The 138,580-nt window shown below is 49.7% G+C and overlaps 8 protein-coding genes, 1 long non-coding RNA gene and 1 pseudogene across 17 annotated transcripts in view; 7 read left to right on the forward strand and 3 right to left on the reverse strand.

The window, feature by feature from the left end:
- Positions 1-2,413, forward strand: part of LOC110341827 (serine protease 44-like) — a 4,385-nt gene extending 1,972 nt beyond the window's left edge. Inside the window, exons 4-5 of the mRNA XM_040740342.1 lie at positions 602-756; positions 1,476-2,413. Coding sequence (XP_040596276.1) covers positions 602-756; positions 1,476-1,712 — 392 coding nt within the window. The 3' untranslated portion in view covers positions 1,713-2,413. The remainder of the gene's footprint in view (positions 1-601; positions 757-1,475) is intronic.
- Positions 2,414-10,468: 8,055 nt separating this feature from the next.
- On the forward strand, positions 10,469-10,848 carry LOC121137667 (annotated as a pseudogene).
- Positions 10,849-15,087: 4,239 nt separating this feature from the next.
- LOC101831499 (putative inactive serine protease 43) lies at positions 15,088-20,298 on the forward strand. Its single transcript, XM_021229939.2, has 6 exons — positions 15,088-15,203; positions 15,414-15,635; positions 15,819-15,978; positions 16,395-16,657; positions 17,388-17,548; positions 19,403-20,298. The coding sequence occupies exons 1-6, from the start codon at positions 15,125-15,127 to the stop codon at positions 19,637-19,639; spliced, it is 1,122 nt and encodes a 373-aa protein (XP_021085598.1). The 5' UTR covers positions 15,088-15,124; the 3' UTR covers positions 19,640-20,298.
- Positions 20,299-23,098: 2,800 nt separating this feature from the next.
- LOC101831765 (inactive serine protease 45) lies at positions 23,099-29,474 on the forward strand. The gene is made up of 6 exons (XM_040740301.1): positions 23,099-23,266; positions 25,169-25,192; positions 26,661-26,808; positions 27,240-27,514; positions 28,553-28,716; positions 28,995-29,474. Exons 1-6 carry the CDS (start codon positions 23,161-23,163, stop codon positions 29,226-29,228), a joined length of 951 nt encoding a protein of 316 aa, XP_040596235.1. The 5' UTR covers positions 23,099-23,160; the 3' UTR covers positions 29,229-29,474.
- Positions 29,475-32,162: 2,688 nt separating this feature from the next.
- LOC106021532 (serine protease 46) lies at positions 32,163-45,228 on the forward strand. 2 transcript variants are annotated; one of them, XM_040740328.1, is made up of 5 exons: positions 32,163-32,288; positions 38,825-39,002; positions 39,178-39,437; positions 40,465-40,628; positions 44,711-45,228. In XM_040740328.1, the coding sequence occupies exons 1-5, from the start codon at positions 32,204-32,206 to the stop codon at positions 44,963-44,965; spliced, it is 942 nt and encodes a 313-aa protein (XP_040596262.1). In that variant the 5' UTR covers positions 32,163-32,203; the 3' UTR covers positions 44,966-45,228. The 2 variants fall into 2 exon arrangements, with proteins under 2 accessions (XP_040596262.1, XP_040596263.1); XM_040740329.1 differs by lacking the exon at positions 32,163-32,288 and adding an exon at positions 33,463-33,579.
- Positions 45,229-46,566: 1,338 nt separating this feature from the next.
- Positions 46,567-52,831, forward strand: LOC101832030 (serine protease 50). Its single transcript, XM_013116958.3, has 6 exons — positions 46,567-46,892; positions 46,974-47,204; positions 49,771-49,933; positions 50,807-51,090; positions 51,966-52,132; positions 52,501-52,831. Exons 1-6 carry the CDS (start codon positions 46,673-46,675, stop codon positions 52,738-52,740), a joined length of 1,305 nt encoding a protein of 434 aa, XP_012972412.2. The 5' UTR covers positions 46,567-46,672; the 3' UTR covers positions 52,741-52,831.
- A 1,416-nt stretch (positions 52,832-54,247) lies between these two features.
- On the reverse strand, positions 54,248-62,939 carry Tmie (transmembrane inner ear). 2 transcript variants are annotated; one of them, XM_040739480.1, is made up of 4 exons: positions 62,070-62,918; positions 58,837-58,954; positions 55,867-56,016; positions 54,248-55,259 (listed from the first exon to the last, which is right to left on the reverse strand). In XM_040739480.1, exons 1-4 carry the CDS (start codon positions 62,163-62,165, stop codon positions 55,159-55,161), a joined length of 465 nt encoding a protein of 154 aa, XP_040595414.1. In that variant the 5' UTR covers positions 62,166-62,918; the 3' UTR covers positions 54,248-55,158. The 2 variants fall into 2 exon arrangements, with proteins under 2 accessions (XP_040595414.1, XP_040595413.1); XM_040739479.1 differs by lacking the exon at positions 58,837-58,954 and having other exon boundaries at positions 62,070-62,939.
- A 5,739-nt stretch (positions 62,940-68,678) lies between these two features.
- Als2cl (ALS2 C-terminal like) lies at positions 68,679-88,153 on the forward strand. 7 transcript variants are annotated; one of them, XM_040739475.1, is made up of 27 exons: positions 68,858-69,006; positions 69,611-69,665; positions 72,780-72,908; positions 73,490-73,688; positions 73,986-74,051; positions 74,301-74,466; positions 74,904-75,035; positions 76,444-76,563; positions 76,723-76,781; positions 76,900-76,966; positions 77,335-77,531; positions 77,888-77,953; positions 78,388-78,486; positions 78,585-78,746; positions 79,083-79,194; positions 79,972-80,049; positions 80,674-80,804; positions 81,871-82,044; positions 82,159-82,255; positions 82,442-82,599; positions 82,988-83,053; positions 83,433-83,606; positions 84,840-84,882; positions 85,610-85,671; positions 85,763-85,912; positions 86,147-86,243; positions 86,545-88,153. In XM_040739475.1, the coding sequence occupies exons 3-27, from the start codon at positions 72,806-72,808 to the stop codon at positions 86,623-86,625; spliced, it is 2,859 nt and encodes a 952-aa protein (XP_040595409.1). In that variant the 5' UTR covers positions 68,858-69,006; positions 69,611-69,665; positions 72,780-72,805; the 3' UTR covers positions 86,626-88,153. The 7 variants fall into 7 exon arrangements, with proteins under 7 accessions (XP_040595411.1, XP_040595412.1, XP_040595405.1 ...); XM_040739472.1 differs by lacking the exon at positions 69,611-69,665 and adding an exon at positions 71,040-71,344 and having other exon boundaries at positions 68,864-69,006; XM_040739473.1 differs by lacking the exon at positions 69,611-69,665 and adding an exon at positions 71,040-71,344 and having other exon boundaries at positions 68,864-69,006; positions 72,783-72,908.
- An 11,110-nt stretch (positions 88,154-99,263) lies between these two features.
- On the reverse strand, positions 99,264-109,777 carry LOC121137674. The gene is made up of 3 exons (XR_005874981.1): positions 109,500-109,777; positions 99,431-99,516; positions 99,264-99,308 (listed from the first exon to the last, which is right to left on the reverse strand). It is a non-coding gene; the product is annotated as an uncharacterized LOC121137674 (long non-coding RNA).
- Positions 109,778-113,048: 3,271 nt separating this feature from the next.
- Fam240a (family with sequence similarity 240 member A) lies at positions 113,049-115,801 on the reverse strand. Its single transcript, XM_040739502.1, has 2 exons — positions 115,659-115,801; positions 113,049-113,515 (listed from the first exon to the last, which is right to left on the reverse strand). The coding sequence occupies exons 1-2, from the start codon at positions 115,799-115,801 to the stop codon at positions 113,425-113,427; spliced, it is 234 nt and encodes a 77-aa protein (XP_040595436.1). The 3' UTR covers positions 113,049-113,424.
- Positions 115,802-138,580: the final 22,779 nt, after the last annotated feature.

Consider the following 138,580-nt stretch of genomic DNA (forward strand, 5'->3'; position numbering starts at 1 on the left):
GGGGAACTGAATGACCCTTTCATAGGGGTCGCCTAAGACCATTTGAAAACAAAGATATTTACATTATGATTCATAACAGTAGCACAATTGCAGTTATGAAGTAGCAATGAAAATTATTTCATGGTTGGGGAGGGTCAGCACAACACGAGGAAGTGTATTAAAGGGTTGCAGCATCAGGAAGTTTGAGAACCACTGCTCTAGGGTCTCCTATTACTGGGAATAATGTAGATTGGTATTTTGAAGGTGTTAGCTTTCTGAGAGTTTATGATCGTGCCATAGCAAGATGCTTTCCTGATACATGAGACACAATCACTAGTATTAGCGATAACATGTCACATGCTTGTTGTCACCTCTCAGACTGACAAGATTTTGTCCTCTCTTGGGCTATTTTTTCTTCTACTTCCTTGGTTCGGACTTTCCATCGTCTTACATTCTCGGCAAGGTTGAGCCTCATTTCCGTCAGTGCCAGATGTGAATAACAGATGGTTTCTTTGAGGGTACCTGTGTGTGAACACAATATTGAGACCCAGAGGAGCTACAACTGACTCATGTCATTCCTACTTAACGGAGATCTGCTCTCTCCAAAATTATCTCCATGTAGGTAGATCATCAAGAGTACTTCGAGAAGTTGAGCTAAGCATTATTCGTCATGAGGAATGTAATCAGCTTTTCAAGGACAATGCAGGAAAAATATTTACAGTAGTCCAGGAAGGAGTGGTCTGTGGCTATAGTAAGGAAGGAGGAGACTCCTGCCAGGTCAGTTCATGGGTCGCTTGCTACCCTGCCCTGCGAGCCTCTCCTCAGAAGTTCCTAACGCCCAGACATTAGGGCCTGGGCTGTGCCCCTGATCCTCTATTTACTGTTATTGAAGCTGTTGGCCTGTCAGAACAAACCACCACAGCTCCTGGGCTAGCCTGACAGGATCCTCCAGGAGAAAACAGCTAATGCTGTCTTCAGTGACTGGGGGTGGGGTGAATCAGGGAGGCAATAACACAGACTCGGCGTTTTCACCCCTTCTGTGCGACATCCCATGCTTTTGGGGTAAGTGATGTACTCTTTTCAGAAAAGAAACATTATGTTGGTTTATGTTCAGTTAATCTATCTTTTAAAAGCTTTATTCATTTATTTTATGTATGAATGCCCTATCTGCATGTACACATTTATGCCAGAAGAAGGCATCAGATTCCATTAGAGGTGGTTGTGAGCCACTGTGTGGTTGCTGGGAATTGAACTCAGGACCTCTAGAAGAGCAGCCAGTGCTCTTGACCTCTGAGCCATCTCTCCAGCTCCTGGTTAACCTGTTTTACTAGATAGAACTGTTCATTTGTTTAAAAACAAATTTAATTCCAGACTCTCATAGAAATTTAGGACTAACAGGTGCATGTTTGGTTTGTATCAATCTCTCCAGTGGGTTGGGGTGGAACCTGTTGTGCCACAAATTCATTTCGTTCCTGTCATTTTTTCTCTTTCTCCAGGGAGATTCTGGGGGGCCCTTGGTGTGCGAATTCAATGGAACATGGGTTCAGGTGGGGATCGTGAGCTGGGGCATCGGCTGTGGCCGAGGAGGACTTCCTGGAGTTTATACGGAAGTGAGTTACTACAAAGACTGGATCGTTAAAGAACTGAGTCGAGCTTCAGGTTGGAACTCATCGGGCTTCCTCATCTTAAGCTCGTGCCTGGTGCTTTACCTGGGCATGCTGGTGGCCTTGTGATCCCCACAGCCCGCTGTCATCTTGTTTCTGAGCCCCCACGAGGCTTCTTCTGTGACCTTCTTTCCCTTTCTTCAAATTCTGCTCGGAACCCATTGCCTCAGTGGAACATGACAGGGAGTTTGGGGCTTGCAAAATGTCCTGAGCTGGTGCCCTGCTCCTCTGTCTGCCCCAATTGCCACTGTACAAGGGCTATGCTTTGCCTGGAGCGAAGAAGAGTGAGACGCTTCCAGACTGAGGACCATCTGACCACCGAGGTGGAGGGAGAAACCTTGTGGAGGTCTTGGAGAACATCTACAGAGGAGAGATATCATCAGTATTAAATAGCCACTAGACCTCACCAGTTTAATAGTTCTTACCTGAGATTCTGCTGTACATACCAGCAAGTCCCGTGATCACTCACAAAGAAAGAGACGGGGGAGGGGTGGGGGGCACAGCACATTTCCGCAGAGCTGTGAGCCTGGGACTTCTACATCTGGCTCAGTTGTGGTTGGCAGCAATTCCCCTGAGCCCCAGTGGGAATCCATCCGTGAGGACCAAACTTTTGCGGCACAAAGCTCCTGGGAGTGGTCCTGACTGGTACCCTCTCCCTCCGTACCCTAGCAGCCAGCCACATCCAGGGCCATCTGAAGTTGTGTTGATGCAGTTTTGGAGAGGACAGGTTTTAGATGTAAACTGAATAAATGTGTCTCATATGTTCTGGAGTTTTGTCTATGTGGATATATTTGGCTGCTTATAGCATACACTAAAGAGAAACGGGCCCCCATTTATCTGGGGAATTTTTTTGTAGATTTTGCTGATGACTGTATGGTTTTGAAGGTCCCGACCACCTTGTTGAAATGTTGCTTAGCATGGGGACATTACTCTTGCTTGAACTAATAGATCCCTAGGAAATGAAGCAAACCTTAATTTCTGAGGAGCAAGACCAGAGACAATTAGATCATGAGGGCCAGAAATTCATCCATAATATGATGGCGTTTGTTGGGAGGTGGGGAAAAATGGAACCTAGCTGGAGGAGATGTGTCATGGAGGGTGTGTCCTTGAGAACCTTACCTTCCCCTGACTCCCTCCTACGTTCCCAGTGTTTGCCGCACACTGCCACAATGTGAGCCGCTCCACCGTGCCTCTCCCGCCATCTTAGGCCGAACCCTCAAAGACTGGAGCCCCACATGAATAATTACTCACCTTGAATCGTTCCTCTCAGGTATAGCAGTGATGAATCGGACTGCCATGGTTCTTAAGGGCAAGACGTGATGGGCCTTATGAAGAAAAAGGAGTGTACTGGAACAGTTTCCCTCAGATACCTAGAATGCTGTTGCCTGTGAATGCTGCGACCATTCACCAGAGTGCACACACACAGGCTGCTGAATATGACGGCTGGCTGATGAGACTATTTTCAGCAGAAGCTTATTGGGACCCAAGCCTGTCTTTCTCCTAGGAGCAATGCATGGATAAGTGCTCACTGTGACAGATGATTCCTGCGAGTGACAATATGCAGCTGTAAAGGTGAGTTGGGCAATTCTTGCTGCTCCAGTGGGGGTGCAGGTCTGTGCTCTTCTGTGTGGCAGCCCTACCGGGACCACCATACCCCTGACGGTCTTGCCCCATGGGGAATAGTTGCCCGAGGGTATGGAACAGGGTGTCTCTGCTTCCTGGTAAAGGGTTCTCATCTTCCAGCAACTGGCCTTAGGGCAGTGGTCCAGGCAAATAGAAGCAGAAGCTGCCAGACTCTCAACAGTTTCAGAAGTTGGAAACTTTGCTTCTATCACATTCTGTTTATCTAAAATAAGTCACAGTCAGTCAGAAGGTGTATCTCAGTTGGTAGAGTGTTTGCCTAGATGGTGTGAAGCTGTGGGTTTGATCCCTGATGCCTTCTAAAACTGGTCTCAGTGGTGTACACTTGTAATCTGTGTTTGGAAAGTGAAGACAGGAAAACTAGAAATTCAAGGTCAGCCTTGGCAAGCTGGAGGTCGACCAGGATTCCATGACACCCTATCTTTAAAAAAACCAAAACAATCTTACTGCCAAATCAGACTTAATGTAAAATGAATTTGATTTCTGTTTATTTCTGTGTTGTTTGGTTTGTATATGGGGGTGGGGTGGGTACGGAACCTCACTATGTAGCCCTGCCTGGTCTGGAGCTCACAGAGATCTGCCTGTCCCTGCTTCCTGAGTGGTGGGATTAATTTAACTTCTTGGTGGGTAGAGACACAATATGATATACCCAGGTTCTCTAATCTACATCAAGGATAATAAAAAATTCTCTAACACCTCTAAAGTGAAGTAAGTCCTAATATTATTCCTTCTCCACAATTCTTTTTTAAAATATTTTTATTTTTAAATTTAAATTTAAATTAGAAACAAGGTTGTTTCACATGTCACTTCCAGGTCCCTCTCCGTTTCCCTTCCCTCCTCCCACGCCCTCCCACCAACCCCCCCCCCAATATCCCCTCATTTCCCCAGGGAAGGTGAGGCCCTCCATGAGGGTGTCCATAGCCTGTCATTTCATTCAGGGTAGGGCCTAGACCCTCCCTCAAGAGTCCAGGGTGAGAGTGCATCTCTCATTGTTGGATGGGAGCCCAAAGTCCATTTGTATACCTGGGATAAATACTGATCTACTACCCAAGGCTCAATAGATTCCCTAGGCCTCCTCATTGACACCCACATTCAGGGGGTCATGATCAGTCCCATGCTGGATTCCCAGCCATAAGTCTGGGATTCAAGAGCTAATCCTTGTCAGGTCAGCTGTTTCTGGGAGTTAAACCAGCCCAGTCTTAAGCCCTTTGCTCATCAGTCCTCCCTCTCTGTCACTGGATTTCTTGAGTTCAGCTCAGTGCTTAGCCGTGGAGTCTCCACAATTCTTGTTCTCTCTTCCTCCTCTCTGAAGTCATGGAGATCAAACCTTACACATACAAGATAAAGTCTCTACCACTGAGCTACATCCTTGGTCCCAGCCTCCAAAATCTTTACCAGCCTTCCCAGCTGTGACTGAAAGAATGCATGGAATTATGAGACTGCACTTCCAACCCAAATGAATTACTCTCTAGGTCAACTGCCTGCATTGTCACAAAAGGTGGCCATCTGGTGTTATGTCTCTCGGTGCAGCATTAATTCTCTTGTCGACAGAGCTCGGAGCCTAAGTCCAGCAGTGGATGTGTAGGAAGCTGAGGGTGCGGAGGGGCAAAGCTCACAGAGCCCAGACTACAGGAGACCTCAGGTCAGGGCCAGCTCTTCCACAGTGGACATGCAATGGACTGGGCTCAGTGTAGCCGTGGCTCTAAAGGTGCATCAGGTACAAAACAGTCCTTCTAGACCGGGGCGGGGGTAGCACCCCGGGAAGCACGCTGGAGAACTAGAACCATGAGAAAAGGCACAGGAGTAATGACATAACCGTTATAACTGACCCGTCATTGAGGGCAGTGTGGAACTGTGTTCCCGGAGGCACACGGAGGCTTCCTGACTCAGTGGTATGCCTTGATTGCAACACAAGCAGTGTCATTGTGCATTGGCCACCAAAGCTGTATGTTTGCATTTGCATGCCAATTTTATCACATGAATTAAAAAGATAATGGTAGAGCTCATTGGAGAAACTGCTGTTGTGTAAGACTTTGTGGGGGTGGGGCAGTGTTGGCGCACGCCTTTAATCCCAGCACTCGGGAGGCAGAGGCAGGCGGATCTCTGTGAGTTCTAGACCAGCCTGGTCTACAAGAACCATTTCCAGGACAGGCTCCAAAGCTACACAGAGAAACCCTGTCACGAAAAAACAGAAAAAAAAAAAAACAAATAAAACCAAAACACCAAAAAAGACTTAGTGGGGTGGGGCCAAGTAGATTTTTACTATCATTTATTTAATGCATATTGGTCTGCATGCTGATAGTTTCTTCCTTTGGTATTATTGATATCCTAGAATCTTCATATGTGGTAATTAGATGTATTCTAGCCCCTTTGTTAGTTTCTATGTGGAACAGATAACAAACTATGTTCACTTACTATGTTCAGTAAGTTGTGATGTGTGTGTGTGTGCATGTGCAACCAATACTGCTTCTATTTTATGAGTCTTTTGCTTGTGTGATGCCTGGGCATCCTGTGTGTGCCTTGTTGCCTGTGAAGGTCAGAAGAGGGTGTCAGATCCCCTGGAATCACAACTACGGATGGTTGTGAGCCACCGTGTGAGTGCTGGGGGCAGAACCTGAGTCCTCAGCCAGAGCAGCAAGTGCTTTTAACCACTGAGCCATCTCTCCAGCACTATTTTTGTATTTTAATGCAAGGTTTTGCTGTGTGGTCTGTGTAAGTGTTAAAGTTCTGAGGGGAAAGGTATCTCCAAAGCAAGAGTTGCAGCTCGAAGGGAAAGGCATCCAGCAGTAGGGAGTCAAGGAATACCACAAAGTCACACTATGAGCCGGGCGTTGGTGGCGCACGCCTTTAATCCCAGCACTCGGGAGGCAGAGGCAGGCGGATCTCTGTAAGTTCGAGACCAGCCTGGACTACCAAGCGAGTTCCAGGACAGCCTCCAAAGCCACAGAGAAACCCTGTCTTGAAAAAAAAAAAAAAAAAAGTCACACTATGGATGATAGTCAATGCAATAGGGATACAATATATTTATTTACCAGAGAGAGATACTGAATACTGTATGCTATTGTGTTTTTCAGTTTTTTGATTGCTAAAGAAGGAAAAGCTGCTAAAGTATACTTGATTATAAATGCTGCTGAATTAATCCAACTTATATATTTCAAAAATGCTTTGACTTCTAACTTTAAATATAAGGACTGGTTACTTGGGATAAGAGTTTTTGTTTATGTTTCTACAGAAAATGGAAAGCTGAGGATTCCTTCCAGGCTTCTATGGTTTGATGAACCAAGACCCCCAGAAGCAGTGGGCCATGTGCTCCAGAAATTGAGACAGCTAAGATGATACAGCCTTACAGACCCCGAAAATAAGGACTTATACAGGTTTCTGAGTTTTGTCATGATACCCATGGTATGAACAGCGCCCCCATCCAGCAGGAAGCAGTTTGGAATGAGCGATGTTCAAATCCCCATATTGCTTATGAATCTTTGTTTTCATTTGAATGGGGTTGCTTATAATTGGTTAATGATCACAACCAATCTCTTTTTAAAGGAAAAAGGGGATTATGGTATGGAAATGAGTACTTTGTATTTTTATGGTTTTTCATTTATTGATACAAATTCAAGGTCAATTTTGTGATGTGTATATTTCTCCTCTTGATTAAGTATTATGCTTATACTGATTTTTTTTTGGTTTTTCAAGACAGGGTTTCTCTGTATTGTGTTTTGGAGGCTGTTCTGGAACTCGCTCTGTAGACCAGGCTGGCCTTGAACTCAGAGATCCACCTGCCTCTGCCTCCCGAGTGCTGGAATTAAAGGCGTGCACCACCAATGCCCAGCTTTATACTGATCTTTTAAAACATAATGCATAATTGAATACAGACTATAGGTAGTTACTTATAATAGTCAGAACTTACAGTTAGGTTAGTTAGGTTTTCTAGATATACAGAGATATATTTGAGATAGATAGATAGTCTTCAAACCTTTCAAAGACCTTCAGAAAATGGCATTTAAATGGTTTAGGGGTTTTCTTGACAATGAGAAATGTCTGCTCCTGGCAGCACCAATTATGTCTGAGAGGAAGATGGGCATTGAAGAAACTTGTTATGGAGTTTGCTTTCAACGTGGCAAGATTAGCCATTTGGGCAAAAAACTGTTCTTTCCTGGACTGCTTGACTGTTGCTGTATAAACTGGATATGCAGGACCCACAGGAAAGTGACTGCTGAACTCAAATAGTCCTTCAGGGTTCCTGATTCATGGAAGAGTCTACGAGACTTTCTGCAGGACACAGAAAAATGAACGACAGACTGCTAATGCAGATGGACAGTTTGAAATTTCCTGCTTTGCTGAGAAGTGTTCCAGACACACTGTGGCCTATGGGCTGAAGATGGATGCCCCAACATTACAGAGGAACTTCGGGTGACTGTCCAGGCAGTAAGATGTCTCTTGTCAATTCTAGTGTTTATATATTATCCTTCTGTGGTCTTTGATAGAGTTGAAGGCAGATAGTTATAATTATAGTTTTCCTTAGTTATGATAAAAGATAAGCTACATATAGAACTTTGGACTCACAAGGATGGGATGGATGATATTTTCTTTAAATCTTGCTAAATATTGATGGGCAAAATATTGTAACTGTGTTCTTGCTTGATAGCTGTTCTGTTATATATAATTTGTCTATGTTAAAGTTAAGACCTTTCTTTTTATTTAGACAGAAAAGAGGAGATGATGGGAAATGCCATTCTGTAAATCTGTCTCTTATTTGTTGTTGAATAAAGCACTAGCCATGTAGGTGCTACAAATTGAACTCAGGACTTCTGGAAAGAGCAGTAAGTGATCTTATCTCTCCAGGCCCTCTCCCCTGGTTCCTATGTACACTATCATATCATCTACAGATACGTTTTAAAAAAGATTTTAAAACTTTTTTTTTTTTTGGTTTTACGAGACAGGGTTTCTCTGTATTGTTTTGGAGGCTGTCGGTCCAGCCCGGCCTCGAACTCATAGAGATCCGCCTGCCTCTGCCTCCTGAGTGCTGGGATTAAAGGCGTGTGCCACCACCGCCCGGCTAACTTTTTTATTTTTAATATGTGTAATTTGCTTGCATGTACGTGCACCACATGTCTGCAAGTGCTCACAGAGGCCAGTAGTAGTACCGAATCCCCTGGAACTGGAGTCAGACAATATCGTGAGCCACCATGTGGGTGATGATCACCAAACCCAGGTTCTCTGCAAATGTAACAGTTGCTTCTAACCACTGAGCCATCTCTCCAACCCTTATCCCATAAACTTGAGAAGGAACCTTTAATAAGGTAATACTTGGCTGCAATAAAGATATTTTATTCTTTGACAATTTCACACATACAGTGAATCTTTTTTTTGTTTGTTTGTTTGTTTTGGTTTTTGGTTTTTTGAGACAGGGTTTCTCAGTATTGTTTTGGAGCCTGTCCTGGAACTTGCTATGTAGACCAGGCTGGTCATACAGTGAATCTTGATTCTATTCACCAATTCCCCCACCTCACGTCCTAAAATGTGCCCTTACCACTCTCATGCCCTCCCTCCCTCCCTCCCTCCCCTCTCCCTTGTTTATTAGTCAGGATCCCTCCCTCCCTCCCTCTCTCTTGTTTATTAGTCAGGATTGCTGCTTGCAGAAATAAGCATCGATTTTGTCTTGTTGATCCTGGAAGGCAACCACAGTTGCAGTGAGTTCATGAGTGCACAATGGCCATGTCATGTCCTTATTGTTTGCATTCATTTTTTTTCATGGGTGTAAAGACCCATGTACCCTTCCTGCTCTCATTTTTGGGCTGTTTTCCATGTTTTCAGTACAAGTTTAGCAGACAACAAGCTGTACATGGGCCCCTCCTTCACTGACCTGTCCATGGAGCTGACCTTCCTCTTGGGCATCTTGGTGGCTTGTACATATGCTGATGTCGCAGGCTACAACTTGGAACTCTTCATGAAGCTGCCTATCATGGCGGACACCTTTAATCGAAGCGCTCTAGAGGCAGAGGCAGGTGGATCTCTGTGAGTTCCAGGACAGCCAGGACTATTGAGAGAAACCATGTTTTGGAAAACAAAACAAAATAACAAAACCAAACAACCGGAAAACAAACAAACAAACAAACAAAAACTTAGTCTCTCCTTCATCAGGGTTTATCGCTGCTGTTGCTGTTGTCTGGTTAGTGATTCCTACATCAGACTCCCCACCCATGTCACACGTAGGCTGCCAGTAGAGTCAATGTCATCCTCAGGAAGGACCTGTCTCCTTAACCCTCCAGGACAGGAACTGGTTCCACCTCCCCAGCCAGACTAGGCTGCCCTTTGACCTCTCAGACAGGCCTGTAGAGAGAGCCCTGGCACCAAGAAGCAGTAATCTCCGGGGCAGCTGCCATTAGATTCTAAGACTCCTCTTCCTGTGGCCACCATGGCAGGAGACCCTGAGCTTGAAGTCCTGTGGGGGTTGGAAACACAGGAGCTATAGTAGGATCTGGAATTGTTGGGAATCTCAGGTGATTCCTCAGTTCCAGTGTCTACGGGCTTTCAGCATCTCTCTGGAATCCTCCTTGAGGCTCTTAGTCCTACGTGAGGAAGAACGGAGACCTTAGGAACAATGCTCACTTAGCCATGCTGCGCCTGCACAGCTGACTGACCCCCACCTTCAATGCCACCACTATGGGCACCCCCATCTCAGTCAAGCACAGTGCAGCCACACCCTCCTCAAACTCCAGTTGGGATCCACTGCCCCAGGGATCACCCCAGTGGAGCACAACAGTCCGCTTAGGTTGGAAAATGTCCTGACCAGGTGCTGTGGTGAGCTGCCTCAATTACAACTATGCTAGGGCAGAGCTCCACCTGGCGTAGAGGAACATGGGCCAGTCCCAAACAGCGGGAGTTATTAGGCACTAGTAAAGGGGCGTGGAGGTCGGGTGGACCTCCCTCTAAAAGAGGTGAGCAGGGCCCCACTGGCTGCTCTGAAAAGCCACCTTTGCATTGTTCCCGGGTCCTGCTCTGCTCGCTGCAGCCACCTTCGCTGCCTGCCTGCCCGCCCGCCCCCTCCCCCTTTACCCTCTCCTCCTCCTCCTCATCCTCCTCATCCTCCTCCTCCCACTCGGACTCCCGAAGCTCTCTCGCCAGAGTCCTCGAACTCCGTTTCTCTCCTCCCTCGCTGCAGCACATCACCTGCATGCCCCACCATGTCAGACGCAGCCGTGGACACCATCTCTGAAATCACCACCAAGGACTTGAAGGAGAAGGAAGTTGTGGAGGAGGCAGAGAATGGAAGAGACGCACCTGCCAACGGGAATGCTCAAAATGAGGGAAATGGGGAGCAGGAGGCTGACAATGAGGTAGATGAAGAGGAGGAAGGAGGAGGAGAAGGAAGAAGGCAATGGTGAGGAAGAGGATGGAGATGAAGATGAGGAAGCTGAGGCTCCTACGGGCAAGCGGGTAGCTGAAGATGGTGAGGATGATGACGTTGACACCGAGAAGCAGAATGAGGATGACTAGACAACAGAAAGGAAAAGCTAAACTTAAGGCCACCGTTTCCCATTCACCCTCCACTTCCCGACTCAGAATTTAAACGTGGTCACCTTCGAGTAGAGGAGCAGGCCCCGCCCACCCGTAGCGGGCAGTGCCACCCATAGGTGACATGCGCTCTCCACCACCCACCAAAACCACAACATGAATTTGCAACAGTGGAGGAAAAAAGAACCAAAATTTCTAAGGCTCTGCTCGTTTTCTTAAAAATACTTTAAAAGTTTGTATTTTTTATTTGCATTTTATATTTTTGTGCATAGTGTTAGGGAGTCAGCCATTTTTAATGATAACGGGTGACCAAACCAGCCTTCAGAGCGCCCTCTGTCCTATTTCTGACCGTGTGGTGTGATAGCGTTCATTATAATCTCAAAGGAGAAAAAAAAACAAAAATCTTATTCCGAGCATTCCAGTAACTTTTGTGTATGTACCTAGCTGTACTATAAGTAGTTGATTTGTAAGAGATGGTTAAAAAGGCCAAAGATAAAAGGTTTCCTTTTTTTCTTCCTTTTTCTTTTGTCTATGCAGTTGCTGTTTTATTTTATTTTATTTTGGTTTTTTGGCCTGTTTGATGTATGTGTGAAGCAATGTCCAACAATAAACTGGAATTTTTTTTTTTTTTGGTTTTTCGAGACAGGGTTTCTCTGTATTGTTTTGGAGGCTGTCCTGGAACTCACTCTGTAGACCAGGCTAGCCTTGAACTCACAGAGATCCGCCTGCCTCTGCCTCCCGAGTGCTGGGATTAAAGGCGTGCGCCACCAACGCCCGGCAATAAACTGGAATTTTATTTTGCTGAGTTGTTCTAAAAAAATAAAAAGAGGTGATGCAGGGAAAGGAGGAGGCGAGGGAAGAAAATGACAATGAGTTCTACAAAAAGCAAAACAAAACATACAAATAGTGCCTGCAGTTTCTTGGTAAAAAGGCCAAGATATATAGATTCAGATGACCTTTCCTAGTGGCCAGATTTTGTGACCTTGAAACACCATTTCCCTTAGGCTTGCCCAGAGAGAAGGCTTGAAAAAGTCTACAGGTGAGAGTAGGAAATGCCTAAAAGCAACCTGATATTTCCCACTATTCCACACAGCAGTGTGATCACCACTAAAGACCACTAGAGTCAGGACTCAGTGGTTAAGTTGCTCTCGAAAAAAGACCTGGGTTCTGTTCCCAGCAACTACATGGTGGCTCAAAACCATCCTTAAAAATCCAATTCCAAGGGATCTGATGACTTCTTTTGACCTCCATGGGCCCAGGCAGCCAAAACACTCACACACATAAAGGAAAATAAAAATAAAGAAGAATCAGTGGGACCCTAACTGAACGAGTCACAGACTGGTCAGAACGGGCACTCTGTGTGGAGCGGCAGTATGCTGGATGTCACACCTGCTTCCACTTCTGAGAAACTGACCCATTGTTGGCCTCTCAGAAAAAGCACCGGGAGCTGCCAGGAACTCACTCCCTAAGATAACATCTGTCAGGCTCAGCCCAGAGAAAATCATTGGTATGCAGAGAGAGCGGGCAAGGCCCAGCCCTTTAATTTGGTAAGGCTTGGAAGGGCCACCATAGCTGCTTGTAGCTCAGCCCCTCTGAGTTTCCAGTCTTGCCGTGCTTGCTCTCTTACGGGGTGTCTCTCAGTGACAGCTCACTGCTCCCCAGCCCACTGCACTCATCGCTGTCAAGACTGCTTCCAGGAACCATGCTTGGAGAAAATGGAATAACGCAAGGTTCAGGAAGAGTTTGAGGGACCCACCGCATCCCAGACTGAATGGCCTCATACTGTGCAATGTGCCCCTCCATGCTCAACGTCTGGTTGTGGCTATTCACGGAGCAGTGGAAATATTGAGACATCTGGTACGCATGCTCCCCGAAAAAGCTGAATAGCAGGATGATTTCCCTGCTTCCTTGGGCTCTCATTTAAACAAGTGTTTACCGCCACATTTCTCTTACATAGTTGTGGTTTTTACTGGTATTTTTCTTTCAGTTTCAAAGAACCTCAACAATAATCTGAGATGCTGCCTAGCATTCCTAGGTGCAAGAAAGCTACGTGGTGGAGAAGTTTTCTTGGGACAGCTTTCCTTAAGCACGGGTTTAAGTGCTGTGGGCTGGGATGCGATGAGCTGTTTAGGACACACTCAGACATGCTGACTGAGAACACTGTGAGCAGAGGTTCACAGGCGCATAAGCCCAGGTTTCCCATAAGAGCAATGGCTCAGTATTTGCTAACTCGTGCCTATGATGTCTTCATAAAGCATAGCACAGTGTCCTGGATGTTTGGTCTGGATGCTTCTGTTCCCTTGAGAAGGCTCATCCTCCAGAAGGACCAGGGCCCTCGGGACAACATCTGAATGGGTGAAGGCAGACACTTGAAGGGCTCTGAACGTCTAAGCTCAGAAGTCGCACAGTTTTGCTTCTGTTGGTAGAAAACGATCACAAAGTCATCTTAGCTTCAACAAGGGTGGGGGAATGAGGCAAGGTCTTACGTTTTAGCACTGGGAAGCCTTGAACTCACTATATAGCCCAGCCGGCCTTTTTACTGCCTCTCACTTTTTTTTTTTTTTTTTTTTTGGTTTTACGAGACAGGGTTTCTCTGTTTTGTTTTGGAGGCTGTTGGTCCAGCCCGGCCTCCAACTCACAGAGATCCACCTGCCTCTGCCTCCCGAGTGCTGGGATTAATGCCGTGCGCCACCACCGCTCGGCTTCTGCCTCTCACTTTTAATGGCTGGCATTGAACATAGCACGAGCTACCACACCTGGATGAATTCCATTTCGTGGTTTGTAAAGATGCAAAATGTTGTGACTGAGTTTTCTAATCCACCACAGTAGGAACGACAGTTGCAATTCTTTAAAGCCTGTAAAATGTGTTAATATCCAAGCTCTTGATAAAACTTCCCCCAACTGACGAGCAAAAGAAAAATGCTACAATTATGAGATCACTGTTTTTCAACACCCCCAAGGGATTAGTGTTTCTAGGCAAAATCATCAAACCATTTGTAAAGTCACAAAAGAAAAGTGTGTGGTGGGGCTGGAGAGAAGGCTCAGCAGTTAAGGGCACTTACTGCTCTTCCAGAGGATCCCAGTTCAGTTCCCAGTGCTCACATGACATCCATAACTCCAGTTCCAGGGGACCTGGTGCCTCACCTGGCTTCTAGGCGCACATGCAATACACTTACATACAGGCAGGCAAGACACTCGTGCACATAAAATAAAAATTAAAAAAGAAAACCATGTAGACATTGTGTGCCTCCTAATAGAATATAGCACTCGTTATCTGGTTGACAGAGAGTCAGGTCCCACTGTGGACATGCAGGAAACAGAGAAGAATAAGGATGAGTTCGAGTGTTATCTGGCCCCACTGTGGCCTTGCAGGAATAAAGAATAAGGATGAGTGCAAATCAAGGCGTCTAGACTGCAGAAGACTCTACAGGCCAAACAATCCAGGGTCTTCTACACAGAAGGGTGAGGGGCAGAAGGAGGAAGTTCAGTCTTAAGCATCTCTTAGAGATACATGAGTGCGAAACAGCCCTTCCAGACTCAGGCACAGCATGCGGGGAAGCATGTTTGGGGGTGAAGACTACAGAAATCACAACTGACTAATCACATGAAAGTAAGATTAATGAACACAGCCTCTGCTTGTGACATGGAAGGCACATGGAGGGGCTCCTATGTCCTGACCTGGATTGTAGACACATGCAGAGACGTTTTACATTGATTACCAGAGTTGTGTATTTCTGTGGCTTTGTATATGGTCTTATTTTACCACCAGAGGTTAAAAAGGAAATTATCAAGCTGTTAGGAAGTTAGGTTGTCTGGGACTGGGGAGTCTTCTTATTTAATGTTTTTTAAACATTATTTTTTTATTTTTGTGTTTGAGAATTTTGTCTTCATGTGTGTATGCCCGTGTGTGCGTGCGTGCGTGCGTGCGTGCGTGCGTGTACTCACCTTGAGCGTTCCTGGTGCCCACAGAGGCTGGATCCTCTGGAACTGGAGTTATGAGTGGCTGTGAGTCACCATGGGGCTCTGGGAACCAAATCTGGGTCTTCTGCAAGAGCAGCAAGGGCTCTGGCCCCCTTCTTGTTTAATATTGGTAAGGGGTAGAATGCCTGCCAAGCCTCTTCCAGTGCTGCCCAGCTAGCATTTTGGTGAATGAGTCAGGATCAGACGTCTCAGGGAGATGCTCTGGACTTGCACACACACAGCCGCACACACGCACACAGCCGCACACAAGCACACAGCCATCCTATCCACACAAAGGCACCTGCACGAGCCACTGCTGGGAGGCGGGGGTGCCAGGAGAGAGATTGCCTGAGCCCAAGGCCTGGATGGGCAGCTTCCTCGGGGGTGACAGGGGCGGCTTCCTGGCCCTCCTGGCCTGGCTTCAGCTTCTTCAGCCTCTGTTCAGTGAGGCCTTGGCTGGGGACAGGGGCCCCGGGTGGTAGCAGTGGCGGAGGTGTGGCTGCGTGGGGCTTGGTGTGGGTGGGCGTGGCCATGGAGATGGTGTTGGCGTTGGTGGCGGTACTGGTGCTGTTGGGCAGTCAGGCCAGCAAGCAAACAGCTGCGCAGGCGCAGGCACGGCTCAGCCCGCGCTTTTCCTGTTGGCCTGGTCCTTAGGTGGTACTTACAGACCCGGGGAGGATTCCAGAGTGATGCCCACAGGTCCAGAGACCTCAGCACAGCGGAACCACATAAAACCCCTGAGTATTTCAGATCCTTCGGCAGTTCCAGTGTCTCCAGACCCTACTGGGACTCCAGGATCAGGGAGTCCTTCACCGACCACAGCCCACGGTGCCTTGAAATCTAGTAGCAGCTCTCCAGGAAGACCGTTTTCTCCAGGTACTGCTACTGGTGCCAGGGCTCTACAGGCCTGTCGGGGAGGTCAAAGGGCAATCCAGTGCAACTGGGGAGGCGGGGCCAGCTCCTGCCCCTGGAGGACTGGAGAGATAGTCCCTTCCAGAGGACTGTGTATGGAATGGATGGCGGTGTGGCGTAATGGCTTCACTTTTAATCTCTCTTCAGAACCATGTGGCCATAGAATTATGGAGTTCAGTCACGGACGCTCGTCCGCAGTGAGGAAGTGGCCTTGGCAGGTGAGCCTGCAGAGCAGAAACCAGCATATATGTGGAGGCTCCCTCATCCACCGTCAGTGGGTGCTGACTGCGGCCCACTGTATATATGAGTAAGTGGTTGGGGACCTGGTTTGGGGCCCTTGATGCAGCTGTGTCCTGTCCCCATATCAAGATTTTTTTTTAGCTGGGTAGTGGTGGCACACACCATTAATCCCAGCACTCGGGAAGCATAGGCAGGTGAATCTCTATGAGTTTGAGGCCAGCCTGGTTTACAGCACAGCAAAGACACACACACACACACACACACACACACACACACACACACACACACACACACACACCTCCTCCTCATCTGTAAAAAGAATGACAGTCCAGGATTCTTGTCTAGTCTCAAGTGACACCTGAACATCTTCACTTTTAGCAAGTCTCCATCCATACAACACTAGGCTGAGAAGCAAGTACCATGTGTGGAGGCGGTGTGTAAGCCCCTGAGGACCTCTACAAGGGTCATGTGCTTTCCTTGCAGCCAGGAGGAATATGCGGTGATGCTGGGAGACAATACGTTGAATCCTGAGTCTGGAAATGGGACTCTGATCCCAGTAAAGGACATCATTTACCCTTCCAGTTTTGACCTTCAAACCATGCGGAGCGACATTGCTCTTGCTCTGCTGGCCTCCCCTGTGAACTACTCCTCATTTATCCAGCCCGTGTGCCTCCCTAGGAAGCCCTTCCAAGTGAAGAATGGGACATTGTGCTGGGTGACCGGCTGGAGCCACCAGAGTGAAAATGGTGAGTCAGGCCGGTGGCATGCAAACGTGGGACAGTCTAGAGCTCTGGGGTTGGTCTGCAAGGGCAGGGGCGAGCTTCTAGCTGGCTGGCCAGGAGAGAGAACATGTGGACAGCCGACTGCACTGCAACTGTGTCAGGCTTCTCATTTTTTGTGTCAGGACCTGGGTGCTTGGGTGACAGGCGTGATGATTTCTGTCAAAGTTAGATTTGGGCCGGGGTAATGTGACACTGACCAGTTTGAGCTGTTCTTCCCCCAATGTGTTGAGCTTCCTCCTTCCTGGGCTGAGCAGAGCACAGGACCTTTGACCCTAGGACCACAAGGACTCTGGTGGATGCTTGGTTGTCATTTTCTAGCTGGCAAAATTTTTCTTGTCTGTTTCCTATGGGACAGGTGTCCAGTGCATGGCCTGTTTCTTAAGTAAACATTTTAAATCTTCCTTTCATGACTTATTTTATGTATATTAGTATTTTGACTGCATATATGTCTATGTGAGGGTGCCATATCCCCCTGGAACTGGAGCTACAGATAGTTATGAACTTCCAAATGGGTGCTGGGAATTGAACCAGGGTCCTCTAGAAGAGCAACCAGTGCTCTTAACCCCTAAGCCATCTCCGCAGCCCCCATGGCCTGTCTGCCTTAAGGGATCAACTGTATATTCACAGACTCAGTGGCACCAGAAGGATGCTGATAGCTCTTGCCATCTTCGGATCCTACATTGTTTTTCTGCAGATACAGTGTTCGCTCCAGTTCTCCTTCAGGAAGCCCAGGAAAGCATTCTTCTCCGGAAGCACTGTAATCAGCTGCTCCAGACACAGCTGAAAACAAGAGAAGCCCTAGTGATGAAAGGGATGATCTGCGGCCTCCATGACTCGGGACAGAGCTCTTGCTGGGTTAGTTAGTTATGTTTCGGTTGTCACCTCAAAGGCTTGAGTTATCTGCCATCACCACCTCCTTTTTTAGACGGGGTTTCACTGTGTGGCCCTGGAACTCACTATGTAGATCAGGCTGGCCTCAGACTGAGAGATCCTCTTGCCCCTGCCTTCTGACCCTGGGATAGAAATGTGAGTCACTGTGCCACACTGCTACATCTGGTACAAACCCCTTAGTTAAAGTTTATGGAGTGAGTCCTCATGTTTCCCGTGAGTTGGCCTGGCCTGGTCCTTCTAAAAGGGACCCTGCTAAAGCATTGAATCTGAGGGTGACAATGCAAACAATGTTTTGCCCAGTGTTTTATGTGGCACTCAACCATGCTGATATGAGCATTTGCCTTTGTTATCTTAGTTAACCCATATCACAGCCTTGCTACACAGATGTTATAAATCTCTGGAAGGCAAAATCAAAGGAGATAAATTGAAGATCTGTGAGTACCTCAGGACCCCAGGGTCATTTCTCCCCTCTGCATAAGGCTGCACTCTCGAGAAGGGGTCTGGTGTATTAGTGGATGCACATTTGAATTTCTTGGATAGGGGAGGATATCATTGTAAAGATGGAGCACAGACATGTATAAGGGTCCAGAGGTCTTATGCTGAAAGTTTTGTATACATTTGGAGCAGCAGGATAGCAAGTGTGGTCATACGTGTGGTTAGAGTTGGAGTGGGACCTGGTGGCACATCCTTTAATCCCAGCATCCAGGAGGCAGAGGCAGGTGGATCTCTGAGTTTGGGGCCAGTGTGGTCTACAAATCAAGTTTCAGGATGGCCAGGGCTACACAGGAAGAGCCTACCTTAAAAACAACAGCAAACAACAAAACAAAAAACAAGTGGTTAGAGTTGGAATATATGCACCCTGGAGTGCTATGTCAAATTTCTAGACTGGCCCAGCCAGGACTAGGAGGTGAAGCTGGATGAACATGGTGAAAGTCACCTTCTAGATAAGTGACTCCCTTGGGTGGGTGGTGCCTGGGCTTGAGGTGGTGAGGGAGGTGTGTTTGAGGTGGCTGGTTGTAGAGCTTTGGATTTAGGGTGGGGCAAGGCCATGCAGAATTGTACTGGAAGTGGAAATTTGATGTGTGGTGGGCTCTTCAAGGCAGTGCAGCTGACCAATGGAGGTTACTCAGTGAGGTTAGGGCAGGGTTTCTAAGGCTGTGATAAGGATCCCGGTACCTCCGTGCAATGATGCTGATCAAAGTATTTAATGCTTTTGAAGACTCAAGACTGACCAGTCTACCTGACGCTGGAGTGGGCTCTGCAGGCTGCAGGCTACATACTCTAGAAGCCAGGGCTACCACGATTGCAGGGTTATAAGTTACGACAGGCTTAGACGTTCGCCAGAAAGGGTTTGTTATCTGTAGATTAGGGACTGCCAAGGCAAATTCCCATATCTCACTGCTCACCTGGGCCGAACTGACTCTGCGTCTGTGTCTATGTGCCTGATGATCAGAGAAGGTGGATCATTGCCCAGAGGATGTTGAAGTTTCACATGAGCTTTTCATCAGTTAAAATCTCATTCGTTAAAAGAATCTAGGGCTGGGTGTGGTGGCTCACACCTTTAATCCTAGCATTCAAGAGGCAGAGGTAGGTGGCAGGCAGTTTGAGGCCAGCCTGGTCTACAGAGTGAGTTCCAGGACAGCCAGGACTGTTACACAGAGAAACCCTGTCTCAAAACAAAACAAAACAAAACAAAACAAAAGAGTCCAGGCTTGGAAGAGCCTCTGGGTGCCTGAGGACCTCCTCCCTGCGCCTTGCAATGCAGTCAGCCCGCTCCCTTGTCCATCCCTACAATTGTTTCTTTCTCCTCTTCTCCAGGGAGACTCTGGGAGCCCCCTTGTCTGTGAATCTGACAACACATGGATCCAGGTGGGGATTGTGAGCTGGGGCATCAGCTGTGGTGGCAACACCGTTCCCTCAGTTTACACAGACATCGCTGAATACAACGAATGGGTCAAAGACATTTTAAGTCAGGCTTCCTGTATGGATTCCGGGGGAGTCTTGGTCCTATACCTGTCTCTGATGCTGCAGCTGGTCATCTTGGTAATGCTGTGACCTCCTTAGCCTAACTGTCTTCCTGCTGGTTTTAAGTCTCCCACTAGACCTCTTCTCCAATCTCTCTGACCTTTCTTCAGATTCCAGGCAGCATCCATTGCCCTGGGGAGAGCCATAGAGAACTGTGGCAGGGTGACTGGGAACTGCAAAGTGTCCTGACTGGTGTTCTGGTCACTTGTCTCAGACATACCCATACCTGGTTGTTCTCTATCTGGTGGGAAGGAGAGTGAACTGACCCTAACCAGGGGGCCAGCTTGACAGCTAGGTGGAGTACAATGACTCATAACATTTGGAGGACATCTGCCGAGAAGAGAGACCATCATTGGTGGGACTAGCACTAGGCTGGCTCCCTTTGCATTACACAGCTCGGTGACTGCTGGAAGGGGGGGAGGGAGGAAAAGGGGAACGATGCCAGCTCCTTGCAGCGGTATGAAGCTGGGATTTGAGTATCTTAGGCTGACAGAAATTCCCCTGTACTACATTGGTGGGGGGGGGGGTCTGTCGGTGAGTGCTCAACCTCTTCCTCATGAGAGGACAGTCCTACCTGGCACCCCCTTCCTCATTTTCCCGGTGGTCACATCCAGGGTCACCGAGTTGTACTGAGGCAGTTTTGGAGTGGGGAGATTTCAAATCCGAGCTGAATAAATGTTTGGAGAATGTCCTGTGTGTCCTGACCTCTGCTCACCTGGGATAGTTGGCTGCCCGGACAACTGGGCTCCATTTGTCGAGGGAAGTTCCTTGCAGTTTGTATTAAAGCAAAGAAGAGATGAGGCTGGGCTAGCTCAGACCTGAGTCTAGACAGGTAGCTTTGGCAGGCAGCCCCCTCCCTGTGTGCCCGGTGCAGTTATCAGTGATCAGCATCTGGGTGGGAGCTTTAGCTGAGCTGGGAGCAGGGACTCAGGGGAGGCAGAGACTGGGAGCGAGAACGAAGTTGGGGCCTGGGAAACAGCCTTTCTCTCTCTCCCTTCCTCCCTTCCTTCCTTCCTTCCTCCCTCCCTTCCTCCCTTCCTTCCTCCCTCCCTTCCTCCCTCCCTTCCTCCCTTCCTTCCTTCCTTCCTCCCTCCCTCCCTTCTTCCTTCCTCCCTTCCTTCCTCCCTTCCTTCCTTCCTCCCTCCCCTTCCTCCTTCCTCCCTTCCTTCGTCCCTTCCCCTCCCTCCCTCCCTCCCTCCCCCACCTCTCTCTCTCCTCTCTCTCTCTCTCTCTCTCTCTCTCTCTCTCTCTCTCTCTCCTCTCTCCCCTCTTGCTGTTCATCTGACTTTAATTCCAAAGGTCAAGGCCAGGAGGGTTTTAGGAGAGAGTCAGTATGTTCCATACAGCTTCCTCCTACAGGGTGTGGCTGCTCACCAGCCTCCTCCAATCCCCCCGCCCCCACCCTCTGTCTTTCAGCCTCTGTTCTCCATGGCCTCAGTGGGCATTCAGTTCCAACCACTGCCAAAGGACGATGGAACCTGACAGTTTATATCAAGCCCCTCACTACTTTTTTTGTTGTTTTTCTTTTAGAGACAGGGTATCACTATGTAGTCTGTCAGATCCACCTCTTAATGGACACATACATCATCAGTTACTTTAAGAAACCACTGTACCCTGAATACACGAGGTGGCGTTCGTCTGTATCCTCACCTCTTGGAAGGTGGAGGCAAGGACAATCCGTTGCTCCTTTGCTACAAATTGAGTCTGAGGCTAGCTTGGGATACCTGAGGTGCTGTGTCAAAACAACAGCAAAACTCCAAATCACCTCCACCCTCCAGAAACCACTGGCTCTTCATAGACTAACAATGCGAGCTTAACTCTGTCTTCTACGGCAAGCTATTCTGTGTCAACAGATAGCTTTTCTTCCCCCATCAGACAGCTCCACTCTTAGTCTCCTGGTTCATCCCTCACCTGTGTGAGCATGCTCCAAGGGCTTGTTAAAAATCGGGCATTACGGCCAGGAGTCATCAGACATGCCTGCAATCCTAGCACTTGGGAGGCAGAGGCAGGAGGATTACCACAAGTCCAAAGTCAGCCAAGGTTACACAGAGAGGAACCCTGTCTAAAAAGAAATACGATCCACTTTATTGATCTCACCAAAGAAGTTTTCGATCCTGGAGGTCTGAACCAGAGCTTGATGATGGCTTCTAGAACATTCCCCGGTGCGGCTGCTGTGGGGACATAACTTTGGGAGCCAAATGCTGGCAGAAGGGCAACCTTCTCTTGCCTACCTTGACAGGTAAGTGGCACAGATTACTCATTCAGACTCATGTTAATGCCAAGCCGGGGGCTGGAGAAATGGTTTAGTAGTGAAGAGCTTCCTTTCATAGGAACCAAGTTTGATTCACAGAACCCACATGGTGGCTTCTCACCATCTGAGACTCCAGCCCTAGGGGAATCTGGCTTCTGTGGGCATCAGGCACATACTGTGGTATACAGACATATATGACAACAAAACACACATGTAAAAAATAAAATTATACTAAAAAATTTTTGTTCAATACAGGGTTTCTCTGTGTAACAGTCCTGGCTTCCTGGAACTCTTTAAACAGGCTGGCCTCAAACTCAGAGATCTGCCTGCCTTTGCCTCTCCAGTGCTGGGATTACAGGTTAGCACTACCACTGCCCTTATAAAATAAAATAAAATAAAATAAAATAAAATAAAATAAAATGTTGGCCTGGTGGTGATGGTGACTCACACCTTTAGTACTTCAAAGGCAGAGGCAGTCAGATCTCTGTGAGTTCAAGGCCAGCCTGGTCTACAGAGTGAGTTCCAGGACAGCCAGGGCTGTTACACAAAGAAACCCTGTCTCAAAAACACACAGAAATCCTGCTTAGATGCCAGGCTAGAGTTCTGTTGGGTACCTGGAACTAAACAAAGAAAACAGGAATTTTGGTGGTCATCTCGAAATCTCCGCTAGGCTCTGAAGACCCAGAGAGCTCATCCCTCCATGAAAAAACCGGTTTACGTCCAAGGTCAGGCACAAACAGGCACAAACAGGCCCTGCTTTTCAGCGGCGACAATACTTCACCTTGCTGGTCTAGAGGACAGCTGCTTTCTTTACTCAGCATCCGGTCCCCAGCCCTGCCTCCTCCTTGGTTTAGTCTTAGATCCAATTCAGCCATTGCTTTCTCAAAACCACTTTCCCTACCGATATTGTCGTTTTCTGTTCTTGGGCTTTCCCCGTCCATGTCGAAACTGACCATGAAACTCCTTGTGTAGTAGGTCCAGAGAACGAGAGTATAGCCTGAGGCTATAAAGATGCGGTTCGGGTTCCAGCCCAGGGGTTTCACAGATTAGGGTCTGGATGCACCACCACACTCTCAAAGCACTGGGGGAGCTTTCGTAGATCTGTAACCTGAGACCCAGTCCCAGCCAAGGGATCTGAAGTCATCTTAAGGACCAGATTGGGTCCAAGTGTGAGAACCCTGAAGAGGCGTGGTCAGGCTCTTGGTGCCATCACATCACGTGTCTAAGACGTCATCACGTACGGGGTGTGGGCACGTGGCAGCACACTGGCGCTGTCTCCGCCGCCCATGGCTCCATCTTCATGGCTCCGTCGTTGTGTGGCCTGGGCTCTTACCCCGGATCCTTAAGGCACTGGGTCCTAACCTGTTTTGTGACACTGCTGTTGCTGCTTCCGCCTTCAAACTTAGGTGAGGCAGGCACCGTCTCTGTTGTCCTGTCTGTGTCCTCTCCCCTCCAGTCTTGCTCAGGTTGGCTATTCCTTTCCAGCCATTTGGAACTTGGTGCGCCAACCCCACCTTGCTGTCACCTCTCTTCTGCTACCCACTCCGAGGTGCCTCAGGTCACAAATGCCTTGTGGTCTCCTGGAGACAGCAGCAGGCGCACCCCTGGCCTCTCCCTCTGTGCCCAGGTGCCTTCCGCAACGCCAAAGGATGATGTTCTAAACGTTGGCTTCTCCCCGTGAGTGCTGTCTCTTCAGACTCCGTCCCCAGACCCCAGCGATTTCTCCAAATCTGACTGCTCTGAAACACTACCCATAGCCACTTCTTTGCCAGGGAGAGCATGCCTCCAGAGCAGAGCGCGGCTGGAGCACGGCTCTCCCTAGGCGAGAGGCGCTGCTCACATCCGTCATGCTCATCGTCCAAGTGGGCTCATTGCTTTTCTTCCACCACCCCTCCCAGTGCTGCCAGCCTTCCCCAAGAGTCACTATCGCTTCATGCCCCCGCCCCCTCCGGGCACTCGATTTCCCATGTAATCCTCAGCGCATTCCTGACGTGTCCTTATTACTCCTGGTTTTGTTTGGTTGTTTTTTTTTTTTTACTGTTCTCTCTTTTTTTATTATTTCTGTGGCTCTTTCCCCATATCTTCCCCCTTTTTTTTTCTCTTTTTACTTGGGGAGGGCGCAAGGTCTCTAACTCTAGGGTAGCCTTGATCTTTCCTGGTGGCTGAGGACAGCCTTGAAGTGCAGAGCCTCGGGTCTCCACCTCCCAAGTGCTGCGATTACAGGCACACACAGACCACCTTCCCTGGAGTCCTGACCCTTGCTTCAGGAGCGTCCCTCCCCTCTGTGCCGGCATCAGACCACCAACTCTGAAGGTGCTGTTTGGTTCCTTGCCTCTTCCGTCTTCTCTGCTCCCTGGGTGAACGCAGTTACCCCAGGCACGAGTGGCAGTTATGCCCCTTGCCCCAGGCACTGGGCTGCAGTTATGTCATGCCACCTCATAAAGCAATGCCCCGAAGGTGCACCCACCTGCTGGACCGCGTCCCGGAAACCATCCTGGAGCACCTCACTTCCTTGGTGTCCGCACCAGACACTCATATTCCTGGAAAACTGCCTTACTTCATTGTCTATGTCAGCCACGTGAATGACAGCCAACCCTTCTCTGAGCTCAGAAGCCAGTGCCATTTTACACTAAGCTATGTCCTCAGTCACCCGCCAAGCTCCTCACATCTGTTCCCAGAGCCTCTCTCAGAGTCCGGCACCGCTTACCTGAGTTCTGCAGAGACCCCGTGGAGATCTCACCGCCATCTGTGCCGTCACTTTCCCGTCTCTACCCTGCTGCCTTCATAATACAGTCCATAAGATCCACATCTCCATTGGCTTCCCAGGGCGGCTCAGCCTGTTCACGGGACCCTCTCGGGTTGGCCTCTGATTCCTGTATCCAGACATTATTTACTTTTTTTTTTTAACATATTTCTTTTCCACCACAGACATCACTTTCATTCTCCAAAGGCTCTGGAATATACTATTGTGTTTCTCCCTGGAGGAATTTTTTTTATCAATTTTATTTGTTTAGCTCCTCTCAGCTGTTTCTTACACCGTCTGGAATCACCTGAGCTCTCTGGCCTGGCCTTCTTCCTGGTGTCACACGGTGGTAATGTGTCTGCTGTCTCAGCAGCTGGGCAGCATGTGTCCACAGACAGGCCCTGTCTGACGGTTGTCCCCAGCCTGTGACCTCAGACTAGTCGCAGCAGCAGATCAGGGATGGTTCGGTGAACGAATTGGTGGACTATTTAATAAACAGTGAACCCCTTTCCTGCCAGCACACTACGAGTTATCACTTCATGTGTGTCCTCCTTTTCTCCTTCAGGTGATGAAAGGAACGACCAAGCAGGTGAGTCAATGGGTCCCCACTGCAGGGAAAGTTCCTGGGAAAGTTCTGAATGTGTCTGCCTAAATTGCATTTTGACTTGATAGGAAGCAAATGTTGGGTATGTCCTAAACAACGCATGTAGCTCTCAGGATACAGCCCTGACTATTTAGAAGAAAGAGCACCTGGGTCTTCCATGGCAATGCAGAGCTACTTGGAGCCTTTCCTACAGTTTTGTTACGAGCCCCTAAAGATGTTTTTGTTTGGATATAAAACTGTTTTTGTTAATCCTAATTTTGTGTGCTTGAGTGTTTGCCTGTGTGTATGTATGTGCCAAATCTTCTGGAACTAGAGTTACAGATGATTGTGAGTCAATATGTTAGTGCTGAGAACCAAGCCTGGGTCTCTGGGAGAGCAGCAAATGCTCTTAACTGTGGAGTCATCTCTCTAGTCCCTTGCTAATTTTTAAAGTTAGTATGTTAGCAGTTTTAAAACACTTTCAAACATGTTTGTAATTTTGCTTTGTCATATTCTTTACCCTTACCCATCCTTTCTTTTCATAAATGTTTTGAGGTTTTCTTTCTCTTCTTTATCTTTTGTTTTTATTTTTATTATTTTATTTTTTATTAGAAACAGGATCTCTCTACATAGCCCTGGCTGTCCTGGAACTCACTGTGTCGACCAGGCTAGCTTCAACAGAGATCAGCTTGCCTCTGCCTCCCGAGTGCTGGAATTAGAGGTGTGCACCACCACACCTGGCAGCAAATCACACTTTACTTAGAATATCTGCACCTTTGTTCGTCCATCCATTCATTCACCTTGGCTGGTAGACCATTAGGCAAACTAGTAACTGTGGGCTCTAGACTGCTTAGGGTAAAGACCTCTCATAGACAAATTCATGGCTATTTTTTTCCACTCTGACCAGTGTGGGACTTTTTGCATCAAAGATATGTGGCCATATCTGAAACTATGTTTCAGAAACATAGTTCAATGCAAGAAAAGCATTTTTCTTGAAACTGGATTTTTGTTTTGTTTTGTCTTTCAAGACAGGGTTTCTCTGTGTAGCTTTGGAGCCTGTCCTGGAGCTCACTCTGTATACCAGGCTGGCCTCGAACTCACAGAGATCCACCTGCCTCTGCCTCCCAAGTGCTGGGATTAAAGGCGTGCACCACCAGTGCCCAGCATTTTTCTTGGAACTCCTGCTGTCTCTGCACTGTTTTGACATTGGCCATGGTGGCCCTCTGTGGGTCTCATTCTCACTCTCCAGCTGTGGGGTCTCTCTGTCTTCATGCTGTCATCTCTGTAGCAGTCGCATTTTGTCTAGTTCAGTGCCCTTGGGGTCCACTGTCCTCTGCCCCTCGTCTATTCCCTTTGAAACGAGAAGTCCCTGATGGTATAGCCTTGCCAACTTGATCCCGGAGGGCGACTTGTTACTAGCCATTCTGATTTTCCTCTCCATGGACACTGTGCTCTCTGCATTGCTTGTTTGAAGTTTGTGGCAAGCCCTGGTGGCCAGACAACTTGGAGGAGATCCGCCATTGGCCCTGGGAAGTGAGTCTTCGCATGGAAAATAAGCACGTGTGTGGAGGGGCCCTCATTGATCTCATCTGGGTGATTTCTGCAGCTCACTGCTTCCAGAGGTGAGTGTGCCCCCATGGTTCCAGGATCTAAAGGCCTAGAGCTACTGTGGGCCTGGCCCAGCTTCCTCAGTGCTCCTGGGAAATGATGGAGGAGACAGCAACAAGGGAGAGAGGGAGGAGGCGCCCAGCGTAGGGGAAGGGCTAGGTGCAAGATCTTACAAGATCTGAGGACTATGCTGGGGTCCCCAAGCAACAAAGACTGTATCCTAAGCTGGGCGAGAGGAAAAGCCAAAGCCCACCCCAGGAGTGACACCCACACACTTGCCTCAATGGGTCTGTGAATGAAAGGGCCCCAGGCTGGATCAATCCAGAGTGAGTGGACAGAGTGTGTCAGACAGGACTTCAGGGACAGAAAAGGGTCCTGGGAGGAGGCAGGTGCATGGCTGTGGGGAAACTGATGTCTGCCAGGTGGGCTTCTATATCTCCCATAGCAACAAAGAATACTCAGTGATACTGGGTAGCAGCAAGCTGCAGCCCAGCAGCTCTTCTGGGACCCTGAAGATTCCTGTGGGTGACATCATTGTGCATCCCAATTACTGGGGCTGGAACTTCATCAGAAGTGATATTGCCCTTGTCCGTCTTAAGACTCCTGTCACCTTCAGCAAGTATGTGCAGCCCATCTGTCTCCCAAAGCACAACTTCAGCTTGAAGGTTGGGACCCAGTGCTGGGTGACCGGCTGGGGCAAGATTAAGCAGTACTCCTCAGGTGAGTTAGATGGCTTTGGCGATGTCCCTTTGGGTCTTTATCGTCCCATCCCTTGTGGCACCTTTGTGAAGGCTACGGCTGCGGTCTCCAGCGCATGGTTTGGAGTGTGCTAAGCTCTCCTCATATGGTACTCATTGTCACAGTTCACAGAGGCACTGTAGTCAGGCTAACAACACTGCTTGGGCTGAATGGGCAGTGTTACCTGCCTCTTACAGAAACTCAGAGCTAGGAAGTTGTCAGGAACCTCCCTCCCTCCCCCTCCCCCTTTCTCTCCCTCCTCTCCCCTCCCCTCCCCCTCTCTCTCCCTCCTTCCCCTCTCTCCCTCCTCCTCTCCCTCCCTCCCTCCCCTCCCTCCCTCCCCTCTGGTTCTCCCTGGCCACAGCTGAAGCAGCTGCCATGCTCCGAGTACTTGGCATCGGAATGCTTGCCCTGCCTCAATCTCACCGAGTAGGAGATGGGGGTGGGTGGTACAGAGGCTGACAAAGAAAGTGTTGAAGAAGCCAGGTATATTGATGAGTGCCACCTACAACACCAGCAGTAGGGAGGTGGAGCCAGGGAATGCTGAGTTCAAAGCCAGACTCAGGTACATACGTTTCACGCTGTTTGAGACTTTAAAAAACCAACTGAGCAAGGCAAAGATCTTGTCAGAGAATGCTGAGGTCAAGCTCAGGGGATCTGAGTTGAACTCTGAGTAGACAGGTGACTGGAAACGCATAGAGAAGCGACTGTTAGTTGGAACTAAGGGAACAAATGCTGTGGAAAGAAAAATCACAGGGCTGGGCTCCCAAGTTGTGAGCAGCTGTGCTGGGACTTGGGAGCCTTCTGGGTTCAGCAGCAAAACTTCCTCTAGAGGGGGCTCCTGAACCAAAGCCTTGCATGGTGAGGGGCTCTCTGTGCCAGGTCTACACTGCCGGGAAGGACCTTGGGAAGGGAGGTCGCACAGGCGTGGTAGAGGAGAGCTCGGCTGACTTTCAGGGCTGAGTCAGGGCTGGGTGGAGGGACTGGGGGGCCACAGCTTATCCCTTATGCTCCTCACAGACAACCTGACCCTGACTCCAGAGCTCCAGGAGGCCGAGGTATTCATTATGGACAACAAGAAGTGTGACCATATTTTCCACCAGAACTCCTTGTATCCCCGAGTTATCCACCTTATCCGGAGGAACATGATCTGTGCTGCCAATTATGGAGAGAGCCTGTGCTATGTGAGTTTCTGGGGCTTCTGGCAACTCTCTTTCTGAGGGTGTCCTGGGGTGGGGGCCTGTTTCCTGAGGCTCAGTCTCTTCCCCCATTACCCTCATCAAGCTCTGTTCTCATCTTTTCTCTGTGACTGCCATTGGCTGCAGTTCTCCAACTGAGAAGCCAAAGGGGCCCCAGCTAGTGAGCTCCTGGAGGAGTGACTTTCTCAAGCAGAACTGAGGGGGCGGGCCTTGTAGGTCCTGTGGTCCCAGCAGAGTGCCATCACTCCCTTGTCTTTGCCTAGGGGGACCCTGGGGGGCCATTGGCTTGTGAAATTGATGGAAGATGGATTCTGGCTGGGGTGTTATCCTGGGAGAAGGCCTGCGTCAAACCTCAGAATCCAGGTGTATACACTCGCCTCACCAAATACACCAGATGGATCAAGGAGCAAATGAACCACGGGGCACTGCCAGGGCCCTGCAGGGCTTCCTGCCTCTTATTCCTGTCCTGGCTGCTGCAGCTCCTAGTGGACCCATGACTTCTCCACCCCTTCCCTTCCTGCTTTGCCTCTGCTGAATGGCACTGGGTGGATGATTGAATGAGGTTGCATGTCCATATTCCATGGGAGTCAGGGCGGTGATGAACTGGTCCCTGGAGAACTCGGGTCCTGCAGGGATGGATGTGATGGATAACTGGGCCATGAGTGGCCAGGAGAAGGGTGTGTAGCTTGGAAGCAACATTCTGGAATTTAAGACCAAGAGAAGAGATTAAATCTGTATGAGCATGAGCTGTCCCTTTTCTCCCCCCCATGTTCTTTGGGGGGTGATTCTGAGGGGCGGGGTAGATGGGAGGTAGGCCCACCTGGTTTGAGGGCTCATGGTTTCTGCTGTGTTTCTAGTACTGGGGCACAGGGATAAGGGCCCGGGCTTGTGGCCTCAGTTTCCTTCTGTGTATAGTGGTCACAGTGCCGGGGACAGTTGAAATATGCCTTATGTAGGAGCTGACTGGGATAGTCCACAGCCAGACTCAGCTGTCTAGCTAGATAGTTCCCTCCTTCCCTCCCTCCCATCTTTCCTTCCTTTCTTCTTTTCTCTTTTAACTGCTTGTGAAAAGTGTGATACACTCACTGTAGAGAGTTAGAAAACACATCGAAGCTTAATTGCCCAATCTGAGTGGTCTGTGTGGCCACTGGCAGTTTGAGCTGCACCTAATTAGTCTATGCTTGTCAGTTGTGTTCTTCAAATCTTGTCAACACCTCATGTATTTTACACCTGCACAATCTGTGGATTTCTGAGAGCCTTACCACAAAATAAGGATTTGTCTGTTTCTTCTTAGAGTTCTGTTTTATATGGTTTGGAGAGCAATACTTTAGCCATACTTTGGGTTTTGAATGAGTGAGTTTATTCAGTATATAACAAGCCAGATTAAAAGAATAAATAGTGATAGGTAGATGACTAGAAGATGATAGATAAACAGATGATAGATACATAGATAGATACATGCTAGATAGATATTGATAGATACAGATACATGATAGATGGTAGAAGATAGATAGCAGATAATAGATACAGATGCATAGATTCATGATAGATGATTGATAGATGGATGGATGAATGGATAGATGATAGATAGATAAATAGATAGATAGATGATAGATAGACAGACAGACAGATAGATAGATAGTAGATGATAGATAAGCATAATTGAGTCAGGAGGCAGTCTGATTGACTTCCTATAAAGAGTCCCCTCAGGTGAGGATTCCAAGTAAGAGACCAGATAACAGCCGATAGTGGCAGCTAACAGCCATCTACAACTCCTGTCCCAGGAGATCTGATGCCCTCTCTGGCCCTCTTTGGGTTCCAGGAACACAGACATCTGTGCAGGCAAAACTACACACACATAACAAGTTTTCATAAAATAGAATTTTATACATCTTCATTGATGTATAAAAACGAAGCACATTGATTACAAATGTGCTTCGTTTTTATTATGCTGTCTTTATTTTATTGGTCAAATGCCATCTTCCTTCTCGGAAGTAAGTATTTTAAAAGACAGGGCTGGAGAGATGACTCAGCAGTTTAGAGCACTGGCTGCTGCTACAGGGGACCCAGGCTCAGTTTCCTGCACCCACAGGGTGGCTCATCACAGTCTGTAACTTCGGTTCTGGGGTTCTGTCTCCTTATTCTGGTCTCTGTGGGAACAGAACACATGTAGTGTGTGTGTGGGGGGGTATATACATATATATGGGTGTGTTTGCCTGAATTTTGCCTGAATATGTTTGCCTATGTATATAGTTTTCATATGTGTGTATGTATGTATGTATGTTCAGGAAAACATATTAAAATAAAATAAATCTTTTTTAAAATAAAGTATTTTTCACAGAGGCAAAGAGTTTCTCTTTCTTGGAGTTCTCTCTCCACTTTGTGTATCTTTCTGCTGTGTTGAGGGCATCCAGCTGTAGGAATCACCATTTCCTGCATTTTCTACCATCCATCCCCAAGAGAAAGGTTTGTTTTGCTTGTTTTGAACATCCCACAGCAGACGCCCTTCCATTTCTGAGTCTTCCTGTTAGTGCTAGTAGACTGCCGAGTGCTAGGGAGCCATTCAGTGTCCATTCTCAGGGACAGCAGAGGGCCAGTTTCCACAGAGGCTGCCCGCAGACGCCTGTGAAGCCGTGTCCTCCTGCTGCCTCTAGACTGTTTCCAGGAGCCAAAGTTCCCTTGTGGCCTCCATACATCTGCTTTACTACGTAGTTCTCTACACCGATCATACAGTTTGTCTCCCTCAGCAGCAGGTGAAAAAAGTGTCACCCTGTGCCTTCAACAGCACTGGCAGAAGCAGGATGCAGTCATGGACACCAGGTACCTCAACTAGACACCGTTTATTCTGCTCGAGGATGAAGACTTGAGCCTGTAAATGTCTGCTTCTCCGGAAGCCCCACAGCCAGCTCCTCTTCCTACACCCTCCCCAGCACCTGCTCTGTTTTCTAAGGATAGTCCCTGAGGGCAAAAGCAAGTCTCCAGTAACAGCAGATGTACACTTTGGGACGATATCAAGTCTCAGTTTCCATGCCTCTTAGGGGCTCCTCAGAGGCAGCTGCGGTGAACACTATGGTAGGGGAGCTTCATAGGCTAACCACAAGGTACTGTCAGAAACCACACACCTGGTGCTATCAGCAGCCAGACAAGGGCCAAGGTCACAGGCTCAGTCTAGGTATGAGGCATCATCAAGGCCATTGCTGAGAGCTAGGCTCTGGGGATGGTGTAGAGGACCAGGCACAGTTGCAGGCTCAGTGCTGAATCCCAGAAACACTGTTCCACGGAGGTTTCCCATAGCCTCCCTTCATGGCTGTGGCAGGCTCTTGAAGCCGCTTCAGCAGGGTAAACCCCAAACCCTAGGGCAGAGACCTGCTCTCGACACTCCTGAATAAACAACTGAATTCTAGAATCCTCGCACCATGGAGATGCTCCATCTTGTTCTAAGGAACAAACAGTAAGGGCTGGACATCTTGTCATGGCGTGTGGGTCAGTGGATCCTCAGAGCCTTCTCCCGCACCCGCTTTCTTCTGCCAGGTTTAACAATCTGCCCTACGTGGAAGGTAAGGCGTGGCCGGAGGCACAGACGGGTCTGACAGCCTGGCGTCCAGCCTGGCGTCTACCTCGGCTGTCCTCATGTCTGCTACCTGTCAGTACTGGGATGGGTACATCCTCAGTAGACTGTTGGGATGGGTGCAGGCTGTGACGTCTCGGAACCCATACAGTGTGGGGCCAGCTCCAGTCTTCAGGGTGACCACAAACAGACAAAGGGACAAAAATGGAAACAGATTAACATCCGTGGAATGGATGAGCTTGTCTGGGAATCTCAGGACTTGTGACGACAACTGTGCTGTCTGAGTGTCCCCTGGTGAGACAGTTGACACCTTGACACTATGCTGGAGTCTTTGTTTCGTTCAGGAAACCTGGGTCCAGCTTTAGTGGCTTGTGAGTGGGAGAACCAGGACTCAAGAACAGTTTCCAATCGATGCTTTGGGAGTGAAAGTGTTTGGGTGGCTGAAGATATCCAGGCTTTTCCTGAGAAATGCAGTTCTTGTGGAAGGAGCCCTGCCTCGGGTCACCTGCTGGCTGTCTGTTTTGTGCCTGGCTGTGAGCTAGCTGGAGTGATAGCCGTGAATGGGGAATATAGTCCCCATCTTGTCACTGTGCGACACTCTTTCTCCTGGACTAGTGCAGTGTTGAATGAGGGACTGAATGAGTAAGTAGGCAGTCTTCTACCCTGAGCCTCACTGTATTCCTGTCAAGTCTTAGTGATGTTTCAGGAGTGGCTAGGGCATGTGCAACCTCAGGCACAAGCATGGGTGCTAAAATTGCTGTGTCTCTGGAATGGGAGTCGGTTATGACCAGGCAGGAATGAAGTCCTCAAAGCCAATACACATCTCCTGGTGGCCACCTCTGAACACGGGAAAGAGTATCAGGATACAGTTTGTAATGATGGTGCCTAGAACTTCAAAAAAGGGCGCCAAGGTCTGAAATGGAATCTATTTGAACCCCTGCGTGTCTGCTGCAGATGTAGGGGCAACATTGTGCCTGGGACAAGCTTGATCTGCAGTATGCTACACCTACTAATAACCCGACATTGCTGTTCTCTCAGAGGATGCGAGTTTGATTCCCAGCACCCACATCTGAGGCAGCTCACAATGGTCTGGAACTCTAGCTCCAGAGGATTCTATGCCTGCATTCACATGCGCATACTCACACACAGACACACAAGAAAAGTAATAGTGAAAGCATTAGAAACAAGCCACCATGCTCCTTCCTGGGTGCTGGTAGCTGGTGTTGGCATCTCCAGGCTGAATCCCGTAAGCCCTATACAAGGTTTTGAAGAAAGACAAGGTCAGTGCTGTCTTGGAATACAAGATCTGGAAAGAGCTGTTCTTTGCGACCCAAGGACCTCAGGGAAGTTGGGGAGCGCTGTGGAGAGGGCCAGCCTTGCCCCAGAGTTGTCACTGTGGGCATGGTGAATTGTAGAACCTTGGCTGTCTCTAGGGTTGCAGCTTTATGGGAAATGGAGCACTTCTTAAGTCCTCTCCTGACTACCAACTTTGAACAGTCTTGATTGGGATAGACTGGAATAGAAACGAAAAGGTCTCAGTTACTTTTCTGTTGCTGGGATGAAACCCCATGACCAAGGCAAATTATAAAAGGAAGTATTTGAGGACCAAGTGATGGTGGTGCAAGCCTTTAATCCCAGCACTTGGGAGGAAGAGGCCTGTGGATCTCTGCGAGTTTGAGAGGGCAGCCTGGTCTACAAAATGAGTTCCAGGACAGCCAGGACTATTTCACAGAGAAACCCTGTCATGAAAAACAAACAAACAGGGAGAAAAACAAACAGGGAGCCTTTAATTGGGGGCTTGCGTATGGCTTCAGAGTGTTAGTCTATGATCAGCATGGTGGGAAGCATGGCCACAGGCAGGCATGGTGCTGGAGCAGTAGCTAAGATCTGATCCTTGAATTCCAAGCAGAGACTGGGCCTGGTGTGGGCTTTTGGAACCTCCACCCCTAGGGACACATCTTCAGTAAGGCTATAACTCCTAATCCTTCTCAGTTACCAACTTTGGAAAAGCATTCAAATTTGCGAGTCTATGGGGGCCATTCTCACTAAAACCATGACGGTAGCCATAAAGAAGAAACAGCAGCAGCAACAAAAGTTGGCCACGAACTCACTATGGTGTATGAGAAAGTCTAGAAATGTGGCTCTGCGGGGTAGGGGCAGGGATCAGGGGACTAGGAGACAGGCGAGGAGACGGGATGAGCTGAGCAGTGCGGGTGCTGTGTGGAGATGTGGGGGCAGTGCAGTACTCGTGGGTCCCTGCAGAGGGCCAGTAGCTGAAAGCAAAAACACGCTTCCCGCAGGGGTCTAAGCAAGGGAACAGGCCTTTTACACCGGATAGCAATCGGAGCTGGGGACCCATGATATGAGTGAACTCAAGCATCACCCCTGGTCTGTGCATTAGCTGGATGATACGAGAAAATACCTGAGAGCCAGGTGTGGTGGTGCACACCTTTAATCCCAGCACTCAGGAGGTGGAGTTTGAGGTCGGCCTGGTCTACAGAGTGAGCTCCAGGGCAGCCAGGGCTACAATGAAGGTGGGGTTTAAATGAGTTCACCAGACCCAAGATAAATGATAAATAGGTGTTTTATTGGGGAGCAACTTAAACACATAAGAGTAAATAAACACTGGGACCTTCCTGCTCCAGAAGATGCAGTCTCTGTCCTTCCGATACCTCCATGACCTGAGAGAAAGAGAGAGAGAGAGAGAGAGAGAGAGAGAGAGAGAGAGAGAGAGAGAGAGAGAGAGAGAGAGAGAGAGAGAGAGAGAGAGAGAGAGAGAGCCCTCATGTTGCAGCTCCTCTCCCTTAAAGGGGTCACGTCTGCCCGCACCTGAAACCACGCCCAAAGGATGTGGCCAATACTACAAGTTCACTGGCAAGGCAAGATGCCACTACAATTCCCCTTTTTGTCTAAAGAAGGCTTTAAGACTGATACAAAAACTATATACAATGATAACAAATGTCAAGTATATTCCCAGAGAAGGAAAGATAAAAACATACACAAATTAAGACCTACAACCAGTAAGAGCAACACTGAGCAATAGACACATTCCAGCCCCAGGGTAATATAACAGAGATTACTCTGATTGCTGTCCTAATCTGGAAAGTCTAAGTCTTGTACCTAGTATTTTCTATCTAAAATAAGAGGATATTAGCTGTCTACAACCTCATCAAAGACCTGAGAAGGAAGATAACACTACCAGGGTAGGCAGGAAGTGCAAGTGTATGACTTCCTAAAGGTACAAGTAAGGACAGAAACAGCAGGCTACCTGGACAGTCACCCAGGGTCTCACAGTAACTTTGGGGCAACCAACTTTGACTAAGGCCTAGAGCATTTGACAGATCAACACAGAAGCAGGGAAACTGAAAGACTGTCTTACCCTGACTTGGCAAGGTTCAGCAGTCTCTTTAAGTTTATCTCCTGCTAGCCCGGTTAGGACAGCATGCCCAAGGTCAGAGGTCAAAGTGGGGGAAGTTCTTTGCCCAAGAGGCTAGTAGTTAAGAAGAGAAAAAAAAACTCCAAATGGAGTGTCATTGGTGCCCATCATATTCTTGGGAATAGCTTGGTGTTGTCAGGAGCAATTATGTCTCATGTCAACTGAGACCTAAATTAAAACATTTAAATGCCATATTCTGTAGGTTTCTGAAGTGCTTGAAGATCAAATATCTATGTTGGGTACATCTATTAGCACATATAGAACCTGACTAACATCATAAGGTATAAGAAGCATGGGTAGCTATAACTTGTAATTCTCAGAAACATAATTTTTCAATGACTGAAACTTCCCAAAATAATTTAAACAATCTTAAAACTGATGTATATCAAGGACAATGACCTCAAATTTGTAACTATATACATATCTCTAAAACAGGGGTAGAATTGAAATGTCTAGACCAGAGGTAGCCTTAAAGGGGTCACGTCTGCACCTAAAACCATGCCCAAAGGGTGTGGCTACTACTACAAGTTCACTGGCAAGACAAGATGCCACTATACTACACAGTGAAAACCTGTCTCGAAAAACCAATCCCTCCAAAAAAAAAAAACCCAAAACAACAACAAAAATCACATACACACTCAAAACATCAACAAGAGAATACCTGAGACAGTCTTCAAATGAAGTAGAAAAGTATGTTTAGTTGACAGTTTTCAAAATTCAAAGTCTAAAGATTTGTCAGATGGGATGGAGGTTGGGGATGGGAGAGGTGCCCACTAATGAAGGTAGCAACTGCCTGTCCTGGGCATGAGCACTTACAGAAAGTCAGGAAGCAGAGAGGCTGGGTGGGGTCCTACAGTCCTTTGAGGACATGTCCCCAGTGATTTACCGAGTCCCACCAGACCACACTCCGTGTGTGCATGCCCACCTGTGCTGGCTGGAGGTTGACATCACAATGTTCTTCTCAATGACTTCCCCACTGTATTTTCTGAGACAAGGTCTCAGAATTTGAACTCCCTGCTTCAGTCAGACTGGCCGCCAGGAGAGCTCCTTGGATCTACCTGGTTCTGCCCTCCAGCACTGGAGTTACAGGCATCCACTGCCACCATCTGGCTTGGAATCCAAACTTAGGTCCTCACACTTGCCCAACAAGACCTTACCCAGGGAGCCATCTCCCCACCCCAAAACCCCACCTCTTAAAGATCTATGGCACCTCCGTGTATCACTCCTGGAGGACCAGGTCTTCACATAGGGACCCTTGGAGGGGCACTCATATTCCATCCACACCACAGTGATTTCAACCAGATAGGACCTACTTGATGTTTCTGCTAATATATACAGCATATCATAGATATTATTGTTACCTGTCATCCCCAAACCATCCCCACCATGGTCCCCAGAGCCGCCTTGGCTGGAGCTGTTGAATCCTGACATTGCTCTACACTGCATGGTGTACTGCTGAGGGAACAGACTCATGGCATGGCAGCTTGTGACAGTGGAAAGTGGGTGGAGTTCCATCTGTTTGAGGAGTTCAGTGACCACGTGCGATTGCTTGTTCAACAGTCAGACCAGCAAAAGACTCCATCAGAAACCCTTCCTTCCTTCCAGTCTTGGCAGGGTTTCACTCTGTAGACCAGGCTGGCCTCTGACTCAGAGATCTGTCGGCCTCTGCTGCCCCAGTGCTGGGATGAAAGGTGTGAGCCACCAACGCCCAGTTCATGTTTCTTTGATTTTGTTCTATAGCCATTATTTGTAGACTGAGGCTCCTTTACTCTCTTTTGTAGTAATCAGTTGCTAGTTTTGAAATCCCCATGAAGAGTTATTAAACACCAATCCAGGCTGGTCCCATTAAAAAAAAAGACTCATTCTCACTCAGCATTAGGCACACATCTGTAATTTCAGCACTTGGGAGGTAGAGACAGGAAGATCAGGATTTCACTATTATCCTTGGTTACTTGGGTTGGCTAGCCTAGGTTGCACAAGACCCTGTCTTTAAAAAAAGGTGGGGACTGGAATGGTTTAGCATTTAAGAGTGCTGACTGCTCTTCCAGGGGTCAGGGATTTGGTTAGCAGCACCCAGGCCAGGCTGCTCATGAGTGTTTGTAACGTCAGTTCCAGGGAATCTTTTGCCCTCTTACAGCTTTTTGTATGTATGCAGACATACATACAAGCAAAACACCCAGACACATAAAATAAAAAATAAAAAAGCAAAAGAAGAACAAAAATAAAATCTCAATCTCATCTCCAGTCCATGCAAGCTCCCATCTTCCTATCCCTGATCTTGAGGCCAGGAAGAGGCGGTCGAGCCTGTCTCCAGGATATGAGCCATGGCTATAGTTGGACAATCACTGTCCGTGTATTTTAGATACAATCAACAGGAATCTTGAACACTACGAGGTCCCATCACTTGCCCTTGGCTGACTATCTCACCCCTCTAGTGGTTCTCTCCTTCTCTTCCTCCCCAAGTCATATGGGTGAGCTATGGGCAGGTTGAGTCATGGGGTGATAGCTCAAAGCAAGGTCAGACAAGTTGTCTGGTTCCTTTATTTGGGGGTCTTCCTCTTCCTCTTCTCCTTCTCCTCCTCCTCTACTTCTCTGTCTCCTCCTCCTCCTCCTCCTCCTCCTCCTCTTCCTCTTCCTCTTCCTCTTCCTCTTCCTCTTCCTCTTCCTCTTCCTCTTCCTCTTCCTCTTCCTCTTCCTCTTCTTCTTCTTCTTCTTCTTCTTCTTCTTCTTCTTCTTCTTCTTCTTCTTCTTCTTCTTCTTTTTCAAGACAGAGTTTCTCTGTGAAACAGCCCTAGCTGTCCTAGAATTAGATCTGTATACCAGGCTGGCTTCGAACTCATGGAGATTTGCCTGCCTCTGCCTCCCAAGTGCTGGGAATAAAGGTATGCACCACCACCGCCCAGCTGGGGGCTTTCTTTATAATGGGTATCATCTGCTGCCTCTGGGTTTGTGGTCATCAGTTTTTGAGGTAGCAGCTTCAGTCCCCGACTTGTGCAGATGGGACATGGCTGAGAGACGCTTTGACAGTCTGCCCTGGCCTGTGGGGCAAGGGCTACCCTTTGCATCCCTCTCTCCACCTCTTTTCTCAGGGCCCTGGTTCTGGTCCTGTGGTCAGACCAACATATCCTGCAAGGTGGTAAATGGAAAGGTTGTGGAGGTAGGCAAGTGGCCATGGCAGGTGAGCATTCTTTTCCTAGGAATGTATGTCTGCAGTGGTTCCCTCATCCACTACCACTGGATCCTCACAGCTGCACACTGCTTACAAAGGTCAGCCTGTGGGGGCATCTTGGTCCTGAGTCTTTGCTTTCAGGCCTGGGGGGTTGTGGTAAATCTGGGGATCTGGGAGTAGAGGACATTACCCTAGGTAGCCTGGTGCTCACAACCCTATCTCTCTAGCCATTCATGGCCTTACTGCTGGTGATGTGCTTCTCTGGGCCTGCAGATCCAAGAACCCAGCTAACTACACAGTGAAGGTGGGTGTCCAGAACCTCCCGGACAACAGCACAGAGCTCCTGCTCAGTAGCATTGTGATTCACGAGAAGTTCAACAGTCAAATGTCTTATGACATTGCCATCCTGAAGCTCAAGCATCCTGTTGCCTGGTCCCCCCTCGTCCAGCCAATCTGTCTCCCCACCACCAATTTCAAGCCAACCATTGGCTCCATGTGCTGGGTCATCGGGTGGGGACAAGAAAAGACTAAAGGTGAGTGCAGTCAAGCAGAGGTCTCAAGACACCTGACTCTGCAGAACACTGTCATGGGGCCACTCACTCACTTCTTCATCTACTGTCATTTGCCAGCATTTCCTGAACATATCCATATGTCAAGAGACATACACGGCATTTGAGTAGAGCGTCAAGAGGCCCGAGAGGACCTCGGTTTCCACAGTTTAAATTATTTATCGTTTTTGTTTTCTTACGTATGGGTGTGCATGTGGGAGTGCATTGCCACAATGTATACTTGAAGATCAGAGGACAATCTTCAAGGAATTGGACCTCTCTCTATCATATGGGCCCTGGGGAATCAAGCTCAGGTCATCAGGCTTGACGTAACTTGCTTAAACCATCTCAGCAACCCCCAAAGTTAAGTTAGATCCTACACCAACTCTTTGGCTATTCATAGGGGATCTGTGATGACAGGTACATTGAGGACTTTGACCTCAATGTGTTCCGAAGCACTGAGGTGGCCTCTCTAGTCAATATGTACTCATAATGCTTACAGGGGCAACCCTGTTGGTGTCATCTGGAGCCCTGCCAACCTTTCAGTAGATGGTAGGTGCCACTTCCAGCCTCTAGGGTCCAGCCACCTTTCCCAGGAGCAAGTGTACCCACACTTATTCTTACAGAACCTGAATGGTTGGGGATATCTCTTTGTTCTCACTCATTACTGGCTTTCACGCCACGCCCCTGCGAGACTCACTTAGCTTTCTTTGTTTTATGGCTTTCTTGAGGCAGGATCTCTTTACATAGCCCTAGCTGTCCTGGAACTCACTCTGTAGACCAGGCTGGCCTCAAACTCAGAGATCCACCTGCCTTCACCTTCCAAGTGCCAGGGTTAAAGATGTGCGCCATACCCAGTTCTTGGCTTAACTTTCTTAATGAGTGGGGGCATTTTTGAAAAGCAAACTGCAGCTTTTATGAAATGAGCATCTCTGGATATGCGCAAATGTGAATGACTGAGTTGGAAACAGGTTCCAAGGTTGGGGTCATGACTAGATCTTTATATCTGTAGGGGCCCCAAAGACTCCCTACAGTCTCCAGGGCTTGGCTGTTAGGATCGTGAACAATGAAATCTGCAATCATCGATACCAGTTCCTCCTGATGAAGAACCAGAAGAAGTTCATTGGGAATGACATGCTGTGTACAAGCTCCGAATGGGGCCTGGACACTTGTCAGGTGTGGAATGATCTACAAACAGGGTGGGGAGCATGGGAGTCATGCTTTCCTTTACATGTGGCCACCAGAGACTCAGCACAAAAGTCTGAGTTTCCATTTTCTAGTATGGAAAAAAGTTGTATTATTTAGTTATCTATGACTGGGATAGAACACTGTGATTGGGGCAGCTTATAGAATAAAGGGTTTATTTGGGGTTTATGGTTCTGGGTGATAGCAGTCAATCACTATCACTGCAGAGTGGTGGTGGTAGCAGTTGACAGGCAGGCCTGTCTCTGAAGCAGCAGCTAGGCGTTCACATCTGGAATCACAGACAAGAAGCAGAGAACACACTGGGGATGGTGGCAAGGTTCCAACAAGTCTACAGCTCCTAATCCTTCCAAAGGAAGTATTCAAACAGGAACCTATGGGAGTCATTCCCATTCAAAACACCACAAGGGTGACATGGTTTTTGTCTCTGTTATTAGACAACTGTTTGTGCTTATTTTTTATTTTTATTGTTTAGAGAGGAACTCACTAAGTAGCCCTGGCTGGCCTGGAACTCACCATTTAGACCAGCCTTGCACTCACAGAGATCTACCTGCCTCTGCATGCTGGAGTGGTGGGGATTAAAGTCTTGCACCACCATGTCCAATTCTACAAGCCATTTTAATGTCCTGAGTATTAGCCTCATGCCTGCAGGTCTGCATCAGGCACCAACAGGCCGTTTGCAGAAACGGAATCATCTGTAAGCTTCAACCATTTGAATCTAGTCAATATTGTTTTTGAGATACATACTTCAATTTTTATTTATATTATATACATAGGTGTTTTGACTGCATATACTTGTGTGTACTGTGTGCTGTGTGCATGCCAGGTGCCTGTAAAGGCCAGAGAGGACATGAGATCCCCCTGGAAGTGGTACCTCTCATACAGATGCTTGTGAGCCTCCAGGTGGGCACTGGGAACTGAACCTGTGTCCTCTGCAAGAGCAACAAATGCACTTAACTGCTGAGCCATCTCCCCAAAACCCAGAATCATATTTTCTTGAGAACATGTTTTAATTTTTCTCTTGAAGTCCTGCCTCTCCTGAATTTAAGTTTACCCACAAGTCTAAATGGAGTGACAGTGTAGACTCTGGCTTTAACTTAGCTGCATTTGTACCTGTTAACATTCTCTAAATTTCCCAACATTCCCATCCCAGGGAAAAACAGCTAGTGTTGGGTTAGTTTATTTACATCCAACAAACACCGCTAGGCTCTAGGTTGGAATCAGATCCAAGAAAAGTTCTGGTCTCTGGGAACAAGCAGTTGTCAGGTAGAATAAACCATGGAGCCCTTTTCACTCCAGGGAGGCCGGGTTCCAGTTTACGAAGTTTAGAGATGGCTCAATGGTTAAGAGAATTTGTGCTAGCCAAAGACCCCAGTTCCCAGCACCCACCTGGTGCTGATAACCATCTGTAACTCCAGTTGTAGGGGATCTGGAACCACTTCTGACCTCTGAGGACCCCAGGCACATATGCAGTGCACAGACAGACATGCAATCAAAATACTCATGTACATAAAATAAAATAAGCAAATCTTTTTTTAAAGGTGTTTAGAATAAGTCCCTTCCTTTGCTAAGTTCTAGCGTGAGAACTATGGGAAATAACTTCAGTTGGGAAATAATTTATGTTTTGGAACATCTGAAGTATCAGAAATGATGTCCTTCTTGAAGGTTGAATTGAAGTTACCAGGAGGATGTGGACAGACACGTTTCCTGTCGAGGGATTGTTCTTAGACACTTTTAAGGTGTTTTACACATAGCTACTGGGTTAATAGATCTCATATCACTCTTCAACCTTAACATTTTTACTTGTGTGTGTGTGTGTGTGTGTGTGTGTGTGTGTGTGTGTGTGTGTGTGTGTGTGGTGGAGTGCACGCATGCTGTGGTGCACAGAGCGACTCTGGTAGTCGGGTCTCTCCTTCCACTGTGTGGGTCCCAGGGACTGAACTCAGGTCTTCAGGCTTGCCTGCAATGCTTTCACCCCACTGACCCTCTGCCCCTTTTTGAATTGGTCTGAATCATTTGCATCTTCTTAGAAGTTATATGTCTCAACAAGATTTAAATCTACAAAATAGAGTCTTGAGGTTCTGGGAGAGAGCATTTCCTGGGTATAGAGTCTCCTCTCTATTCTTATTCAAACCACAGGGTAATTCTGTGTGTCATTCCCAATTTAACGATTTCTTTGCTTTCTAATACATGAATTATCTTTACTAATTCCTTTTCAAGTGTTTTGAGCCTGATGATCATGGACAAATGATTGTTAATGAATAATTTATTTTCCTTCTTTTGTTTGATGATGAAACTTCTTGCAGTCCCTAACTAAAATTTGCAACATTTAGGCCACATCTATGGGCTTTGCAATATGTGGCATTTTATGCTTCCACATCTAATTAAAATTTTAATTTCTGTTTCCACTGTAACATTTTTGAAGGTTAATCTTAGTTTTCCCATTGAAATATATATATGCATATATATTTATATATGTTTTCACAGCAAAAGAAAGTGTCCACACCCCTCATTCAAGTTTAGAGCTTCAAGGAATCTTTCCTGTACTTTCATGCATGTAATTAAGATGCTGATTTTGGCCAGGCATTGATGGCGCACGCCTTTAATCCCAGCACTCGGGAGGCAGAGGCAGGCAGATCTCTGTGAGTTCGAGACCAGCCTGGTCTACAAGAGCGAGTTCCAGGACAGCCTCCAAAGCCACCAAACCCTGTCTTGAAAACCAAAAAAAAAATGCTGATTTTGAAATATGGCAGTGACTCAGAGGTTAAAGTACTTGTTGCCCATCTGTGAGGACCAGGGCACAAATCCCCAGAACCTGTAAATGCTGAGTATGTGTGGCAGTCTGCATACTTCCAGCCTCAGATGGTATAGGCATGGTATCCCTAGAGCAAGCTGGCTCATGAGAGTGTCAGTATGGGATTGGGATGGGGAGACACTGGATTTGACTGAGAGACTCTGCTTAAGTGAACAGGTGGGAGTGATGGAGGATACTTCCAGGGTTAAGCCTTGGGCTTCTACACGAAAGCTTATACACATGTGCACATGTACTCCCATGCATGCAAACATACACAGCACACATACACACATACATGAAAGTGGAAAAAAGTAAAAATACACTTTAAAAAAACCACATTCTTAGTTATTTCCAGCAAGAAGGTCTGGTTGGGTATCTTGTTTCTTATATGAGAACTAACTTGGTATATTGTTTAAGTTTGTTCCTCTGTGAGCAACAGTATTTTTTAATGGTTTTTTGAGACAGGGTTTCTCTGTTTAGCCCTAGCTGTCCTAAAACTCCCTCCGTAGACCAGGCTGCCCTCAAAACTTGAGATCCACTTGCCTCTACCTCCCAAGTGCTAGAATTAAAGGATTGCACCACTATAACCAGCAAACAACAGTATTTCTGTGCATTAGTGGAGGTCTCCATTCTTGTCCTTAGGCAAATATTTATTGTTAGTTTCCTTAATTGTCTTCTGTGCTCTTCAGAGCATCATGCCCTGGGAATCTTTTGCATTGTGTTAAAAATAAATATACTGAACTCTTTTCCTGGCTCATGAAGTTTCAAATGCTACAAAGGAATATAGACAGGCTTTTTTTTCCCCTTATGCTGGAGATAGAGTCCAAGGTCCCATGAATCCTAGGTGAATACATTATCATTGGATGGCAATGCAATTCCATAAAAAGAGAATTTTAAAATTGTAAGAAACATATTGTTACCTTTTGATGTACGACACTTTAATGTTATTTTTCTGCATTTACCTGTCTGTGCACACAAGCAGGGGTGCTGGTTGGCGCTTCTAAGATAGCCCCCTGTAAGCAAGGCTGTGGGAAAGATCAACAATTGTACCTTGGAGGCCCACCAGGGCTTCGGGAAGGCTTGAAAGTCAGAGAGCTATCAGAACAATGAAGAGGCCAATGCGGTCCCAAGCTTGAACCTTAGCACAAAATTTATATGTCACAGAACAGATTCATAGACGGGTCTCATTCTTGGGGACAACAAAAGCCTACCCTAGCAAATACTGCTGCTGCTTGAAGCCTCCCTTCCTCTCCCCTTGCAGGACACCTCTAGCAGCTCCCTGGTTTGCCAGATGAACAAGACCTGGATCCAGATGGGGGTGGTGAGCTGGAACTTTGGCTGTGGTCGTCGCCGATTCCCGAGCATCTACACCAGCACCTCTCACTTCACCCAGTGGGTCAAGAGGCAGATTGGTGACATGAGGTTTGCCAGCATGGCTGTCCCTTCCTTCCTGAGCCCATTCATCCTCACTAGCTACATTTTGCTGGTTTCCTTGGGCTCCCTGTGGCTCTTGTGAGCCGTGTTTCCACTGCAGTCATGCCCAGAGGCGACTTCTCCTTCCTCTCTGCTGCGCCCTCAGAAGTGGACACCTGAGACTGAACAGGACCACCTCAGGACAGAGGGACTTGGGGGAAGGGTCCTAGACCCACTGTGGGTTTTGTCCCCCAGTTCTTCAATGAAGCTGCTCTGAACATGTTGAGCCATCTGAAGTTATCACATTCTTGACTTTGACCAAAGCCTTTTAGAACGCTCCCGTCATAAAGCCTGGCTGTTTCTCAAGCTGAGCCTTCTCCGATGGTCTTACTCCATGTCTGCCACAGTGTGCTGTGTGATCTTGGGTGGTTGTTCCCTTGTTCCCCTTGTAGTTTCCTTTAAAAAAAATTACTTTCATGTCTATGTCCACCTTGTAGTTTCCTTTAAAAAATTTACTTTCATGTCTATGTCCACCTTGTAGTTTCCTTTAAAAAAATTTACTTTCATGTTTATGTCCATGAGTGTAGGTGCCTGTGGAGGTGAGAGTGTCCGATTTCCTCTGGAACAGGAGTTACTAACGGTTGTGGGCCACCCCATGTGGCTCTAGGGACTCAAACTCAGGCCCCTCTGTAAGAGCAGTACTGTAGTTTCCTATTTTGCTGCCTGGAACCTGAAGTTGCTGCTCTATGAACCCAGCAGGTCAGCGACTCCCAGTTCCCAAGGCCCCTTTCCTGTGTCTGAGACTGTCTTTGCGCAGGCCTTCCTGCATGGGCTAACTTCTTTCCCCGAGACTTCCCAGGGCCAGATCACAGGCTTTTCTCTGCCCGCTGTGCTCTGTGACATATAAATTCTGTGACCTCCTCAGCCAGTCTCCCCCGAGTGGCTCCAGACCCCGGTTCCTCCTCTCTCTCCGGCAGGGTGAGTGCTGTGGGCACCTGAATGAGATGTGTGAAGTGACTGTACCCTGAGTCCCTGGGCCGCCTCACTCACCTCCGTCAGTGACCTCAGGCCTGCCAGCTCCTATTGGGAGATCAGACATACAGAAGCGCTGCTTGCTTTTTTCCTGGGATTGAAGCACTAAATTACCTGCTCAGGCGTTTCTCCCAAGAGCGTAGGCTTTGACAAAAGGGACAATGTTCTAGCTTGGTCCCGCTTTCACTTTGTCTGTTAGGCTGAAAATGTCCAGTATCTGTGCACCAACGCTTCCAGGAGCATCCCACACTCCCTTTCAAGTGTGCTAACCGTGTTGCTGAGCCATCAGCGTGTTCCTCAAATGTCCAGACAGTGACTCTCTGCTCTCACTGTTGTCTAATGGGTGCCATCACTTCTCCGGTATGGCTCCGTATTCTCAGTAAGGAGATCTAGAAAGCACACCGCTTCGCGTGGTGTGGCCTTCAAAACCTGGTACTGAAGCCAAGCTTGGTGGCCCACACCTGTTTCCCCAGGACTTGGGAGGCCAGGGAAGGGTTGCTGTCACTTTGAGGCCATCCCGGGCTACATAAGTGAGACCCTAATGAACACATTAGTTTGCTTCAGCTCAGTGCCCTAAGACAATGGCCTGTGTGTGAGCATTCAAGGGATGCTAGCAGAGGGGAGTTAGGGGGATTGGCAGGTTGGGGTTGGCCTTCCTCTCGCTGCTAGCTGAGGTAAAGCAAAATGACCCAGAGAAAGGGCCCATAGGTTTGAGGAAAGACACCAGCCAGGAGCCAGGCACTATTTGTCCGCCATTCGGCAAGAGCGTCCCCAACGAATGGCACCCAGGGGGCGCCACGCAGGCTGGGCAGCTAAGCGCCCGATGGAGGGCGCCATTGTGGAGGAACCTAGCGGCGCAATGGAGCCCTGGTCCTGGGCAGGGGTCGGTGGGCAAGGCCCTCAGGGTCCCCGTGTGCCCGGGGTCTCTCACAGCCGCACCCGTGCCTGCGCCCTTCTGCTGCTGCTGCTGCTGCTGCTCCTGCCTCGGTGGCCGGCAGGTGAGTCCACCCGCTCCCCGGCGCCCCCTCCTGCTCGCCCACACCCCGGGCCGCCTCTGACCGGCTCGTGACCTTCCGCAGGCTGCTTGGCCACAGGCGAATCCCCCGGGGCGCTGTCCACCACAGTCCCGACCGACCCTGGAGTCTCCTGTGGCCCCAGAGCCACCTGTCCCTCAGGCAGGCTTCGCCTTCCCCGGCAGGCCAACACTCCAGGGACCACCGCTCCACCAACACCATCACCGACGACTACGGCGGCCGCTCTGGTGAGGACTGCCGGGTCCGTTCGTAAGATGAAACCCAGCCAGTTCCGCTGTGAGTACTGGGCAGGAGAGGTCAGAGAGCTCTTCAGGATTTCGGATCCCTGAGGTCGAAAGGTGAAGGGATCAAGGATCCAGCGGAGAGTAGATGGAAGGGGAAGTCCTTGTACCAATGTTTATTGAGCACCGAAGGTTGGGCCAGGCGTTGGTTCTGCCTTCATGGCTTGCAGGCTTTCCATCGTGGTGAGGTAAACAGGGGAGGAGGAAAGTTAAAGTCGGTGGGGAGAGTGGTCAGTTGGGGGTGGTGTTGGGGTACCCAGAGCTGGCTGGTAGCCAGATGCCTCTCAGGCAGCTGCAGGCTTGTCTGCGCCTGTCTCGGGGTCACAGCCCAGAGCCCACAACACAACTCTTTTCGCGGGCTCTGCGAGGCACACCTGCCTTGCTGTTGGTGTGATAAAGCAACTGGGGGCCGGGACTTTATTTTGCTTACACTTTCAGGTCACCGTCCGTCACAGAGGAGAACCAGGGCAGAACCTGCGGCAGACACTTTGGAGGGAGGGCTGCCTCACTCTATAGGACCATGCTTAGCTAGCTTTCTTATAGGGGCTACCTGCCTAGGGATGGTGCCACTCACATGGGGCTGTGCCGCCCAACATCAGTTAATAATCCCCAGCCCCCCACTCTGAATTCCTCACGGGCCCGTCTGATTAGATTTCTCTTTCAGATGACTCTGTGCAGTGTCAGGTTGACAAGGAAACCTAATAGTGCACCAGGACACTTTCACCTGGCAGGGATCTGTAGCTAAGACCCACAGAAGAAGTAGTTATCCTGGGCTTCAACGCAGTCCCTTTAACTGCCTCAAGAAGTCTCCTGGGGAGCCGGGCGGTGGTGGCGCACGCCTTTAATCCCAGCACTCGGGAGGCAGAGGCAGGCGGATCTCTGTGAGTTCGAGGCCAGCCTGGTCTACAAGAGCTAGTTCCAGGACAGCCTCCAAAAGCCACAGAGAAATCCTGCCTCAAAAAAAAAAAAAAAAAAAAAAAAGTCCCCTGGGGGACGTCCGCCAAGCAACTGTGTGTAGTACATGCTGATAGTCTGTTAGCTGAGTGTCGTTTTAAGTGCTGTGATGGGTTGGGGAGATAATTCAGTGGGTAAGAGCTCTTACCATGTGAGCTAACACGAGAATCTGAATTAAAACCCCAGAACCTATGTAAAAGTTGAGTGGCTGTGGTCTCACGCCCCAGTAACCCCACACTTGGGGTGGGGAGCAGAAACAGGAGACTGCTGGGAGCCCTGTCCCTGCTTGAGGAGGCTGCCAAACTAGCTTGGGGTTCAGTGAGAGGCTCTGAATCAAGAGAATAGCGTAGAGAGTGATGAGGACGCTCACAATCCTCCGGCCTCCACGTGCACACTTGGGTGTGTGTCCACCCATCCACACAGGAATGATACAGAGAGAGCAGATAACATTCACCAGGCCCCGACTCACACTCACGGCACTACAAATGAATAAGTAAATATGTAACAAGTACGTAGATATGCTAGCCATGACCTATTTACCTGATTTCACAATCCATTGACTCGTTTGGAAAAATTCTTGAGTGGAAGCTGGATGTGGGCACCTTCAATTTCCTTTATTTCCTTTTTATGGGTACCATGTTTTTCCTGCATGCATGGATGTGTACTGTTTATGTGCCTGGTGCCTCTGGAGGCCAGAAGAGAACACCAGATCCCCCCAAACTGGAGCTACAGATGTTTGTGAGCCACCACGTGCATGCTGGGAACCCAATTCCTATCCTTTGGAAGAGCAGACAGTGTTTTGTTTTTAGAAACAGGGTTTCTCTGTGTAAGCCTGATTGTCCTGGAACTCACTCTGTAGATCAGGCTGGCCCTGAACTCACAGAGATCCTCTGCCTCCTGAGTGCTGGAATTTGAGGCATGTACCACACCTTCTAGTGTTAGCTAGTGCTCTTAACAGCTGAGCCATCTCTCTAAACCCCATCTTCAATTTCAAAACTGTTTCCGAAGTGCCCTCAGCAGTCAGCACGCCCTCCTCAGGAGGGTGCATCAGGGCCTAGAATTCTCACCAGCATTTGGTGTTACGGACACTTAGCTTCTGTTTCCCCGGTGTGTGATGTAGCTTCGGGCTGGATCCCCTGAGTCCCAAGGCGGCCGAGCAAGTGTCCATGGCTCTTGCCACTTTGCTTTCCTCTTTGGGATGTGTCTGCCCCTCCTACAATGTTTTACTGTTGGGTCATCTATGTCTATCTCCATGAATCACAAGAGGGAGTCCCAGAAAAGGGGCAGGGTCCACAGTGGGTCAAGCAGGAGGAGCAACTTGCAACCAGATAGGAATCCAGGTGCATTTGTGAACATCTGTCTGGTTACCGAGGTGCTCTGGGGCTCAAGCTGTAGGGACAGGGAAACAGGTATCTGGGCACAGTGCTGAGGCTTTTCTAAAGCCGGAGGTACCCATGGATGGATGCTGTCATTCCATAGTGACAAGTACAAAGGGGTGGATATGTACGGGTGAGTGGTTGGAGAGGCTGGACAGGGGGAATGGGGACAGAGTCGCGAGATGTGGCCGGGTGAGCTTATTGCTTCATCGAGCTCTTTTCTTCCTCTAGTCTGTGGTTCCTCCCATGAGCCGGACCCTACTCTCAGGGACCCAGAAGCCATGACTCGGCGGTGGCCATGGATGGTCAGTGTGCAGGCTAACGGCATGCATATCTGTGCTGGCACCCTTATTGCTTCCCAGTGGGTGCTGACCGTGGCCCACTGCTTGACCCTGTGAGTTGGGGCCCAGGTGGGTGGGTGGAAACGCCTCTGGAATTCTGGAGGCCTAGACAGTCTTCCTGGCGACCCATCAAGTAGCAGCTGTGTCCTGTGTGGAGCTCACAGCGCTGGTCCCAGTCACATCCTCGCTGAGCTGAGTCTCATGGACCCCTTCCCGGGGTCAGCTTTTGGCATGCACCCACCCTCTGTCTTTTTAACCTGCCCTTCAGTCCTGTGTAGTCACCCATAGGAAAGGAAGCTCAGATGACCCTAGATTTTCCATTCCACCCTCTTCGCTCCCTGTCAGCCCTCTTCCCTTCTGTCAATCAATACTTTCTAGCTCTCCTCTAAGAGAGGCCCTGACTTAGAACCCGTCAGGGTGCTTAGAGACAAGAAGACAGACATAAATTGTGTGGAGGCAAAAGGGTGGGAGTGCCAATGTTCTGTGGCCTGGGAACTAACTCCCGAGAGTAGTGTCTATGTTTCCCTTGAGGCCTGGCCAGTGAAGACATGTTCTAGGTTGATATAAGGGTCAACATAGTGACTTCAAGAGGTATCCCATGGAAGATGGCTTGCGATCTGGGCCATGGTCATTGCACAGGGACTCTGTTCCCTTCTGAGGTGCAACACAAGATAGAAACCCAGAGTTTGGCTAGTGGGGATGGAGCCCACACCCCAGCTCTGCTGCTTCCTAAGCCTACATCCCTGAGCAGGCTGCGGCACGCTCTGTGCAGGGCTCTGTCATGAGGAATGGACTCCGGGGGCCTTGAAGTCCAGGGTGGCCTGCCTGGATTTGCTTAGAGGGTCACAGTGGCATGGAGGGCAGGGTTGGGGTGGGAGGCAGGAGCCTAGAGCTGATGGAAGACACCCCCCCTCCTGTTCCCGTAGGCCTCATGTTAACTACACAGTGAGGGTGGGGAGTCCATGGGTTAACCAGACCACAGCCACCAGCACCGATGTTCCAGTACATCAGATCATCATAAACAGACGCTACCAAGCCAGGCGGTACTGGTCTTGGGTTGGCCGGGCCAATGACATCAGCCTCCTCAAACTCCAGTGGGGGCTCAAGTACAGCAAATATGTGTGGCCCATCTGCCTGCCTGGCCTGGAATACGTGTTGGAGGACAGTTCTGTCTGCACCGTGACAGGCTGGGGATATCCCAAGGTTAATGGTGAGTCAGGGTCCCATCCCCGCAACCTGGGGTGCATGGCGGGAGAAAGGACTTGGGTGAGGCTGGGGTTCCCATGGATGGACATTTCTAGAGTACCTTCTTTAAGGAGGTGACTCATTCAGGAACTTTCTTGTTGGGTTTCTCATCACTGACATCTCCCCATTGAGGGTCTTGTCAGTGAACATGCCATGGTCATTATTGCCCTTGAAGTCTCAGGACCAAGCCAGTGTATGTAAACAGAACTTTCTTGAAGGCAAGGAGGTCTCAGAATGATAGCTTGTCACCCATACACAACCCTAGGGCATTGGCAAATAGAGTTCAAGAGAATGGGTCCTCATGCCTACAGATTGCTTCCCAGAGTAGATACAGCTTGTGTCTGCAAGGTCCACTCATGTCCCTTCCCTTCAAGGGACCGATGCGCAAGAGAGATGCCCTCCCCTGTGCCCTTGAGGATCGATTTGCCCTCTAAACAGCCCGTTCTGTGACCTCTCTGGGAGTGATCAGACATTTCCTGTCTCCCAGAAGCTCAGACACATTTTGGGTGGGATGGAAGATAGTGCTGGGGGTGGGTGGGGGAGGGGAATATCCATGGAGAGGGTCCGGAAAAAGTTAGTGAGGAGGCTCTAGGGATGACTTTGAAAAGGAAGGCTTCGTCCCAGAGAGCATGGCAGGCACTTGGAAGAGGACTGGCAGAGCCAGTCGGTGTGGACTGTCTGTCCCAGCACCTCTGAGTGGGGGCAACCTTGGGACCTGCGGGCCGGAGGGGAAAATACCTCAGACAGGGAGATATCTCTGTGACCACTATGCAAGAGAGGCAGAGCTGGTGGCCGTGGGCCACACCAGTGGCTGAACCTGAATGTGGACCTGTCCCACAGACAGGTGGCCCCAGTTCCAATCCCTTCAGGAGAAGGAAGTCTCCATCATGAACAGCAGGAAATGTGAGCAATTCTACCACAAGTTCTCCAAGATCCCCTCTCTGGTTCGGATCATCAACTCTCAGATGATCTGTGCCTCGGACAACAACAGGGAGAAGTTCTGCTATGTGAGGACCTCTGCCCCTGTCCACGTTTCCCGAGGGCCAAGGGGTGGAGGGGTGCAGGGGGCAGAGCTGAGGGCTGTGGAGAGGGGAGTGGGGAGAGGATGGAGAGGGCCCGCGAGGGCGGGGGCGTGGAGGCCACAAAGGGGTGGGCTGGGTGGGCTGGAAATGAGGGTGGTGGAGGTCGGGTGTGGAGCTAAGGAGGAGCGAGTGCCCTGTGAGGAGGAAACATAGGTCAGGAGCCCCTATCCGGCTGTGTTCATACCTGCAGGACACGCACAGAACCTGGTGGCAAACACCCTGGGCAAGCGGGGCTGTCTCTCTCAGGCGTGGCTTCACCTCCCTTACCCTTTCAACCTCCTCCCTCCACTCAGGAGCTAACCGGCGAGCCCTTGGTCTGCTCTTCGGATAGCAGCACATGGTACCTGGTGGGAATGATGAGCTGGGGCCCAGGCTGCAAGAAGAACGAGGCTCCGCCCATCTTTCTGCAGGTCTCCACCTTCCAGCCGTGGATCTGGAACCACCTTAGCGGGGATGCCCTGGCCCTGGCAGCCCCTGCCAGGACCTCGCTCCTGGCTGTCCTTCTGCTCCTCGGCCTTCTTGGCACTCTGTGATACTGCCGGGGCTCCTTCCCTTCCTACAGAGTGCCGCTGTGGGCGTGGCAATCAGCGGGGACTAGCAGAGATTAAACACTTCTGTTTCCCATGTCTCCTCTTTCTGAGCCCGCTCTAGTGGGAAGCGGGGTTACACACGGTGTGGGTGAGGGACTCTGGGCACTGATACTGAAAAGGGTAGGCCTCTAAAGATTTGGGGTGGCTCCTGCAGAAATACAGGGGTGTGTGAAGGGGCAGCGGGAAGATCGGGATGTACTACCTAGTCTAAAGCTGGGTCTGCTGGGACATCCCTCCCAGCCCCATAGATAGAGAGCGAGATGTTCTTTCTGTGAGGCTTGAGTGGGAGTTGGGCTCTGTCTGATCTCTTTTGTTTGTTTGCTTGCTTTTTGAGACAAGGTTTCTCCGTGTAGCCTTGGCTGTCCTGGAATTTGCTCTGTAGACCAAGGCTAGCCTCAAACTCAGAGATCCACCTGCCTCTGCCTCCCGGGTGCTAGGGTTAAAGGTGTGAGTCTACCCCACCTGGCTCTCCCCCTGCTCTTCACTGTCTTCTGGCCAGTGACTGGAACTCTCCAGAATATTATCGCCAGAGATCCATAGCGTACTTAGACCCTCTAGCATTGCCTCTGGCTTGGGGGCTCCGGTAGAACAGACACACTTCCCGCAGGCTGCACCAGCTGCTGTTCTGAGTGACCTTGAGTGGCCTCCAACCTCTGGATGTCCATTGCCTTGCCACACAGAGAGGTTGTGGTCTGTCTGGGGAGAAGGACCCCAGCCAGCTCTATGAATGGGAAGCCCGTACCCTGAAGCAGGAAGGTAGAGGCCAGCCAAGGGAGCCTGGGCAGTCAGGGTACTCATCCACTTCCATGATGGGGGCCTCCTGTGACCCTCTGCCCCCAGTGTTCCTTCCCCGTCATCCTGGGGTGCTTCTCCTTGTAGGATGTGGTACCGTGTCAGGAGGATCCCCGTGAGCCCCAGCACTGGAGACCTATTGAGAGCGTGCGATGGAGTGGAGGAGAGCTCGGAGGAGCCTCATCTGTTTCCCGAGGCTGGTGGTGGGTGGAGTGACTGCAGCTGCTCCTTGGCCTCTAGGCTTTTGTTTTTTAATGATTTCTTTTTAAGTGTGTTGCTGTTTTACCAGCATGTCTGTCTGTGTGAGGGTGTCAGGTCCCCTGGAACTGGAGTTACTGACAGCTGTGAGCTGCCATGTGGGTGCTGGGAATTGAACCTGGATCCTCTGGAAGAACAGCCAGTGCTCTTAACTGCTGAGCCATTTCTCCAGCTCCCCACCCCCCCACCTCTGTGTCTCTGTCTCTGTCTCCCCTCTCCCTCTCTCTCTCTGTCTCTCTCTGTCTCTCTCTGTCTCTCTCTCTCTCTCTGTAACAGGGGTCAGGGAGAGAACTTCAGGCTGTCTGAGGCACCTATTGTTATGGATTGTTGTGTCGCCTTCTCCAGGAACCCTCCAGGGCTTGGAAAAGCATGGGGGGGTGTGGAGTTCATCTCAGGACGGTTTTACGTGTTGGGGATACGCAGGCACCCAGCTTTATTGACAGATCTCTTGGGGACACCCTTCTAGCAGGATCCCACCGGGAAGGTCTTCCCAGTGTCTGGCCCTCCACATTGTGATGTTGGAGGCACCTCGTACATCTCTTCTGTAGGACCAGCCCCTAATGGCATTTGAATAATCTTCTTGGCAGAGGTGCTTCTTCTAATGGGACATGGCAGAAGAGATCTTCACACCGCTGTATTCGGCAGGCAGATGGGGACACCCAGGTTTTTTTGCTCAGTCCCCTGGCCTCCGCCCTCTTCATCCTTCAGATCCCACCCCTGGGCCAGAAGCCCTTAGTGTCCCCAGCTGCACACGCTGGCACCTTGTTTTCAGAGCTTGGCATTGGCCAGGTCAGGACCCCTCCTGATAATGGGGCCACTTGTGCAGCCAGGGACAGATTCCTGCCAAGCTTGGGGCAATTTCCTTGCTTTGAGAGCTGCTATCCATTACGTCGGAGAAATGTCACAAGCTCCCCATCAGCCCTCCCTCGGTGCTTATGGGCTCACACACAACCTGTTCAGTCCTGCCATCTGAAACTGCCCGACTCCCTCACAGGCACTTCCGGCCCTGGCAAATCGGGTGGGACAGAAGCCTGTGTGGGTGTGGGGAGGAGTTTGAGGCCACTCAGTATCTGCGGGGGACAGTGCCAAAGAGAAGTGCCCGGGCTGATGAGGTGAAAGGAACAGGGTCCGGGATGGACATGCGTGAAGTCTTGTCCCTGCACCTTTTGGGCCTCGAGGTAATGGCCGTGGCTTCTCAGACCATGGCCTCTATGGTCCGTGTATGAACGCGGACTCCCGGGGCCTGGGGCCTGGCCTGAGCTTGGACTTCAAAGCCTTCCAGCCCCTGCGGCCACCTCCAGGGTCCTTTCCTCATTTCTCTCCTTTCTTCTTCTTTGCCTCGTTCTTCTCATCTTCCTCCACCTTGACAGCCACCGTGTCCACGCTGTCCTTCTTTTTCTTCTTCTTACCCTCTGTGGGCGGGGGAGAGACCACAGTGGTGAGAATGGGGACGGCGCCATGGCTCTCCGCTCCCTCCCGCCCTCCCCGCCACGCCTTCTCAGACCTTCTTTATTCGAGGTGGCGAGCGTGTGCACGCCTGTGTGTGACAGCCAGTGTGCACATGTGTGGGCATGTACATAGAGACCAGAGGTTGATGATGCATGTCTTCTTGGACTACCTTATTTTTTTTAAGAGGCCTGGAGATCACCAGTCTGGCAAGACGTAAGCCAGTGAGCATAAGGAGCCCTTAGCGCTGAGGTTGCAGTTGCATGATCATGCTGTGTTTTGGTTTTGTTTTTTGTGGGTCACAGAGATCCAAAGTCAGGTCCTGTGCTTGCATGGCAAAGACCTTACTGACAGAGCCTCCTCTACAGCACCCCCTACAATTTTCCCACTACACATGGGCTCCTTATTTATTTGCTGGCTCCAACAGGTTTCTGCACTCTGGTCTCCCAGGACAGTGCCCAGTCCCTTCTCTGAACCAGCTGCAGGGAGAAACAGTGATCTGGGGCAGTGGGACTGAGTGGCAGGCCCACTGCAGGATCAGGGGTGGCTGTGGTGGGACTGGAATCTACTCACCTCCAGGGATTTCTGTGAGTTCATTAAGGGGAGGCACCGTCTCCAGCTTGTCTGTGTACATCTTGGCTGCCTTCCGCTGTAGATACCGGGCCTCAATCTCCTTCCGTGTCCGTGGTACACGGCAGTTGAAGACACAGCACAGTGTGATGACTGTATGGATTTCAGAACACGTTTGGCTAGGGTAGGGTCTCAGCCAGGTTGAGTGGTACCTAAAATTAGGCCTGTCTCACGTCTCACATAAGAGACTCCTGCAAAAGCCTGAGGTGACCTCCAGAGGGACACTGACTTTACGTAGTTGCACATGGCCCCTGCATGCTTGGTGTAATGCTTTACTGTCAACTCCTTAATAACGTGGACATGAAGCCTGGCATTTTGTTTGTACTAGCCCCACAAACTCTATAGCCAATCTTGTCTGATAGTCTTTCTGATCACACTGGGTACTGGGGGAAGGTGAAATGAAGGTCTTAGGTATGGCTTTAGCCATGGCTACCCAGAGTCACCCTGTGCTTCTGACCTAGGCCTCTCTGGGTGCTCCTGAGAAACCCTGAGTTTCCTTCTCCACCTCCTGATTGCAGAAGCAGGGGTACCTCAAACACCCAAGCATGTGGCTGCATCCTCCACCTCCCGCCCATCTTCTCCATTCTTCCCATCCCGTCCATCTTCCCCAGCCTCCCCAGCCTCCCTGAAGATAAGTCTGGGCCCTGGCTGGGGAAGAAGCTGATGAGAAGGTCCGGACCTGGTCCTGGGCATTTACTTCTGAGGAAGTTATCCCAGGAGTGTTTTTCTGGCTAGAGGCAGCTGTGCCCACGTCAGCTGGGGCAGGCATGGAGCTGGCCTGTCTAGTGATGTACAGGGCAGGGCTGCCAGGACCTGGCTGGCTGGGCTGAGTTTATTTTTCTAAGGCTCCCACAATCTGACCACTGTGGCCCCAGCCCCTGGGGAGGGGGTGGTACTGGTTCCTATTATAAATAATATGGCCAGACAGAAATTCCTGGCAGGCTACTGGGGTGCAGAAGGGCCCAGGCATGACAAGTCAGGTCTATTTTGAGGAAATGGATCATAGCTAGGTAGTCTGGGATCATCTTGTTCAACCAAAGTAGCATCCCTTGAGCCAAGTATTTTGGTTCCATGTGTCTCACCCAGACTTTCCGGGTGGGAGAAGCAATGGAATGGAATGGATGGACAGACGGACGGATGGATGGGTGGAAGGGATGGTTCAACTACAAGAACAGGATTGAGTTCCTGAGTGCCTGGCTTTCTGAGACACCAGCATTCGGGAATACGCTGAGGGTGGGCAGGGGCTGGCTGCACTAGGGCCCCAGCAGAGGGCTCTTGGGGTTAGACCTGAGCCAACAATGGACTCACTTTTACTACCCAAAGTGCTCAGCTTTGGTCTCTCCCAGACCCCTGTGTGGGTGCCTTGGACGCAAGATTATCCGTATGCTCCAATCCTACTGGCTAGGGTCATCTGTCCTAGTCATTCCACTGACTCCTTAGGGCCCTGCCTGCTCAGGCTCCATGTGGTTGGTGCCAGGTCTTGGGAGATCAGGACTTCAGGAGATGAACAGGCAGCTGTTGGCAGCCAGAATAGGGATCACGTGGGCACATCCTGCCTGCCCCTCCAAGCCTGCCTTACCCAGCCTGGCCTGATTATTTTTCTCCAAGGAAAATGAAAAACCAAGGATTCGGGGTCAAGTTCTGAGGCCCAGGAAAGAATTGGGGGCACAGGAGACCCCCCCAGGGGCACTTCATTCGGCCCCTTTCTCTGAGGGAGTTAGGAGAGTGCCCCGTGAATAGCTGCCTGGGTCTGAGCAGTCAGAAGCAGAGAGACTCTTTTCCCTACATCACTCCCCGTAGCTGACCTGCTACACCCCAAACGGAGAGTAAATGACACTTGAGTTCAAGTGGCAGCTTTCCCACGAGATTCACCAGGGTGCTGGGTGGCCACAGAGAAACCATCCAGTTGTGAGGGTCTCAAAACATGGCATCTGATTTGCACGCGCTTCTCCTGGTACCCAGAGTGTCCTTCAGAGAGATTACCCCCTCCCCCCAGATCTGAGAGACTGTGCTCAGGCCTACAGAAAGTCAGGCACCCCAGTGAAGACCCCAGAGAAAGGTGTGCTGCAGCCAGAGCTCCTGCATCCTGAGGGAGACCAGCCTTGTAAGAGGCAGGGTTGGGGAGCCACTGCCCCGAGGAGCCCAAAACAGCTAGGAACCTGAGGTTTCTCCCAGGTTCCCCTCTGCCTGGGGGCCACACCAGAAATTTTCAGTCGGGCTGAAGGGCACACAGATGTCAGCCACACAGAGCATCTCCTACCCCTAACTTCATTTTCTAGAATGTGAGCATAAGGTCCCTGAGCAGTAGGTCAGTTACGGGGAGTGGTAACTTTTTGTCCTCCTCCAACTTCCCATTGGGGCAGACGGGTGCACACCAAGCCCCCTCAGCTACATCTCTGCACCGGTGAGAGTCCAGACGAGAGGAGCGGAATGGAAAGAGGCATGAATCATTTCTGGAAAATGGCATTTGAGGAGGTAGGATTCAGGGCCTGGATGCCACATCTGCTAGGCGTCTGGGGAGCCTCTGGTGGAGGTCGGCCTTGCTGGGGCCCCTGGGTGTGGATTCTCTGAATTGGGCAAACTGCAAGAAAAGCATCAGGAGGCCAGCCATAGGGAAAGATGACATGTCCTGGATTCAGTGGAGTCCCCTATAATTAACATAATTGCCATGTGGCTGTTTCCCTGGGTCCAGCAGCAATCTTTGGGTCACCACTGGCCTGTCATCCCTTCACAGGGACTTTGTTTGAGTGTGAGAAGGTGCCAGAGACCATGGTGGGCCTCCTGTGAGTGCCTGACCTACTTGAACTGCCCGGAATTATCACTCTGAACTCAAGGGGTACTGAAGGGCCCGGGGGTATGGAGGGGCTGTGATCCTCCTGTGGTGGGGTGGAGAGAGCAGGGCGTGCTACTCACTGATAGACAGCACGAAGAGCGAAAAGATGCCCACCACATGCCACAGGCGCATGTCCCAGAACACCACCGTCTCCTTGGTCAGTGGGGGCGGCTTAGGCTTGGGCGGGGCCGTGCTGGGCTGTGGGTCAACAGAGAAAGGCGTGGTGAGCCAGGCACAGGCCCGCAGGCCGGGATGGGGGCAGCAAGGACTCAGCCCACACATTTTAGAATCCCCAAAATGTTTCAGACATTCACAATCAACACCCTAGGCCTCAGAAAGTTCCAGATTTAGAACAAAAGCAGTGCTCAGAGTTCCAGACCGTGCACCAGGCACTTGGCCTAGGAGAGTGGTTGATGCTTGGGGAAACGAGGCTCAAAGGAGGCTGTGGACAGCCTGACCCAGCCTACTCCGATGGGGTCTCAGGACCAAGGCCAGAGACAAGACTTGTTTCATGGGCCAGGTGTGCGGCCGGGGAAACCTGGCTTTGTTCTCACCTCCCAATAGAGCTCTACCGTGGGGCTAAGTGGGCTAGTTGCTCCTCATACAGGTGACCACACAGACTCCTGACCCACTAAAAGTCATAACCACCAGAAGGCTGGGCCAGCCAGGCTAAGCATGGAAAGATAGTAATGTAGCGCCACCATGTGGTTAAAAGACGTAAGTGTGGCTAAGGAGGACACCACTCTGCTTTGAGAATCTGCGGGCTCCTGGCTTGGGGACACTATCATGGCTATGTTTCCTAGAAGGCACAGTGATGCCTCGGGTCTAAGGGAACTTGCCCCAGGGTATTAAAAGATATTATCCTACCTTGGGTTTCTAGAAAATGCAGTCTTCTCTGGGGGAATGAGGGAACACATCCCTGATCTGGGTGTTTTGGAGTTGTGACTTTGCTCTGGGTGTGTTTGTTTTGATAGATGCTGCGCTGGGTATTGAACCCAGGGTTTTGGACATGCTAGACCAACACTCTACTAACTTAGTTTCATCCTCAACCTGTGCCGGGTGTTTGGAGGGTACATGACTTTGTCCTGAGTGTCTACGGGACATGGCTGTGCCTTGTGGAATATGAGAGACTAGTTTGACCAGAGGTGTGACCCTGTCTCTGTCAGCAAGTTTGGCTAAGGGACAAGGAAGCGGGTGGAACCAGGCATTTGTGCAATACTGTTATCTCCTAAATGACCAGCAAGGTCCCTTATGGCCATCTGAGAAAGAAAGGCCACCTGTTACTCAACCTCCACTGGGGTCCATAAGCGTGGATAGGCACCTACAGGGACCAGGGACCTCCTCATCTAACAACTGCCACCCTCAGTGCTGGTGGCACTCAGAGGGGATCATTGACCTATGCCACGTACCCCAGAATCTGAGCCGTAAACTAGAACCTGACCCCCAGCTCTTCCCTCCTCACTAAGGGACTAGGATGGGGACTCCTTCCTTTACTCTGGAGCTCAGTTTCTCTCCATGCAGTTGGATAGTGCCCGCTGCCTCTGAGAGCGCTCCTATCTGAAGGCATAACTGGCAGCCACACTCCACTAAATCAGCAATGTGCCTTGGTGAACTGGGGAAGTCCTGTGCGGGCGGCAAGTATGTGGGTACATGATACGTGTGGGACTGGGCACATGTAAATGGGCAGAGAGCATATGTGTATGTGCTAGGTTGGCGACTGCAGCATCGGGGTTGGGGGCTTGGTGGTCACTGTTCCCTGCCTCACGGGCCTGCTGTGTTGGCCTGGCTGTCTAGCTGGGAGACCTTGACCGGGCTCTTGGGTAGAGGGCAACAGGCAACAGCCAGGCATCTTATGGTGGCCCTGATGAAGGAAGAGATTCTGACCCTTGGAGGCACAGCCTGGTGGAGAGGGGTGCTGCCTGAGAGGTGACGTGGTTCCCGGCCCTGCCGGCATTTCTCATGCCTCCTTGGAAACAAGGGCTAGGCCTTGCATGAGATGTAAGCAGATGGACTCCAAATGTGATTTCCTCTGCTGAGCTGGGAGAAGATGAGCTCCTCGCAGTGGGGAGACTCCTCGCCTTGGAACAACTGACTTGCTTGTTGCCCCAGCCTTGGCTCTGAGGACAGCTCAGTTACTGCCCAGGACATCAGGGCAGTTGGTGAGAGGCCGGCGTGTGCTCCGTGGGGCTCAGGCCAGCCTGGCTTCCCTTACAGCAGACTGAAGCTGATACCTGACACTAACAGCCTCTTCCACAGCCCTGGTCAGTTGCAGAAGGTACTTGCCACATAGGGGTACAGGTCTCTATGCCATGAGATGCCACCCTCAGCCCCTTCAGTTCAAAGCTATGGCCCCTTAGGACCCTCTGATTATGACTGTGTCTCCCCTGTCCTACCCTGTCCCTTAGCCACTGCCTCCCAGGCCTCCGTGATGCCCTGCAGCCCAGGCTCCACCGTCCCCCCCCCCCAGGCCTCCATGATGCCCTGCAGCCCAGGCTCCACCGCCCACCCACCCCCCACCCCAGGCCTCCGTGATGCCCTGCAGCCCAGGCTCCACCGTCCCCCCCCCCCGCCTCCGTGACGCCCTGTCAGCCCAGGCTCCACCGCCCCCCCCAGGCCTCCATGACGCCCTGCAGCCCAGGCTCCACCGCAGCTTCTCCTTGGCTCTGGCTCTTGGGCCTTCACCCTTTTGCCTCAGCTCCTGACTTCTAGGCCTGACTTCTGGAGAGGTCACAGGTGTCTGGGGACCAACTCCTGCCAGCTTGCCCCGCCCACCTTCTCCACCTCCTGCCTGCGAAGTCTCCTCTCGGCTCTCCACTCTGTGCCCCTTCTCATTTCTCCAAGCAGGAACTGTTCAGACGTGATGCGTCTGCCCAGACAGCTCCCGTAATCACTAGAACCTATTTGGATCTTCCAGTGCCTGGGTCCTACCTTCAGGAGGGGCTCTGGAGGATTTGTGTACAGAAAGGGCAGTTCCCCCAGCGTACCCTAAATCCAGGGTTCAAATATCCCCCATTAGACGAGAAGCAAAGAAGACTAAGGGCTGAAAGTCTCTCTCCCCATCCCCTAGGAAAACAAAGACCTGACGGCAAGGCTGTTTCCCTCCACACACCCACACACGGAGACTCCTTGTGTCCCTGATGTCTGAGGTTGTGCTCTGCCGGGGACTCTTTTCTAAGCGTGAAGGGCAAGGGGCCAAGTCACTCCACCAGCCAAGATGAATGGATAGAGCCAGCTCCCCGCACCCTCAGTCCCTACCCCCACCGCCGCCTGGACGGTGCCAGCATCCTGCGCCCTCCGTGAAGCGGTGCCTCACCTCCACCAGCTGCGTGGCGACCCCGGCCAGGCAAGCCCCCAGCGCGGCGCCGCCCAGAGCCCAGAGTCGCCCCGCGCCTCTCTGCCGCCCGGCCATGTTCTCCCGCCGCGCGCTCCGCTCCGGTGCAGGTCCTGGGAGCAGAGGGACCGATGCCCGGGGCTGCCGGGTGACTGCCCCTGGCCGCCCGCAGGCGGCGACGGTGGTGGCGGTGGCGGTGGTGGCGGCGGCAGAGAGCTCTGGCCGCGGCCCGCATCATTTATTCATCGTGAGTGTCAGGTTCCTGGGAGGCCACCTGCGCCATCTCTGCTGGGGTGAGGGCAGATGTGGGTGGAACCCTCCCCCGCAGGCAATCGGACTTTTGGACCTCCCACTCCATTGCAAGGACCTGAGGAAGAGAAAGCAGGGAGGGAGGAAGGGACAGGTTGAAGGTAGGCCCTACTTGATCAACAGGATTCCCCCACCCGCCCCCACTCCTATCCCTCTTGGGTCTCGGTTTCTCCACTTTGGACAAGGGGAGAGGCTGGAGTCGACTGATCTAGGAGGCCCTTCCCATTCTGACTTCCTGAGTTGGGGGTAAAATGGTACAGGACTTGGGAGGGAGCAGAGAGGGCGTGTTGCCATGGTGACAGGCTCTTTCTGGGCTGGCTTCCTGCCCAGAGGCAGCTCTGATCACCCTGGACACCAGAGCGGGAGGGAGAGGGGGTAGGGACAATCAGGGATAGCATAGTTAGAGCCGGCCAGATGTCGTGGAAGGACCCAGTAGCTTCTGCTCCAGGGGACAAGGTCCGCTCCCTCTGGAGGACCATTTTCCGTCCCTGCTGAGCGTGCATCCCGCTGTAGCCCGGTCCCTGCTGAGCGTGCATCCCGCTGTAGCCCGGGCCTTGACTCCAGCAGGTCCTTGCAGTTGGTCCCCAACACTGCGGGAACATTGACTACTCAGGGACGGAGTTTCTGAGCAGCTAGGGAGACGTGGGCAAGGGGAGCCTGAGGGGGAGTGGGACACTTGGAGCTTGGAGATGCCTGCGGCCCACTCACTCCTCCCTTGTCCTTCTTCCCACCCGCGTCTGCCTCCCGAGTACTAGGAGAAGCAGGCCCAGCATCTTTCTCTTACCCAGCACGGCAGTGGAGGCTGGCCCCAGGCTGTGTATGGGGGGGAGAGGGGAAAGTGTCAGCGAGGCCCCCACAGCTGGGTCCCACGGGGCTCTATCCGGATGTATCATTGATGGATAAGGACTCAGCTAGGCCTCAAAGTGGAGCAGAAGGCCAGCAGCCCTTCAGGGACTGCCGGTGACAGGGCAGGCAGGGAAATGGCTCTACAGGACAGGTCCGGGGTGGGGGTGGGGGTGCTATTAAAGAGAGTTCTAGCAGATGGCAAAATCTAGGGATCACTTCTTCCAAAGCAAGCAAGAAGCAAGACAAAGTCCAAAACCAGCACAACATGGTAACGCTCCCCCTCCTCAGGAATGCTTCTAAAAGCAGAGCATCAGCAACAGGTCTCAGCCTCCGGCTTCCTCACACCTCACCAAGGGCTACAGAAGGGCCACAGAAAGCTACACTGACGGCTTGATGGCGGTGGGGGGTGGGGTGGGCTGGGGGAGGTCGGACAGTCATCCTCAGGGCTCGTGCTTAGAGAGGCAGGGTTGGGCTTTGATCAGGTGAGCCAGACTGTGGCATGTGTTGGTCCTCTTTGCCTCTGTGCTCCGACCTAGGGAACAAGCAGTCAGCGGCTATCACAGGGCTGGTGGGGGGAAGGGGGTAGGTGGGTACGGAGGTTGGCTTTGAAAGCTGGGCACCTTAGCAGGACAGGTAGGCTGGCTCTCACAGGACTGCCACTTGCTGCTCAGCCCAGGGAGGGCTCAAAGTTCATTTGTCTTGGAGGTGGAGAGATGGCTCAGCAGTTAGTGTTTGTAGCTCTTGAAGAGGACCCATGCATGGTTCCCTGCACTCACGTGGTGGCTCACGTCCGTCAGTAACTCCAGTTCCTGGAGATTAGATACGCTCTCTTGAACTGGACAAGCATGTGGTGTACATACAGGCAAAACATCCATACACATAAAATAAAGTAAGTTAATTTAAAAAATTAAGGTTCATTGTCTTGTTTGTCCACCAAAAAGTAGGGCAAGCCCGAACTGTAGCCCAGGGGCAGAGCGCTTGCCCGGCACACACAAAGTGCTGCGTTCAATCACTGGCACTGCAAAAATAAATAAAGTCAATGGAGCGAGAGACGGAAGGAGGGAAAGCAGGCTACATCTCCACAGGCTCTCTCTCTCTCTCTCTCTCTCTCTCTCTCTCTCTCTCTCTCTCTCTCTCTCTCGTTTTGATGTAGGGTTTCGCTATATAGCTCAAGATAACCTCAGACAGGGTCTTGAACAGAACTGATGGCTCCCTGTTAATCTCACATGCTTTTGAATCCAAGTCTTTTTATCCAATGCATGCCCCCAGATGCCTCTTCCCCTCTCTCTCTCTCTCTCTCTCTCTCTCTCTCTCTCTCTCTCTCTCTCTCTCTCTCTCTCTCTCTCTCTCTCTCTCTCTCTCTCTCACACACACACACACACACATATTGTCACACAGGCTTCAAAATCCAATTGACTCAGAATAACAGAGTATCCCAAAAGTCTTAGTGTGGTCGTTTTAAGCTTTAATAACCAAAGAATTATAAACTTATGAATTTATAAGAAATATTATCTGATGACTGAAGTGCCTCATGCCTATAACCCCAGCACTCAAGAGCCAGGGACAGGATTGCTACAAGTTTGAGGCCAACCTGGTGAGTTGTGGATCAACCTGAGCTACACAGAAAGACAAAAGAAATAGCATTTGAAAGCTTATTTATTTAAACTTTTTTCCCCTGTCAAGTTGGCAAAACGGCTCTTAGTCAAAATTCACAAAACATAGTTAACATAAGAGAATTTAAATAATTAAGCTTTCAAAGTACATTTCTTTTTAAAATAATTTTTAAAGATTTATTTATTGTGTTTTATAGTGTTCTGCATGCGTGTATGCCTGCATTCCAGAAGAGGGCACCAGATCTTATTACAGATGGTTGTGAGCCACCATGTGGTTGCTGGAAATTGAACTCAGGACCTCTGGAAGAGCAGTTAAGTGCTCTTAACCTCTGAAACATCTCTCCAGCCCTTCAAAATACATTTCTTATAAATTTATTCCTTTATTTTTATACAATATCTGTAGTTATTAAAGCTTAAACCTAGCCCTTGGGAGGTGGAGAGAGAATCAGGGTTCAGCTTTAGCCTGAGATCCATGAGACCTGACTCAAAAAACAACACCACAAAAAGTTCAATGGTACTGACCCCGTGAGCCCTCCAGCTGGTTACCTAACCGTCAGTCCTTATCTGTAAAATAGGGACCTGACAAGCCATCCCAAATGCTAGTCTTTATTTCATTGTCATTGTTGAAGGCTATATAATACAGTATATTGAATAAGAACAAAGCCATATATCCCATTTGACCAGTGCCCTATCAGTATACATTTAGTGTTTCCAGTTTTCCAACAAAAATGAAATTTACATTCTGATGAGAATGCTGGCCTCTGCTTTGACTGTTTCCTCTCTCTCTCTCTCTCTCTCTCTCTCTCTCTCTCTCTCTCTCTATCTCTATCTCTCCCCCCCAAGACGTAGTCTCACCATGTGACACTGACTGGCTTGATACTTGCTACGTAGACCAGGCTGGCCTCGAACTCAGATCTACCTGCCTCTGCCTCCAGAGTGCTAGGTTAAAGGAATGTGCCACCATGCCATGTAGCCCTTTATTAGTGTGTGCATGTGTGGGTGAGTGGTGAGTGCCACGGCGTGCAGGTCAGAGGCCGGTTCTGGGGAGTATCTGTCTCTGCAGTTTTGTGTGGGCCCCTGAGACTGAACTCCGGGTTGCCAGGCTGTGTAACGTTTGCCCGATGCAGCTCAGCCATCTTGCTCTTGTGAGGAAGGACTCCCAGGGAGGAGCTGTGTTCGGCCTTAGGCCTCAGAAATTGCAACGCCAACTCAGTCCTCTGCCTCTGATTCAGGGCTCTCTCCACTCTCTGGTATTGCTGCAGCTTCTTAAAGGCCCCCAACATGCCCCTGTACCCACCCCTCAGCTGGGCCCATCAAGGCTGGGGTGGGGGAATTCTGGTTCCCTGAAAGACAGCATCCCTTCCTGTGTGGTGGCATAAGTGCTGGCAAGCAGACAGCTACTTGTCCCTCCTGCACTATTTTTATATCTTATGGGTTTCCTGTGGGGACCCAATCCAGCCTCCAGGGCCTTGGGTTGGAAGCTGTGGACAGGGTAGCCAGGAGACCCCGTGGCTATTTCTCCCCAGGAGTTTGACACAATGGAACTTAAGGCTTAGCTTTGGAGAAGCTGAGGGGGAGTGAATGGAGAGCCCTCCACCCACCCAGTCACAAGGCTGGGATCCAGGCCACCATGGACTTAGCCTGTGGTGGGGGTGGGAGTTAGCTAGCCTGGGCCAGTGACACAGCAGCTGGGGTGTTCTGGGAGCTGGCTGTCCTTGAACTTGTTGGCCATAGGCCAGGCCCAAAATAGCTCAGAGCTGAGCCCAGCCTGGGACAGACCTGTATGCACATGAACTTGAACTTGCGTACCAAGACACTGCTATGCAGGGGCATGCACTGCATTCTGCAAGCATCTCTCTGTGTGTCTCTGTGTCAGGCTGTGTCCTCGCAGATGGACACACAAGTGTTCACGAATGGGGTTGCTGCCTTGGAGTTGTGTGGCACAGGGGCCCATCTTTCCATCAGTGGAGGGCCCGGGGACACAGTTGAGTATTCACACTGGCACATGTCTCACCGCTGGACCTGATGTATGCACATGACGTGCTTATCTGTGGGGAGCCAAAGCAGGAGCCCGTGATGCCAGGAGGCAAGGACAGTCCTTTGGGTACTACCAGGAGGGCAGAACCTGGTTCCCAGTCAAAGACTATTTGGAAGAGAGGCTGGCCGGGTCTTGCCTTATTTGGAAGCTAATAAAACAGGGAGTGACTGCCTGTGAGGTAGATGACTCAGTGGATGGGGAAGTCCAGAGCTCAGTAGCCTTCCAAATGTCCCTGACCAGGAAGTCACACTGGCTAAGGAGGCTGGGACAACCCTCCCTTTCTTCCTGCCAGGAGCCCAGGCAGCCTCGCCTCTCTTCAGATGCTTACACAGATGAGGAAAACAATGCCCAGAGAGGGAAAGGGCCGGCTCGGAGCCACCTGGCACAGGACCAATTCCTTCCAGCTCATGCCCTGCCTGCTGAAAAGAGGTGGGCAGAGGTAGAGCGGGCCTCCAGGGGAATGACGCTCCCTCAGGGGCACAGGACAGGGTACGGAAAGCAAAGCTGGGGGGGGTGTTAGAGAGATGGGTCAGAGGTTAAGAGCACTGCCTGCTCTTCCAGAGGTCCTGAGTTCAATTCCCAGCAACCACATGGTGGCTCATAACCATCCTGATCTGATGCCCTCTTCTGGCATAAAGTTATAATACACGCAGATAGAGCAACCACTCTTAAAAAGAAAAAAAAAAAAAAAAAGCCTGGGCTGCTGAGTTGTTAGCTCAGTTGGGTTAGTGCTTGCTTGCAGGCATGAGGACCTGAATTTGATTCCCAAAACACATGTGAAAAAGCCAGGTGTGGTGGTACACACTTGGTCCTCACCGGCCAGTCCATCTAGCCTATGTGGCAGATCAAGGCCAATGTGAGATCGTCTCAAACATAAACAGGACAGCATCAGAAGAAATACTGCCACATATGCACACACATGTGCATCTGCATACATTCATACATATCGTATACACACAAAAGAGAAACCTATAATGCATTTACCCTTTTTAAAGTGTTTAAAAGAGAGAAAAGGCTGGAAGAGGAAGAGGTCTCGATCAGGTGGGGAGGGAAGAATAGGTTACTCTCTTTCCCAGCTGTCTCTTTCCCAGGCTTCTTCCCTCTGTGCTCGGGCTTGGAAGGGTTAAAAAACAATTCAGCCAGGCTCATCAGCTCCTAGAGGCTAGGTGCCACTGCAGGTGCAGGGTAAATAATAGAGCCCGGCAGCCAGACAGCAGTCCTCTTTGTTACAGGTTTCGACCACGCTCCCTTCTTCCAAGAGTTTGGTCTGGAACTGCGCTGCTTTTTCCAAGGTCGAAGGCGTTGGCAAGGAAACTGGCCAGCTTCAAGCTGTACCCGGAATGGATGCAGAGGGCCTTCTTCAAGGTCACACACAGCTATAGCTGCTACCGAAGGACGCCCAGCTTAGGGGCTGGGGTCTTCATGGTCGACTGCTCTAAGCAACAAGTTACTCGATTATATACCAAGGACTCCTTCGCTGGGGTGTGGGGGTGGGGGTGGGTGACCCAAAAGGGTCGGCAAGGTCTCCAGGCTGCAGCCCGAGCAGAGTCGGTGGGCAAGGAAATCCGGTGGCCCCAGGCACCGCGCGCCGACCTCGGATCCGGGAGGGGAACCTAAGAGGCGAATGACAGCCAGGGTGCGAACCTCTGCAGTCTGGCGGTGGCGGGAGAAGCGCCGGTAGAGAGTTGTTGGCGCGGGGACAATCCGAGGCCGCGCCCCGCCTCCTCGGAGGCGCCCCCGCGCGAGCAACACCCCGGGGCGGGGCGCGGAGCGGGAGGGCGGCGGGGCGCGGAGCTGCGCGGCCACTCGCGGCACCGCGGCGCCTGGCGCAGGTAAGGGCGCGCTTCGGTGGGCGGGGTCCGCTGGCCCACGAGCTCCGCGGCGGGTGGGGTCTCTCGCCTGCTCCCGCTGCCATGGTCACGATCCCTCCATCTTCGGTCTCAGCGGAGTTCTTGGCTTCCTCCTCCCTGTCCCAGGGTCACCCAGCTTCGGTTTAAACGCAGCGCGGGGTCCAAACCCATGCTACAGTGAGGAGCGCTAGCTCAGCGCAGTACGGCCTGGCCAGGACCCGGGTGCCGGTGTATCACCCAGAGGGAGAGGCTGCCAGGAAGAGGTGACGCTGGCTGGTCAGGGCGGAAGGGTTGACAGAGAAGGTGTTGTTGCCTGCCTGGGAGGAGCGCTAGACAAATGCCCAAAGGTTGGAGCGGAGTAGTTTAGGCAACTCCAGGGACTGCGCGGGGCGGGCAGAGGAAGGAGAAGCTGGGACAAACACAACTGCAGAGACTGGGAGGCAGCTAGGGCCAGAATTTTGTGCCGGCGGAGACGCAGTGGCTGGGAGGGCAGGTGTGACAGTTCCGTGCACTTCCTTCCCTGGGGCAGACGCTCTATCCGCAGGCCGCTGGGCATGTAGGCTGAGTAATGGGCCTCCAGCAGGGTCTAGGAACAGGCGTCCACAGCAGAAATAAGGTCCATTCCAGTCCAGACCAGGAAATACCAGAGTGAGTGCCATGCTAGGGTGCGGCGGAGGGGCCTGAAGGGCCAGGGCTGGGTGAGGGCCGGGAAGGCCCCAGTGACCCTGCTGGGGGCGGGGGCAGCCTGGTGTGGACAGAGGCCAGGAATGTAGAGGAGAGGAAGCAGGTCCGACTACTGTTCAGATGGCCACAGGACAATAGCTGACTCACCTGTGCACGACCCAACTTCCTTGTTTGGCTCCTCAGGTCTACCTGGCATGAGGCAGGAGGCTGGGCCCTCAGGAATGCACTGGGCATCTCAGTGAGTCACCCAGCATCTCTGGGCCACTTGTTCTGGTGATCCTGTTAGATCTGGGAGTCAGAGGCTAGGGTCTGAGCTCCGCACTTGATCTACACATGGTGTCTCTAGACTCTCCTGGACCTTCCGTGCCTCAGTTTCCCCCCTTGCACAACCTGCCACTAAGGACCCCAGAGTTGGCCAGAGGGGGATGGGATGGGTGGTGGGCCCAGGGTTAGCGGGAGGGTGGTACCTAGCCTTCTGTTATCCCTCACAGCAGTCTCAAACACCGGAGACTCCCTCCTCAGACACCCAGTCTCAGGTGCAGTCTTCCCGGGCCCCCTTTTCTCGGGGTGATGAGATTTCCTGGGGTGCAAATCCTCCTGGGGCTGCAGACCTGTAAAGCACTGTAGGGTAGTGGCTACTAGCCGGTGTCTGTAGGATCTTCCCAGGACCAGTTTGTGCTTTGGGGCGTTTGGGGAGGCGGAGCTTAAGAACTGGTTCTGTGCCAAAAGAAGTTTCTCTCTACAATTTGTTCTTTTGGGGGGTGACCACAGTAGTTTGAAGTGTTCTGATCTGGCTAGATCTCCATTTCAGAGAGGCTCAGGGATGGGGACAAGAGGTGACATAACAGGCTGAGATGCCTCACTTGGGGAGAGCAGGTGAGGTGTGGGCTCGATTCCAGGGTAGTTCAAGGTTGCAGCGATAGACCTTCTGTTCTGACAACTTCTGGAAGCATGGTTGAGGGCCAGGGAGGTCCAGGCCATGTGACACGCTGTAATCCCCCTGAACCTGACCTCCCTGCCCTCCACATGTGTGCAGGGCACTGCTTTATCGGCCAGCAGAGATGGCTGCAGCTGGGTGTCCATCAGTTTCCTTTTCCTGGCTCTCCTCCCCACAGCCTCACCCTCCCCACACAGCAGGAAAGGAAGGGCAGGAATGCCTGGGCCCAGAACCAGGGCCAGAGTCCTGAAGTTCCCGCCCTCCTCTCTTCTGGAGCCAATTCTCTCAGAGTCCTGGGTTCTGCCAGAGACCTGTGATGTTCCTGTAGCGTCTTTGGGGTAGATTCAGGAAGACTGATCCCTCTTCCCATTTTCTGGGGTCTGCCTAATGTCACCTGCCCATCCTCCGCTGTCTTGATGCCGTCTCTTGCCTTACCCAGGTAGGCTAATCTCATTGATTCTGAGCGTAAGGACTAGGCAGAGTGAGGACACTTGAACTCCACCCTCAGGTGGAGTCCCAAAGTCTTCTCAGGCCAGGCAGTTGGCACAGATGACCACCCTTGCCAAGTGAGGTCAGCAAGGGCTGCTGGGAGAGGCTTTGCCTGAGCAGGGCTCAGAGAGCCCCGCTGTGGAGGTGGTGCAAGCGTGTATCCTCATCACCCTTGCCTTGTGTCAGGTGCTGCATGGCTGCCTGCTTAGAAGATCCCTCGCTTAGGGCAGGGCTCTTCAAGGCCCCAGCTGCCTGTCCGCCTACCCCAGTGACCCTGCTCCTGAGAGGGACCCGTCCGGCAGGCTCAGTCTTGTTCGAGGATGCAGACATACAGAGTCTGAACTTTCTCCTTGCCTGGCCCCATCTGTCACCTGTCATCGGGTTTGTCTTGCTGAGTCTGATGTTTGATCTGCTGTTATCTTGTTCTGAAGCCCTCCGTGATCTTCAAGGTTGACTGAGGCCAATTCAAGCTTGTCTGCTGGCCAAGGAAGGTGGGCCATCCTCACAGGCTGGGCCAGCACTCCCATGAGTCTTTGCTTTTATTTCTCCCTACTATGCTATCACCTTCTTCCCCCTCCTCCTCTCCCTCCCTCCTGTAGCTGTTTCTTTCCAACCCAATCCCTCAGATGATTCACCCCAAATAAACACACAGATGCTATATTAATTATAAAACTGTTGGCCCATGGCCAGGGCTTCTTACTGGCTAGCTCTGTCTGAATTATTAACCCATTTCTATTAATCTATGTATTGCCACAGGCTGTGGCTTACCTGTAATCCAGCAGGTTACTCATTGGGCAGCATCGTGTCTCTTTGCAGCCTCCCTCTCTGCCTGTCTATCCCTGGCCTTCTCCTGGTCTGGTAACCCCACCTATGCTTTCTGCCTGGCTATTGGACAATCAGTGTTTGATTCATCAACCAATAAGAGAAACATATATACAGAAGGACGTCCCCCATCACTCTCCTTCTCTTTCCTTCTTTCTGACAAGGTCCCAGGCTGCCCTCAAATTCCCAGCAAACTCCTGCTGCCTCCACCTCCCCAGTGCTGGGTCTACGGATTGTCCCCACACGCTCTGCTGTTCATCCTTGTCTCTCCTTTGTGGCTTCAGCAGGCCGCCTCCAGAGGCTCTTGTATCAAGTCTTTCCTGGCTTACTCAGCTCTATCTAGTGACAAGGAACCTGAGCCTGGCCATCATGATATTGTTGAACTCTTCCAATAGCATGCATGTCCCTTTCCCCAATGACTGCATAGTCCCTGAGTGGGGACTTTCACTGGAAAAGTTGCCAGGGCAAAGAATAACTAGGTGGTCGTCTCCTTGGGTGCATGGATCCACAGCAGGGTGTGGAGTGTAGGTGGAGGCTTCTGTTCTGCCTGGTCCAGCAGCCAACTCATCCCAAATAAACGCTATATTGATTATAGAACCGTTGGCCGATGGCTAGGTCTTCTTACTGGCTGACTCTCTTAATTATTAACCCACTTCTATCAATCTAAGTATTTCTCAAGATCTTATCTTACCTGAGAAGTGCCTGAACCTGTTACTCCTTCTTGGCTACATGGCACCTCTTCTCGGCCTTTCTCTGCCTTCCTACCCAGCATTCTCCTCCTCTGGTAGCCCTGCCTGTACTTCCTTCCCGGCTACTGGCCAATCAGTGTTTTATTCATCAGCCAATAAGAGAAACATATATACAGGAGGACATCGTACTCTTGGGTGGAAAGGGATACACCCCTTGGTAGTTTCCAACTCTCCCATTCCAGGGCCCCATCAGAGAGCAGGGCAGAGGTCGGGGGCCAGAATAGATCTCTTTGAGAGAAGCTGGGCCCAGTGAGAGTCTGATGTGGATGGTTATGGGACTTGCTTCTGAGAACTGGGAATGATATTGGTGACCCTGTCATGTTCTCTGGCTATGACCTGTGTCCTTCCTGTCCAGTAGGCCTTGTGTCTCACACCCTGGCTATGTGTAGCTCTGAGGAGGCAGACTTGCTTCGACTGGAGGAGGTCTTCTCAGCCACCCTTGCCCGCACCAACAGTCTCATTCTCCAGCCCCTGCTCTCAGCTGGTGAGTCCGGCCCTCGGTGGGGAAGGGAGGGGACACAGGGGTGGCTCCTGGGATTAGAGTTCTGCCTTGTGAGACATTCTGAGGCAGCTTTCTCAGCCTCAAGGGGGAGTGGTGGCACTTGATACTGCCATCTCTTGATGGAGCTGAGGCCTTGACCACAGGGAACCAGAGGTTTCCTTCCCAGATGGCCTCTGAGGACCGCAGGTCTGGATATACCGCTTGCCTGGCTTCCGTTCCCACTCAGGGACGGCTAGACTAGAAGGCAGAACGTATAAGGCTTTCACCTGGGGAGTTTGGTGTTCCCTTGTCACGTGCCTTCCTCTCACTGTACATCTATAAGGTGGCTGGGGTCACATTTTGCATCTGGGTCTGGAGAGAAGAGGTGGAGACTCAGGGGAGCTAGGAGACTTGGTGCCTCCGAGATGATTACAGTTGTCCTGTTAAATAGGAGGCGTACACACAACCCTGCGTATGCAAGGGTTCAGCCCTTTACCCTGTATGCTCTGTACCCCCACCCCAGGATCTAGGGGTGCTAGCACTGTCCTGAGCACCCCAGCTCAAGGTAGCCGTGCTCTTCACAGACCCGGAACCCTCAGACCCCTGTGGCCGAGAGTGCCTTGGGCTTCTGCAGCAGCTGCATGAAAGTTCCCAACGGTTATGGGAGGTGACGGAGCAGAGCCTGCATTCGCTGCGACAGAGGCTACACCACCCGCCCTCTGTGGGTCTGGAGACCCTGCTGTTACTGAACAGTGCTGACCATGTCCTGCAGGCCCACATGGAGTAAGACCCTCCCTGGGGCAGCCTGTCGCTTGGCCAAAGTGCCACCTCCGTCACTTGGCCCTAAGGGGCAGCTGGAGTGGGGTTCCGATGGGCTTGGGTGTTGGCATGGCCGCAGGCTCAGAGGCTCAGACCTGGATCAGGTCTGTAAGATACAACTGCCGAGTTAGGGCTTGAGGGGTCACGGAATTGCCTGGGCCACAGGGTTCTGGCTGCGCAGTGGGTGATACCTGGGACCCAAGGGTGGGAGCTGGGCGTGCTAGGAGCTGGGCTTTCAAGGTGATCCTGGGTTGTCCATAGGTACATCAAGTCGTATACTGACTGTGTGGTGGTGCAGGCCTTCCAGAAGGTCTCCAAGAGGAGGAGGTGAGCCCGGAGTGGCCATGGTAGCCCCCTGTGTGGGTGTGGGTATCTAGGTGAGGGGGATTTGAGGAAGCCCACCCCAAAGGAGCAGGTGGCTGCAGTTGGTGTCCCTATCTCCCCTGAGGTGGGGCTGGGGGACTAACGGGGTACAGGGTTGGGGTCCTGGGTCTGAGAACCGGGAGAGCGGTTAGAACAGGGGTGAGTGTGGGCTGGGAAAGGGTGAGGGTAGTATGTGGCCCTTCCTAACTGCAGCGAGTACTGGAGGAGCCAGTGGAAGAAGCTGCAGCAGCTGCTGTCCTGGGCGAGCTCTGAGGGCTCGGTGGGCACCACACTGTGCCAAGCCCTCAGCCAGCCGCTCACCCAGCATGTGCAGAAATACATCCTCCTCCTCTTGAGCCTCAGGGACACCCTCGACAAGGTTGGTACTGAGAGGAGTCCAAGGATGGATATGTGGAAGGGGAGGAGAGAGAGGAGAGGCAGGGCTCAGAGGGCCAGGTTAAGCAGTAGGGAGGGGCCCTAGGAGAGCATAGCCTTGGGGGGGGGGCCCTGGGGGCAAGAGCCTGCCCTGTGGAATCTCGGACACATGGCTCTGCTTTGATGGGGGCAGGTGACACTCAAAGAGCACACAGAGTTCTCTACTGGGCTGTGAGGACGTATGACCCAGGGCCATGCGATTGATGTCACTGAAATGCCCTAATCCATCTCGGAAGCATCTTAATGCTCCCTCCCCGCCCCTAGAAGGGTAGTCAGGGAGAAACGTAAGTGAGGCCAGGCTGGGGCCCTCATGGCCATCACCGGGATGGGGACTGGTTCCAAGACCCTCAGACCCTTCCCACCTGCCCTGTCCTTCCACAGCGCCACCCAGCCCAGGAGCTAGTGTTGCATGCAGTCACCCTGTTTGGGAACCTGCAGTCCTTCCTGGGGCAGGCCTTGGACCAAGCTGTGGCCACACAGGCCCTGTGGTACAGCCTCACCAGCCGGGTGAGGGTGAGTCTGGGGCTTTGGGACACTCAAGGAAGAGGGTTCTACACTGGGTGTGAGGCTGGGCTGGGTGTCTTGAGTAGCTCCCTGCCTCAGTTTTCCCATCTGGAAGGAAGGCCGCATAGAGGGAACTCCTACCCCGCAGCAGCTGGCTCCAGAATGTTGGCACATAGCCTTGGCCTGCCTTTTGTCTTCAGCAGCTTCTGTTAAGCAAATGTAAATCCTGCCTGAAAGTTCTGAAAGGTGCAAAGCCTATGCAAAACTTGGTTGGAAAAAAAAAGTCCCCAGAAAACCTCCCTGGGTATTCCTTATCGAGAATTTGCATTTGGCATTGTCCTTTGGAAGCTGGATTAAGATGTTGTGGGGATATGGAAATTAACTGGCTAAGGTGTAAATTGGTGAACAGTAAGGAAGCCCTTGGCTAAGGAAAAGTATCTCAGCAGTCTCAGTCCACAGAGGCTGAGTCCCCTGCAGCAGGAAAGGCTATTTCATTACTACGGTGCCTCTGGGCTTCTTCTGTGGACTTGCAAAGCAGCTGAAGACTGATATAACCCGGTGCCTGTCACCCTTAGCCATCTGCTGGTGCCACCAATTACACATGCCTGTCACAGTCTAGCACAAGAGTCCTTATGTCCCCAGAAGGCATGACAGGCTTGGACCAGTAAGTAGAGAGGGCCAGAATAGCCATGGGAGACAGGTTATAGCATATGGGTGAGGGTAACAGGAACCCTCTGGCTGTGACAGGGTGCAGTATGGAGACACCAAGGAAAATCCCAGAGAGAGAAGCTATACTGCCCTTCTGGGCTAGCCCAGGGATGACCCCCACCCCCATCTTGGGGCGTCGTGTGTGTGTGTGTGTGTGTGTGTGTGTGTGTGACAGAGAGAGAGAGAGAGAGAGAGAGAGAGAGAGAGAGAGAGACAGAGACAGAGAGACAGAGAGACAGAGAGACAGAGAGACAGAGAGAGCTGGGGCCTACCCCAGGCCTGCTGGGAGGGAGAGAGAGAGAGAGAGAGAGACAGAGAGAGAGAGAGACAGAGAGAGAGAGAGACAGAGAGAGCTGGGGCCTACCCCAGGCCTGCTGGGAGGGAGAGAGAGAGAGAGAGAGAGAGAGAGAGAGAGAGAGAGCAGAGAGAGAGAGACAGAGAGAGAGAGAGACAGAGAGAGCTGGGGCCTACCCCAGGCCTGCTGGGAGAGAGAGAGAGAGAGAGAGAGAGAGAGACAGAGAGAGAGACAGAGAGAGAGAGACAGAGAGAGAGAGACAGAGAGAGAGAGAGACAGAGAGAGCTGGGGCCTACCCCAGGCCTGCTGGGATGGCCTCTGGGAGGTGTCTAGGGTACGGGGGCATGTGCACGGTTGGTCGTCATCCTCAAGCAGGGGCACCTGAACCCCTTGCCTCCCTCTTCAACCCACCAGGATGTGCTTTGTACCCCCGCTCACCGCCTCCTCCAGGACAGCCAGGACATCCCCGTGGTGGTCACCCCGCTGCGGGCTGAGCGCGTGCTACTCTTTGATGATGCCCTTGTCCTGCTTCAGGTTAGGAGGAGATAACCTGAGGTGTGGTTCCGGGTTAGAAAGTGAACAGGCCACAGGCTTGGAGACGGGGAGGGGCGAGAGAGCCGCGTGCTGGAAGCTGGTGGCGCTCCAGAGGGTGGGGCAGTCCACTCTGGACAACCTGTACTCCTCATCTTGCAGGGCCACAATATCCACACTTTTGACCTGCAGTTGGTGTGGGTAGACCCTGGCCCAGACAAGTGAGTGACTTCCCTCCCTGTGCCCTGTGATAATCTGCTCACACCTCCAGGCTCCCACGTGAGCCCCACTTCCAATCCTAGAGGAGCTGGGGCTCACTGGTCACCTCCGTGTGCCTAGGCGTGCGCTTCGAATCCTCACGCCTGAGGAAGAGCTCTCCTTTTGCACCAGAGACCCCCGGGACCAGGTGAGTGAGGTTGAAGCATGAACAGCCGGGATCAAGCCAGAGGCCAGGGGAGGGCAGAGTACCAGCGCTACAGGGCTACAAGGGCATCAGGGGTACGCCTAGGGACCGCTTTCAGGATGGTAGAGGAAGAGGAATTTCCCGCCAGTAGGCTGAAGTAGAGGCCTAAGTAGGTGCCTGTTCCCAGCCTCTCGCGTAGCCTCTTGTCTAGTCCCTGGGCTACTCAGGTCTGGGGTCTGACGCCATGCCACAGAAGGGCAGGCAGTGTCCCTGGGGACAGAGCGGTGGGGAAGGACCTAGGTGCCCCACGAGGCCTCTGGAGCATTGCTGTAGCAACAATGACATGTTCACTGCCTTCCTGTTCCCATCAGGTGGTCTGGCAGTGGAAAGTGACTCAGGCCGTGTGCCAGGCCCTGCATGGCAAGAAGGACTTCCCTGTGCTGGGGTCCGGCCCGGAGGCATCCGTACCCCCTGACTGCCGCTGCTTGGCCTATACTTTCCGCCGTGAGGGCCGGCTCTACCAGGCTACCTATGAGGGTGATTGGTGCCGGGCCAAGCCCCATGGCAAGTGAGTCACCTGTGCCGCAGGGCTAGCGCTTCCAGCGGATTATCAGAAATTCCATCGACCAGGAGTTTTTTCAAGCTTGACATTTAGTTCGCCACCTCCTGTGGTTCAAGGGGAAAGGCGAAGGTAGATGTTTCCAGGGCTCTCCCCATGAATGGCGTCTAGAGTACTCCAGAGCCTGCTGGTGGTGGTGGGAGCTTTCTGTGAGGGGTCTCAGTGCTCAAGCGAGGGCTAGGTGAGCAGAAAGTCTAGTTGGAAGAACCCAGGGTAGAGGAAGGAAGGGATGCCGCGAGTCTGGGGTGCAGCTGTCTGGGGATGGGTCTGGAGACTTGATGCAGTGGACCTCGCCTGTGTTCCAGGGGAACCCTGAAGTGGCCGAATGGGCGTAACCATGTGGGGGATTTCTGCCAGGGCCTGGAGAATGGGTAAGACTGACTGGGCAGAGCCTCCAAAGCCACAGAGAAACCCTGTCTCAAAAAAACCAAAAAAAAAAAAAAAAGACTGACTGGGCAGATGGAGACAGGTGCGGCAACCAGGGGAGCTGCCATACCCTGGACTGCCCCAATCCCCAAACCTCAAGCAGGAGCGGGCAGGTGGCCCAGCTCTTGTCACCACAGAAGGGGACCCTGACTGGAATAGGAATGTGGGTCTCAGCCCGAGACTGGCTTCCCGTGGTGGGGGAGGGGTGGCCTGAGGATTTTTTGCAAGGGAACAGGGGACTCTGAGATCTTCTGTTTTTTTTCTGGGGGACTCCTTGGAGACAAGGACAGCTGGGTGGCATGGAGGGATGTGACAGGGACATCTGATCAGGCAAGTGGCCTGGATACTCACTTCCGACCCCACCCAACTACACGGTCAGCTTTGGCATCTGCCTGGTGCCCCAAGACTCTGAGGACAAGTTTGACTGTTACAAGTGCCACTGGCAGGAAGGCAGCATGTGTGATTATGGCGTCTGTGAGTAAGTGACCTTTGACCCGGAGAAGAGGGGGATGGGGAGGGGCATCCTCTGGACCGAGCCCCCTTGAGGTGGAGCCGACCGCTGGTGTATTTCTCCAGGTACGGCAATGACGAAGTGTACAAGGGCTATTTTCAGGCCGGCCTTCGGCATGGATTCGGTGTCCTGGACGGTGCCCAACAGGCCTCCCAACCCTTCAGGTACACGGGCCACTGGGAGAGAGGCCAGAGGAGCGGCTATGGCATTGAGGACAACAGTGAGAGGTAATTGCTGGCACAGAGAAGCCACAAGTCCAGCCGGCTGAAGCCGCGGGCTCTCTCTAGTGCCCCCACCACCACCACTCCCGCCCCGCCCCGCCTGGGTCCCTCAGTCTTTGGTTCTGTCCTGGGAGGCCTGCCTCCACGGAACCTCCCTCCGCCTATGCTTCGTGCCACCTCTAGGGGGCCCCACCCCGCATCCCTTCTCTGCCATCCTCTGCTCTCCTTGGGTTCTTCATCTTCTCCTGTCACCGCCTGTCTCCCCCGAAGCCCCTGCCAGCAGAGCTTCCAGAAGACACAGGGGAACCATTTTGAGTCCCCTCCCCCTTCCTCTTCCCTTAGGGGTGAGCGCTACATTGGCATGTGGCAGGCTGACCAGCGCCATGGCCCTGGGGTTGTGGTCACCCAGGCAGGGGCCTGCTATCAAGGAACATTCCAAGGGGACAAGATGGTTGTGAGTGGTGGCCCCGCCCCTGGGCACTCCGTTGGGTGGATGACAAGGAATGCTCGGCCATGCCAACCATCTGCTCTGACTTTGGCAAGACCCAGCCTCGCGTCCCCTAGCTTCAGCTCAGGGCGATGGCGTTTATTGTAGGCTAGGTGCTTATTGTGAGCTAGGAAGAACCAGTGTGTCACTGGTCAGCTGGTGGCATCCATAGACCCCGCGCTAGCCCTAGCTGTCCTTAGCGTATGAACGGCACACGTTTATTGATGACAGACACCAGAGAGCCTGCTGAGACTGAGGTCAAACCCAAGCCCTCCAGCTCCTACCTTTGCCTCTCGGCTTGCCAAGGGTTTGATGTGTGGTGGGTGGGGCTCTGGCCATCGGCTGTGCATGACTCTGTGGGTTGGTTGTTTAGACTCCACCTTGTTCTGGAGAGAACTGAAGGAGACCTCAGAAAGAAAGGTCAGGAAAGGCAAAAATAGGCCCACAACATAGTCAGAAACAAGTTGAACATGAACTTGTCCATGCGTTTCCTGGCAGGTGTAGGAGTAAGGGGACTTGATTGGCCCTCAGGACCCAGGGCAGGGACAGGGAGTGGAAAGGAAGCCAGCACTTCCTGAGGAGCAGCCACGTCTGAGGGTTAACTGCGGGGTCCGTGGGGCTCGGCACGTCTGGGGCAGGCAGTGCAGGGCTGGGTGCTCTTGGCCCTGAGGGCCAGTGTCCACACACCCTGTGTTTCTATCCAGTCTCACCCCCTGCCGCCCCTTTCTCTGGCTTCCTTTCAAGGGCCCAGGCATCCTGCTATGTGAGGACGACACTTTGTACGAGGGCACTTTCACCAGGGACCTGACACTCCTAGGGAAGGTGAGAGCCATCCGCTTCTCATCCTGCCCCCATGAAGCCGGGGCTGGGGCTCGGTAACGGATGGGCGGCTGGAGAATGCCCCTGCTGCCCCTGTGGTCTCCAAGGGGCTCCATGTCCTTGCCAGGGTGCATGCAACATTGACTAACAAAGCAAGGTGACAAGGGACTGCAGCATGTGCCTCATGCCCACAGGGCACAGACGACTGTGTCTGTGCTTCACCATTAGGCAGCCATCACCACCCGAGCCTTGGGCCACTGTCCCTGTGGTCACTGTTCGTTCTTTCTTCCTGCCTAAGCTGACGTAGCAAAAGGCAGTTGTGTCCATGCTGAGGCCTTTGGAAACTTGGGGATAGTTTTGGATGCAAAGGGATAGGTGGGTCTCGTGCACCATGAGTGGATCAACTCCACACAGCCAGAAATTGCTCATCTAGATCCCTGGGCCAAGCTACCCAGCCTCACAGCAGAGGTTGGGTAAGGCTTCTAGAATGTTCCAGCACCTTAAATGGACAGGTAGAACACATGCTCAGACGTTTCCTACTGACCCACCCAAGGAGGCCCAACATTGACACACTTGGCCGGGCAGCTGGCCGGGCACTCAGACATACCTGTCCTTTTCTGCTCCCAGGGCAAGGTCACCTTCCCCAGTGGCTTCACCTTGGATGGTTCTTTCAGCAGTGGGACACATAAAGGACTGTACACACAGGGAGTGCTGGACACAGCCGCCACCCCTCCCAACCCAGCCAGTACGCGCAAGAGGTGAGAGCCCAACCTGTTTGGTCCCGTGTCTCTCCTCACCCAAGGCCTCAGGGCTCGGTGGGGGCTTTTTGCCACAGAGCTCCAGAGCCCCAGGGCTTCCAGTCGGAGGCTCTTGAAGTCTAGGGCTAAAGTGGATGTACTGCCATACATAAACTGGGAGAAAAAAAAGGATTTCTACGTCTTACTTTGACCCTGGTTTTAGCTTTTCTTCTTTCTAGAAAGGATACAAGATAGTTTCCAAGTCAAATACACAAAAAAAGAATAGAAAATAAAATTGTGAGTCTATCCTAAAAGGAGTAGATACATCGTTATCTAGATATAGTCATAGTGTACCTTACTGGCTCTGACTTCCCCTGCACACAAAATGAAGGAGGAAGGAAACTTGGTATGTAGACTCGCTCTCCCAAAGCGGTAGTTTGTGAGACAGACTATTTTCCTGTGAAAGTAGAACTCCCTTTGAAAACTCATAGTTCAGGTGGAAAAACTCTTGCCATATTTGTTGAGAATCTGGGTGTGTTGAGGGAAGAATAATGGAAAATGATCCCATAAGAATTTCAGAGGCAGGGAGGGGATACAGCAGACTCGTCAACCTGTTGTCCCTGCATGCTGCTCCTCTGTGATAGCAGGAGCTAGGAGAGGACAGCGGCCCTGGAGAGGTCTGCCGCAGCCTGGCAGGTGCGGGTGAGGGTCACCTGTGAGGTGGCAGCACCATAGGGCTCCCTTTGTGAGACTTATAGTTGTCCTCACTCAGCCTGTTGACGAGACAGGATCCACCGCAGGGTGGCTGTGGGAGAGGGCAGGGCAGGGAAACCTGGACTTCCAAGCCCTGGTCCGTCTTGATCCAAGGCCAGCTGTCTGGATTTGGGTCCTGGCTCTCCAGGCCCTTTGCAGAGCTATGCACCCTGCTCCCTCACCTCAGAACAGGTGCTCATGCGCTCAGCCTCACTGTCTCCTCCACTTGCCTTGGAGGTCAACTCGTCTCCATCCGGCCTCACTCCCAGGCTGGGCGCCAGGGGCTTCCTGCCTCCTCTCCATCTCCCACATCTCTTGTCTTCCCCAATCACAGACAGCTGGGGCTGGGCGCCTTCCCTGTGGAGAGCCGCTGGCAGGGAGTCTACAGACCTTTCCAGGACTTTGTGCGTTCAGGCTGTCCTGGGGAACTGCAGGAAGCCCTCTTGGGCTTCCATGTGCAGAGCTCCAGGGAGCTCCGCGAGTCCCAGGAGTACCTGAGCTGTGAGAGGTGAGCCTGGCCCTCCGGATGTCCCTACAGGTCAGAGAGGGGTTAGGGAAGCTTCTGGGGATGGGTGGGTGCTGGCTCAGGGGTGGGTGAGGGACGCTGTGCATGGTGCCCCAGGAGCCACCCCAAGGACTGTGCGGGCAGCATGGAAGACATCCTGCAGGAGCTGCTGCAGCACCGCGAGCCCCAGGCCCTGCAGCAGTACCTCAGGAAGGTGAGGGTCCCGGCCGGGGGGGGGGGGTGCTCCTGCATCTCACAGCATGGTGCTAACTAGAGGGGACAGGCCCATGGTGCTCCTGGTCCTCAGAGGACCTCAGTGTTCCTGGTCTGGGAGGCTGGTCTGGGTTCACTGTGTTGCACACCCTGGGTCTAAGCGTCCATGTTCTCTCCATGGGACTAGGCTCTGAGCAATTCCCGGCACCCCCTGGGGAGGTTACTCCGTACCCTGATGCTGACCTTCCAGGCCACATATTCAGGCATAGGAGCCAACAAACACCTACAGGGGATGGCCCAGGAGGAGGTGAAGCAACATGCCCGGGAGCTTTGGGCTGCCTACAGGTGAGCCTGGGCACAGGGTGAAGAGCCCTGCCTAGGGCCTGGCCCAGGATTGCCCTTTCCAAGGCTTGGCTCGGTCCCATGTCTAGTCCCTGGGCACACCCCTGCCCCATAAGAACTCTACCCTTACTGTAGCCTGAGTGTGACCCAGGTCTATGTATCCTGTCCCAGGTAGAACCTAGATCCTATGAGCATTACGGTAGGAGCTTCAGCGGCCGCTAGAGTGCCAGGACCCTCCAGCCTTGGACCCTCAGACGCTGCAGGCGTCCGTCCACATCTAGGCAGCCAGTTCTGGAGATGGGGCCACCTACTCTCCGTTTTGGTGACTGGGAGGGTGGAATTCTGTTTCTGTGGGCAGCGGCCGCGTCATGCTCCTCTCATTGGCTTGCAGGGGTCTGCTGAAGGTTGCTTTCCAGCGCCAGGGCCAGACCCTGGAGGAGGAGGACGTGGAGACAAGGTTCCTGATCAGACCTTTGCATCTGGGGCCTCCCTCTGGGTGGCAGTGCTTCTTGGGAACGCCCTGGGCATGTGTGCTATTCACCAAGCATGGTGCATTGACTGTTGGTACATCATAGTGACCCGTGACCTGGAGCTGTGCCACCACGCACTAGATATCTTTGTTCTAAATGTGCCTTTCCAGCCTTGTGTTTGAGTTGTACAAAGGGGGAAGCAGTTGCCAGAGGCCTCCTCCTTCCTTTGCACCACGAGACTGAGGCATGGAAGACATGGGCCTAAGGTCACTTAGAGCAGGAGTTAGCTGACCCCGGGACACTCTAGTTCTGTGGGTGTGTAGGTGGCCCCGGCAGCAGTGTCTCCCACCCATTGTGGCCCCACAGGAACCTGCAGGTGCACGGGTTGCTGCTGCCCCTCATCTTACCCAGCTTCTACTCGGAGCTCTTCACACTCTACCTGCTTCTTCACGAGAGAGAGGATGGGCTGTACAGCCAGGGCATCACCAACCTCAGCCTGTTCCCTGACACGAAGCTGTTGGAGTTCCTGGATGTGCAGAAGTAAGCTTCTCACCCACTCACCAGAGCTCTGGAGGGGCAGACGGTCCTACCAAGCTCAACTGCGAGCTGTACCAGGCTTTCTTTGGGGTCACCAACCAGATTCCAAATCATGACATAGAGACTTATTGTTAGTCATGAATGCTCCGTCTTAGCTTAGGCTCGTTTCTTGCTAGCTCTTATAACTTAACCTGTTTCTCTTCATCTACGTTTGCCTAGAGGCTTTTACCTTTCTTCTGTATATCTTACTTTCACTGCTTCTCGTGTCTAGCTGGTGGTTGCCTGGCTTCTGGCTCTGGGCGTGTCCCTCTCTTTCTCCCTTATTTTCTCCTCCTATAATTCTCTCCACCTGCCAGCCCCACCTCTCCTTCCCCTATTGGCTGTTTAGCTTTTTATTAGACCAATCAGGTAGCTCAGGCAGTCAAGGTGAAACAAATGCAACACATCTTCACATAGTTAAACAAATGCCGCATAAACAAAAGTAACACACCTTTACACAGTTAAAAATAATATTCTGCTGTCGCAGACGCGACATTCTGCAGCATAAACAAATGAAGCATCTTTGCCTCGTTGTATTCCACAACCGTGAGGTGTGCTCATTCAGACACACAGCACAGGGCTGTGGGGCACACAGTCAGATGCAGCCAGATCAAGGTGCTCAGCCACCCACAAAGGAAACCACCTTTGCCTCCCCGCTGGCTTTGCCCGAGCACCGCACCAGACACCTCAGGCTTATTGCCTCTGGCCCAGTCCCTCCACTGTTGCCAGAGACAGCTGGCATTTCCTGCTCCTTAGCTCCAGCAGCTCTCTTGGTGTCCCTACCCTGGGTGCTGGCCAGCCTTGACTGGGCCTGCCTCCAGATCCACCGGAGGAGAGGTTGTCATGGGAAACTGCCCGTGTCCTGGGAGCAGGTCAGACAGGTGTTTACCATACTCTGGTCACTAGAGTCTAGAGCCTCCCTCGTCCTCCCCCACCCCTTCTGCCTCTCATACATGCTTCTTCCCTAGTGACCCCTCTGACAGTGTGGTCACAAGTGCTTGGTTGTCCCTGCTGGGATCTCAGGTGCTCCCACAGCAGTGAAAGATCACTTCTCCCAGGACTCCATGGCTTCTTCTCCTGGCTGCAGGCTGCCATGGTGGCCCCATTCCCTTCCCATGGCCTTTTTAGCCTTCCTGCTAGGCATAGGGTGTGTCCTCTGAGCTCAGACCCCCAAGCATCTCCTCTCTCCAATTTCAGGCACCTGTGGCCCCTCAAGGACCTCTGGCTGACCAGCAATCAGGTGAGAGGGTGCTATTCTGTTTGCCTGGGAGGAGGGGCCCGTGGTCCTGGAGTTTCTTGAGTCAGGATTGCCTGGGGAGAGGCAGGTGAGGGAAGAGAAACCAGGCTTCTTTCTGCTCTCAAGTGGCTCCCACGAAGACTCTTCTCTTCTGGCTGTGACCGTGGGCAGTGCGCCTGAACTCTCCTGTGTAAATAGAGCTACGACAGACCTACCTCTTGAGACAGCCGTGGTCAAGGGCACAAGAGGCCACCGCTGTCTCAGGATTATCTGGAGTCTCCTAGAGAAGCAGATTCTTGGGCTCCACAGGTTTTGCAATGCTGGCCAAAAATTCTGCCATGAGCCACATCCACAGTCTAACATCTCACTTCCACAAAGAGTCAGAAGCAGAGGGTCAACTCAGAAACCTGAGTTCCAACGAGTCCTTGGGTCTGGGGACTATGGACATCAGCTTTGGAATTATGTGTCACCAAGTGACCTGCTGTTAGAGTGATTGTTTTTCCTGTCTACCTTGTTTCCTCTCAACCTCTTGGAGCCTGGTTCCCCCATTTTATAGCCGCATAAGTGAAGCTCACAGTGGAGCTGTGGGGTAGCCTTGGGTCACTTAGCCGTCAGTGCAGGGATGTACCTCAGTCAGTGACGGGGCAGGTGCAGGTGGCAAGGGGCCCTGAGGGTGAGAGCCTGTCCAGCTGGGTCCCTGTTTTACCTCCCTGCTCACCTACCCTTACAGAGATATTCTCTGGTCCGGGACAAGTGTTTCCTGTCAGCCACTGAGTGCCTGCAGAAGATCATGTGAGTGTCTGCCCTGGCTGGGGGAGGGGGCATGTAGGGACACAGGAGTGCAGTCCCTTCCTCTTGACCAGGAGCCACACCCTCCTTGCAGCACCACTGTGGACCCTCGGGAGAAGCTGGAAGTGCTGGAGAAGACCTATGGGGAAATCGAGACCACGGTGTCTCGGGTGCTGGGCCGGGAATACAAACTACCCATGGATGACCTTCTGCCGCTGCTTATCTACGTGGTGTCTCGAGCTCGGTGAGTGGGAACGGGCGCAGACGGAAGTAAACCCCCTTCCTCCTCTGTCTGCACCAAACACAGGACAGAGGAGGGTGGGGAACCAAGACCTAGGAAGGAGCCAGTCTTGTGGGTGCCTGGGGCCATTCCAGGAGTGTCTAGCCCTCTAGGCCAGGGCTGCCTCCCCCCGAGCTGTGGGGTATCTGTCTATGACTTCCCTCTTTTTCTCTCCTTTATTGTCATGGTACTTTCTAGAATTCAGCATCTGGGAGCTGAGATCCACCTGATCCGTGACATGATGGACCCCACCCACACAGGTGGCCTCCATGACTTCCTGCTCACAGCTTTGGAGGTGAGGAGGGACCTGGGCTGTGAGCCCGTGGAAATCACTCCCTGCCCCAGGTACCATGGTAGAAAGAGCTCAAGTCCCCGCCTTGCTCGTCTCCATGGGAAGGATCCCCGGTGCTGTTCCCAGGGCAGATGAGCCTCGCAGCCCTTCCGAGCAGTGTGCAGACGGAAGGCCTCTGCAGAGTGTGGCTGACAGCTAGTCCTGACTGGAGCGGGGTGCACATGGGGAGGCGGGTGCGGTGGCTTTCGGGGGGCCACGCACACAGTTGCCAGCAGGTCCCAGCCCCGCTCATCTCTCTCCTCAGTCCTGTTATGAGCACATCCAGAAGGAAGACGTGCGGCTGCACCGCCTGCCTGGCCACTGGAACTCGAGGGAGCTCTGGTGACACGGCCGCTCTGGACCAAGGGCAAAGCTGGGGCCACGAGGCTGCCTTGTGGGGCAAGCACTGCGCACCTGCTCCCCGACGCCTGGGTCAGGGCCGGCTGTGGAGGTAGTCCCCAAAGAAGATGGTGTCTTGCTTCCTAGAGGGACATGCCCAGCTGCTGCAGAGTGACCCCACAGCCGATAACTCTCCTTTGGCCTCCGGTGTGGGCTCTGACGACCTTTGCCCCGGAAGTAGCACCGTCTTGGGTGAGGAGCCCTAGCTTCACTCCGCCTCAGCCCTTACTCAGTGGCCAGAACTCTCTTGGCTGCCTGCCATGATTTCCAACACTCTTCCAGTCCAGTTCACTGGGCTCTGCAGCCCTCCCCAAGATCTGGCTTCATTCAGTTTCCTTTGGACTGATACGGAAATTCTCACTGTTCATCCCATTTCTATTTCTCGGCTCCTGACCAGAAAGCCCCAAACTGCAGAAGGCTCGGTTTGTTCCGTTCCTTTTCCCATGATCATCTGCCTGGGGACCTGTCTCCTCCTCAGCTGAGCTTCAGGCTTGAGCTGGCCTCTCAGGAAGGGCTAAGGTACACACCCAAAGTCAGGGCTGAGACCCCTGGGAGCCTCAGGGACAACCGCCTTCAGAACCTCTTGGAAAGTGTGGAGCACTGTGAAGAGAGCCTACTATTCTCCTACCCTGCTGTCCCCAGAGCAAGCAAAGATGTCCCCAGAGCAAGCAAAGAGGCTTTCTCTGGCTGGATCCACCAAATATTTCAGCATGGAGCCTGGGGCTTGAGTTCTGCCAGTAACTTGGTCCCCAGGAACATCCTTGGGAGGGTCAAACTGATGGAGGCCTCTCTCTCAGTGACAGTCCTAAGTGCCTGTAACACAGTTCAGCTGTGACAAAACCCTGCCACCTACTCCCCTGTTGCCAACACTAACTGAACTTGGGCCTCTGGTTCTTGTGGGTCCACAGGGTTTCCATAATGTCCTGGTAGGTTCCAGGAGCAGCCAGGGCTATAACAAACCCTTGGGACAAAACCAACATGTGAAGGGGGTTGCAGGAAGAAAATTGACAGTACAAAGGGGTGCCAGCCAGCCACCCACATTTGGTGCTTCTGGAGGCTGGAGGGCCGTCTCAGTGATAGCCTCTCCCAGGTGGGCTCTTTTATAGTTGTAAACTCTCCAGACTAGAACAGCTCCCGTTTTTTTTTGACATGTGAGCCATGTAAGAGGACAGTCTTAGGAGTGGCTGTCATCAGTGCCCCTACTGCCATAAGGGAATCTGCAGGCCAGATGTCATACCCCCTCACTCCACCTCACTTCGCATCTCCCTAGAAAGTAGTCCCAGGGTCCTGAGGGAAGAATGGGATGAGACCGGATGTGGTTAACGTCTCTTACATCCAAGCCTTGCCTTCTTCCTTTCCCCTCCTGCCCCATAATGGATTGTTTTCGTTTTTTCCCCAGCCACTTCTCTGGGGGATGGCCACAGTTACAGTCTACTTATTTATTCGGCATTTTTAATAAATCCACTTCATCTTCATGTGTGTGTGTCTGCGTGTGTATATAAAGGTGAGAGTTAATATAATTCCCTGGTTATTCTCTACCTTATCTTTTGAGATAGAGCCTCACCTTGAGCACAGGACTCACTGATCCACCTAGACAGGCTCACCGGCAAGCCAAAAGGGTTTTCCTTTCTCTGCCTCCCCATGTCTGTTGCTGCAGGAGCGTACCTCTGAGCCCACGGGGTGCTGGGAACAGAAGGCGGGTCATCATGCTTTACTGACTGAGCCACCTCAAGTCCCCCATGCCCCATCACCTTGTCATGGCATTGCCTGTGGGGGACAGGGAGCAAGTAATGCTCACAAAAGGCCGAGTCAATGCCCACTGACTGAACTTTTAGCTACAAGAGGGCAAGGGCGGTGCTCAGAAGCAGTGATACTGGGGATACAGAGTTTGCTTTCACTCTGTAAATGGGGATTGTGTCATTCCTACAAAGGGTATATATTGTGTACTGTGTCTAGGGGCACTCCCAGGAGGTCAGGGGGTCACAAAGTCTGTTTGCCAGAGCTGGGTAGAGTTGAACTATGTATCAAGTGTTCCTGTATGCTGTGAATCTGGTGTGCCAGGGTCCCTGGACTGCATATGTTGGGTTTTTGGCCCAGTCTTGAACACCAAAATATTGTCATGACTGTGTGACATTGTATTTGGGTGGCTGTGGTCCTTGTCTGGGTATATACAATCAGGCATCTTGATGCCCCCACTGGTTCTCATTGCCAAAGGCTCCTTTTCCATAGGCTCCCTGTGTGGTATGAACAGAGAATGGGCCAGTGCCATAATGTTTGTCTTTGTGTGATTTGGGCCTGGATCATCTGGCTTCCATTGACAAGTACCAGCCGACACGGGCAGCCCAACACGGTGTGTTGTGTCTGGAAGGACCCTTCCCAGGACAAGCATTGCCGACTGGACCTCTACACATGAGGCAGCTCCTTCTTGGTAGTTGGTTTTGTGACTACGGTCCTGATAGGCCATTTAATTAAACTCATCTGTGAGTCAAGCCCATGCTTCGTTGGGGACCTTGGGGTTTTTCAAAGAGTCTAAGGTGTTGTGCAGACTTCACCATGGAATGGCTGTACGTGGGAGGTGTGTGTGTGTGTGTGTGTGTGTGTGTGTGTGTGCCCCAATGATGCCCAATTAGCTCCATTTTCATTTGAAGACAGATTTTTGCCTGGCACAGCCCACCTTATTGAGGTTTCCCCTGCAGACTCACCTCCGAACAAGGATGTTGAGAGTAATGGTATCCAGACAGCTGACTTCTCCGTCCTCCTGTGTCAGGTACCCAAGTCAGGAATACTGAACAGTCAGTTGTTGCACTCTAAACACAAGAGGGCATTTTTCCTGAGTGCTGCCAGCTGCCTGCAGGGGGCTGCAATTTGCAGAATTGCCACTGACCCTCGTGGTTTCGAAGGTTCCAGAAGACACTGAGGCCCAAGAGGGAGCGTTGTCTGCAGCTTCTTGGCCAGTTTCCTTCAGCACATCTGCCCCTGCCTGCCCTTTAGGTGTAGAGACTCCTAATCCCACAATCCCACTTGTTTCCAGTTCCCCTGGAGCGAGGAAAGAGAGATCCTATAGAGACCCTGTGGCTGGGCCAGGGGAGCCTGGTGTCCTCCCAGTCACCATCTTGTCCCATAGTCATTATCCTCACCATGGCACTGTGCTTCCCACTGGGAGCACTCCAGAGGGTGAAGAGCTGGTGGCTACTTGGGACTGCATCCATCAGAGTCCCACTTGGAAGAGTAACTATCTCCTCCAGCTCTGGATGCTGCCCCTGTCTGCTGAGCTTCGGCAGCTTTTGGGGACAATCCCAGGGATGCCCTGGCTCTCAGGAGGGACAGCATTTGGATGGCCAGCTCCAGTTTGCTTTGTGGTGCAGCTTGTGAGCCCTCCTCCATAGGCGGGATTGCACAGAACCCTGCTTCCTTCCTCCCGCAGCCATCGACTCTGCTATCCGTGTGGCCTCTTCTATCTACTCCAAAAAAGCGTAAATCACTGGCGTCCGTTTACCCTGTACAGTGCATGAGGTGGTTTGAACAGGAATGGCCCCCAGAGGCACATAGATTTGAATGCTCGGTCACCAGGGAGTGGGGATATTTGAAAGGATTAGTAGGTGTGACCTTGTTGGAAGAAGTGTGTCACTGGAAGTGGGCTTTGAGGTTTTCAAAAGCCCAAGCCAGGCCCAGTGTCTCTCTCTTTTCCCGCTACCTGAGGATCCAGATGTAGAACTCACAGCTCCTTCTCTAGCACTGTGTCTGCCTGCCGCAATGTTGATAATGGACTGAGTCTCTGGAACTGTAAACAAGCTCCAATTAAATGCTTTTCTTTATAAAAAGTTGCTGTGGTCATGGTGTTTCTTCGCACCAATAAAATGCTGACTAAGACAGTGTCTGGGTAGACTTGGCACATCTCCACGAACCCAGCCGGCGAAGGAACATTGGCCCCGCATGGATCCAGTTAGTCTTCCGCAAGGATAGCAGGAGTGAGACATGCACAGTGTCAGCTCCAGTGACCACAGTCTCACTATACGACACAAATTGAGGGACCAGAGCCATAGCTCGGGCAGTGGCCTATCTAACCACCGAGGGCTACTTCCAAATTATAGCCAGGCAATTTTTGTAAGCTATAGCAAAACCTTAAGAGGTGATGGCAGTGACTGTAGTAGTAATGGTAATGATGGATGATGATGATGATGGTGATAGATTATGGGATGGTGGTGGTAGCAGTGGCCACGGTGGTGTTTAGGGTGATGGTGCATGTACTAGAAAGGTCTGCCATCTACTGAAACTATGGATACTTATAGTGGTTCCTTACAAGCACCTCCCCTCTCATTCCAGGGACCATTGTAGAGCACTGTACCAACACATGTCTGACTGCAAGGGAGTCCTGCCTAGGTGGTCTATGTGAAGATGTGTGAGGTTCCCAGGGTGCCACATTTTCTGCACCTAGTTTGCAAAGAGAGATTTGGGTATCACTACTCCTAGTTTGCAAAGAGAGATTTGAGCATCCCTTTGTCCTGACAGGTCCAGTAGGTGCTCCCAGAAGTCCTGAGTGCTCTGTGCTTCCTTCTGGACTCCTCAACTCTGTTCTGACCTCATCCACCAAGTTGAGTTCATCTGCTTCTCTCCATGTCAAAGAGCATCCTTATCCAGGTTGTGGTCCCCTGGAAAGGACCCTGGTCTTTGTGGTCTCTCCTTTCCCGCTGCAGTCAGCTGTCCGCACAGCAGCAGGAGGGAGCTTTGGGAAGCCCTCCGACAACTTTCCAGATCTCCTACAATCAAATCCAACCCCCCTGTACCTTGGCCCACATGGCTGCGCTGAAACTGTCCACTCTTTGTGGGGACACCAGACCTTGAGCAGAAACCCACTTCCCCTTCGGCCTGGGAGCAGGCATCTATGTAATGTTTACTGAAAACAATTCAGTGCTTTAAAGCTTGATAGGGCTCAGATAAGGGCTGGCTCACTGAAATACCATGCCTTTCACACCTCCTACGGCTAGATGCCTCTTCCTGTTTTCCTGGGGTGTCTCCCCGATTCTGGGGCCGGAGATTAGACCACCAGCCAGGAGGAAAGAATGGTATGTAAATGGATGGCAAAAGTCCTTAAAAAAGGGAAGCTCCTTTTTCTGGGGAGACTTCTCCTGAGACTTCTCCTGAGAGCTCTCCTAAGTGGACTGGGGTCTCCTCCTAAGCTGACTTGGGAAGCATAAAGTTTTCTTAAAGCAACCGACCGGTCTCTGTGTCATCTATCCCGACCACCTCGCTACATTCTCGGATGCAGGCCGCACAGCAGGTGCGACAATTGGAGGATCCCACCGAGATCATGAAAGCGAGGTAAGTGAGCGGGTTCGTCTCTTTTTCTGGCCAGGGACAGATTGGGAAAAAAAAAAAGAAAAGAAACCATGGGGAATAGTTCTGGGAAGCTTAAATTACAGTATCAAGTTAAAAAGTTACTTGAAGGACATGGGACTACAGTAAAGTCTAAAACCTTAGAAGGCTTTCTAAAGTCGATCGGACGAGCCAGTCCATGGTTCATTATCGGGGGGAGCTTAAATATCCCAGATTGGGAGGAGGTTCGCCGAGATCTTCATCAACTTTGACGAAAAGAGGGACCTGAGTCCCTGCCCCCATCTACATTCTCCTTATGGAGATTAGTGAAGGGCGCACTTTTGACAGATAAGGCTAGCCACCGCCAGGTAGTCCAGGCCACAAAAGAGGCTTTTTCAGAGTTACAAGAGATTGAGACTCAAGCCTCCCTGAGTTCTGAGGCAGAGAGTGACAGTGAATCATCTGGAGGAACCCTGACTGAAACTAGAGGCTCCATTGTTAGTGAGGATGAGGAGGAGCCTCTTAGCAACAACAAAAGAGTTAATAGAAATCTCAGGGCGCGACCCAAAAGGAGGGACTTCAGTCAGAATCGGGTATATCCTACTCTGTCAGACCTAGAAAATGAAAATAGCTCAGACCCAGACTCTGACTCGTCAGAGTCTGAGAAGGAACGGTTACTTGCTGAGGTCTCGGCCCTTAAAAAGGCACTAAAAAGGACTCGAATTTAAAAAAGACAGGACAGGGAGAGAAACCCTCCATACTCTAAAATGAGGGACTCCTCCTCCTCGGACCTGGAGAGAAGACCCAGAGGAGGGGTCCAATGCTGCCCGGTGGTGGCCCCAGTAATGGAAGTTCCAGACCCGAACAATTCTGGACAGGTCATTCGGCATCATAACCCTTTAAATTTTAAGGATATAAGACAACTTAAAGAGGCAACTTTAAATTATGGAGCACAGGCTCCCTTTACACTTTCCTTAATGGAATCTTTTGCATCTCTTAATTTGACACCTGGCGATTGGCAGCAGCTTTGCAGAGCAGCTCTGTCGGGGGGAGATTATTTGATTTGGAGAGGTGAGTTTCAGGAAAGATGCAGCCAGACAGCCCAAAGAAATGCACAGGCCGGACAGCCCCAGAGAAATGTGGAGATGCTTACCGGGAGTGGTCAATATGCCACCATTCAGCAACAAATGCAATATGACATCGCAGTCTATGCCCAAGTGGCAGCAGCGGCCCAAGGGGCTTGGAAAGCATTGCCTTCCAAGGAAGGAGGGGATCATCTGTCCAAAGTCCTTCAAGGACCCTCTGAACCTTTTCAAGACTTCGTAGACCGTCTCAGTCAGGTAGCAGAAAGAATATTTGGGGGCATTGGGCCTGCGATGCCGGTCATCAAGCAGATGGCATTTGAAAATGCAAATAAGTATTGTAAGGAAGCCCTTCGCCCCTATCGCAATAAAAGTCTAAATGACTATATCCGGATTTGTAGGGACATTGATGGGAACTTCATCCAGGGCCAAGTGTTAGCTGCTGCCATTCGGCCCCAAGTGGGGAAAGAAAGACCTACTCTGGGAGGGAGAAAAACATGTTTCAGCTGCGGTAGGGAGGGACACTTCCGTAGAGAGTGCCCTCAAAATAGTACTACGGGTCTCAAGAGACCTGGTTTATGCTCCCGTTGCCGAAGGGGATATCATTGGGCCAATAACTGCTACTCTAAAACTGACAGGGAGGGAAATTTCCTTTCTGCTAATAATAATCAGGGAAACGGGAGGAGGGCCCCGCCCCAGGGCCCCAAAACCAATGTGTACGGGGCAATGACCCCTGCTCTGGGCAGTGGCAGGACTCATTTTCTCCCCCAGAGCAACCCCTTCATATCTCAGACCTCCTTAGAGCCACCTCAGGGAGTGCAGGATTGGACCTCGCTCCCTCCGCCCGGGCAATCCTAACACCGGAAATGGGGATCCAGGCCCTCCCTACTGGGGTGCATGGGCCATTGCCCCCAGGCACGGTCGGACTACTCTTGGGACGGTCCAGTACTATTCTTCGAGGCATCCAGGTACACCCTGGTGTTATAGACCAGGATAGTGAGGGGAAGATTAAAATAATGACATCAGTGGGCAGTGGGGTTGTTGCCATCCCTGCAGGAGAACGGATTGCTCAGTTACTCCTTCTCCCTACAGCTCCTTGTGAGGCTAGAAAAATTAAAGAGAAAAGGGGCAACCAAGGTTTTGGAAGTACCGGCCCAGCAGCATTTTGGGTAGCCACTATGGAGAACCGCCCCCAGCTTACATTAAAGATAGAAGGCAAGTTCTTTAGGGGCGTCTTAGATTCTGGAGCAGATGTCTCTGTCCTCTCAGATAAATTCTGGCCCCCCCACTTGGCCGAAAGAGGAAGGGACAATGACCCTCCAGGGAATAGGACAGGCTGTGCCCCAAAAAAAGCCTCAGAATCCTAAAGTGGCAAGACTCTGAGGGCCACACAGGGCTTTTCCAGCCATATGTTTTGCCTGGCCTCCCTATTAACCTCTGGGGACGGGACCTCATGCAAGAAATGGGAGTGGTCCTCACCACCCAGGCACCCAAGTCCAAAAGCAGGGGCCCCCAGATGACGCAAGGGAGGGGCTGGAGCCCGGGGAGGGAACTAGGTAAACTAGAACAGGGAGAGGTTTGCCCTGTGGCATCCCTCCCTTTGGAGACCAGGGCCCCAGGGGATAGGAAGGGTTTTGGCCATTTTTGATGAGGGTCACTGTTGCGCCGCCAGCCCCCATACCCATCACATGGCTATCAGATGATCCGGTATGGGTGGAACAGTGGCCCTTACCAGCGGAGAAACTAAGGGCGGCTCACCAGCTAGTTCAAGAACAATTGGAGGCAGGTCATTTGGTTCCTTCCACGTCCCCTTGGAATACCCCTATATTTGTAATAAAAAATCTTCAGGGAAATGGAGGTTACTACAAGACTTGAGGGCCGTGAATGCGACCATGCAGCCTATGGGGGCTCTGCAGCCTGGCTTGCCCGTGCCTGTGGCCATTCCTAAAGACTGGCATTTGATTGTCATTGATTTGAAGGATTGCTTCTTTTCTATTCCCTTGCATTCTCAAGATAGTCCTCGGTTTGCATTTAGCCTTCCTTCGATTAACTTTAGGGAGCCTGCCCTTCGCTTCCAATGGGTGGTGCTCCCCCAAGGGATGGCTAATAGTCCAACTATATGCCAGATTTATGTAGCTGCCTGTTTAGATCCCCTCAGACGTAAGTTCCCTGACCTTTACATTATCCACTACATGGATGATATTCTTTTGGCCACGGCCGAAGGGGAAGTGGGTTTCTGCTCAAGGTCTGGTGTCCCCACAACTCTTCATGACTTTTGTCTTGTTTTCTTCTGGCTGCTGTCGCCATCTGCTTTAGTAATTCTGTAGTCCCTGTTGCCCTTCCCCCGCCCCCTGACCCCTGCTCTTCCCAGAACAGTCAGTCTCCTTCATGTCCTACAGGTTTCGTGGTTCCATAGTACTTCCTGCAAGAGCCTGTTCCCCCAGGGTCTGCTGCATCTGCCCCCACCTGCATCCTGTCATGTGTGTGTTTTGGCTTTACTATTGCATCTCAGTTTCCTGCCCTTTGCTGGGGAGGACAGGGGAGGATCTTGGCTATCTCAGTCGGTGCCTGGTCCCCAGGGATTTGATCCACACGTTTCATATCCACTCCATGAAAACCTGTAAAATAGTGAAATTTCAGCTCCCAGACTCCTCTCTGTTCCTCCATCAGCCTCCTCCTTCATCCGTGAAGATCAATAGCAACAAAAGTGTTCAAAGCAGCCAGGACCGCACACTGTGGTGCTTGTCTGGGACTAGAGGGCGGGATTCTGTGTCACTCTGAGACCCAAACAGTCAAGAGTACTACTGGTGACCCGAGGTTGGAAGCAACATCTCTAATTCTTCAAGAACCTTCCTCCTAGCTTAGAGCGGTATACAGTCGACGAGAGAGGGAAGGAAAAGAGAATGGCAAGGAAGGGTTCCAAACCATCTCCCAGTGGAATTTCATTGGCAATCACATCTGGTTTCTGTGGAACTGAGAGTAGGTGAGGGGCTGGTCAGGGCAGTGGAGACTGGAAATGATTTTCAGATTCTTTGCCCTGGTGCCCATGTGAGATGTAGACCAGAGGGATCTGGAATACCGTTTCTTTCCTCATATCCATGTCCAAGTTTGCTGAGAGGGAGATTCCCCCAACCCAGGACTGGGTGGGGGACAGGGCATAAGTGGGCAGGGGTAGCCACAATGTGTAGCTTTTCCTAGAGGTGAGAGAAGCCCCTATCTGGGCAAAGAGGAACCCAGCAACAAGGCCATGTGAGGCTGGCTGCCTCCCTCAGCCCCTAGGTCACAACAGCCCTGTGGTTCATCTGGGTGGTGTTCTGGGATATTTGTACACTATGTGAAGATGTATTTGCTGTAATTGGTGTAATAAAGAGCCAAATGGCCAATAGCTAGGCAGGAGAGGATAGGCAGGACTTCCAGGCAGAGACAGGAAGTCAGAGGGATGAATCTAAGCATACATGAGATGCCAGGGGACATGGAACAAGTCAGACATACAAGACCGAGGAAAGATAACCAAGCCAAGTGATAGAATGTAGACTAATAGAGACAGGTTAATTAAGTTACAAGAACTAATTTTTAAAAGCCTAAGCTAAAGACAAGTTTTAATAATTAATAATAAGCTTCTGTGCCCAGACTGATGCCTGGGAATCCAGCATGGGACTGATCAAGACCCCCTGAATGTGGGTGTCAGTGAGAAGGCCTAGGTAATCTATTGAGCCTTAGGTAGTAGATCAGTATTTATCCCAGGTATACAAATGGACTTTGGACTCCCATCCAACAATGTGAGATGCACTCTCACCCTGAACTCTTGGGGGAGGGTCCAGGCCCTGTCCTGGATGAAATGACAGACTATGGACACCCCCCTTGGAGGGCCTCATCCTCCCTAGGGAAATGAGGGGATATTGGAGGGGGTTGGTGGGAGGGCAGGGGAGGAGGGGAGGGAAACGGAGAGGGACCTGGAACTGACATGTGAAGCAACCTTGTTTCTAATTTAAATTTAAATTTAAAAATAAAAAATATCTTAAAAAAAATAAGCTTCTGTGTTGTCATTTTTCATTGGGCTGGCAGCCCAAAGAAAAGTCCAACACCAATGGTGTCCAACATGGAGGCTTAAATATCCACATAGGGCCTGAATAAGTGGTCTCTCAGGTAGGTTCAACATACAGAGGTGTGGCTCTTTTAAGAGACTCTGATGTACAGCCAAGCACTTGAGCAGCTGGCATTGGGTACAGACACTGCCGCAAGAGGACACAACAAATTCCAGAGCGAGGGCAGGTAAATACGGTTCCAGGGCTTGTGTCTGCCAACATGAGGTTTGGCTCTCACAGAACCAAGAGGGGCAGAACCAGCTGCCAGTGCACCATATGCTAAGCAAAACTGTGTGAAGATAGTCTGGCAGATTTGGCTCATGTGGTCAGAGAAGGCTGCAGATGCATGTGCACAGAGAAACAGACACACACAAGCACATAGTCACGTGCGCACACACACACACACACACACACACACACACACACACACACACACACAGCCAGGCACAGGCCAAGAAAACCTCTGAACAGGTTACAGTGTGTTTAAAAATAAACTTAGATGCTAAAGAAAGAAAAATGGGTATAGACAGCCACCGAAAAATAAATAAAATAGTTTAAAAATAATAAAATAAAGTCTTTAAAGATAGAGTAAAGTAATATAAAAAAAGCTATGGAAAAATGGAAAATATGAGCCTGGTCTACAGAGTGAGTTCCAGGACAGCCTCCAAAACAATACAGAGAGAAACCCTGTCTCAGAAAACCAAAAAAAAAAAAAAAAAAAAAAAAAAAAGGAAAATATACAGGACCCCTGGATCCTATATGTTGCTTTGTTAACTTTGAATTTTTTTAATGCTAATAAAAAAAACAATAGCTACTGAGAGACATTGGATTATGGAAACTGCTAAATAAACCAATTTATATGTTTTTAAAATGTCTTAACTTCAGAATGGAAGTCAGGAAATATGCTGAGTTGGGGGAGAGGTTATACCTTTGTTTCCACAGGAAACAAAAAGCTATGGATTTCGTCAAAATTAATAAAGATCAGATTTGACTGGGGGAGACCTCCTAAAAATCTTGGCTATAGACATGAGAAGGAAATCAGGAAAGACTACAGTGACATTTATCACGTATGCTGATCCCTCTACATGGGAACAGCTCTGAGACTGGATGAAACATGACAAATCTTGTTGGCTACAGCGTCCTCATGACTTATTATTACATGTCATCCTTTCACATGGCATGGATAGAGATTTACATTACAGTTTGGTTATACAGTCCAAGCAGACTTATAAAATTATAAAGTTGGTAGATGCCTGTTACCTGTTCAAACATAGAATACAAAATCATCATTAGCTGACTTATGCACAGTGAATATCCCATACTTGTATTAATGCAGATATGTGTGTTACCTTTAAAAGTTAGTTTTCAGAAAGAAAAAAAGTACCAGACACCAATAAAGACAAGTTGCCCAGGTGACCCATCCTCTCAGAATGCCTCTGTTATAGATTCCTCAAAATTCTGCATCCATAACAACTTCAAAGCTGCTAGCTGAGACGGTCCAGCTTCATGCATTACTCTAGCCAGGACTTCAGTTAAGCCCTGCACTTTCCCATTATACAGAGACTGGACAGTTCTCCCAGGACTTGACCATTATCCCAATTTTCTCAGGGTCCCCTAAAGATGCCATTGCCCACCAACAACAGGAAGCAGTCTACAGAACACGGTGCTCACATCCCCAAGAGGTGGGGTGGATGGTCTTTGATCATTTGGTAGATGTTTGTCATAGTTTAGGGGGGTTAGTTACAAGTTTGTTATTGGTCATGGTCCGGGGAGAAACTAAGCAAAGGATATTAGATTTAGGGATCTCATTCTGAAAAGAAAAAGGAGGGATATGGAATGATAGGATAAAAGGGTAGATTATTGAATCTACGTTTAGAATAAAATCAACTACAAGTCTAAAATATTTTACATTGATATGAATTTTTGTTTATTGATACAAATTTAAGGATATTTTTGTTGTACTGTATATATGTTTCTACTCTTGTTTATCGTACCATGCAACTCCTTTAAAAATGTAAAGTTCTAGGGCTGGAGAGATGACTCAGAGGCTAAAAGCATTGGCTGTTCTTCCAAAGGTCCTGAGTTCAATTCCTAGCAACCACACGGTGGCTCACAACCATCTATGATGAGATCTGGTGCCCTCTTCTGTCCTGCAGGCAAACATGAAGGCAGAACATTGTATACATAATAAATAAATACAATCTTTAAAAAATGTAAAGTTCTAATCCTTGAAAGTTATTTATAATGATAAGAAAAGTGTGTTAATAGTTACCCATCTGTAGCAATCAAATTTGTGGTCATGTTAGGAATGTTTTCAATGTTTTAGATAGATATATGGTCTTCAAACACTTCAGAGACCTACAAAATATGGCATTTAAGATGTTTTAATAACATAAGGCTTTTCATGACAGTGAAACATATCTGCTCCTGGAAGCACAAATTTACTTTAAAGAAGAATGATGGACATCGAAGAACCTCGATATGGAGTTTGCTTTTATTTGTGGCAAAGTTACCCACTGGGAAAGAAGCTTTCCTTCCCTCAGCTGCTGAAAAAAAATGTTGTCTAAATTGGACAATCAGGACACAAAAGAAAGTGACTGCTGAACTTTGCAAAGACAGGGTAGATAGTCCTTCAAAATCCAGCTCTACAGAAAAGTCTGTCAGATATTCTAGGCCAGTAAGATGAAGACAGATGCCCCAATGGGTGACTGTCCATGAAGCCAGCTGTCTTTGTCATTTGTACAGTTTGGGAAGGTGTTTGCTCTGCACTTCCTATTTACTTAAGCAATATTATATCCTTCTCAGGTCTCTGATGGAGTTGAAGGTGAGATAGTTATAGTTACAGTTTTCCTTGTTACCAAATTCAGAAGAAAAAAACCTTATATGAAAGATGTAAAGTTTATAAGGTTGAGAAATATAAAAGATTAAGTTATTTATCTAAGAAGATGTTTTAAGATCTAAAAGCAGAGCTGGAGAGATGGCTCAGCAGTTAAGAGCACTGACTGTTCTTCCGGAGGTCCTGAGTTCAATTCCCGCCAACCACATGGTGGCTCACAACCACCTTGAATGAGATATGGTGCCCTCCTCTGGCATGCAGGCAGAAGGCTGTATATGCAATAAATAAATAAAATATTTTAAAAAGAAGATCTAAAAACATACTACTACAAGTGACATGCAGACAGTCAAGGCTGTAGTGCCTCTGGAGGAGACTGCTGATAAGTGAAATGGATGACATTTTCCCTTGCTCTGCTGTCACAAAAAGATCTCCTGGTCCATCTTCCAAGGAGCAATGCATTTCCTTCATCTCTAGGAATTGGGTGCTCTCCTGTACCTGTATCTCCTGAGACCACAGGGCACCGGTATGTGTAGTCCTAAGTTCAGGTCTATTGGGGAGCAAGAGCCCCGGGTGGGAAGACTTCAGTCCTGCTGCCTCTTACGGAGACCCTTGCCTTGTTGCTCCTAGGCCTGCCCTTCAGGGCAAGGTCTTCCTGACCACAAAATTGCTATAATCCAGGCCTATCATGATCTTCTAAAGAGGAAAGAGGAAGAGAAGAGAGCCCTCAAGGCATGAAGGAGATACCTTGACTGTTGAGAACTGCTGTTTCTTGCTATCAGGGATCTTGTGTGTGTGTGTGTGTGTGTGCGTGCGTGCGTGCGTGCGTGTGTGTGTGTGTGTGTGTGTGTGTGTGTGTGTGTGTGTGTGATTTTTTTTGGAGACAGGGTTTCTCTGTGTAACAACTCTGGCTGTCCTGGAACTCATCTATAGATCAGACTGGCCTCAAAGTCACAGAGATCGGCCTGCCTCTGCCTCCCAAATGCTGGGATTGGAGGCATGTACCACTAATGCCCAGGAACTATTGGGGATCCCTAGTACCCTCCTGCTCATGCAACTAACCTAGGCTCACTATAAAAACCAAAGATGTAACTGTGGGCGGGTGCAAACATCAGTCTGTGCCTTTTCTGCAGACAGAAGAGCTCTGTGAGTAGCTCTGTCTGTGGACTCCAGCACAGGACTTTGTTAATCACTGTGTATTTCATCCCAGTTTAACCAATGGACAGTTCTCTGCTCCAGTATCCCTAGACATGTACACTGACGGTATATGAATGGAAATAAGCTAGGACTTACACAGTAAGCCTTGTCAAGCCTCCAAATACAAGTGGCTTGGTAAATTGAGTGAATGTAAGATCCCTTTGAACTGGGTCTTGCTAGAGAAGAGCTTGGAAGACACTCCTACTCTGTCCCTTCAGGGCTGGAGGGTGTGCAGGGTCTCTCTCATCCACAGCACCACAGAACTGCATCTCATCTATCTATCTATCTATCTATCTATCTATCTATCTATCTATCTATCTATCTATAATCCTTATTTCCATGTATCTATAATCTATCTTTCCATCTATCATCTATCTTTCCATCTATCTGTCTATCTATCATCTATCTATAATCCATCTTTCATCTACCTATTATCTATCTATCTATCATCTGCCTATCTTCCCATCTATCTGTATGTGGAGACAGGTCTATCATCTGCCTATCTTCCCATCATCTATCTGTATGTGGAGACAGGTCTATCATCTGCCTATCTTCCCATCTATCTGTATGTGGAGACAGGTCTATCATCTGCCTATCTTCCCATCTATCTGTATGTGGAGACAGGTCTATCATCTGCCTATCTTCCCATCTATCTGTATGTGGAGACAGGTCTATCATCTGCCTATCTTCCCATCTATCTGTATGTGGAGACAGGTCTATCATCTGCCTATCTTCCCATCTATCTGTATGTGGAGACAGGTCTATCATCTGCCTATCTTCCCATCTATCTGTATGTGGAGACAGGTCTATCATCTGCCTATCTTCCCATCTATCTGTATGTGGAGACAGGTCTATCATCTGCCTATCTTCCCATCTATCTGTATGTGGAGACAGGTCTATCATCTGCCTATCTTCCCATCTATCTGTATGTGGAGACAGGTCTATCATCTGCCTATCTTCCCATCTATCTGTATGTGGAGACAGGTCTATCATCTGCCTATCTTCCCATCTATCTGTATGTGGAGACAGGTCTATCATCTGCCTATCTTCCCATCTATCTGTATGTGGAGACAGGTCTATCATCTGCCTATCTTCCCATCTATCTGTATGTGGAGACAGGTCTATCATCTGCCTATCTTCCCATCTATCTGTATGTGGAGACAGGTCTATCATCTGCCTATCTTCCCATCTATCTGTATGTGGAGACAGGTCTATCATCTGCCTATCTTCCCATCTATCTGTGTGTGGAGACAGGTCTATCATCTGCCTATCTTCCCATCTATCTGTATGTGGAGACAGGTCTATCATCTGCCTATCTTCCCATCTATCTGTGTGTGGAGACAGGTCTATCATCTGCCTATCTTCCCATCTATCTGTATGTGGAGACAGGTCTATCATCTGCCTATCTTCCCATCTATCTGTATGTGGAGACAGGTCTATCATCTGCCTATCTTCCCATCTATCTGTATGTGGAGACAGGTCTATCATCTGCCTATCTTCCCATCTATCTGTATGTGGAGACAGGTCTATCATCTGCCTATCTTCCCATCTATCTGTATGTGGAGACAGGTCTATCATCTGCCTATCTTCCCATCTATCTGTATGTGGAGACAGGTCTATCATCTGCCTATCTTCCCATCTATCTGTATGTGGAGACAGGTCTATCATCTGCCTATCTTCCCATCTATCTGTATGTGGAGACAGGTCTATCATCTGCCTATCTTCCCATCTATCTGTATGTGGAGACAGGTCTATCATCTGCCTATCTTCCCATCTATCTGTATGTGGAGACAGGTCTATCATCTGCCTATCTTCCCATCTATCTGTATGTGGAGACAGGTCTATCATCTGCCTATCTTCCCATCTATCTGTATGTGGAGACAGGTCTATCATCTGCCTATCTTCCCATCTATCTGTATGTGGAGACAGGTCTATCATCTGCCTATCTTCCCATCTATCTGTATGTGGAGACAGGTCTATCATCTGCCTATCTTCCCATCTATCTGTATGTGGAGACAGGTCTATCATCTGCCTATCTTCCCATCTATCTGTATGTGGAGACAGGTCTATCATCTGCCTATCTTCCCATCTATCTGTATGTGGAGACAGGTCTATCATCTGCCTATCTTCCCATCTATCTGTATGTGGAGACAGGTCTATCATCTGCCTATCTTCCCATCTATCTGTATGTGGAGACAGGTCTATCATCTGCCTATCTTCCCATCTATCTGTATGTGGAGACAGGTCTATCATCTGCCTATCTTCCCATCTATCTGTATGTGGAGACAGGTCTATCATCTGCCTATCTTCCCATCTATCTGTATGTGGAGACAGGTCTATCATCTGCCTATCTTCCCATCTATCTGTATGTGGAGACAGGTCTATCATCTGCCTATCTTCCCATCTATCTGTATGTGGAGACAGGTCTATCATCTGCCTATCTTCCCATCTATCTGTATGTGGAGACAGGTCTATCATCTGCCTATCTTCCCATCTATCTGTATGTGGAGACAGGTCTATCATCTGCCTATCTTCCCATCTATCTGTATGTGGAGACAGGTCTATCATCTGCCTATCTTCCCATCTATCTGTATGTGGAGACAGGTCTATCATCTGCCTATCTTCCCATCTATCTGTGTGTGGAGACAGGTCTATCATCTGCCTATCTTCCCATCTATCTGTATGTGGAGACAGGTCTATCATCTGCCTATCTTCCCATCTATCTGTATGTGGAGACAGGTCTATCATCTGCCTATCTTCCCATCTATCTGTATGTGGAGACAGGTCTATCATCTGCCTATCTTCCCATCTATCTGTATGTGGAGACAGGTCTATCATCTGCCTATCTTCCCATCTATCTGTATGTGGAGACAGGTCTATCATCTGCCTATCTTCCCATCTATCTGTATGTGGAGACAGGTCTATCATCTGCCTATCTTCCCATCTATCTGTATGTGGAGACAGGTCTATCATCTGCCTATCTTCCCATCTATCTGTATGTGGAGACAGGTCTATCATCTGCCTATCTTCCCATCTATCTGTATGTGGAGACAGGTCTATCATCTGCCTATCTTCCCATCTATCTGTATGTGGAGACAGGTCTATCATCTGCCTATCTTCCCATCTATCTGTATGTGGAGACAGGTCTATCATCTGCCTATCTTCCCATCTATCTGTATGTGGAGACAGGTCTATCATCTGCCTATCTTCCCATCTATCTGTATGTGGAGACAGGTCTATCATCTGCCTATCTTCCCATCTATCTGTATGTGGAGACAGGTCTATCATCTGCCTATCTTCCCATCTATCTGTATGTGGAGACAGGTCTATCATCTGCCTATCTTCCCATCTATCTGTATGTGGAGACAGGTCTATCATCTGCCTATCTTCCCATCTATCTGTATGTGGAGACAGGTCTATCATCTGCCTATCTTCCCATCTATCTGTATGTGGAGACAGGTCTATCATCTGCCTATCTTCCCATCTATCTGTATGTGGAGACAGGTCTATCATCTGCCTATCTTCCCATCTATCTGTATGTGGAGACAGGTCTATCATCTGCCTATCTTCCCATCTATCTGTATGTGGAGACAGGTCTATCATCTGCCTATCTTCCCATCTATCTGTATGTGGAGACAGGTCTATCATCTGCCTATCTTCCCATCTATCTGTGTGTGGAGACAGGTCTATCATCTGCCTATCTTCCCATCTATCTGTATGTGGAGACAGGTCTATCATCTGCCTATCTTCCCATCTATCTGTATGTGGAGACAGGTCTATCATCTGCCTATCTTCCCATCTATCTGTGTGTGGAGACAGGTCTATCATCTGCCTATCTTCCCATCTATCTGTATGTGGAGACAGGTCTATCATCTGCCTATCTTCCCATCTATCTGTATGTGGAGACAGGTCTATCATCTGCCTATCTTCCCATCTATCTGTATGTGGAGACAGGTCTATCATCTGCCTATCTTCCCATCTATCTGTATGTGGAGACAGGTCTATCATCTGCCTATCTTCCCATCTATCTGTATGTGGAGACAGGTCTATCATCTGCCTATCTTCCCATCTATCTGTATGTGGAGACAGGTCTATCATCTGCCTATCTTCCCATCTATCTGTATGTGGAGACAGGTCTATCATCTGCCTATCTTCCCATCTATCTGTATGTGGAGACAGGTCTATCATCTGCCTATCTTCCCATCTATCTGTATGTGGAGACAGGTCTATCATCTGCCTATCTTCCCATCTATCTGTATGTGGAGACAGGTCTATCATCTGCCTATCTTCCCATCTATCTGTATGTGGAGACAGGTCTATCATCTGCCTATCTTCCCATCTATCTGTATGTGGAGACAGGTCTATCATCTGCCTATCTTCCCATCTATCTGTATGTGGAGACAGGTCTATCATCTGCCTATCTTCCCATCTATCTGTGTGTGGAGACAGGTCTATCATCTGCCTATCTTCCCATCTATCTGTATGTGGAGACAGGTCTATCATCTGCCTATCTTCCCATCTATCTGTGTGTGGAGACAGGTCTATCATCTGCCTATCTTCCCATCTATCTGTGTGTGGAGACAGGTCTATCATCTGCCTATCTTCCCATCTATCTGTATGTGGAGACAGGTCTATCATCTGCCTATCTTCCCATCTATCTGTATGTGGAGACAGGTCTATCATCTGCCTATCTTCCCATCTATCTGTATGTGGAGACAGGTCTATCATCTGCCTATCTTCCCATCTATCTGTATGTGGAGACAGGTCTATCATCTGCCTATCTTCCCATCTATCTGTATGTGGAGACAGGTCTATCATCTGCCTATCTTCCCATCTATCTGTATGTGGAGACAGGTCTATCATCTGCCTATCTTCCCATCTATCTGTATGTGGAGACAGGTCTATCATCTGCCTATCTTCCCATCTATCTGTGTGTGGAGACAGGTCTATCATCTGCCTATCTTCCCATCTATCTGTATGTGGAGACAGGTCTATCATCTGCCTATCTTCCCATCTATCTGTATGTGGAGACAGGTCTATCATCTGCCTATCTTCCCATCTATCTGTATGTGGAGACAGGTCTATCATCTGCCTATCTTCCCATCTATCTGTATGTGGAGACAGGTCTATCATCTGCCTATCTTCCCATCTATCTGTATGTGGAGACAGGTCTATCATCTGCCTATCTTCCCATCTATCTGTATGTGGAGACAGGTCTATCATCTGCCTATCTTCCCATCTATCTGTATGTGGAGACAGGTCTATCATCTGCCTATCTTCCCATCTATCTGTATGTGGAGACAGGTCTATCATCTGCCTATCTTCCCATCTATCTGTATGTGGAGACAGGTCTATCATCTGCCTATCTTCCCATCTATCTGTATGTGGAGACAGGTCTATCATCTGCCTATCTTCCCATCTATCTGTATGTGGAGACAGGTCTATCATCTGCCTATCTTCCCATCTATCTGTATGTGGAGACAGGTCTATCATCTGCCTATCTTCCCATCTATCTGTATGTGGAGACAGGTCTATCATCTGCCTATCTTCCCATCTATCTGTATGTGGAGACAGGTCTATCATCTGCCTATCTTCCCATCTATCTGTATGTGGACACAGGTCTATCATAGCCCACCTGATGAACCTCTTTTGAATCTTCATTGCAGCTGGAAGACTACTCCTCCACCTCCATAAGGGCCAGGCCTCCTAATCCCCTGCAGGGAAGTTCTCATCTTGTGGTTGGAATGGTAGGATATGAAGTCCTCGAGATGTGTTAGGTAGCAGAAGGGGGTTTCTGTTAATCTGTTCAATTGACAACATCAAGGCTGAAACACACACACACACACTCACACACACAGATACACACACAGACACAGACACATACACGCAATTTGTCTTTCTATCTGCACAGATAGACATGGATATAGATTAGATATATGTCACAGGAGGTAAGTACCTACCAATTAATTTCAAGATTATTTCCATAGGCACTATTAAATATATTACACTAAAGCAATGCAACTAGTAAATCATGATATTATGGAATTGGCAGTAACTACTGTGTTCTTCTCAAATGCCCTGGTGTGAATGGTTTCAGAAAGCTCCAAATATGTTCTCCTAGGTCTGGTTAAAAAAATAAAAGTGGGCCGGGCGTTGGTGGCACACGCCTTTAATCCCAGCACTCGGGAGGCAGAAGCAGGAGGATCTCTGTGAGTTCGAGACCAGCCTGGACTACCAAGCGAGTTCCAGGACAGACTCCAAAAGCCACAGAGAAACCCTGTCTCGAAAAACCAAAAACAAAAAAAAATAATAATAATAAAAATAAAAGTGGAAGACAGATATTGTGGCACACCTATAGTCCCAGGACTTGGGAGGTCACAATAGTGAGTTCCAGGCCAGCCAAGATTACATCTGAGACACTGTCTCAAAAAAAATTAGTAAATAAAATAAATCAAAAGGAACAAAAGAGTCAGGTATAATATCATTAACCCCAGTACTAAGGAGCCTGAGGCAGAGGAGTCCTGAATTTGAGACTGGCCTGGGCTGCACTTTGAGATCCTGTCTCAATCAACCAGTTTAAAAGAAAAAAAAAAAGACTAAACACAAGATAATAAATGTGCTACAATAGTTGGATAATTACAACAAATGTGCACATTTACTTGGGGGAAATGCATGAATTATGATAATTAATGAGATCTAATGAAATAGCTTTAACCAGCAGTATGGACTTTGTCCCTGGCTCTAGAAGACATTCAGGGTGGTCTAGCTCACTGACAGAGTCCTGGATGGTAGAGTCCTGCAGAATTTCTCCTGTGGAACCGTCAAAGGAGAGGCTGAGCCACCTGGCTTTCTAGAGCTGAATTTCAAAGCTGATGGTTTATCCTGGTGTGTGGCTGCTGCTTTATTGCTTGAAGTCTTGTGCACAGTTGACTCAAATAAACAGCACATGCATCAACCTTAATAAATTCGGTGCTGAAAGCCAGGCGTTGGGGACGCAAGCCATTAATCCCAGCACTCGGGAGGCAGAGGCAGGCGGATCTCTGTGAGTTCGAGACCAGCCTGGTCTACGAGAGCTAGTTCCAGGAGAGCCTCCAATGCCACAGAGAAACCCTGTCTCAAAAAAACAACTAAATGGGGGCTGGAGAGATGGTTCAGGGGTTAAGAACACTGCCTGTTCTTCCAGAGGTCCTGAGTTCAATTCCCAGCAACCACATGGTGGCTCACAACCATCTGTTATGAGATCTGGTGCCCTCTTCTGGCCTGCAGGGATACATGCAGGCAGAACACTGTATGCATAATAAATAAAAACCTTTAAAAAAAGATTTAAGCCGGGCGTTGGTGGCGCACGCCTTTAATCCCAGCACTCGGGAGGCAGAGGCAGGTGGATCTCTGTGAGTTCGAGGCCAGCCTGGTCTACAAGAGCTAGTTCCAGGAGAGCCTCCAAAGTCACAGAGAAACCCTGTCTCGAAAAACCAAAAAAAAAAAAAAAAAAAAAGATTTAAAAACAAATAAATAAATTCGGTGCTGACATCTGTCAGTCACATATATCAGAGTTCCCTCAGGGAAAATTCACCAGAGGCCAAAGCAGTATAGAAACAAGGGGTGGCCGGCGGTGGTGGCCCAACCTTTAACCCCAGCACTCGGGATGCAGAGTGAGTTCCAGGTCAGCCTGGTCTACAGTGCTAGTTCCAGGACGGCTAAGGTTGTTGCACAGAGAAACTCTGTCTCAAAAAACAAAAATCACACAAAACTAAAAAGAAACAAGGGGTGGAAACTGTAAGGGAGACAGTTTCCTGTCGGCCTCCAGTCTGTGTCTCTCGTGAGAAGAGGCTCTGCTTGCCTTTGATCATTTCAAGGGTGTTTGTGTGACCAGTAACTACGAAAGATGCTGTCACAGGAAACACATCTCCTCCATCTCAACTCCCACCCGACCCTGCTTCCTCACCCCAGCCCATCTCCTAGAACACTTGCGCGGTTCTGTGCTTCCGGTTCCTACCCAGCAACCCTCCTTATCCTTCCTGCTAGGGTTTAGGGATTTCACTGCTGCTGATTCGCTGGGTTACCCCAGGACACACCTCCCGTTTAGCATCTCGGCTATTTGAACCTCGCAGTAAATAAACTTTTTCTGTGCACTCTGCTGAAGCCCTGCTGTGAGCAATGGCAGTCTTCTCTTACCCCTTCTCCTCCACCTCCCCACTTCCCCTCTTCCTCCCTCCCTCATTTTTCTCCCGTGAGAGACCCAGCGATGATCACGAATGAATTCTAAACTGCAAGCTTTGCAGATACGGTGCTCTCTCTCCCTCAGCCTTACCTTTCCTTATTTGTTCTTTGCTTTCTTCATTTTTCTTTCTTCTTGACTCAACTCCCCTTTGGCCTTCAGGGCTGTCTTCAAGATAGCCTCTGGGGCACTGCCATAGTGGACACACACTGTGGGAAGGTTCTAGAAGCCCCACACACTATGACCTACTCCATTCCATAGACCAAAAGGAAATGTTTGGACAACCGTGAAAGAGTCTTGGTCAGGACGGGGCCTTATAAAAAGACCTCCTGAAGCTTAGCCATGGACTGCAGTCTGCTTCATGTTACCAACTCAGGGTTATGCTGGCTCTCCGCTGAGAGGGGACAGATGCCATCAGTGGTGTCATTCAGACCCCTCAGCCCGGTCTGAATGGGGGTATTATGGAGGGGGTTCTTGTAAAACATAGTGCTGTTCTGTATGCAAACCTTCCATTCATTTGCCCAACAGACGAGTCTGTGTCTCGTCACATGACTGTTGTTCCCATCCCTAGGGGCTGTTCCGGATGCCACGGCCGCCCATAGTCAGCTTCAAAGCCCCATATGGCTGGTCCTTCTCAGCTTGTCCTCTCTTTCCACAAGATAACTAGGCAGCTGCAGCCTTCCCTTCCTGTCCCTTCCACATTACATGGCTCAAGGTCTCCCAAAGCTGGCCACCATGTCTACTAGGCAAGTTAACCCAGCTACTTTTGCACACAGTAAATAAAAAGACATACCTATGGCTCCTGTCCAGTGTATCAAAGCTTCTTATAGCAACAGCTAGGACTTCAGAGCTCTGTGAGAACACCACATTGATGGGGCAGGATGGCTCAAGCTGGACATGGAGGCTAATTCACCCACTACAGCTCTATCTGCAGCTTGAATTAACCATTTATGTGTTAGATATGCACAGAGAGACAGAGAGACAACCTAAAGGTCACAAGCGAGAGAAAACATAATAAATCTCTTTTTGAGTCTGACTTTTTCACTAATAAAATGGTCTCCAGTTTCATCAAACTTCCTAGCAAATAATGTGACTTTTAAAAGATTTATTATCTTGTTTCATGTGTATGAATGTTCTGCATGTATGTATATGCATTGTGTGCATGCCTGGGGCCCACAGATGACAGAGAGGGTTATATGTGGATTTTAATAGTTGAACAAAACACATTGCCATCAAAGCACAAATCATTGAAAATGAGAATGTGTGGGTGTTAATTAACTAGCACTATGATTTGAAATGAGGATTTGTTTTGAAGTTAAAGCTGATACTGAATCTTGGCTTTTTCACTAATCCATTCTATATTTGTATCACTTCCTGAGCCTCAGTTTCCTTGTCCATAAAAAGGAGTAATAGTTGGGGCTATAGAGATGGCTCAGTGGTTAAGAACTTGCCAAGGGCCTGAGTTCAGTTCTCAGCATCCAGATAGGGATTCTCACATTCATCTGTAACTCCAGTTCCCAAGGACTTGCCAGCCGCACGGGCATGTGCACACACACAGATACACATCCCACATGCACACACACACAGATATACATGTACACATCCCACATGGATACACATGTACATACCCCACACAGGTAAATATGCAGACACACACCCACACAGATACACATGCAGACACCCCGCAAATTTACACATGCACACACCCCACAGAGATACACATGCATGCAACGCCTGCTGTGCATCCTGTATCAAAGAATGTGGCGAGGGTATTGGGATTGATGACACAGAGACCAGTCGGTTGCGTTAAGAAAATTTTATGCTCCCCAAGAAGGCTCAAGAGAACTTCCCAAGAAATGCTTCCCTCCAGAAAAGCTTCTCACACACACACACACACACACACACACACACACACACACACATCCCCCTTCCTCCTCCTGGATGGTGGTTAAATCCCTGACACCAGAATCAGCAGTAGCAGCAGGGAGCAGGAAGAGGTGGCTAGCAATTGGAAAGATCAAAGTCAGGGTGTTTCAGTGAAAGAGCCCTTATCAGGAACTTATAGCTCCGGTAAACATTTCTTAGGGCACTGGATTGTTTTGAGTAAACATGTTTTCAGTAAACATTGTCTCACAGCTGCCTGCTCCCAGGCTGATGGAGAAGTGGGTTTCTGGCCAAGGTCTGTTGTTCCCACATATGTACACACCCCACAGAGACACACATGCAGACAAACACCCACACAGATACACATGGAGACACCCCACACAGATACATGTAGAATTAATTCTCTTTGGTTTTAATTATAAAAACCCAGAGTCAAATATTAGGTGATGAAAACTGAGAGGTCAGAGAAGCAGAGCAGTCAGACACTAGAGAGACCTTTACCTCTACCAAATCCTCAGACTGAAGAGGCAATCCTGTCTCCACAGTCCTCAGGCTGCCCTCCTAGACTGCCTGGACTGCCCTGAGATCCTGTCTCCTCCTCCTTATAGTCCTCTCTCTGCCCAGTCATATCCCTTCCTGTCTCCCCCTTCATAGTGCTGGGGTTAAAGGTGTGTCTCTCCAAGCGCTGGGATCACCTTGTGTGAGCTCTGTTTCTCTTTTAGACTGGATCAATTTCGTGTGCCTTGAACTAACAGAGATCCCTCTGCCTCTGTCTACTGAGTCCTGGGATTAAAGGTGTGTACCACTACTGCCTGGACTCTATGGCTAACTAGTGTGGCTAGCTTGGCACTCTGATCTTCAGGCAAGCTTTATTTGTTATAGCATGAACAAAATATCACAACAGATACACATGACACACCCCTACACAGATACACATGCATACACCCATAACTTAAAATGAAAGTAAATAGCTTTAAACTATAATGATAAAAATAATAATATACGTGTGTGTGATCAGAGGAATTACTTTTGTGTTTACCAGTTGAATTACTCCTATGTCTGTCTAAAAAGTCTTATGGATGTCACAACAACAATCATGAATCTCTCTACTCTCTTCCTTTGTGGAGAAAAATAAAGTTTTCTGGACCCCATCTTCTTTTTTTTTTCTTTTTGTTTTGCTTTTTGAGATAGGGTTTCTCTGTATTGTTTTGGAGGCTGTCCTGGAACTCGCTCTGTAGACCAGGCTGGCCTCGAACTCACAGAGATCCGCCTACCTCTGCCTCCCCAGTGCTGGGATTAAAGGCGTGCACCACCAACGCCCAGCTTCTGGACCCCATTTTCATTGCATTCTCAATAGCAACAACTGCTGATGCTTCTAGACCTGCGAGATGGAGTGACAGCCATTTCAAGGTTCACAATCTGTGTGCTAAACACTCTTGGTGTAGCCTGACATCAGTTTTGTTGAGCTAACAGACCGGAAGCTAACAGTGCAAACTCATGGAGATCCAACTAAATATATGCAATGAAAAGCATGTTCATTGGGTGGCAAAAGACCAAATTTTATTAAAACAATCTCCAAATTTTATTGATAAACATGGATTCTAAAAGGCCCCTTAAGTCCACTCAGAGACCAGGTCTTTACAAACCTTATTTTATAGTACGGGTGCTGCTTTTTGTTTCTGTAGATAGGTACATTGCTCTTCTCTTCAAAGGAAAATTTGAGAAAAGACTGCATGTTATTATGTTTCCTGGGCGAAATGGTGCAGCCGAAATACCTTGCAATGTTTAAAGCAAGACCAGGAAGATCTGAATCCTTTCTGGCATGCACATACTTTAAAATATGTGCATTTTAAAGCCAGAGGGAAATTCTATGAAAACAAAATCCAATGTCTGAGATCTTGATGTTAAGCAAACTCACACTTGGCGACGTTTGGAATAATAGCCTGGCCTCCGCGCATGCAGAGGGTGACTCGGCACCTGGCACATAGTCACCACGGGATGTTGGGGTGTACCACAGCAGAGAGTGGGGCATTGGGAAGGGATGCTTCACAGCAGAGGGACTGGGGCTTAAGTAACTTCCAGCGGAGGGACCTGGCGCCGTGTGTCCTCTAGGGGCCAGGGAAGCGGGCCGCTCTCAGCTGACATTTGTCCGCCTTTCCGCCTCATCTGGATTGTTCCGCAGCCTCAGCTTTGTTTCCAGCCTCTGCTTCCATTCTTCCCGGAGTCTGGAAACAGAAACATGCACAGATGGGGCCTCTTCTCTACAGCTGTGGCTCTGGGAAGCCCCTCCCGCTTCCTCCCTGAGACCCTTTGTGTGTTCAGGTTTTAGGAGGGGGTGCACAGGACTTGCAAATCAAATACAAATGCGTATTTATCTACACAGGTGAAAAGGAGCAGACCCACTTTCTGATTTGGGGGGTTTCTGTTTGCACATGTGTGTGTGTCTGTGTGTCTGTGTGTGTATGTCTGTGTGTGTGTATGTCTGTGTGCACATGTGTGTGTATGTCTGTGTGTGTGTGTCTGTGTGTGTGTGTGTCTGTGTGTGTGTATGTCTGTGTCTGTGTGTATGTCTGTGTGTGTGTGTATGTCTGTGTGTGTATGTCTGTATGTGTGTCTGTGTGTCTGTGTGTGTATGTCTGTGTGTGTGTATGTCTGTGTGCACATGTGTGTGTATGTCTGTGTGTGTGTGTCTGTGTGTGTGTGTCTGTGTGTGTATGTCTGTGTCTGTGTGTATGTCTGTGTGTGTGTGTGTATGTCTGTGTGTGTATGTCTGTATGTGTGTCTGTGTGTCTGTGTGTGTATGTCTGTGTGTGTGTATGTCTGTGTGCACATGTGTGTGTATGTCTGTGTGTGTGTGTCTGTGTGTGTATGTCTGTGTCTGTATGTGTGTGTGTATGTCTGTGTCTGTGTGTGTGTGTCTGTCTGTGTCTGTATGTGTGTGTCTGTGTGTGTGTGTCTGTGTCTGTGTGTGTGTGTATGTCTGTGTGTGTGTATGTCTGTATGTGTGTCTGTGTGTCTGTATGTGTATGTCTGTGTGTGTGTATGTGTATGTCTGTGTGTGTGTGTCTGTGTGTATGTCTGTGTTTGTGTGTCTGTGTGTGTATGTCTGTGTGTGTGTATGTGTATGTCTGTGTCTGTATGTGTGTGTGTATGTGTGTCTCAGGGTACATGCAGAGGCCAGAAATTGATGTGGGTGTCAGGTGTCTTATTTGTTGTTCTCTACCTTATCTTTAAGTTTAAAATTTTTTATGTGTATGAATGTTTTGTCTGCACGCATGTCTATGCATCATGCACATGCCTGGTACCTCCAGAGACCAGAAGAAGGAACTGAATCCCCTGGAACTAGAGTTACAGATGTTTGTGAGTCACCATGTGGGTGCTGGGAATCAAACCTGGATCCTCTGGAGGGGCAGCCGGTGCTCTTAACCACTGAGCCATCTCTCTAGCACCCACTTTACGGGATCTCTCACTAAACTGGAGCTGGCCAGTTCAGCTAGACTGCCAGCCAAGCAGGCCTCAGTGATCCTCCTGTCTCCATCTCCCCAGCACTGGGATAACCGGTGTGCACTGCTGTTCCTGGACTCTTTGTGTCTGGGCTGGGCCTTGAACTCAGGTCCTTTACCAACTGATCCATCTCCTCAGTCCATTTTGTAGCTGTTTTTTCCCTCCCTCCCTCCTTCCCTCTTTTCTTTTTTTTTAAGATTTATTTATTTATTACATATACAGTGCTCTGCCTACATGCCAGAAGAGGGCACCAGATTAAATTGTAGATGGTTGTGAGCCACCATGCGGGTGCTGGGAATTGAACTCATGACTTCTGGAACAGCAGTCAGTGCTCTTAACCTCTGAGCCATCTCTCCAGCCCCCCCTTCCCTCTTTTCTATTTTTAGCAGTTTAATGTTGCCCAGACTTGCCTCAGAGCCATCTCCAGTTCTGAATTTATTTATTTTTATTTTATGTGCATTGGTGTTTTGCCATGGGTGCTGCCATGTGGGTGTTAGGAATTGAACCTGGGTCCTCTGGAAGAACAGTCAGTGCTCTTAACCACTGAGCCATCTTATATTTTAAGACTTACTTTTACTAATTTTAAGTGTGTGTCTGTGTTTGTGTGTGTGTGGGGGCGGTATTCAAGGAAGCCAGAGACTTTGAGTCCCCTGGAGCTGGAGTTACAGATAGTTGTGAACCCCTACCCACATGGTTGCTAACCACAGTCTGTAACTCCAGTTCCAAAGGATCCAGCACCCTCTTCTGGCCTCCAGGGCACCGCATGCACAGGATGCCCAGATACGCAGCAAAACATCCATACACATAAAACAGAAAGACGTAAATCTTTTCAGAATGTATTAAAACAGACTTGTGGCTGCATACTTTCTCAGCGCGCTCCTTCCTAGGCGATGCTCCTCAGACTCGCGGTAGTACGTCTGTTTGCCAATCTCCCTCTCCCAGAAACGTTTGAGCTCGTGGCAGGTGTTCCCACAGAAGACCTCTCGGCGGACGTACTGACTGTTCATCCCCTGGAAAAGAAAAGAGGCACTGAAGTCCTCCCAGGCACGGTCCCTGGGATTGCACAGGATGCTGCGGCCATTGGAATCCAGACTCGCTGTTTCCTTCAGACGCAGCCACAGAACCAGAGTCACCTAGCCTTCCGAGAGCAGCCCTCGTCAGGGTGCAGTAAGACTGAAGATGGAGGGTCTGAGCACCGAGAGGGTCGTGCACCTGGGCAGCAGTGTGTCACTGGCCCGGAGGGGATGTCTGCCATTCAGTGCTCAGCAGCAAGCACAGGCACGTGGGCTGTGGATTTTGGACACCCACCTGAGGGGTGACAGAAATCGCCTGTGTCGCATACTTCTGAAAGGTTCAAGCCCTCTGCTAAAGAGGCTTGCTGCAGAGAATGATCCCAGGTTTTGACACACCCAACTGCGAGCTGTTTACAGGCTGTATGCGCACATGTGGGCACCTTATAGGAACTTACACATGCTAGATAACCAAAGTGCTCACTTTTTTTTTTAAAGATAGGGTATCAGTGCAAGACTCTGAATGGCCTGGAACCTGATGATCTATAACTTGTAGATCAGGTTGTCCTCAAAATCATAAAGACCCACTCAAAGTACCTCTGTAGTACTGAGATTCCTTTTGTTTTGTTTTCTAAGACAGTGTTTCTCTGTGTAGCCCTGGCTGTCCTGGAACTTACTCTATAGGCCAGGGTGGCCTTGAACTCACAGAGATCTGCCTGCCTCTGTCTCCTGGGTGCTGGCATTAAAGTCATGCACCACCATTGCCTATTAAAAAAAAAGATTTGGGGGGCTGGAGAGATGGCTCAGAGGTTAAGAGCACTGACTGCTCTGCCAGAGGTCCTGAGTTCAATTCCCAGCAACCACATGGTGGCTCACAACCATCTACAATTCAATCTGCTGCATGCCTTCTTCTGGTATGTAGACAAACTGTATCTGTAATAAATAAATAAATCTTTAAAAAAAAGATTTGAAAAACCAAAAAATAAAATTATTTTTATGTACATTGGTGTTTTATTGCATGTTTCTCTGTGTGAGGTTGTTAGAGTCTCTGGAACTGGAGTTACAGACAGCTGTGAGCTGCCATGTGGGTGCTGGGAATTGAACCTGAGTCCTCTGGAAGAGCAGCCAGTGCTCTTAACTGCTGAGCCATCTCTCCAGCTTCATTTCTTTCTTTCTTTCTTTTTTATAACACAAAGAAACTGCCCAATTCCCAGAGTGCAGTAGGCCCAGCAGACAAGACACAACTAAGATGGCCGTGTGTTCAAGGCCAATCTGGGCTACACGGAGGTTACCACTCCAGTTAGGGCTGCATCGAAAGTCCCTATCCCAACTGGGCGAGGACAGCAGCTGCCCCCATTTGCTAGTCTAGACTCACACAACAAAAAATAAAAAACTAAATGTTAAAATATTTTTTAATTTAAAATACTAATTTTAAATTAAAAATTAAAAAATTTTCCAGACATAGTGGTATATACTTTTCTTTAATCCCAGCACTTAAGAGGCAGAGGCAGGTTCTCAGAGAGTTTGACTCCAGCCTGGTCTACATAACCAAAGTACATAGTGAGGCCTTGCTTCAAAAAAAGAAAATCTGTGGGTCCCACTTTTCTTATCTTCAATATTTCTCTCAAGTTCAAATTTGATTATAGATTTACAGTGCGTTGTCACCTATCAAGTTTTGAATACACTTGCAAGCTGAATATCTTATCCAAAATGCTTGGGGCCAGAAGTGGTTAAAGATTTTTGAATATTTACATATGCATAATGGGATGTTTTCCCAATTCTGAACATGAAATTCATTTATGTTTTGTGCATGCCTTATGCACATAGCATGGATGCAATTTCAGGCACCGTTTTAGAGAATTTTATGCATGAAACAATTTCATGATGTGGGATTTTCCACTTGTAGCAATGTGTCAGCACTCAAAATTTTTTGAATTTTTTTAAACAGGGTCTCTAGCCCAGGCTGGCTTGTAATGGCCCACGTAGCTGAGGGTGACCTTGAACTTCTGAATCTCTTGTTCTTACCTCCTGAGTACTAGGGCTACTAGAATTGTGCACTACAATCCCTGAGTTGGGATTTGGGGTTTTGGGAGATAAGTGTCTCACTATATTGCCTAGGCTAGTCTTGAACTTCTGGGAGCACCTCACCACCCTTCCCAGGGCTAAGACCTCAGGTTTTCTAAGAATATTTTCTGGTGATCATCAAAGCTAACGACTTGTAACTGACGTCTCAAAATAGAGGCCATTTCCTCCATTGTACTCAGCGCTGCTTGGCTTCCTGGATATAAGACTCGTTTTCCCTGTGCCCAGTCCGCTGCTCACTGACTAGTAATGCTTTGGTGACAGGGCAACTATTCTTTCTAGGTTAAACAATGTCACTCAATAGCCTATACCCAGAGGAGCATCAGGGAAGGCTCTGTCCCTCTGCACTTGCAAGACTGTCATAGACCCAGAAGTATTCCAGGCATGTATGAAGGTGTAGCAAAGTCCCAGGCAGCTAGATGGCTCACAGCTTTTTTCTGAGTTGGATCCCCGGGCCCAACATGGTGGAGAGAGACAACTGCCTCCTTCAAGATGCCTTCTGCTTTCACTTTCAAACTCCCTCAACTTCTTTTTTTTTTTTTTTTTTTTTTTGGTTTTTCGAGACAGGGTTTCTCTGTATTGTTTTGGAGCCTGTCCTGGAACTCACTCGGTAGACCAGGCTGGTCTCAAACTCACAGTGATCCGCCTGTCTCTGCCTCCCAAGTGCTGGGATTAAAGGCGTGCGCCACCAACGCCCGCCCCTCAACTTCTTAATCTGTTTTTGTTGTCACTGTCACTATGAGAAGAACTGTAGCAGTTGCTGTCAGTAACTGTGCAGCTTCAAGAAAATAAACTCAGGGGCTGGAGAGATGGCTCACAGGTTAAGAGCACTGGCTGCTCTTCCAGAGGACCTAAGTTCAGTTCCCAGCACCCACATGGTGTCCCCCAACCAACGGTAACTCCAGTTCCAGAGGGTCTGGTGCCCTCTTCTGACCTCTGCAGGCACCGGACACACATGTGGCGAGCAGCCAAACATGTGAGCACAGCGTTCATGTAAGTAAAATAAAATAAACACACTTTTTTAGAAAAGAAAACGAATCAATAACGACCTTAGGAACACACTTTCAGGACAATATGAAAGCAAGGGACTAGAGTCAATTAAAGATATCTACCCCCATCCACCTCATCCCCAAGACTGTCACTGGGATAAGACAGGGTTCCTGCCCTGAGGTGACTTCAGCTATAATGGATACTTATCACAGATATGGACACCTCTGTGACAGCTGTTGGGGTAGGAGTCTGGACAATCTGAGCCCACACTCTGGTCTGAGGGGCTTGTGGGTGCTTCTGGGGATGGAACATGCATGTAGGCTGACAGACGGGAGTGACCTAGGAGGGAAGGTGATCTGTTCAGGGACTCTGCTGAGTCACAGCCACATCTACAGACATGGACAGAGTGTGCTGGGTGGACTGGGGACAGAAACTTACAGCAGAAGTGCCTGGGTACTTTGTAAGTTTATGAAAACATGCTATACCCTTGTTTATAATTATGGTTGGGTAGCTGTATGCAATTGTTAACATTTGCCAACCTGTATACTAAAAATGTTTGGTTCCATAAAGGTAGAGAAGTGTTTTGTTTTCTATCTTGAGATTCACTCCTGCCGCCTTGTTCTCACCCATGGGGATGTGAGGGGGTACTTCAGAATTAGCATCTCATCTCTAGGGACAGCACATCTGTTACAGGGCATGTGTTTCCTGTGTTTGTGTTTTGGTTTCCTGACTTTTACAAAAAGACCAACTGCTCACACTCCTTGCAGAAGTGTGAGGTAGAAGTGCTAATTGTCCGAAAACTCTTTGGGAACACAGGAGACTATTCTAGAGAAATAAATTGCTCCCTCTGTCTCTTCAGCTGAGGATTATCAGTGGCCAGACTGCCCAGCAGTTATTCTGTTAATTGTCCTGCTTGCCGACAGTCACTGTGGCACCATTCCCCCAGATTAAGCAATGCTTCAACCACAGCATTCATTCAGCTACAGAAAACTTGAACTTACAGCATCTGTGAGGCATCTATTCTGCATGAGGAGCCCACTCATGTTCTCTGAGACAAATGAGAGAAAAGAAAGCTTGTCCCTGTGAGTCCAAAGCCGCGCCAGCAATTTAATCCTTAGGTCTCAGGTTACTTAGAGCATTAGGTCTAAATGAAGGAATGTAAGCCGGTCTTTTTCTTTCTTTCTTTTTTTTTGAGTTTTGGCTTATCCTGGTCATTCTTGACTCTTGGCTAGAGTGCCTCATTGTTTGCATATTGGATTGTGCATACCAACAGCAAACTTCTTGCATGGCCAACACTTGCTAATAGCAACTATTTTATCAGGATTATTTTCACATTTCTGAAAATGTTTAGCTACTTCAGATTCTTCTTACTGTTTTGACTATTTTTAAAGATTTATTTTTATTTTATGTCTAAGATGTTTGCCTGTGTATATGTATATGCACTGTATGCATGGAGCATCCAAGGAGACTGGGAGAGGGTGTTAGAAACCCTGGAACTGTAGAGCCAGCTGCGAATCACCCAGTGTGGGTGCTGAGATCGAATCCAGGTCGTCTGTAAGAGCACCCAGTGATCCAACCTCCCGACCTTTCCTCCCTTTCTTTCTTTCTTTTTTTTTTTTTTTTTTTTTTTTTTTTTTTTTTGGTTTTTTGAGACAGGGTTTCTCTGTATTGTTTTGGAGTCTATCCTGGCACTCACTCTGTAGACCAGGCTGGCCTCGAACTCAACAGAAATCCCCCTACCTCTGCCTCCCGAGTGTTGGGATTAAAGGCGTGCACCACCACCACCCGGCCCCCATCTTTCTTCTTGTGTGTGTGTGTGTGTGTGTGTGTGTGTGTGTGTGTGTGTGTGTGAGAGAGAGAGAGACAGAGACAGAGACAGAGACAGAGACAGAGAGAGACACAGAGGCAGACAGGGACAGAGACAGACAGAGAGAGGGAGAGAGAGAGGCATCATCCATTGAGTACACACAAAGGCCAGAGAAGACAACAGGGTACCCTCCTCTGTCACTCTCCTTCTTGTTCCTTTGGAGCAGGGTCCTTCCCTGAACCTCTTGTCTGGCTACACGGGCAGCCAGCAAGCCCCAGTGACCGTCTGTCTCTGTTATACGCAAATGTGGAACCATTTTGTGTGGGTGTTGGGATTGGAATGCCGATCCTTATACGTGAGTAGAAAGACATCTACCCCTCAGAATTTTCCTTATGACCATGGCTTGTGCTGAAAAAAAAAAAAAAGGTTCTGGTTCCTGGCAAAATGGAGGACGAACACCCCACTGCTCTCCAAAGAATGAACACAAGCCATGAGCTGCCACGTGACGTTCTGAAGTGCACATAGCAGGAGGAGGCTTGCGGGGAAAGACTAGAGTTGCAAGATTACTGAGCACTGCAAACCTTGCCATTTGTTTTCGGCGGTCCTCGGATTAGACTCAAGACGATCTGAAACCCAGAAACAGCGTAAGGACTAAAGCTCCCAATGCTTTGAAGCCAAAACACCCGCTCTCCAGTAGAGGGCGTTGCAGCCTAGCAGGGAGGAGCTGACCCTTCTGGCCTCTCTCTCTCAATGGTCCTAGCAAAACTCTGCCACCCCAGTCTTAGGGTTTAGACTAAAGAACTGGAAAGGGGAAATTTAAGAAATTAGAGGCAGTGAATGAGAGGGGATAAAGAGTGAAGCACAAGAAAATGTATTTGAACAAATAAAGGCTAAACTCCCCCAATTTGGAAAAACAAAAATAACAAACAAACAAAAACCCCTAAATCCTCAATCTTTAGCTTCAAGAACTTGAATCCAAAGGAACTCATATACAGACACTGTAATCAACATGCCGGCGTGGAAAGGGTCACAGTGCTGAAAGCAGCGGGGTATTCAGGACGCAGGGACATAGCCTGGCAGAGCTGGGTAAGGAAATAGACCATCTGGGTAAGGTTGGGTGACATTTCTTTTCTGGGTAATCAAAGGAAGCAGCAGAGAGAGCACAGCTGGAGACATCATAGATTTAAAAAATCTGCACGCCAACTGACTAGACCGAGTGTGATCTGCAGACCCCTCCACCCAGTGACTGCTGAACAGGCACTCTTTCCAAGCACACACAGAATAAACTACTCAAAATTTTCCTGGAGGAGCCAGGACATAGCCCCGTCAATCGAGTGCTTGCCTAGGGTGCTTGAAACTCTAGGTTCAATCCTCAGCAAGATACAAAGCTGGGCACATTGGTCCACGCCTGCAAACCCAGTGCTTGGGAGATGGAGGCAGGAGGGTCAGAAATTTAAGATCATCTTCAGCTCAAAGCCAGCCTGAGCCACAAGGGACTTTGTCGCTAACAAAGAGGGTGGGGTTCGGGTCAAGATGGCGCTTCGAAGCCATCCACCGGTTCCATGTGGTGGAAAGGACAGAACCGACTTCCAGAAGTCGTCCCTCTGACTTCCACATGTGCACTATGACATGACCACCTCCGATAAATAAACGTAATGTATAAACTCCATGAGCTTATGGGCTCATGAGCTCATGAGCTGATACTGCAATTTATCTGGGCCAAGGCAAAGGAACCAGAGTAACCAAACAACCTTTGAAAATTTAGAGTAAAGGCAGAGGAACACCTGCCTGTGGAGCTACACAGTGGAGACAGGAGGTTGACAAATGGATGTTCCAGGGCCTGGCACAAAACCGAGGCCAGCAGCAGGTCACCGATAGGGAAAGGACAATGTTTCAATAAATAGCACTAGAATAATCAGACATCAATAGAGAAGAAAACCAGATTCAATGTTAACCCCATCCTGCACAAAACTTAACTCAGAGCAGATTATAGATCTAAATATAAAAAATGCTAAGACAAAAAAACAGGAAAGGGTACTTCTTTTCCCTCGAAGTTTGGGGTTTGACAGGGATCTGAGACACAACTCCAAAAGATCAACCCATGACAGAGAAACAAACTGTTCTTCATCAAATATAACAGACACTAAGAAAAAGGACATGGCAAATGGAGAAAATATTTGTAAATCACGTACGTGACAAAGGACTTTCATTTGGAATATAATAAGAACTTTTTTTTTGAGACTAGGTCTATGCAGTCCTAGCTGCCAGGGTCTCACGCTGTGAACCAGGCTGACCTTGAACTCTCAGAGATCTGCCTGCCTCTGTCTCCAGAGGGCTGGGGTTGAGATGCAGAGGGACAGAGTTATCTTGCGTTCTCTCGTATTCTGATTGGGGGTGGGGGAGTCCAGATACACATATATAGAATAAAATTCATCAGAATTGAGTACACACAACCAAGTGTTCTACTGTGTGTTGATACAAAAATGTTAGGGCAACCCCAGCACTGGAGAGGCAGAGGCAGAACTGCTACAAGTTGCAGGCCAGCCAGGGCTACCCGGAGAGACCTTGTCTCTCTAAAGAAAATAAAATAAAATACTTGAAATGAAATAAGCAACAGAAGATGTTTCAAATAAAATTTTCATTTTTGCTCATTGGATCAGATTCACTCATTGATGTCTCAAAGACAATTTACCGCCATGGAAACACCTCCTAGCGCTGCTACCCCCTTTGTCCCCTGGGCCGGTAGAATGCTTGTCGCTCAGGGCTTAGTACAAATGCATCAATGGCTCAAGACCGAAATCTGAATCAAATTCTGCATTTTAACCTGATCCCGGATGGTTCATGTACATTTTGCAGTCTGAGACGTTCATTTCAGAGCGATGAGGACGCTGAGGTCAGTGCTCCACCTCAGTCTTCTGAAAAGTCACAGAGACAGTGTCTCTAAGTGAGTGTGGAGAGGGCATTTGTTGTCTGGAGTTTTGGTGTCTCTCAGTCAGTATGTAACCAGTCTCACCATGCGGCCATGAACCACGGACTGGAACTCGCTATGCAGACCAGACTAGTCTCAAATTCTTAAAGATCCGCCTCCCTCTGCCTCTCTAGTGCTGAAATAGCCACATGCCTGGCTTAAATAAAAAGCAAACAGATACACAAATAAGTAAATAAAAATGAAGACAGTTAAGTCACTGGCGAACCGATGCGAGAAGGAAGTTTTGGAGGAAAAGGTGAATCCCTGCCCTGTGTTAACTACCAAAACCATAGGCCATCACTGATCTGAAGCTACGAGCATGCTGGCTATGAAGACCTGTGTTTTGACTGGGCAGCTGAGAACAAGCAGCTTACAAGGGGGGTGCCCACTCCCCGTCCTGCTCGAGGCGTCGGACTAACCTCCATCCTAGGCTCTCTCATGTTCGACATCTTTTACCTTTGAGATGGGTGTGCTGCTGTCTGATATGGTGTAGAGCCAGCAAGTGCCACAGCCCCGTTCCCCTCGGCTCTGCAGCTCACAGAGGCCACCACCTGGTTCTGAACCCTCAGGGTCTCTGCCTTTTATACCCCAAGAGGGAGAGTTCCAGGAATGCCTGGGTGTATCAAGGTTACAGGTACCAATTAGCAGCAGAATACCGAGATGACAAGGTGGCCTTATGCCTCATGAAAAATAGTCCCCATTCCCTAATCCCACTGCCCAACAGGCGAGCTTCGGCCCTGGCAGGCCCTGCGGCAGCCATGACTTGGCTGGATGTGGAGCTGATCTTTAGAGCATGATGTGGATTATGTGGAACAGGGATCCTCAGAGTAGCAGGCAACCCTGCCTCTATCCTAGGGGCAAAGGGGCTCTGGCTGTCGTGCTGAGCCACAGTTTGGGGTCACCTTACAGGATGACTTAGAGAGTCATGGTGTTCTTTGAAGCCATTAATCCGTCGACAGAGTGGGGGTGATGACTTCAAAATCTGCTCAGTCCTTCTCCAGCGTGAGCAGGGGCTGGCTGCTAGTGACTGTTTCCCAGAAATGCATCAAAGCAAGAAGGGCTTCTTGGTTGAGCGTGTCCTTCATGTCTTTTCATCTTCTTAAGGTTTATTATTTAATTTTTGTTTATGTGTATGTGTCTGAGTGAATGTATACCACCAGTGCTTAGGTTCCCTTGGAGGCCAGAAGACACTGTATCCTCTGGGGCATTGAACTACTTGACATTGGTGCTGGGAACTGAACTCCGGTCCTCTAAACAAGCAGCCAGAGCTATCTCTTCCTAGCCCTCTTCAAGTCTTTTCAAGGAGCAAATTGGTTGAACATCTTGGGTATCCTTGTCTGGGAATAAGCACAGCTTGGGTCATCGTCAAACTTTGCTCATGTTTCTGAACATGCTTATGAGGGTGTAAGGGGTGGCACCAGTTATTTCAGAAGGCAAAAACAGGACAAAACCCCAGAGATGTCAGCTTGTATGCAATATGTGATACACACTAGGTGCAAGTCTCAACACCTAAGTAAATACTAAACAGATAAATCCACTCACTCACTCTAGGTGGGCTTTATTGTTCTTCTGATGATACGCATTATATACAAACAAAAGAGTGGAGTGCTACTGCGGATGCCTTTAATCCCAGCACTTGGGAGGCAGAGGCAGGTGGATCTCTGCGAGTTCGAGACCAGCCTGGTATAAAAGAGCTAGTTCCAGAACAGCCTCCAAAGCCTCAGAGAAACCCTGTCTCCAAAAACAAACAAGAGAGAGAGAGAGAGAGAGAGAGAGAGAGAAGAGAGAGAGAGAGAGAAGAGAGAGAGAGAGAGAGAGAGAGAGAGAGAGAGAGAGAGAGAGAGAGAGAGAGAGAGAGAGAGAGAGAGAGAGTCACTCTGCAACCTAGGCTCACCTGGAAATCACTCCACAAGCTAGGCTGGCCTCAAGCCAACCTTCCTGCCTCCATCTCCCCACGTACTGGGATTACAGGCATAAACTGCTAGTCCTGGCTTTTCTGTTTGTTTTCTTTCTTGAGACTGAATTACTATCTTGTTCATAGTAGTCTTAGCTCCCAGGTACAAGTGATCACCCTGCTCAACCTCCTGCAGGAGCCTGTGCCCAGCTAGCATTTGAAATGCCTGCTCTCTCTTTTGAAAATCCACCACGAAACTGAACATTTAAAATGTTGGGCAACTGGGACTGGAGAGACGGCTCGGTGGTTAAGAGCACTAGTTGCTCTTGCAGAGGGCCTGGGTCACAGCACATGGTGGCTCACGACCATCAGAACTTAAGATCTAGGGCACCAAAGCCCTCTTCTGACTTCTACAGGCACCACACATACACAAGATACACATAGTGTATGCAGGCAAAACCTTCATACATATAAAATGTAATGCAAAGAAGTTTTAAAAAACTTTTCTAAGTCGGAAAACTGCTGGGAAAGGTTGAGGTTGGCTGTTGGGCAAGCACAAGCTCTTCCAATCAATCCATTAGCCTTTAGCAAGCTGCCTAAAAACATGCTTGTAAAACTAAATGTAACTGTTGCTCCTCCCCTGGGCTCATGGCAATTGAGAGAAACCCACCTGACCCACTAATGAGGGATGTCATAGAGTCTTAGTTAGGGTTTCTATTGCTGTGAAATAACCATGGCAACTCTTATAAATGAAAACTGAAAATTGGGGTAGCTTACATTTTCAGAGGTTTAGTCCATTATCATCATGGCGGTATGCAGCAGGCATGGTGCTGGAATAATAGTTAAGAGTGCTGCATCTTGCAGACTACAGGAAGTCAACTGAGACACTGGGCAGTATCCTGAGCATAGGAAACCTCAAAGCCCTCCCCCACAGTGACGCACTTCCTCCAACAAGGCCATACCCTCTCCAACAAAGCCACACCTCCTAATAATGCCATTCCCTAAGAGATTATGGGAGCCAATTACATTCAAAATACCATACATGGCCTCCATTCTGTGTTTATTTCACGGGGCACACATTTTGATTGTCCCAGATCCACTGAATTTTAGATCAACATTTTCTTAGTTTCCCAGTCTTCATTTTATATTTGAAGTTTCTCTCATAGATAGAAACTTCTACAAGGGTCTTCACAATCAGAATGAAGTACAGTACAGTTTACTTTACAATTTAAAAAATGTGGATGTGTGTGTATGAAAGAGAGAAAGAAAGAGAGAGAGAGAGAGAGAGAGAGAGGGAGGGAGAGAGAGAGAGAGGGAGGGAGAGAGAGAGAGAGAGAGAGAGAGAGAGAGAGAGAGAGAGAGAGAGAGAGAGAGAGAGAGAGAGAGAGAGAGAGAGAGAGAGAGAGAGAGAGAGAGAGGAGAGAGAGACTTGCCTGGACCTGTTTACTCTTCATGTTTCAGGGCTTCCAGTTGCATTGCATGGGGAAGGAAGTGTGAGATGTTTAGGGCAAGGCATTTTCTGCTCTCATACAGTGCTGTTCACACTGCTGGCTGGGAAACTTGAAAGCATAGTTAGAAGTCTCACAGCTTAGGAGGGGTCTGGGTAATGACAGGGCAGACTGTCTTCCCAATTTAGCACGCCTCCACCCATGTTTGTGGGTTTTTGTTTTGCAAAATTTTGTACTTGTCAGTTTTTCAGCTTCATTTCAGATTGCTCTAGTTGGCCCAAGCCCTTTGCTAGTTCTTCCTCAGTGACAAGGGGACCTACAGGATAAGGAGGCAGGGTGAGACAGTGGACAGGCTCTTTGCTGTAGCCAGGACCTCTATGCCTGGACCCCTGTAGAGCAGAAGCCCCTCCTTGGCAAGCATCTTGGACAGAAAATGTAGTCAGCTTTCCTGGTCATGGGATTTATGCTAGCAAAAACCTAGACAGGAAGGAACACAAACTTCCAATCCAGAGCACTTAGGGGCTGGGGTGGGTTTTTTGTGCTGTTTCCCTCCCACTGACTTGAGCTCACAAGTCTCTGGCTGATGTGGAGATTTTAGCATGAGGACTGCTTAAGGTTTCCCTTTGCAAAAAATAGAGCAAGGGGCTCAGTGTCTGTAATCCCAGCTCTTGGGATACTGAGGCAGAAGGATTGCTGAGATTTTGAGGCCACCCTGGGCTATAGAGTAACACACTGACACAAACAAAGGAACAACCAGGGTCTGGTACGTTCCTGTAATCTCAGGACTTGGAAGTGGAGGCAGAAGGGTCAGAAGTACAAGGTCGTCTTCAGCAATGTAGCATGTCTGGGACCATCCTGGACTAGAGACCCTAAAAATAAATAATACATAAATGCCATAAAAATTAAAAATTAAAATCAAAAACAAAAAAATCTACAAACACATGTTTGGAGCCGTCTTCTTTCTCCCTGGTATTTTGCTGCATTTCCATATGGTCTCTGGGATGGAGAAGTCATATAAAGTCCACAATCAGAGCTAACATGTTACAAAAACTGGCAGGCTTGAAAGCAAGACACATCCATGTGGTTAATTAAACTCAGAATAACGAGCCACAGAGGCTCCAGGCTTAGGAATTCATGTGTAGTGTGAAAATCAGTTTCCTTCATGGCTTAATGCAGTTATGGTGTTCTTTTACATACTGTCTTCTGGGAATACAATTTATTCTTTATTCCTAGTCTCTGGATTTTTCCCCACATTATCCTTTTTTCTGATTTTCACTTTAAAATGGAGCCATTTGGAAGGAGCCTATCTGTATTTTTGCATTTTTCAGCTGTCATTTAGGTAAACCACACTAGTTCTACTGTCGGCTTGGCTCAAAACAAAACAACAACAACGATGATGATGATGATGAAGATGAAGATAAAATAGAGGGCCAGTAGAATGGCTTATTAACAAAGGTGCTCGCCACCAAGCCTGACAACAGAGTCCAGTCCCTGGGACCCACATGGGGAAAGGTAAGAACCAACTCCCCAAAGTTGTCCTCTGACCACTACATGTGTACACACACACACACACACACACACACACACACACACACACACACACACACACTGATCCAGCAAGATGGCTTACTGGGTACAAGTGCTTGCAGCCCAGCCTGATGACCTGAGTCCTGTGAACAGGCACTATCTGTGTACCTACCCATCTAAATGATGGACATGCGAAAGAAAAATAGCAAGGAGGCTTTGTGAAATAATCTCACTCTGAGGGAACTGGAGCTCACAGAATGTTCACTTAGTTAATTCTCACCACAGCCCAGGGCTCTCTTCACATGCATGAAGCCATGGACTCAATCCCCAGCACTTACAAAAAACAATAATGCATAAAAATGAAGTAAACTACTGCTTCAGGTTACACGGCTTCTAAAGGATGCCTTCTGAGACTGGGTGTGCAGTGCACACCTGAATTCCCTGGCCTACACAGCAAGCTTCAGGCTGGCCAAGGTTACATAATGAGACCCTGTCTCAAAACAAAACTCACTTTGTAGATCAGGATAGCCTTGAACTCACAGAGACCCGCCTGCCTCTGCCTCCTGAGTGCTGGGATTAAAGGCATGCGCCACCACTGTACAGCTGAGACTTTATTAACTGTAAGTAACAGACTGGGTTTTTTAAACGAAGGGAGAGTCCAGCACTTAGAGTTTACCCCTCTTAGAGGCCACCAGGGATTTCTGTGTCTCTGTTCTTACACCCCTGCTGATAACGTGCCCAAAGAAAGGGGTTGAGATTGCACGGAGAGTTTCTGGGGTGCCAAACAAAATAAGGAAAGGCATGCCAGACTCGAGGCAGGCAGAGCTGGAGTACACACAGGCTCTGTCCTGGACTTGTTTTCTGTTACAAGTCTATGGAGTAGATTTGCAGGAAGCGGCAAAGAAATGTGCAGAGAGGCCCCATGCGTGTCCTCCTCGGGTTCCCCAGCTTCAGCACCAAGCATAACTACAGCACCTTATCGAGACCAGGACAGTGACAGTGGTCACACACAGAGCTGCTTCTTCAGGTCTTACTGGCTCCATGTGCTATGCACATGTCTGTGTCTATGTGGTCTTGTCACATGTGTAGGTATGTGCCTCTCCCTCCCAGTGGAGATTTGGCCTGTTCCGTCCCAAGGACCTGTCTTGTTGCCTTTTACAGTCACAGTCCCCACGCTCCATCCTTCCTTCCACAATGTCCCGCAGACACTCGTTCCCTCCTTGTCTGTAATTTTGCCATTTCAAGAGTGATGCCTACATGGAACCACTCAGCATGTGTTTTGGGGTTGGCTTTTCCCACTCGGCATCGTTTCCTGGGCACCCATCAGTGCTCAGTGTGCAGCATGGTGAGCTGTGCCACGGTTTAACCATCCATTCACGGAAGGGTGTTCTGGACATTTCTGGTTTGGAGCCATTACCAATAAAGCCGCTAGGAACATTCAAGTGCTGATCTCACGTGGTCAGCATATGCTGAAGGTTTTGGGAAGCCGTGAACTCTTCTCCAGTGTGCCCGCACTGTTTTATATTCCCATCCTACATCGAATCTATTTAATGTCTTCTTTTTTGATTCTCAGGCTTTCTTTTCTCCTTTTGTAAAGACAAAGATTTTTGGAGCAAGGGTCTCACATTAACCGGTTATAAATTTCTGTATTAACTCCTGACCACTGCAGAAAGAAGTTTCTTTGGCCAAGGTTGAAGGTAGCACTGATCTGTGCCTATAAACAGAAATATTTAGAAGACAGTTTGACAAAAAGCCCATTTAGCAAGCTAACAGTAATAGGTGTATCCCACCAATACACCCCCAGGTCCAATGATGTCTTAAGCCTCAGACTAGATCAGGTTTGCAGTATCAGGCATGGATTTCCTCCCCCAGGGCAGGCTTCAAATCCAAGCCAAAAGCTATTGGTTACCCCTGTAATCTTTGTACTGTGGCTATATCAACAGACCCACCTTGCCTCTCAGCCAGGTATGCCAAAATATTTTTTGCTTTGAAATAATTTTACATAAGAGAAGTCTTTCCTTCTTTCTCTCTCCCCTCCCATCCCTTCTCCTTACTTACTTCTTTTTTTTTATTTTTAATTTTTTGGTTTTTCAAGACAGGGTTTCTCTGTGTGGCTTTGGAAGCTGTCCTGGAACTCGCTCTGTAGACCAGGCTGGCCTCGAACTCACAGGGATCCGCCTGCCTCTGCCTCCTGAGTGCTGGGATTAAAGGCGTGCGCCACCAATGCCCGGCGGTAACTGACATTTTTAAAGGTCTCAGGCCAGTGTTCTTAGAGCGCTTCTCAAATTGCTTATGCCTGAGGTGCAGGTAAGGAGAGACTTTAGCTGTCAGTACCATGGATGTGACATTTCTTCGACTCCAACATCTTAGCATGAGAGTTCTGGTTTGTCATCTGTTGCTGTGGTAAACACCATGACCAAAAGCAACTCGGAGAATTCTGAAAGGATTTATTTCATCTTTTTCCTTTGTTTGTTTTGTTTTTGTCTTTTTTTTGTTTGTTTGTTTGTTTGTTTTTTGAGACAAGGTTTCCCTGTGTAACAGCCCTGGAACTCACTTTGTTAGATCAGGCAGGCCTTAAATTCACAGAGATCTGCCTGCCTCTGCCTCCTAAGTCCTAGGATTAAAGACCACACCTTGCCCCATCTTGTTTTGGGGGCAGGGTCTCTTACTGAACCAAGACTAGCTGGCCAGCCACCTTCGCGGATCTTCCTGTCCCTGCCTCTGCAGCACTGGGATTACATGCGTGTGCCAGCAAGCCCAGCGTTTGCCCCACACTCATGTACTTATGTTTGCATGGGGCTGAGCTGTCTCCCTGGCTTCTGCTAGTTGGTATTGTACAGGGGGAAGAGTTTCTTCTATCCATACTGTGTTGTTACCTGAATAACAATCTATTTATTATGAGCATGGCATCAACGACTACTACTTTATTTAACAAGTTGCTGTCGTTCCTGTCACCTTTAGTTCCGATGTTCAACTTGTCCCATATGTGATCTGTAAGAGCCACCCACGCTGGCTTCCCTTGGTCCTGTGATGTATCTCCATCATCCTTTTGAGTACTTCCTTCTCTCAATGGGAGATGCTCCAGCTTCCTCTTGCATGCTCTAGACTGACCCTGCCTTGGGCCATTTCTCTAAGGAGAAAAGGTATTATATATATATATATATATATATAATTTATTTATTTTTATTTTATGTGCATTGTTGTTTTGCCTGCATATATGTCTGTGTGAGGATGCCAGATCTGCTGGAACTGGAATTACAGACAGCTGTGAGCTGTCATGTGTGTACTGGGAATTGAACTCAGGTCCTCTGGAAGAGCAGCCAGTGATTTTAATCACTGAGCCATCTCTCCAGCCCGAGAAAAGGTATTCTTTTTTTTTTTTTTTTTTTTTTTTTTTTTGGTTTTTCAAGACAGGGTTTCTCTCTATTGTTTTGGAAGCTGTCCTGGAACTAGCTCTGTAGACCAGGCTGTCCTCAAACTCACAGAGATCCGCCTGCCTCTGCCTCCCAAGTGCTGGGATTAAAGGCGTGCGCCACCAACGCCCTGCAGAGAAAAGGTATTCTTAAATCCATCCTGGTGCCTGACCTGTGGCTGCAGTGGAGGTTCGTGTCACAGCTTCCAGCTCCCGCGTCGTCTGTCTCCTGTGCTTTTAGATGGGAGCATGGGCAACGCAGTGTTTTCTGATGGATGCCCTGTTGTTTCTAGTCATGCGTACTGTTGAAGCAGCCTGACTTCATGGATGTGGGACATTTCCTGAGTTCTAAGTTCCACGGGCTCTCTTCTCAGACTCTGCCTCGCCAGGCTCAGTGGCCGCAAGAGGCTAGGTGGCCGCTGCAGTTGAGGAGGCAGGGTGGAAGCAGATGTCACAGCCCCTTGAGATGCCCCGCAGGCAGTCCCCTTTGGAAATAAAGCTGCTCTGGCTGCCAGCAGAGCTCCTGTCTCGGAGGGGACCCTGGCAGATGGCGACGCCTCTTATTACTGGCATTATCTCTGCAGTTGCTCTTCCTTCTTAGAAATAAAGGGTTTATTCAGCTTCAATTTGTTACCATGGGTTGTTGCAAAATGATGAAGGAAAATTCAAGAGGCTGCCAGGGGCCAGTTGGATTTGAGAACATTTGTATTCAACACAGCAGGCACTCTTGGATACAAGAACAGTTTTTAGATGTGATGGCGACAGGGAAAAAGAAATAAATAGTAGGGACAGAGGACTGTCCCCATGGGAGATAACAACCAGACTCAAAACACCCTCCACCAAATAGGCCAAGCAAAACCCAGCCAGTGAGACAGGCCTGTACCCGGAATACTAACCATTCCACTCCAGCAAAGTGACAGCCAGGCTCAGCTGGCGATGCATAGATAAGACTGTGAGGTGGCCATTTGGCAAGCTGAGGTCACGTGCTACTGGCCATAGAGGTCCCGCAAGAAACAAGATTGCAGCCCAGTCTGTAGATGTAGCAGGGCCCCGGAAGGGTAATCTCTGACTTTTGTGGTGAGGCTTGGAACAGCCCCTCATCCGAGGAAGATGTGTTCTTTCACTGCTAAGATGCAAGAGCTGACTCTCTCATCTGTCATAGGCAAGTTTAAAATCCATAAGGCAGAAATCAGGGGGGCAACACATCTCTCCAGGGCCTCTGCTGCTTAGTGATGTCATAGGCTTGCTGTTGCTCTCTTGAGACAGGTTCGATTGTAGCCCAGGCTGGTTTTAAACTTGGTATTGTAGCAAAGAACCCCCTTGGACTTCTGACCCTCCTGTTTCTATCTCCTAAGCGCTGGGATTGTAAGTGAGTGTTGGTATGAACCTAAGGCATGCTGAGCAAGTACTCTACCAACTGAGTTGCACTCCTAGTCCTGATAATGTTGGTTTTGTGACAACTCAAGGATTTACATGGGTCACACGGCATCCCCAGTCTTCACTTTGCCTTTTTGGGAGAGACTGGCCATAGCAGGAAAAGCCTTCCCAGAGCTGGGAGCACAGGCCTTCTTCCTAATGACTGACAACAGTGCTTCCTACTGTTCCATAGGGTGGACTCCATTTCCTCCATGACATAGGACTCATCAGTCATTCATTTCTTTGTAGTCAGAGAGGATGTGCAATATGAAGGATAGTATGTGTGGAATATGTAGGGTAGTATGTGTGGAATATGTAGGGTAGTATGTGTGGAATATGTTGGATAGTATGTGTGGAATATGTAAAAGGGTAGTATGTGTGGACTATGTAGGGTAGTATGTGTGGACTATGTAGGGTAGTATGTGTGGACTATGTAGGGTAGTATGTGTGGAATATGTAGGGTAGTATGTGTGGAATATGTAGGGTAGTATGTGTGGACTATGTAGGGTAGTATGTGTGGACTATGTAGGGTAGTATGTGTGGAATATGTAGGGTAGTATGTGTGGAATATGTAGGGTAGTATGTGTGGAATATGTAGGATAGTATGTAGTATGTGTGGACTATGTAGGGTAGTATGTGTGGACTATGTAGGGTAGTATGTGTGTAATATGTAAAAGGGTAGTAGAAAGATGGTGTGCTTAAATGTGAGCCTAGGGGGCAGGATGTTTTAGATCTGAAATATCTCCTTCAGACTCGTGTTCTGCATATATATTCTCCTGCTATTACTGCGAGATTTGGGGAGACTGTGGTATCTTCAGGAGATGGGGTCTAGTTGGCAGAAATCAGCCACCTGGGGTCATTGCCATAAACTTTTTTATGCCTTCCCTGCCATGGTGGACTAAAATCTTTCCAAATCATAAGCCAGGGCCAGTGAGTAAAGGCACTTATAGCCTAGCTTGATGACTTTAAAGCCTGGGACACACATAGTAGGAGAGAGTCAACTCACAAGAGTTGTCCCCAGACCTGAGGCATATATGCTCTCCACACCCTAAAATAAATGAATAATTTAATAAAAAAATAAATCTAAAAAAAACCTATAAGCCCAGATTAGTCTAAGTCTGTGTCAGGTAGCTTGGTTGGAGCACTGTGGATGTAACTTATATACTTCAGCTGTGAAGATGGTAATGAGAATGGAGCCTGTGGAGGGAACAGGCCTCTGGGGTAGAGGCCAGACAGAGCTTGACAGAGGGTTGAGGCAGCAGGGTTCACCTAAACACTCCACTTCCCCTGCCCGCTCAAGACCCTGTAACACAGCTGTGGGGCCTGGAGAGTCTGTAAGAATCTCCCCCTGAGGCTGTCGCTGTCTGAGAAGGTGAGGACCAGGGCATGGTGTACAAGGCCTTGGGGAACTGGACGTCCAGGCTCCTGGTGACCTGTCTCGAAAGACCCCTCTGAAAATTGGCAAAAGACAAGAGTTGCACTTGGTGGGGTTGGATTTGTATGACTCTTGGCCTGATCTTTTCCAAGCCTTCTGTAAATCACATCCAGATTTGATTACCTTTGGATAAGCAGCCTCTGCCTGGCTACTGAGGGAGACACAGCTTGTAAACTGTGTGGATTACACGAGCCTGTCTTCTGGAGTCTTCCAGGTCATTCCCTGAAGAGAAATGAGAGCAGGGAGGTTCTTTGGCAGTACTTTTGGGAGGATTATTTTGGGCGAGAGACTTTTGAGGTCTTTCCAGACACTCCAAATGAATCTTATGAAGCCGGTCATATCAGCCCGAGCGTGTCAATGGGGTCCAAGGGACACAGCTTGCCTACGAGGCAGTCCCTGGCCAGCCTGATGCTGGCTGTATAGGAAAGGGGGTGGAGCAGAGGGACCACGAGGTTGGAGTCTTTATCTACCGTCACTGAGAGTGAGTGAGCACAGCTTGTGCAGGTCACAGCATGGCTGGCACAGTCTGTCTTTGTGTGTGACTATATACTTGATAGCCACTGATGCTGGACATGAGGATGCAACAGCTGAATTTTACTGTCCCCATCTCTCTAGGCCCCTATGAAGTCAACCTTCTCCCTACTGTGTAATCCCAGAGGCCCAACCCACTTCTGGTCCATAGTGTTGATTGATGAACAAGGACTCTTGGAAAGGACGAGGGAGCTGGGAGAGTCCAGAGCTTGACTGAGGCTGGGATCTGTTGAGTGTGGCCTTGGAAACCCACTGGTCTGTGAAACAAGGCCACATCCGGTTTCAACACTCTTCTTTCAAAGAGGGTTCTTCAAGAGGGCCATGGGGGAGCATGAGTGGATGCCACGTGATTTACAGACCCTTCTGCACATACAGGTCTTTGTGTAATCGTGTGTGTTATACATGGCTACGGTATGTAGCATTCCCTCATGTTAGAGCCTCCAAAAGACAGACTTCGAGCAGTCCTTAGATCTCTTTCTCCTTCCTAATGTTAAATACACCTTTAAATATTAAATAAGTCTCCCCCTTCTACTTTTCCCTATCAATGTGGCTCCTTTAATTGGATTATTGAAGACAGGTGACCAAAGCCAGCTTACTGATGCACAGGCTGTGACTTCTAAGTTCAATAATGTGTTGACAGAGGAAAGACATATGTACATATATATATATTTCCTGGGAAACTGTAGTGACTCTAGCTCCCTCGCCCCTCCCACACTGAGCCAAGGGTGAGAAGAAGCGAAAACCCCACTCAGTCCTGGAACCTTGACTAGCTGTGTCAAGGGCATAAAGAAATGACATACAGATGGGTGTGCATGCTCTGATGGAGCTGAACCTACCTCCCTGCAACCTGCAACCTCGATGTGCTCATTATGCCAGCATAGTGGGAGGGGCTCGCTAGCCTGGGTAGGGGGGCTCTGTGGGTGACCTGTAAACATCCGGGGTGAAGCTGCGATTCTTAGTCTTTGCACACATACTAGTCACCAGCTCACATTCAGACCCCTGAGGGAGGCTTTGTCATTCCTCTGAGCTCCATCTAGGGAAGGCTTTGTCACTCCTGACGGGGCTTAAACATGGCAGTGCCCATGCCAATAATACATTCATGTAGGACCTCACTCACTCAAGCCTTCCTTCCTCCTCCACATGGAGTGCCAGCTCTTCCACTTGGGGTCTTAAAAGGGCCTTTTTCACTCTGGCTGGGATCATCAGAGGCTCTCAGGCCTCAGCTCAACCTTATGGGACAAAGATGTCCAGAAACATGGAAGCTATGACAGTCCCCTGTATGACTACGCCCAGCTGGGCGTTGGGAATGGGTGTGTCTGGGCAGAGTGACCTTCAGGTGTACCAGTGGCTTCCACACCTTCACAGGACTCCAGTCTGTGAAAGGGAACTGAACAGGTGCAGAATTGATGCTCCCAGGGTCAGAGAAAGACGAGAGTTCATCCTGACCTTCCCAGTAATCCTGGCCTCTGTTTAGGATCAGCTTCCATGCTGCTGACTTTGAACTAACTGACAGTCATGACAGATAGTAGGCCTTAAAAAAAAACTATACAGGGTTAGAGAGCTGAAGAAAGGGATTTCTTTTATGATTTACTTAATTTTATGCGTATTGGTGTTGCTTACATGTATGTATGCAAGCCAGTGCCCATGGACGCCAGATGCCATCAGATCCCCTGGAACTAGTTTAAATCATCCTGTGGTTGCTGGGAATTGAACCTATGTCCTCAGATAGAGCAGCATGTGCTCTTAACCACTGAGCCATCTCTCCAGTCCCAAGACTGTAATATTAAGAAGCAAGTCCATTGTTTTTTCTTTTTGTTTTTTTAAGACAGGGTTTCTCTGTATAGCTTTGGGGCCTATCCTGGCACCTCTGTAGACCAGGCTGACCTCGAACTCACAGATTTGCCTGCCTCTGCCTCCCAAGTGCTGGGATTAAGGACGTGTGCCACCAACACCCGGCTTAAAGTTGTCTTTTACCTCCCCGTCAGGAAATTGAACCCCAGTCTCCCGCATGACAGGCGAAGATACTAATGAGGAATTTAAAAAAGGGGGGGCGGGCGTTGGTGGCTCACACCTTTAATCCCAGCACTTGGGAGGCAGAGGCAGGCGGATCTCTGTGAGTTCGAGACCAGCCTGGTCTACAATAGTTAGTTCCAGGACAGCCTCCAAAGCCACAGAGAAACCATGCCTTGAAAAACAAAACAAACAAACAAACAAACAAACAAAAGCAAGCTAATTTGTCCTTCTTCAGGAGCTCCCCCTAGAGACCATCAAAGTGTTGCAGGGATCCCTGAGTCTAACAGAATTCATTCTTGCCTCAGATGGGCTTGGGTCAGAGAATTGGGGCCCTGGAAACTCAATGGCCACTTAAGTCGCTCTGTGTCAGTGGCTCCCAGGTTTGTTGTCTCATGATCTTGAGGAATGACAACAGAGTACAGTAGAAGAAAAATCAAGATTGTACTTCCGTGGAGAAACAGCTTCTAGAACTAAGGGGGAGAGATATAAACATGTGTTGCAAACCTGGCCTTAGCTGGGTCTTTTTACCCCAGAACTGACGCTTGAGCCTGTACGGCTGAATTGGGACGGACAGTCTTAGACAGAAGCTGTGCTCTCAAAGCCCATGCAATCCTCACAGGTAGGAAGGGCAGGGGCTCCCAAGCTTATGTAACCTTACAGCTTTTGCGCTAAACTCAGCTTTCCTATAGCCTTGGCAGTCTGTGTTCTCAGGGCCTTCTGCTAGTTTGCAGATGCTCCCTTCTGAGATGGGCTTACGGCTGCACACACTGAGAAACTGGCTCTGCTGACCGCCTCATTCTCCCACCTGGCTGCTTAGAAAGGAGACCGCAGGGCCTGAGAGATGGCTCTCATTGCTCTTCCAGAGCACCAGAGTGGTAGCCAGAGCTCGGACCAGCTGGTTTATACCTGTGACTCCAGACTGGCAGATCTTCTGCCCTCTCCTGGACTCCATGGCCCCTGCACTCACATGTGCCTCCACACATACAGATAATTAAAAATACAATAAATCTGAAGCAGGAGAGCTGGTGCAGTGGTTAAGAGCAGCTGTTGCTTTTGCATAGGACACAGGTTAAGTTCCCAGCACCGGCCGGGCGTCGGTGGCGCACGCCTTTAATCCCAGCACTCGGGAGGCAGAGGCAGGCGGATCTCTGTGAGTTCGAGGCCAGCCTGGTCTACAAAGTGAGTTCCAGGACAGCCTCCAAAGCCACAGAGAAACCCTGTCTTGAAAAAAAAAAAAAGTTCCCAGCACCTAC

Source organism: Mesocricetus auratus, unplaced genomic scaffold (genome assembly GCF_017639785.1).
Source record: "Mesocricetus auratus isolate SY011 unplaced genomic scaffold, BCM_Maur_2.0 Super-Scaffold_100691, whole genome shotgun sequence".
NCBI lineage: Eukaryota > Metazoa > Chordata > Mammalia > Rodentia > Cricetidae > Mesocricetus > Mesocricetus auratus.

Coding starts and splice junctions, on each gene's coding strand:
- LOC106021532 (XM_040740328.1), top strand. CDS start 32,204: ATGGCGTGTGGGTCAGTGGATCCTCAGAGCCTTCTCCCGCACCCGCTT. Junction 32,289..38,824: donor CAATCTGCCCTACGTGGAAG/GTAAGGCGTGGC, acceptor CTCTTTTCTCAG/GGCCCTGGTTCTGGTCCTGT. Junction 40,629..44,710: donor GGGGCCTGGACACTTGTCAG/GTGTGGAATGAT, acceptor CTCCCCTTGCAG/GACACCTCTAGCAGCTCCCT.
- Als2cl (XM_040739477.1), top strand. CDS start 72,806: ATGTGTAGCTCTGAGGAGGCAGACTTGCTTCGACTGGAGGAGGTCTTC. Junction 79,195..79,971: donor TCCAAGGGGACAAGATGGTT/GTGAGTGGTGGC, acceptor CTTCCTTTCAAG/GGCCCAGGCATCCTGCTATG. Junction 85,913..86,146: donor TACGTGGTGTCTCGAGCTCG/GTGAGTGGGAAC, acceptor GGTACTTTCTAG/AATTCAGCATCTGGGAGCTG.
- LOC101831765 (XM_040740301.1), top strand. CDS start 23,161: ATGGCTCCGTCGTTGTGTGGCCTGGGCTCTTACCCCGGATCCTTAAGG. Junction 26,809..27,239: donor GCAGCTCACTGCTTCCAGAG/GTGAGTGTGCCC, acceptor TATCTCCCATAG/CAACAAAGAATACTCAGTGA. Junction 28,717..28,994: donor ATGGAGAGAGCCTGTGCTAT/GTGAGTTTCTGG, acceptor GTCTTTGCCTAG/GGGGACCCTGGGGGGCCATT.
- Fam240a (XM_040739502.1), bottom strand. CDS start 115,801: ATGAACAGTCAGTACGTCCGCCGAGAGGTCTTCTGTGGGAACACCTGC. Junction 113,516..115,658: donor GGAAGGAGCGCGCTGAGAAA/GTATGCAGCCAC, acceptor TTCTGTTTCCAG/ACTCCGGGAAGAATGGAAGC.
- LOC101831499 (XM_021229939.2), top strand. CDS start 15,125: ATGGGCAGCTTCCTCGGGGGTGACAGGGGCGGCTTCCTGGCCCTCCTG. Junction 15,204..15,413: donor GCTTCTTCAGCCTCTGTTCA/GTGAGGCCTTGG, acceptor CCTGGTCCTTAG/GTGGTACTTACAGACCCGGG. Junction 15,636..15,818: donor AGGAAGACCGTTTTCTCCAG/GTACTGCTACTG, acceptor ATCTCTCTTCAG/AACCATGTGGCCATAGAATT.
- Tmie (XM_040739479.1), bottom strand. CDS start 62,325: ATGATGCGGGCCGCGGCCAGAGCTCTCTGCCGCCGCCACCACCGCCAC. Junction 56,017..62,069: donor TCGCCACGCAGCTGGTGGAG/GTGAGGCACCGC, acceptor AAATCCATACAG/TCATCACACTGTGCTGTGTC. Junction 55,260..55,866: donor ACTCACAGAAATCCCTGGAG/GTGAGTAGATTC, acceptor CCCCGCCCACAG/AGGGTAAGAAGAAGAAAAAG.
- LOC101832030 (XM_013116958.3), top strand. CDS start 46,673: ATGGCACCCAGGGGGCGCCACGCAGGCTGGGCAGCTAAGCGCCCGATG. Junction 51,091..51,965: donor GGGATATCCCAAGGTTAATG/GTGAGTCAGGGT, acceptor CCTGTCCCACAG/ACAGGTGGCCCCAGTTCCAA. Junction 52,133..52,500: donor ACAGGGAGAAGTTCTGCTAT/GTGAGGACCTCT, acceptor CCCTCCACTCAG/GAGCTAACCGGCGAGCCCTT.